The sequence below is a fragment of the Python bivittatus genome, unplaced genomic scaffold (genome assembly GCF_059951505.1).
Source record: "Python bivittatus isolate LINGU-HERP-01145 unplaced genomic scaffold, Pbiv_v1 ctg000570_np1212, whole genome shotgun sequence".
Lineage (NCBI taxonomy): Eukaryota > Metazoa > Chordata > Lepidosauria > Squamata > Pythonidae > Python > Python bivittatus.
The window spans coordinates 7,160,117-7,263,754 of NW_028277097.1; the positions used below are offsets into that span (position 1 = coordinate 7,160,117).

Genomic DNA, 103,638 nt, shown 5'->3' on the forward strand with positions numbered 1-103,638 from the left:
AAAAGCAAATAGTTAACAAGTGACTTGAAATCCCTAGAACTGCTGACATTCGATAGTTCCTATAATGTGATTTCAGGCCATTGAGTAATAAATAGATAGAGGTAATATTTGCAGACTTGTCTGGAATACCGTAAGTTATTTGTGCCCTTACAGAAAGTTATTGGTGATCCCGTATGGAGGCAGATGATAGCATATCTGTCCTAGCATTCCTGCTTTGCTTTGAGATGCATTTCTTCTGTCTCGTTCTTCCAAAGGATGTGATTCAGATAAGTTCAACAACATCTGTTTGAAAAATCTTCATTTAACAACTGGATACTGTTCCAAGAAGTGGAAAAGGGTGTAGAAATAGCCTCTTACTCACACCACTGGGGTTGAAAAGGAACAAATTCTTCAACTGAATGGATTTTTTTCCCCTTGTTCAAAGTACAAACTGAACTGTTTCACTGTTCTGGCAGGCAGATCCCACGACTTTGAAATATGAAGTTATTTTAAAAGGTGAAACGTCGGAAGCTTGTTTTATGGAGAAGCCAAAATATACGTTCTTCTAAGCTGAAAGTCAAAATACCTGACTGAAACGTTGATTCTGTGATCGGAAATCTTAGTTCTTGGCCTCCAGTGAATTGAGTTACTGGGCTTTGCAGAGGATATAGGATTTGCTTAGTTAAGAAAAGATGAGATACTGTTTCACCTTTCAGAAAAATAGCATTATTTCAAATCAAATTCATAATGCATCTTTATATGGTTGGTAACTATTTGCAGCTGACTTGAGACTATTTTTTAAAATTCCATCCTAACATGAATAAAAGAGGCTAACTGCCAGTTTTCACTGATCCTGTGGTGTTGAAGATATTCTGAATATTACTACCTTGTTTTTGCCTTTAGGCCAGCCACAGAAGAACGCATAGATCTGTTTCCTATCTAGAACAGGAAAACAATAATCAAACAATCCCATCAGATTATTATATAATATCTAGCTAAAAATTACGTAAAAGACACCAATTATCTTCAAATGGACCAGCAAGGTTTTTTTTTTTTTTTCATTTTCAAGAAACAACAGGGAGGGGAAAAAAACAATCACGGGGAGGAAGGAAAAGTTTGAACAGTTGATAACAAGAACTACCCAGGCTTCAGTGAAATATCTTTAATCCTAGTCTGGGGATAAATATAGAACCTAGAAAATTGCAAGAGGAATTTCCTGCCCTCATTTATAATGAATTTATGAAGGTGGAGTCTCTTTAAATGATTTGAAATGCTTTTTCGCAGGTTTTTCGCCACTTGGGCTGTGTTGTCCTTTATGAGAGAAGTTGCTAATAGACTTGCTTTTTATTTCTTGATTGCTTATGATTACTTTAGTGTGAGAGAATTCTCTGGAAGACATTATTGCATAAAGATCAACTAATGACCTTATCGTTATCTAGGATTAAAAATTCACCTGAAAGTCAATCTAAATCCCATTATTGGGAGGGGAAATGGCTGATTCTGGAGTTACTGGGAGCACCTTTGATATGAAGCATCTGCATGGTTTAGATGGGTAATTATGCCTTCTAAATAGTGATTGCAAGCAAAAAGCATGGTATGGGGTCATGTACATTTAATACGATCAGCCTATGAAATTCTGCTTCAATGTGTGAGGCATGAGACTCATCCAAGTGGAGCAGCTTCCATCACAAGGTATCAGGTCCTCCTTTGCACATTAATAGGTAAGATATCAATAAAAGCTATTTCTTTGCTTTTCATTTAAATATGACTGGAACCTTAGAGTCACTCAGATGGGGTGCAACCCTAACCCTAAATCTAACCCTAACCCAGCATGCTGGCTAGAGAATTCTGGGAGTAAAAGTCCACATATCTTAAAGCCCTAAAGAGCATTCCCAAGAGTTCCTTCAAAAGTACAAGGAAGAAATCTAAGATCCAAGTCTCACCATGTGTGGGTCGTAGTCCCGCCTACTCTGCATCTTTGGCCCTTTGTGGTCCCTAACCACCAAGAGGTTGCCCGCTAATCATAAACCAACCTAATGTCACTTTTTGACTCCATCATACTCAAGGAATGGGTTTTGAAAGTAATACTTGGATTAAGTAGCTTTTTTTTTCATTTAATATAAAACTTTTAGAAGTGATGTGACCTCATTCTTCCAAATGAATATTCTTAGTTTGTCCAGTATGCATTTTTATCACTGTTACCCCCACAACAGAAAAATAGTAATTACTGCTGAAATAATAGCCTTAGGCTACGAAAGCAAAAGAAAGAATTTAATCCAAAACAAACAATATGCTTGTTTGCTGCTTAAAATAGTGGAATGATGATCAACTGGATGTTTCTCTTTTCTATTTTGCCTGGAAATGATTGGTTTTTGGAAGAGAGAAAGGGATAACTTTCTTTGAAAAAGAAGAAAACAAGAAATGTGAGGAAACTAATCTATCATATATTGAAATGGCCATACTTAAACCATGTGGTCATCTAGGGAGATAAAGGCCAAATAGATCTATAATCTACTATACTATAGATACTATAATCCAGTAAAAAGAATATCTGCACAACTCTCGACTAGAACATTTTTAATAGATCAGCCATTTACAGTGGATTCTGGAAAGTGATGTTTCTGAAGAAAAGGAAATTATGTGATAGGTTTTAAGGTCTACTTTCATGTTGCCTGTGGCATTGTCAGCCCTATGAGTTAGACAGATCAGGACACCAACTCCACAGAAAGACTAGAACTATACTTTACCGAGACATAGTAATAGAATCTTGCAAGTCTACCTATGTTTCCCTTCCTTCCCTCTTATATCCCAGGGAGTTGGGAGGAGAAAGTCTGAGTCTCTTTCTAACAGTTTCCTTCCCCTCTGGGCTCAGCCAATGCTTCTGTACCTGTTGCCACCTTAACAGCTTCTGGATGGTTTCTCCAAGGTCATCTCCACAGTTCCCTACTGGCATTGAAAGAGCGCCCCAGAAGAAGGCAATGACAATTCACTTCTGTATTGTTATCAAGAAATAAATATGGACCTATCCTGAGAGTCACCAGGAGTGGAGTTCAAATGAGGGTGGCTGATCTTGAAAAATCTAAGCAGGATAGGAATTTTTAATATTGGATGGGAGATTGCTAGGAAATCCCAGGGCTGGGAAGTGAAAAACATCCCAGGTGAAGGCACTGGCAAAGTATTTTCCTGTTGCTGCTAAGAAAAAATATGGACCTGTCCATGTAGTTGGTAGGAGTCAAGATCAACACTGGGGAGACTATCACCTTTGACCCAAACAGTGGCAGCTGTATCATCAAGAATTGACACACTTGTAACATGCACCATCTTTTGCTATCTAGATCACCTAAAAGATTCAACATAACCAAATACATAACTATGGATCAGGGATTAAAAATAATTATATGTTACCATTCCGGTCCGAAGGAGATGGCACTATATCCACAGTAAGCAATCTAGTTTGCTTCAGACTTAATCCTTTACCATTGGTCCTGCTTCCAGGTTTTCATGGGCAATGTATCCAGAAAGAGATTTATACACACACCTGATTCACACGACACATTAAACCAGAGCTTTAGTTAGTTTATGAGCCCAGCTATTATGGGTTTGTAAACTTTATTTTGTGTCTTGGCGTGTTATACAAACCCAAACTGTAGTTTATTTAACAAACCATACTTAAACATTATGGCTTAGAATGATGTGTGAACCGAGTCACCCACACCCACAAATCCTGATGGTTCCTCTTGCTGCTAGGAGGCACTGCCCAATTGTCAATTGTATGCGTGGCACTCCTGACTAAAAATAGATGGTACAATAAGATAACTTTATCTTAATTGTGACTCTCTTAATATATTGTAAATCCTGATTAAGATGTGTTTCTTAAAGTCAAATTTTTATTGTTGCCTGCAAACACCCCCCTCCCAGAGAATTTCAATTACTTCTTCTTTTGCGCAGCTTACTGAGCTCTGTTTAAACCATCATCAGCATACAAATGAGAAGTTCATGCCAGGAGAACTGCAGGACCTGTCTCAACCATTAGCAGCATTGTCTGAAAAGCCAGATTAAAAACCATAAATACAGCCACTAATACAGTTCAAGGAAAACAGAGTTAGTTCTGACTTGGCTGCATTTCCCAGGGGAATGATTCATGGCTTACACTTCTCTAGACATTTTTTTTCCTTCTTCTTCACGATCTGGCTCCATTTTTGAAGCTGGATTTTGCCAGTAAGTGAGTGGAATGTTCCTATTTTCAGAGTCTTAGTGAACCTTCTGAAAGAATAGGCCTCCAATTCTGCGCCTTCCATTGTTTCTCTTCTCCCCCCCCCCAAATTATTTTATCCCAGTTAGTAGACAGCAACCCCTCACATCATTCTCAGCGGCCTATGTAAACTTCTTTTTGTTTCTCTCTCAAGACCTACAGTATCCTATTTCCAAATGCCAGATACAATGATTCAGCAATGCTAATGGAAATTGGGTTATGATGAAAAGAGACATCCATTTCCCCAGCTTCCAATCAATTTTATCTATGCTTGTCCTTCTGGAAGCAATTCAGAGGCTCAATTCATTCAAGAGAGCCCCTTGGCACAAGTCCCACAATGATCAAGATATGGATGGCAAATCATTAACATACTGTATATCCTTCCTTACTGAACTAAGGCACATCTTTCCTAGGCTTTCAGAGAGTTTTTAAAATCTTCCACTTTATGGAAGACATGGAGGGAAAAGCAAGAAATGCAGCTTTTCTTTATTAAAGAAGTAGTTTCATTAAATAGCTTTTACAAGCTAGATAGGTTCAGTTTTCAATAAGAGCAATTCTCGGTTGCATATTGGTTCATGTGTGAGTGTGTATGAGTGAGTATATTTTGTATGTAAAATCAGTCAAATCAGTCCACTGCAGGATGAAGCCTCTATGCTGAAAGTTATATAATAATAATAATAATAATAATAATAATAATAATAATAATAATAATAATAATAATAATACCACCACCACCACCACCACCACCAGACAGCTGAAGAAGAAAAAAGGGCATTGGAAGAATACCTGAAGGACAATGAAGATGCAGTGAAACTAGTATATCATGAAGGCTTACTGAATACTGAAGAGATCAGATTGGCCTGCAAGAAAGACCAAATGAAGAATAGAAAAGAGACACAGCAAGGCAAAGTATTACATGGCCAGTACACAAAAAACTAGCAGGCAAAGCAGATAGCAACAAGACCTGGCAATGGCTAAGAGCAGGAAAATTGAAGAAAGAGACAGAGGGGCTAATTCTGGCTGCACAAGACCAAGCCTTAAGAACAAATGCATATAAAGCCAGAACTGAGAAGACCGCAATAGACAGCAAATGCCGCCTCTGCAAAGAAACTGAAGAAACAGTGGACCACCTAGTCAGCTGCTGCAAGAAGATCGCGCAGACTGATTACAAACAACGGCATGACAAAGTAGCAACAGTGGTGCATTGGAATATCTGCAAGAAACACCATTTGCCTGCAAGCAAGAACTGGTGGGACCACAAGACAGACAAAGCAATAGAAAATGAAGAAGCTAAAGTGCCCTGGGACTTTAGAATTCAAACAGACAAGCACCTGCCACACAACGCCCCAAACTTAACAATTGTTGATAGGAAAGGCAAAAAAGTCTGGATATTGGAGATTGCAACACCTGGAGATAGCAGAATAGAAGAGAAAGTACTGTAGAAAATCACAAAATATAAAGACCTGTGAATAGGAGTAGAACAACTATGGCAAAAGAAGGCAAAGATACTACCAATAGTAATACGCAGCTTAGGTGCAATCCCAAAACATCTGCAGCATCACTTGAACATCATCGGCATTGACAAAATCACCATCAGTCAATTGCAAAAGGCGGCTTTACTTGGAACACTTTATATCCTGCAATGATACCTTTAACACCGTCAAACAACAACATCTGCCTATCCCAGGTCCTTGGGAAGGACTCAATAGGTGGATAAAAATGCCAAATCCAGTCTAAACATCTGGCTGACTGTGCAACCAACCATAATAATATACTAAATTTATATGCTGCCCAACTCCCAGCAACTCTGGGCAGTTTACAACCGTTAAAGCATTAAGAAACTAAGCACAATACAAAAAATACAAAAACAGCACAAAACAAAAAATAATGGCAAAGAAAACAAACCCAGAAGGGAACAGAAAGGAAGAAAGAGCTGTCCTCTCCAAAGGCCCGGGTGAAGAGCCAGGCCTTTAAGGCCCGTTGAAATATCAGTAGGGTGGGAGCTGTTCAAATTTGGGGGGGAACTTCATTCCAGAGAGCATATGCTGCTACAGCCTCATGCTTAATCAGTGGAACCTGCAGTGTGCCAACCCTGCCAGATCGAACCGGCCAAGCAGATACTATGGGAAACAGGCAGTCCCTCAAGTAACCAGGCCTTATGCCATGTAGGGTTTTATAGGTAACAACCAGCACCCGGAAGCAAACTGGCAATCCGTGCAGCTCAAGAAGCAGAGGTATGAGGTATGCCCATCACTACCCACACTCTGGCATAATTTGGTGGACAGATGTCTTTCCACTTCTGAGTCTGGGGCTGAGAGAGACTGCCTGGCCCAAAGTTCTGTGCCTATGGGAGGACTAGAATCTGAGTATCTTTGTGCCTAGTGCAGCACCTTAAACACTACACCACACTGGCATGTATGTGGATGGATGGATGGATGGATGGATGGATGGATGGATGGATGGATGGATGGATGGATGGATGGAGAGATGTTGTTGTTGTTGTTCAGTCATTAAGTCGTGTCTGACTCTTCGTGACCCCATGAACCATATTGCGCCAGGCCTTCCCGTCCTTCACTGCCTCCCTGAGTTTGCTCAGTTTCATGCTCATTGCTTCAGTGATGCTATCTAACCATCTCATCCTCTGCCGTCCTCTTCTCCTTTTGCCTTCAATCTTTCCCAGCATCAGGGTCTTTTCCAAAGAGTCCTCTCTTCACAATAGGTGACCAAAGTATCTGAGCTTGAGCTTCATTATCAATCCTTCCAATGAGCAATCAGGGTTGATTTCCTTTAAGATTGACTGGTTTGACCTCCTAGCAGTCCAGGGGACTCTTAAGAGTCTTCTCCAGCACCACAGTTCAAAGGCATCAATTCTTCGGCGCTCAGCCTTCTTTATAGTCCAGCTCTCACAGCCATACATTACTACCGGAAAAACCATAGCTTTGACTATGCAGATCTTTGTCGGCAAGGTGACATCTCTGCTTTTCAATATGCTATCTAGGTTTGCCATAGCTTTCCTCCCAAGGAGCAAGCGACTTTTAATTTCATGGCTGCAGTCTCCGTCTGCGGTGATCTTGGAGCCCAAATAAATGAAGTCTGTTACTGCTTCCATTTCTACCCCTTCTATTTGCCAGAAATTGATGGGTCCAGATGCCATGATCTTAGTTTTTTTAATGTTGAGTTTCAAGCCAGCTTTCGCACTCTCCTCTTTCACCCTCATCAAGAGGCTCTTTAGTTCTTCTTCATTTTCTGCCATTAGGGTGGTATCGTCTGCATATCTGAGGTTGTTGATGATTCTCCCTGCAATCTTAATTCCGGCTTGTGATTCTTCCAGCCTGGCATTTCTCATGATGTACTCTGCATATAGGTTAAATAAGCAGGGTGACAGTATACAGCCTTGTCGTACTCCTTTCCCTATTTTGAACCAATCGGTTGTTCCGTGACCGGTTCTAACTGTTGCTTCTTGGCCCGCATACAGATTTCTCAGGAGACAGGTAAGGTGGTCTGGTACCCCCATCTCTTTAAGAATTTGCCACAGTTTGTTGTGATCCACACAATCAAAGGCTTTTGCATAGTCAATGAAGCAGAAGTAGATATTTTTCTGGAACTCTCGTGCTTTCTCCATGATCCAGCGAATGTTGGCGATTTGATCTCTAGTTCCTCTGCCTCTTCGAAACCCAGCTTGTACATCCGGTAGTTCTCGGTTCACGTACTGCTGAAGCCTAGCTTGTAGGATTTTGAGCATAACCTTGCTAGCATGTGAAATGAGTGCAATTGTGCGATAGTTTGAGCATTCTTTGGCATTGCCCTTCTTTGGAATTGGAACGTAAACTGACCTTTTCCAATCCCGTGGCCACTGTTGCATTTTCCAAACTTGCTGGCATATTGAGTGCAGCACTTTAACAGCATCATCTTTCAGTATTTTAAATAACTCAGCTGGAATACTGTCATCTCCACTAGCTTTGTTGTTAGCAATGCTTCCTAAGGCCCACTTGACTTCACTCTCTAGGATGTCTGGCTCAAGGTCAGTGACCACACCAGCATGGACATCAGGGACATTAAGATCTTTCTTGTATAGTTCTTCTGTGTATTCTTGCCACCTCTTCTTAATCTCTTCTGCTTCTGTTAGGTCCCTGCCTTTTTTGTCCTTTATCATGCCCATCTTTGCACTAAACGTTCCTTTCATATCTCCAATTTTCTTGAAGAGATCTCTAGTCTTCCCCCCTCTATTGTTTTCCTCAATTTCTTTGCATTGTTCATTTAAGAAGGCCTTCTTATCTCTCCTTGCTATTCTCTGGAAATCTGCATTCAGTTGCTTATATCTTTCCCTTTCACCCTTGCTTTTCGCATTCCTTCTTTCCACAGCTATTTGTAAAGCCTCATCAGACAGCCATTTTGCTTTCTTGCATTTCTTTTTCCTTGGGATGGTTTTAGTTGCTGCCTCCTGTACAGTGTTACAGACCTCCGTCCATAGTTCTTCAGGCACTCTGTCTACCAAATCTAATCCTCTAAATCTATTCATCACCTTCACTGTGTACTCACAAGGAATATGATCTAAGTCATACCTGAGTGGTCTAGTGGTTTTCCCTACATTCTTCAATTTAAGCCTAAATTTTGCAGTAAGAAGCTCATGATCTGAGCCACAGTCAGCTCCTGGTCTTGTTTTTGCTGTCTGTATAGAGCTTCTCCATCTTTGGCTGCAAAGTATGTAATCAATCTGGTTTTGGTATTGACCATCTGGTGATGTCCATGTGTAGAGTCTCTTGTGTTGTTGGAAAAGAGTGTTTGCTATGACTAGCTTGTTCTCTTGACAGAACTCTATTAGCCTTTGCCCTGCTTCATTTTGTACTCCAAGGCCAAACCTGCCTGTTATTCCAATTACTCCTTGACTTCCTACTTTAGCATTCCAATCCCCTATGATGAAAAGGACATCTTTTTTTGGTGCTAGTTCTAGAAGGTGTTGTAGGTCTTCAAGAACCGGTCAACTTCAGCTTGTTCGGCATCAGTGGTTGGGGCATAGACTTGGATGACTGTGATATTGAATGGTTTGCCTTGGATACGCACTGAGATCATTCTGTCATTTTTGAGGTTGTACCCCATTACTGCCTTTCCCACTCTCTTATTGACTATGAGTGCAACTCCATTTCTTCTAAGGGTTTCTTGGCCACAGTAGTAGATATAATGGTCACCTGAATTAAATTCACCCATTCCTGTCCATTTCAGTTCGCTGATTCCCAAGATGTCGATGTTCAGTCTTGTCATCTCATGTTTGACCATATCCAGCTTGCCTTGGTTCATAGATCTTACATTCCAGGTACCTATACAATATTGTTCTTTACAGCATCGGACCTTCTTTTCGCTTCCAGATACATCCACAGCTGAACGTCCTTTCGGCTTTGGCCCAGCCGCTTCACTCTTTCTGGAGCTACTTGGAATTGGCCTCCCCTCTTCCCCAGTAGCATATTGGACACCTTCCGACCTGAGGGGCTCATCTTCCGGCGTCATATCTTTTAGCCTTTTAACATTGTCCATGGGGTTTTCTTGGCAAGGATACTGGAGTGGGTTGCCATTTCCTTCTCCAGTGGACCACATTTTGTCAGAACTCTCTGTCATGACCTGTCCGTCTTGGGTGGCCCTGCACGGTATAGCTCATGGCTTCACTGAGTTACGCAAGCCCCTTTGCCACGACAAGGCAGTGATCCATGAAGGGGGGATGGAGAGATAGACACACACATATCCCTAGTATGATGTCAGCCCCACTAGGTAGACCAGACCAAGATCTTTCTGCTTGTTCTGGACTGAGCATATGTTTTTCCCCTCATTGTTTGGTAATGGATCTCACCTATCTCCATCAAGGTCATCTTCCTTACTCTCTACATATGACATCCTTGTAGTGCTACTTGACCAGAAATGAATTGGTCTTACCTATATTGGCTGTTTTAATTCTTCTAACCATCTTTGGAACAAACTCATCCCAAACTCCTTGCTTTGAAGAGCTTTGAAACGGCACTTCCTAAAGACTCCATTCAGACCACCGCATAACACATAATGCTAAGCCATGAGTTACTGATAAGCTATAAATGGTTGGTTTCCCTTAATATGCCATAAAACTGATCTGTTGGCATGAGGAAAAAGCTGCATATGAATTCCCATTGCCATTATAAGCTCTGATGATGGCACGACACCATAATTTTCAAGCCAGATGCTTTTCCCAGCAGCTGCACCCATGACTGCAAGTTGCCATGTAGAGTCTCTGTGGGTGTGGTGCTGGGGAGAAAGTAAGCCTGGAGGTTGGGAAGTGGACTGAAGTAGGTGTCCTCTCCTGATGTAAACAAGGGAATCAAGCCAGGCAATTTTAATAGGGATTATGAAACTAACCAGGAGGTTAAGAGTAGGGACCCTGACAAACAAACAAAAAAAATGTTTTTTAGTGCCTTTGAGTCAGTCTTGACTCTTGGTCATGCCTGGACTAGTCCCTACAGTTTTCTTGGCAAGGTTTTTCAGAAGTGGTTTGCCATTGCCTCCTTCCTAGGGCTGAGAGAAAGTGACTGGCCCAAGGTCACCCAGCTGGCTTTGTTCCTAAGGCAGGACCTGAAATGAGCTCCAAGATCAGGCAGCAAAAGATGGGATGTACCAAAAAATAGCCCATCCGGAAATGGAGCTTCAGAATTGCAAATTTGCAAAACAAACGTTTTGTGCTGGGACCTGCCACAAACAATCCCAAAGAATATCTCTTCGGCTACCAAGAGAGGCTAAAGTATATCAGTGGAGGCAGATATGTCCTGACAGCAGTTTGTCCAGGCCTTGTCCTTTAGCTCCAATTGGTGTTATCCAATTGACTTGGCATAGTTCATGCAAACCTACCAATAAATTCTTCCTCTTTGTGGAAGAGTGTCCACAGAGGCCCAGGAGTAGCACCGGGCTGCTCAACCCCACATTCACACTGCCTGGATCCCCACTAGCTGCCTTTTCTACAGCCAGAGCCCCCGCTAGCATGCAGGCTGCTGTAACTCAGAAATAAAGTTCGTCTGGGTTCCCCACTAGGCAAGATCCAGTATGCCATCCCAAAACAGGCTGGGTAAACTGGAGGAGATGAGGCAAGCTGCGGCTGCCTGGAGCTGAAGCAGGAGGTGCAGAGATTGGATGGGGCAGGTTGCAGGAGAAGCAGGGAGGCACAAAAAAGAACCCCTTTTAAGATGTTGAGGCTTACTCAGAAGGAAGCGGGATTGCAAGTTCACACAGGCAGACCACTGGAAAGATGACCTTGGAGAAACTATGCAATGACAGTAAGAAAAATGTGAACAGGGTAGGAAGAAAACATTAGAAAGAAACTCTGCCTTAACTCTCTTGAGCATAAGAGGGAGGGTGGGAAGTATTCAGTCAGGCTTTCAAGATTGAGTTACTGCAGCCTGTATCCATAGAGCTCCAATCCTTCTGACCTGGTCTATCTCAAAATGTTGACAACAGCATTGTGTGTTCAAAAAGCCATGATTATTCAGTAAGCCATGGTTAAGCAAGTCAGTATGTCCAGCTTACTAATTACTTTGAGATTTTTTATTTTGAAGGGCTAAAATGCTGATTCATCAACAGAACCTGTTGTTGTCTAATTTAGATAGCACCTTTACTGCAGTTAGAAACTTGTAGCAGTATTTCTTCAGAATTATCAATGATGAGCTGTTTCTCTATCATTCTGTCTCCCACCCCCATGCTCTCCTTTTCTCATACACATCTGCTGTCTCCTCAGAAAGAAGGGACATCATTTGTTTCAAAGCCTACTGGGAATCTCATTCAGAAACACATAGAGCATCCATTCATCAATGGACCATTTCCTGAACTTTTATCTTCTACCGATGGACATCAGACATCCTGGGGTGATGGTAAGGAACCTGTGTAACAGCATGGCAAATGAGCAGCTAGAACAATATCTAAGTTAGCCTTCCTCCTTCTGATGCTCTCCAGATGTTTTAGGATCCAGAATTCTCTAGCCAGCATGACCAGAAAAAGTAGAAAAGCGGGGGATGAGGGCCAGGATCTGGACTTCTCCAGCACATATTTCTTTAAATGTAGCCTTGCAGATTCCTAAAATACATGTTGAATGCTCAGAATATGCTGAAACAGGAACTTTGGTTTCCTATAAATTTAGAATATATTATTTTCTCTTGCAGGGATGAAGCACTCTATCTCAGGCGTTAAGGATTTCTTTTTGTTTTAGAAAACCTTCCAACCCTGGTGTTTTGGGTGGGGGGTGGGGTGGCACAGTTGTTGCGAGGCTAGCTCCAGAAAAGAGAAATTATTTGAAAGGGTCAGCTTCCAGTCATTATTAATGTTTACTGTTTCAATAGCAGTTTCCTTTGTTATAGTAACTCTTAAAGGCATATTTCTCCAAAGTCCTGGTGGGAAAGGAAATTGATCTCTGTTATTTGCCCTTCCCTCTCTGTCCCCAAATTCCCAGTGATAATGGTCAGAGGTTGTGGGTTAGAAGAAGCCCACCCTACAAATCTGTTTTGGGCTTTGGTGATTGTTGTTATTATTTTGTTCCATCTAAAACTTGAGTTGTCTTCAGAAGGCCAAGTAAACTTTCCCTTCCTGTTGAGAATGGCCAACTCCTCCCAAAGATTTTTGGTTGGCGATGTGCCTGCAAGAAATTGGGCTGCTTCTTGGAGAAGAAGGACATTAGTTTTCTGTATTGTAAGGCAATGGAAATCAACCCAATGTAGACAAAAGTCTCTTTTTAAAAAGAAAAAGGGGAAGGAAGCCTACTTTCTACGTGGAGTGCAACTATTTCTCCTCTTCTTCCTAGTCAGGTTTTCCAAAGTAAGAAAAGGAGAGAAGATGCAGTGAGACAATGCCATCTAGTATGTCCTTCCCGCCCCCCCATAAAATCCTTTTGGACATTTTACGTCAGTAGGAAAGGTCAGTAGGAAAAGTTAGAAATGGGTTTAACCTAGAGAACCTACTCTTAGTTTGAGTGAGGAAAATTAAAAGCATTAGTACAGTAATTACTAAGTACTCATTGGCTGGCACTGGATAAACACACTTGGCTAGGTTAAAATGAGGTTGTTGTGTTCAGTGTATTGTGGAAACCCAGTAATTGCTTTGCCATATTGTGTGTACCAGGCTTTTGTGTTAACCCATAATTCCTTCCTTCCTTCCTTGGACATAGTCTGTTGTATGAATACAGTAATGATGCCTTGTTAACCTTGGTTTGGGGTTTCACACTTTGTGTGAACCTAGCCTCTATGTCTGGGCAGAAAGAGGAGTCCCTTACTTTAAATCAGCTGTTTTGGAGTATTTATACTGCTGGACTTGATAATTTCAGGAATATCCTTACTTTTTTAATTTTTTAATTTTATTTTATTAAACTTCAAAAAATTGCAATTAACATTTTCTTTTTTTAAAACAACCCTTACTAGTTTGTGGTATTATATTTCAAGGAAAAGTTAGATCAAAAAGAGATGGGAGACATCATTACTTCCCATATGAGCAGCAGCCCATTCATATTTTCCACCTATAGAAACCTATCTTAATATAAGCCTGCACTGTATTTGTAAATCTTTGCTAAGGTTTTAGAGAATTTACATCCCCCAAAATTGGCACAGCTTCCCCCAAACAGCAACCCATGGAAATTGAGGACTACAGCTCCATCATTTCCAGCCAGCGATTCTGGAAGGCCTCAGGCTGGGAAAGGTTAGTCTAATCTTGTGTTTCTCAACCTTGGCACCTTGAAGATGTGTGGACTTCAACTCCCAGAATTCCCGAGGCAACCATGCTGGCTGGAGAATCCTGGGAGTTAAGTCTACACATCTTCAAGTTGCCAAGGTTGAGAAACACTGGTCTAATCTCTAGAGATTTTGGAAGAACATTCCTTGCATTGTGTTTTAAAAGTATCTTCTAGGATCCTTGCTATTATTCTGTGGTATCCTCATTATAAAAGAGCTTCAAGCTGGCTTTGAGGGAATGGGTATATTTGGGGGTGAGGTGTCATGGTTGGAGAACAGCAAAGAGTTCTTGTTGATTATTAGAGTCACCTGTTGGGGGGAGATGGGCGGCATACAAATTTAATCATTCATTCATTCATTCATTCATTCATTCATTCATGAATGAATGAATGAATGAATGAATGAAATGGCTTTCCTTACTTTAGGTCCTGGAACTCCAACATGGCTCCTGTAACTGCCAGTGTGCCATACAAGGATCACATGTTCCACCAGTCTTCATACTTCTTTCACTGTTTTAGATTCTTTTAGTTTAAGGATATTACATGGGAGCCTAGTATGTTACAAAGAAAGAGCTGGCCCCAAGCATAACTTTTATTTGCCAGAATTCTTGATATCCCAAGACAGGTTCTTAGAAAATAACACTGGCAGGTGATTGTATACTTTGTTGGAAGTGTGTCTTTCTGCCAGAGAAGAAGTCAAGAAACATCATGGTAGAGTGAGAGGAGATGTTGGAGAATAATCACACCAGTTGTCTTTTGGTCCATGGATGTTTTAAGTCTCTGGCTATCATGGCAGCCCTTTCATGAGAATTACATATTTTCAATATTCCAAAGGTTAAGGGCTCCTGTTCCAAACCCTCCCTGAGATCTATCTTATTTTTTTCTTTAATTTCAGTTATTATGTTATCTTCCAGCAATGTTCTGTGTCTTTGTTTTTTAAAAAAGGGACATTTAGAGACAATGATGGGGAAAGCACAGGGATCTGGATCAGATGATTATGATGATGGTGATGATGATGATACACAAAGATCAAGATAACTTCTCCAACTTGATACCCTTCAGCTGTTTGGGGACTACATTCCAGCAGTTATAGCTCACGGCCATGTTGGCAGGGAATATTCATTGACTCTGGAGAACAGAGACTGACAATGCACGCAGGGAATGCTGAACCAAATGCCTAAGCAGATTTTGCAATCAGATTTTAAGACTGAGAATGCAACTTCAACAAGGAGGTTTGGAGGCATTTAGCCAAAGCAGACTAAACAGCTGTTTTCAAGAAAGGTAACCTGAATAACTTGATGATCAGGATAGTGTTCACTGGATTGGATGTATGACCTTAAACATATATTCTCAAACTCTGCTCCAGGGCACCATGTCAGCTGTACATTGAATCAGTGAGGAAACTTTGAACTGCTTAAAACAATTGGCTTATGGAGCACCTTGATTTGGCAGCCATGTAAGTGTTTATCAGATTATTCACACGACCCAGATCTAGACATATAGCACAAGAAAGTAATGTGCTGTAGAGGCTGGAGGTGGGGCAAGCAGCCTGGGGCTTTCCTGATGTTTTGGATTCTCATCCCTAACCTCTGTGGCCACCAAAAAAAAAAAAAAAAAAGTGGTAGGATATAAAAGAGAATCTTAAAATGCTGAGAGTTGCTCTCTGCCCCCTCTTACACCAAAGAGAATCAAGGTGGCATAATCTTAAGCTTCTTTTTCATCCTCTTTATGTTTCCCAGGGCTAAGCTGATGTTTACTTAACCATTCTTACCTTCCATCCTCAAGTTTACTGCTGATGAAGGTTAAACCTCCAGTCATGCAAAAGGGTCAGTATGACTATCCTTGGACTGCGTGGAACCTCTGGAGCAGTTTAAGGTCACTTCCAGGCCTGTCACTGTGTCCACCAGCAGAGTCAATCTCTTGCTGGCTTCCCCGTGAGCCACTTGAAATCATAGCAAAGCTCATCTTTTTTCTTGAAGTGCTGCAGCTGGGCAGAACTTCCTGACCATCATTGGTGGGAAACTCTTGCTTCCCGCTGTTTTCTAGCTTTTTTTCTCTTGACATTAGCCTTGTTCTTTTCAAAATAGAATGAAGACCATCACAGGCTGGCTTCTGAAGTTTTGAAGAGTGGATACAGTGGTAGAAAACTTTGGTGTGGAAGTGCCCTTGGAATGAAGGCTAGGATTGTGAAAACCCAAATTGATTGATTGATTGATTGATTGATTGATTGATATTTCAAATTTAGATACCGTCCATCTCACGAAAAAGTGTCTCTCCATGAAACCTTGAGTTATAATTACTGTTTATCAACTTATTTTGCTAGGTTTCTATGAGTTCCCTGTGGGAATACTTGAGCTTTGTGGGGAATAAGTGTCATGAACAAACACGGGGGGATTTTATAGCAGAAATCTCATCCTACGAGCAATCTTCCGAAGCAAATGGAAGTATGTGCGGTCAAACAGTTCAATTTTGATGTGGCTTTTTATCAGCCTGCATTGTTATCCAGCTCTCAGATTAGCATAGAAATGTTTATAGTCAGCAAATGCATAGATATATGTGACTGTAGTTTGGACCCTGACCTCCATACAGTCAGCTGGAGAGGAACACAGAGGCTTATGCAAGAAGACGTAAACTCTATAATCATGGGACCTGCCCCATTTGTATATACAGAAGCCTCTGTGCTAGACTGAACAAAGACCATGGATAGCAATTGCCATCAGTCTCCACACTGCAGAGTGTTCAAAGATCTTTACTGGCAGGACAAAAGATTGTATTTCACTGTATTGTTGATAAAAAAACCCAGAAATGAACGAAATAGGAAATTAATTAGAAGAAATGTGCACTGTGTGGAAAAGGATATACACTGAGTTCCATATTTATAAAATATACATATTCCAACATATGCATGTGTTAAAGCTAGAAATATTGCTACACAAAGGACTCTTGTTGCCCACCAGTGCTGAAATGTAAATTTGTATTTAAAACTGTGTACATTAGATGCATGCAGAAGTTCTGTATTCTAGGGAAAAGGTAGGGTAAAGATCTCCTTGGGTCAAACTCTAATCCTGGTGATTCCGTGGGCATAGAGATTTTCGACAGCAGTACAGAAGTATTTGGCCATTGCCTTCTTTTGGCATATATTTTGGACTTCCTGGCTGGCATTTCCTAGTGGTCTCCCATCCAGAAAGTAGTGCAAAAACAAATGGCACACATGTGCATGCGTCTGTATTATGCACATTGGATCTTAAATCAGTTAAGAAAAGAAAGGGACGGGGATCATGGCCGATGAATGCAGACATTGCAGGAGTTAGTTATTTTTCAGCACATCAGTCTTGCAGCTGACAAGTGACACCACCGGCAAATTCCAAGGCTGACTTCTGAATGAATGTTTAAGAACTCTAAAGCCAGTGATTATTCTACTCATTTTGTTTTTAATGAAGATTAAATAAACATGGGTGGGCAGGGCAGGAAAGGATTACATTTAAGCACTTGCTGGCAACAAGAGTCCTTTGTGTAGCAATATGTCTAGCTTTAAAGCATGCATATGTTGGAATTGCTGCTGAGCTAGTTGCAAAGCTACTTGAAGCAAAAAAGTACTATCCTAGTAAAATTGTTGGGGGGGGGGGGTCCCTTTTCCAACCCGGAGTTGCAGCCTACTATTAAAGCAGCATTTTGTGATCATCAGGAACATATGCATTTACAGCCACACTGCTGCAGCCTTTGCGGGATCTGTTAGAGCGTGCAGGGATTCTTCCATCAGGATCCATTGCAAAGGCTGATGATAATCACGGTGCTATGAGTAATTTCTAAGTTGATGTCTAGCAGACATTCACATCCTGGATTACAGCATCTGCCTGTTTTTTGGATTTCCTTGCATCACTTCCCTTTTTTTTTTTTTCCTGCTTGCTTTTTATAGTCTGTTCCTTGCTGCTGTTCGGTAGAGTTCCTTTTGAGATATGGAAACTCTTTTACAGGCTGCAGCTCAGTCCTTAGCGAGAGACAGCCAGAGGTTCTCCTTGCAGCCACTCCAAACTGAAGCATGCTGGAGGCAGTGGTATTCTGGGGGTGGCAGCCTATTCTTATGATGTCTACATTTTAGCACCATAAAACAGGTGGTGAGTTATGGAACACAGAGATTTAAACATGGCCTAGAATAGGCATGGAGAACATTTGGTCCTGCAGGACTTACTGAATTACAACTCCCATCATCCTTCATCTATGATCATGGTTGTTGGCGCTGCTGGGAACTCTCATTTGGAAATCTCACAGGCTCCTTATCCCTGAGCTAGAGAACCATCCATGTATAGGTCAGGGGCAGTCCTAATATTAGGCACAAAGAAAGAACCAAGTTGGGTGGCAAATTGGGAAAACTCATAGAAGAGTCTACCCAGTCTCCTGCCTGGAGTGATTGCTTCATTGCACTGAGCATGTAGGGCTCTCTGCAGCAGCCAATTGCTCTATAAGCATCATGGCAATGACTGCTTCTGAAATGGCTGTGATTCCTGCCTGCAAACGCAATTGCCATGGCTAACTCACAATGTGTTGCTTTCAAAATTCCATCAAAGCAACATGGATAGGGCAGTTGGTTGGCTACTCAGGGAGTAAGCTGCATTCTTTCTACTGTTTTGGAGAGGGGATACCCATAAGGGAAAATGAAGAATCTCAGATGGCAATTCCTGCAGTCCAGGGACAACCTGGTGGCCTCCAAAATCCATTCTAACTGGCCCTTCTAAGGGCCTTATGGAAGTTGCCATTCCAAGCACACGAGGGCAGCAAGATGGTAGCCCCTATTACAATGAACTTGCATAGTTTGGAGGGAAGCTATCCAACTCATCTGAATATACAAAACCACCATGAGGGCCTGTAAGCAAGTGCAGAGTGCCTTTCTCTCACCACTGATTAATAGCTACTGTCCCATCTATCTTGATGTTTGATCAGCCAAGTCTTACTTTTTAATCAGAATTACAGAGATGTTTCCACTTGTTCTGCTGTACCATGGATATAAATATCATGGTTGCGGTATGAACCATCTTGTGCACCAGACTGGTCAAATGAAAACAGACTTCTGTTCTAAATATAGAAAAAAAGGATGGAAGGTTAGATATCTTCAAATTGCAAGTAACCAGGACAGAAGTTCATGTGAGCTTTCTGCCACCTGCTCTGGAGATCATGGGCTGCAAACTTGAGATCTTTGCTCCTTCTAGGATAGCAATGGGATAGTTATGTCTAACGCAGCTGGCTTTGAAGATTTTGAGCAGGGGGTTATATTGCTGAGCATCGTGGGTTTAATCCTCAAGGTAACCATATCCCTTGTAGCTCTCATTGATATAATAATACGTTGCCAACACTTTGATGCTCCAAGGATACTCCTGATAGAAAAGATGATTCATCAAGGGCAAGAGAAAGTAGAGCAATTATTTGGCTCAGAGCACAGGCCTGCAGGGAATCTGTCTCCTCTCCCTCCTCCCCTAATGAATAACATCTCAACTGGATCTTGTTTTCATTCATGAAGCATTCCTTCTTCTTAAAAAACCCTATTCACTAATTGTCTTTAATTATCTTACCATATATTTTAAATGCCTTTTAATTGTTTGAAACAGTGTATCTTTAGAAATCTGTTAGTGGTGCCTGAACACATATAAAGCCAAAGAAAGTGATCCCAGTATCAGAATCTCCAGCTTATTTCTGGGTACTATACTGCACAGGGAATGTGTCATTCTAAATCTGAAAACCTAAAACCAGTGGATGAAAAGGATTGGATTTAGTGAAATTTGATTTAAGGATTTTTTTCTCACAGGTCAGAGAAAACTTTTGCCTGATTCTGTGATAAAAACAAGAAAAAATCCCCTCTCACCCCTATGGGTGGTATGTGTCTTCCTCAATCTCGGGTCCTCTACCAGAGGCCTGGGAGTTTGAGGGTTCTGTGCAGTATCTTAGCTGTTCCTAGCACTGGACTCTTCTGGACAGAGAGCTCTGATGTTGTTCCTGGGATCTGTTGGAGCCACTCTCCCAGCTTAGGAGACACAGCCCCAAGTGCTCCTACCATCACTGGGACCACTTTGGCCTTTACTTTCCACATCTTCTCTAGTTCTCCTTCAGGCTCTGATACTTCTCCAGCTTCTCACACTCCTTCTTCCTGATGTTGATGTCACTTGGCACCACTATATCTATCACCACCACTGTCTTCTGGTCCTTGTCTACTATCACAATGTCTGGTTGATTGGCCAGTACCTGCCTGTCCATCTGGATCTGGAAGTCTCACAGGATCTTAGCCCTGTTATTCTCCACAACTTTCTGTGGAATCTCCCATCTGGACTTGGGAGGGTCTAGCCCATATGCTATTCAGATGTTCCTGTACACAATGCCAGCTACTTGGTTCTGCCACTCAGTATATGCTGTTCCTGCCTGTATCTTACACCCTGCCGCTATGTGTTGGACTATCTCTGAGGCCTCTCTGTACCTGTCTAGTGTGGTAGACCCCTGCTTCTATGGATCTGGTGCTTAGCACCTGTATTTGTGCTGCTATGATCAGTGCCTCAGTGCTCTTTGAATCTAGCCCTTTCCAGCCACTGGTAGGATGCCCAATGTCAGCCACCTCAGCTCCGTCAATGGTACATCCCATGCAGGGTCTTGTCTTGTCATGGCACTTCCTCTGCTTGAACTTCCTCCCGTGTCTGCTGCTGCTGCCTCAGGCATTCTCTCAGCAGCTCATCTTTGGGTGCCATCTTACAGATGTACTCCTGGATGCTCTGGGTTTCATCCAGGACAGTGGCTTGGACACTCATCAGACCCCATCCACCCTCTTTCCGGCTGGTGTACAGTCTCTGGGTGTTGAACTTGGGGTGGAAACCTCCATGCATTGTAAGGAGCTTCTGGGTTTTCACATTGGCAGCCTCCATGTCCTCCTCTGGCCAGCTCACTATACCGGCATGGTATCTGATGACTGGCAGGGCATATGTGTTGATGGCATGGATCTTGTTCTTCCCATTGAGCTGGCTCTTCAGGACCTGCTTTATCCTTTGATAGTATTTGGATGTTGCTGTCTTCCTTGCCTCCTCATCATGGTTCCCATGTGACTGTGGGATACCAAGGTACTTGTAGCTGGTCTGTATGTCTGCTATGTGGCCCACTGGCAGTTCCACCCCATCAGTCTTAACTACCTTCCCTCTCTTTACTACCATCCAGCCACACTTCTCCAGTTCGAATGACATCCCAATGTCCTCGCTGTAGATCTGTGTAAGGTGGATCAGCGAGTCCCTAGGGAGCCATACCGATTGTCCACAGTGGACAAAAGATACGAGTTCATGATTGCAAAATATTTTATAGATGGCAAAATAAACTTGTTTGCTTAGAGAAATATCAATTACTACATTTATTAGTCATTGGAAACCCCTTATGGAAAAAAGAAAAAGGATGAAATGATGATTTATGGATTTGATTATTAGAAAAGGTAGATTATGGAAAGAAGGAAACTTTGATGTAACCTTAGAAGAGAGGGTAAAACATAAATGTACTTTTAACTGCTGTTCAGAAGATTGGAAGCCACTTCTTTATTATTTTTTCTTTTTCCTTCTTTTCTACCTCTTTTTCTTTATTTCTTTTTCACTTTTCTATTACTTTTCTCTATATCTCTTATCTTTAATTTCAAATTTGTATTGTTTTTACTCTGTGGAAAAACTTCTTTAATAAAAATTATATATATAAAAAATGATTACAAAATGTTTTAATGGGTGAAAATATTACACCAATTAATGTTAATACAGAAATTTATAGTTTATTTTATCTGGCATAACATTATTGCTGTTTTTCTTCTCCCAATATTAGTTTATTTTAATTATAATTGCATTTTACGTATAGATATTTTTACCTGTTGTGAACTATCTCAAGTTTCTGACTCCTTTATGCATTTTACCTTCCCAGCTGAATTATAACATTGTGGCTGGGAGGACTATATTTGAAGCAAAGTGGAGCAGAAATGGCCATTATGATGTTCTCCACCAAATTTGGGCAGAGAAACTGGGTGGATGGTTTCTTGAGGTGAAGGAGAAAGTCTTCAACAATTTCTCCCATCCCCTTAACACTGACAGTAGCATGGCCATTGAAAAGGCCCCATGAGGTCTTTCTCTGGGAATTAAGGAAAATGTAGGAAGCCCAGAAGGTGACAGGCTACTGGAGAGAGGTCTGGACAATGAAAGGCAAGACAGTTAAACATACCACTTTGCCTCCTTGTACGTGAATAAAGGTAACTACTGTATATCACAAAACCATGGTCTAAAATATGATTGGTATGTGAAATGGAGTTATGTACAGAAAATCAATGTATAATTTAATGCTTACATGAAGGACAAGATGACGATATATACAGATTATTTATATTAAGACCAAAAAAGCTGGACAGAATTGGAGAATGTCCCATTTAATCAAACATTTTGCTCCCCACAATGGCTAATCAAGAAGATTTCAGAATTCCACCAGCAGAACCTGAAAGTGAAAAGTTGTGTTAAATGTTGTATCCCAGCAATGTTATACACTGAGCATAGCATACTCAGTGGTAATATGGGAGAAGCATTTAGTCATTGAGAATAATAGCCACATCCTCCATGAATTTGTCTATTCCACTTCTAAAGAAAGAAGTGAATTTAGATAATGTCTTCCACTTACAATTGACTCATGTTACATTATGCAGTTCCCAAATAAATGCACAATGTCTTCTGATTGTGCAGTCAGTCTGGAAATACCCTCAACTCATGGACATGATCATAACTGATCTTGGGAATCCTAAATTATACTTTGTGTAAAGAAGGGGGGAGGTGTGACTTTGGTCAATTTCTGCCACTTGAGCAATGAGAGATGCTCAAAAGTGCTTCTGTAACCTAGCCCTATCTATGTTTACTCCAGAATACAATAATCATATTTTGTTCAGTGATTTAGTCACGATGACTACATATTGCTTCTCCATATAATTTTGTACAAAGTGTGATTCAGGGGATCAGGTGCCTTGTTTATTGGCATCAGTAGATACATTGTTTAATAGTTCAGAGACAATTTCTTAATAAAGAAACATAAAGGACTTGCATAATGTAATGCATCAATCAATAAAGAGTGCCATTATTCCTCCACTGTCTATATCAGTGTTTCTCAACCTCAGCAGCTTTAAGATATATGGACTTCAACTCCCAGAATTCCCCAGCTAGCATGCTGGCTGGGGAATTCTGGGAGTTGAAGTCCACTCATCTTAAAGTTGCTGAGGTTGAGAAACTCTGATCTCTCTGTTTGTTCATAGCACATTTCCTCATCCCAAGAAAATTAAGCCTTGTCATCCTGCCCTTGAAACTGTTCACTGCTCAGGAACGTGAGGAGGATGTAACACTCTTAATTGTAATAATTAATACTTGTGTAGTGTTCTTGTTTCATGTGTGTTCCTTACTATAATCATGATAATAACCCTGTAAGTCAGCCTTTTCCAACATGGAATCCCCAGATGTGTTCCCAGACTGTAATTCCCAGAATTCCCAGCTCTGTAAACAGGGTAGTCAAGCAATTAGCAGCCTTATAGGTATAGAGCTAAAGCTGTTGTCATTTCTTATGATTGTCTGTGCTGTCCTTGACCCATGAGATTTTTATGTGGTATGATAACACGAGCTGCGAAAAATAAAAATGTAAAGAGGTGGAATCTCATGGGATTATCTTTTTTTCTTTTTCTTTTAGATTTCAACTCTCAAGATATCACGAAATGTTGATGTTCTTATCTCAGCCTCAGGAGATTTCAAGCGAGAACTCTGAATTTTCATAAGATTTGGTGATTTCAACAGATTTCAGCCATATATGTGGGTTCTGCAGACCAGCTGCTAGAAATGAAAAAGGTTGTCTGGCTTCTGGGTACAATTCAAAGTGCAGATTATCACCTATAAAGCTCTCCATGGCATAGGGCCTGGTTGTTTGAGGGACCACCTATGTACAATTGTGTTTTCCCATATGGTACAATCAGGCAGAGCGTACTGTAGTTGTCTTGTGGGACCAAAGTGTGCCTTCCCCATCACAGCCCCTGCCCTCTGGAACAGCATTCCCCCATCCGGCTCCCACTCTAATAATGTTCAGAAAGTCACTAAAAACCTGGCTATTCTTCCAGGTCTTACAGTAGGATGATTGTTGAGTCCCTGTAGGATGTCTTCTTTGTTATGTATGGTTTGTTTTGTAGATGCATATAATCTGTATCTTTACTTTTAGTCTTTCTTGCTTTTTAAATGTAAGATGACTGGAATTATTGAGAATTGGTGGCCTCTAAATCATATAAACAAATATCTGTGGGCACCATATTATTGATTGATGCATTACATTATGCAAGTCCTTTATGTTTCTTTATTAAGAAATTGTCTCTGAACTATTGAACAATATATCTACTGATGGCAATAAACAAGGCACCTGATCCTCTGAATCACACTTTGTACAAAATTATATGGAGAAGCAATATGTAGTAATCATGACTAAATCATTGAACAAAATACAGTATGACTATTGTATTCTGGAGTAAAAATAGATAGGGCTAGGTTACAGAAGCACTTTTGAGCATCTCTCATTGCTCAAGTGGCAGAAATTGAATGGAGCCACTATTAAATATCAATTTTATTCATAATCAAAGATCAACCTTAAAAATAAAAACACATTCACACATTAAAAATGTAATTAAAAGATAAAGAACAGGTAGAAATAACAAATTGTGCAAAATTGGGTTTTTCAGATTTTTTTCAACAAATACTCTCATATGTAGATCATAGTTGAGCAAAATTATCCAGCTCCCTTTAATTCATATGGAAACTGATCATCCAGAAATAAATAAATAAATAAATAAATAAATAAATAAATATTCTGTCTCTGTATCCTGGGTATATGACAATAAATGGTTTTATTGAATAAATCGTTTTATTGAATCATTTTGAAGAATTGTATAGAATAACAAAGCAATACATGGTTTACTGTTTATATTGTCTTTAATCTACCTAGACTCATTTACTCTGCTCTTAGCAAAAAAGAGGAGGTCCTCTCATTTCTTGCAACGAACCTGACCAGATTAGAAACTTAGTCTTGCCCAGTGCTAGCAACCAGACATTTTCCACCATACCTGTTGACTTGCTTAGCAGCCCAAAATTAGAACCCGTATCTGCTCTCTAACATAGGGCTATTGTTCCAGTAGCCTGAATCAGACACCCCACCCAGCCTAATAATAGAACTGGCCCTGGATAAACATCATTTAGGTATTTGAAAAGAAGGAGGAAGAGGAAGAGAAGACTCAAGAAGAGGGCAGTGCTGATGGGGCCAGACGCATTACCTTTGGCGGCCACCATGCAGGGACTTTCTCAGCTTACTTACTTGACCACAGAGGCGTCCACAGGGGAGGAGTTCAGAAAAGTCAAAATGGTAACCACAACTACACAGCTGAAGTCCCACTCCTTTTTACATTCTTTGATGTATGTAAAAAAGGACAGGATTGTGCAGCTGCCATCTTGACTTTTTTTACTTCCCCTGTGGATGGTCCTGCTTGACAATATTCCTGTTACGTTCCACTGGATCTTAACAGAAAGCCATTGTGGTGTAGTGGCAAAGGTGCTGGCCTAGAAACCAGGAGACTCTGAGTTCTAGGCCTCCCTTACGCATGAAGCCAGATGAGTAACTTTGAGCCCGTCACTCTCTCTCAGCCCAACCCACCTCACAGGGTTGTTGTTGTGGGGAAAATAGGAGGCCAGAGTATTAGTATGTTCGCCATTTTGAGTTACCTATATATATATGGAATACAATAAAATAGAATAGAATAAAAATCTATTATTAATAATAATAATGGGCATGCTGAGATATCAAAAATTGCAATGATGGCAATCATGAGGAGGAGGAGGAGGAGGAGGAGGAGAATGGAAGTCCCAGTCTAGAATGCATGGCCTAAATTGCACAAAAGTCCACTCTACTTTTCTTCATTGTATCTATAGAATTTTTTAAATGAGGCCAAATCTGTTCCATTCATTGCTTTCAGATATAAAAATAAAGCATTCCCCTACCTTCCTGCACTACTCTAACCCACAATTTACTTACTCAGAATTTACTCAATTGGCTGGATTCACATTACCCATTGAAGCATAAAACAGTTAGACTGGTTGGTTGCACGGTATGCCCTGCCACAAATTCCCCAACTACCTTTGAGCCTCTGTGAATCCTGTCACTCGCTTGTCTTCTTCAGTCTCTGGCTGGGCTCTCCAGCTTTGGAGGGTGAAACATGGTTGGCTAGTATGTGGCTAACCTCAGCCAACACACCATTGTCGACTCAAATCAATTGCCTCAGTTCCCAAATACAGTTAGTCCCCCTGTTAAGAACGCCTGAGTTACAGACAACCCATAGTTAAGAACCCTATTGTAGTTATTCAAGTTAAATCCACAATAGAAATTCGAGTTAAATACACAATGGTTCAGGTTCATTACACAATACTTATACAGTGAGATGGGCGGCATGTATAAATTTGAAAAATAAATAAATTACTACTTATATAGTATTATACAATAATACTGTTCTGGCTTACATACAAATTCGACTTAAGGACAGAGCTTGGGAATGGAACTTGTTCTTAAACTGGGGAATACCTGCACAAGTAATTAGAACAAGCAATTAACTCAGAACATGCTTGGCTGGAATGTGGTTGGTTCATTTATTTGCTGGCACACCAAATCAGTTAAAGAGCAAGAGTTGCATTCACACAACATCGTAAACTTGGTTAGCATTAACCTTGTGTTAACCTTCCATTTGCTTTTGAATGTGAAGAGGGCAACCTAGCCCACTGTGCAAACCCAGCCTAGGGGGCTTATGGCTAGTTTATGGGTCAAGGTATTATGCAAAGCTAGTAAGGAGAGGAAATCAATCACGGGACTATTTTAGTTAGTTAGCGAAGGTCTACCAGCCGCGATCGAGCGTGTTGTCTGAACGCAGGCTGCGTGCCTGGCGAACCCTGCCAGCGTGGATGTTCAAGGGGTGCGCCGACTCGAATGATTGCCTCAGGAGGGCTTCGCGCGTCGTGCGAACCCAGCTCCTGAGCGTAAGGGAAGCTACGACGGCCTGCTGCCGCCGCTATTCCTCCCTCCTTCTCGGCGCGGAAGGAGTTAAGATTGGCAGCGCAAGACACGGTAAGGGGGAGTCGCCCGAAGCCGAGGCAGGCAGCGCAAACATCGCAGCGCATTCCTGGGTAGCCCTCAGCTGCCAGCATCTGATTAAAACCATCTCTCTCGCTGTGAGTGGCTAACTAAACAGAAGGCTGGAGTGCGGCTGCGTCTATTTAAGCGGAGTCGCCGGGGCTGCGCCTTCGCCGGCTCCAGTGGAAGCCTCATGCGCCCAGCGGGTCGGGAATAAGCCGGGTAAGTTGGCAAGTAAGTACGGCGCGTCTTTGGGAGCCTCGAGGGCGAAGCTGCAAGGGGGCCGCGGTGCTGGGTTGCGGGCTTGGAAGCGCCAAGCTGGGTTGGGAAGGAAGGAGACGGACAGAGAGACAGAGACCGCTCAAGATATGAAGCAGACCCGGTCGCGGCGTCTTCCGTGGCGCTCGCTGGGGTGGAGGCGGCTCTCTTTCCTCCCCCGGACCCAAAGGGAATCTCGCCGGATCTATTCCGCCCGGCCGGTCGCCTTGCTGAAAGCGGCTGCTTTGCTCGAGTGGCTTGCGAAATCAGAAGGGAATCTCTTCTGCTCTCCATCCGAGCTGGCTTGCGGAGGGCCGAGCGGTCGCGCGTGGATTAGGCGGGCTATAAAACCTCTGTGGAGACAGATTTCTTTTCCCTTTATTATTTTTTTGTAAACGCTTTTAGAAGAATTATCCGTTACCAAAAAATAAAAAAATGGGGTGGGAGAGTGCTTGAAGAGTTGTTCGAGGAATCCAGAAATGTTGCCAACCTTGGAAGGCGACGGTAGGAAAAAGGGAAGTAACAGAATGAATGGAAGCGCAGAGAGACAGAGCGAGCTGTAAATATGGTGTTTTGTATAGGAAACTTGGCTTGGAGATAACCCCTTTTAGCGAAGGCTGGATGGAAAATACCACCCTAAGAGGCCAGGATTTCCAAGGGGGGTTGACTTCAGAAAATAAGTATTGGCACAACCTAAAAACCAGGCACATGCTTGCAGTTGCTGAAAAGGGAAAGGAAACTTGGAAGAGCCATTAAATAAAGATTGCAATAAAATCTCAGAAGGTGCCACTGCAAATTCCTCGAAACTGGAGAGGGAAAAATGGACGATGCTTCCTCTGGTTGGCCCTAGTTGTAGCTGTTATCGGCTGAGGTAAACTCACTCTAAAAATGTTAAATTAAGCCCTGGTACTTTCAGAGCCTCTGGACAATGTTCTAAACATAATGGCTTTGCCTGGAGCAGAACTTCCTCCCAGGTGTAACATTATTCCTGCAGCCCCTTCCTTGCCCAAGTGAAAACAAATAGGAACTTCCCCAAGCAGCCCAAGGTGCAATAATATGGCTCTTCCCACAGCAGTGGCTGAACAGAGCTTTAGGGCATGAGTGAACCAGTTACGTGGGGATGATCTTAGGAGTGTCTGGCTCGGCTTTTGGAGATACGGTGCTGTTAATGTGAGGAGCCCCTGAAGGGCTTGTAGGATCCTGTTCCTTTCAAACCTGCATACCCCCAGTCCCCTCTATGCTACATGAGGAAGGACAAATGTTTCTTATGGGATAAAATGCAGATTTAGTGTCTGTATCTGGAAACAACTGTCTTTGGTGTTTAAAAAACAACTCTCTGACAAAGCTATGTGAAATAATACATAGTCTATGCAGTGTTTCTCAACCTTGGCAGCTTGAAGATGTGTGAACTTCAATTCCCAGAATTCCCCTGCTGGCTAGGGAATTCTGGGAGTTGAAGTCCACACATCTTCAAGCTGCCAAGATTGAGAAACACTGGTGTATGGTTTCAGGAAGATGTCTTGTTCCCCAGTGAAGGTGGAAACAAGGATTATTTATCTGGGGATTACAGGATTAATTGTGAACAGCAGACCCATTCTTGCTCACAGAGAAAGGGGGTTTGCCTTCCAGAGCTGGGTTCACACCAAGTTACCTTCATACCAGGAAAAAAAAACATATCCTTGCTGGCTTTGATAGATTTATGAAGCCTCTAACATGGCAACTGTAGCGTATACCCTAATGTGTGTTGATGCTGGCTGCAGGGAAAGCTGCTGTTGTCTTGAGAGGAAAATTGTCTCCAGCTGTATGTAGACATCCTGCAAAAGCTTAGTTGAAGCTAGAAAAGGGAGCTAAATAATTGCCCAGTCAAATAATGGGTTTTTGGCTGTATTGAAGCAAAAATGAGGGACAGCTGACTCTTTCCTTACAGGTGTAGTAAAGAGTGAAGGATGTAGGAGTCAAGCTGAGTTGTGGCTTCTGTTGATGAAATAAAATCTAAAGTAGATGGCCACATGGTAGGTGTCCTGCTGTTCTGTGTAACCTTGATTAGCTAAAATGCTTGCTGTTCACTCAGCCTGTTTGATGTGTAGAGTCGGCTGCTACGTGTCAAGGAAAATAATTATCAACAATGCTTTGGTGACCTCTGATACAAGAGATGGAATTTTCTCTTGGGCTACATGTCCAGAAAGATCTAGAAACTGCTTTGTAAGCAGAAGAATAGCTGTATGTGTGCAGATGTAATGTTTAACTCTGGTTAAAAAGGTCTTAATCAGACTACTGAATTTGGGAGTAATGTAGGATCAAGGAATACGATGCAGATGTGAAATGTGGTGGTACAGTTTTATTAGTTATTTTTGAGGAAACTTGAAGACAGTGGTATAGTAGTCTCTTTAATCAACTAGCCCCTCGTGATGGCTGTGCAAGATCTTAAGGACTTGCTGCATTCTTTCAGTCATGTAAATGTTGAGTCATCTTTTTGGTTCCAGCAAGGGGCTGTAGCAGCAAACAGATCGATAGAGGATAACCAGCTTAGCCTGCTTTGTACAGCTGAGATACAGCCAGCAGAAGGGATTATCAGAAAGCTGGTTTCAGCAAGGTTTCTCATAATATAGTCTTCCCCAACATGATACCCTCCAGATATGAGACCACAGCTTCTTGAGGGTGCCAGGTTTGGGGAAGGTTGATTATCGATAACTTGAAAGTCTGTATGCATGTAAATCCATGGGAATTTCTTGAAGCGATGGGATGCATGGCTAGTGCCAATCTCAAATTATACCAGCCATTTGGTGTGTAGAACTAATTTCCTGGTGAAAGTGACTAAGTAGGGCAATTGGCATCAAACTGGGATCATGCAGGAATGTTGCTTGAATGTCTTCACCCTTGTTCTAACATGACATGCTAAGGGTGACTTCCTCAACCCCTTGGGTTTCTTTGGATGAAAATTCTTGTAATAAATTCTGAGGAACCTCTGAATTGTAGTACATTGGACATATTTTTTCTGAAGAGTTGCTTCTCCTGGAAATTGGATGGCAGTTGCGATGAGGATATGACTAATTTCCAGCCTAATACAGTTTTTCACTAATGTTGACAAGACATGAGGGCTTTGCTGGGAGGATAGTGAAGAAGGCAGATTGAGTTACCTATCCCTCAAGTGCCTTCTAGTCAAACTGTTTGGCTATAATTTCTACAATCCTATGTCTTGGTTGTACTGCCTAGAGCTTATGGGGACTAAATTCTCTAATTTAGAATCCCCTAAATAATTTGGAAGTACAGATTGTTTACTCTTGAGTTTGCCTTATACATTGTGTTAACCACACAAGTCAATGACTTTAATGTATCTGTCCTGGAGTTCAATGTTCTTCAATACCTTTAACCATAATATCCTTTTGGATCAGCTCAGGGAGTTGGAAGGCCCCGTGTTGTGATGGTTTTCCTCCAGGGCCAGTTCTGGTTGGTGTTGGGGGAGGGAGTGGTCCAGCCCTAGACCTCTCCTTTGCAGGGTGCATCAGGATGGTACCCTCTCCCCACTTTTAAACATGTACATGAAACTGCTGGGGAAGGTCATTCATCAACATGATGCACAGTATTATCAGTACACTGATAATGTTTAGTTGTATATCTCTGCCCCAGCCGAACAGGTGAGACTGTCAAAGTTCTGGCCTAGTGTCTGGAGATTATAGGGGTTTGGTTGGGGAAGAAGAAGTTTTGAGTCAACCTTACCAAGGCTGAGTTGTCCATTCTTGGTTCTGCTCAGGGTAGTATTCCCCTGCTCAGAAATAATGTACAGTTTGGTCATCCTCCTAGACTCACAGTTCCTGCTCAAAGAGCAGGTGACAGCTGTGACCAGGAGTGTCATTGTACAACTTTGTGCATCAGTTGCTTCCATTCCTGGATTGGGAGGCCCTGCTCCTGACTGGACTACTGCAATGGGGTCTATGTGGGGCTGCCCTTTAAGGGTGCCCCAAAACTCCAACAGTCCAGAATGGAGTGGTGGGGGTAGTAATGGATGCACCTCATACACCCATGTAACATCACTACTTTGCAAGGTGCATCAGCTCCCTACAGTTCAGTCGTCTGGGTGCAATTCAAGGGGCTGGTTATTACCTATGAAGCCCTACATGGCACAGTGCCAGGTTGTTTATGGGACTGCCTCTCTGCACTATATCTTTCCATCCTACACACACTAATACAGTTGGCATGCTTTGGGTCCCTTCTTTGAAACAATGCCATCTGATGGGATTGCTGTCTGGAATGATCCCACCCCTGGCATACAGTTGACCCTATTGGCTTTCAGAAAGACATTTAAAAACTTGGCTTTTTCCTCTGGATTTTAACTGGGATTAGTTTGTTTTCTCTTTTTTGTTTTATTGTGCACCAACCGGAGTCACAGCATTTGAGTCTGGAGGCTGTATAAATTCTTTAAATAACTTAAATAAATGAAAACCATATTAGGGCTCAAAGGTGTATGAATCAAAGCATTTTGGCTTAAAATCATGATTTTTAGAAAGTCATTGGATTGCCTAGATAGGTGAACATAATTTCTCTTGTGTCTAAGTATTAATAGAACCTGAAATTCAGAGGAAATTATTAAATTTATTATGGCTGTCCAATCCAAAAGACTCTGTGCAGCGTGCAACATATCAAAATATACAATTAAAACAGTTAAAAGCATAGAAGCAAAATATGACAGCCTGGACAAAAAACAGCCATAATAATCAGGCACCCTAGCCCCAGGCCTGGGCATACAGCCAGATCTTAAGGGAATTCTGGAACCTCAGGAGAGTGGGTGCTCTGGGGAGGATGCTGTTCTAGAGGACAGGAGCACTTTCTCAGTTCCACAAGATGGTAGCATTTAATTGAGGGGACCTGCAGTGCCTCTGCCTGAATGTACTAGGTGGGCAGAAATGATTGGAGACAGAAATCCTGCAGATAACAAGGCCCTATGCCACAAAGGGCTTTATAGGTGATGACCAGCACCTTGAATTTGCACCCAGAAGCCGATTGGCAGCCAATGCAGCTTGCATAGCAGCAATGATACACAGGCATAATGAGATGGGCCCATTACTGTTTCCATCACTGAATTTTGGAACAGCTGTAGCTTCTGGATGGTCTTCAAGTGCAGCTCTATGTAGAGTGCATTGCAGTAGTCCAGTTCTGAAGTGACCAGCATGTGAGTGAGTTTCTGGTTGAGGAAAGAGTGAAACTGGCACACAGTTGATGAACCTGTGCAAAGGCCTTCCTGGCCACAGTTGCTACCTACTCATCCAGCAGTGGCTACAAGTCCAAGAGGACCACCCAAGTTGTGCACTAGTCTTGAATGGGGAAGTGCAACCCCCTTCAAGACCAATGATGAAAATGTCCCTAACCCAGGGGGCCCAAACAGCCACAGCTGCTCTCTTTTGTCAGGATTGAGCTGAAATCAGCTCCTTCCTATCCAGACTACATCCGGAGTCTGTTCAGGTTACTACATGGTCTGCTTCACCTGTGCAGCTCTGGGTTGAGATGTACAGTTGGGTGTCATCCACACACTGATGATACTTGACTTCTAAATTCAATTCCTAGTAAAATCATCTAAGGACATTGTATTGCCACTAAATTTTCACTTATACTCTGAACTTCCAACCCAGCAGAAATTGATCAGTAAGGTAGAGATTACAATATAGGTTACTGTCTTAAGGCAATAGCAAGCACCCTATCCTTTGGAGATGTAATATACCATGATTTATCAGTTTATATATCTCAGATGTTCTGCATCTATAGTGGAGGATACAGGTTGTGTGGCAATCTAGTGCATATCCTGCTTTTCCTCCAGCAGCTTGGGGGAGTGTACCTAGCACTTCATCCTCCCCACAACAACTCTGTGTGGTAGGTTGGGCTGGGAGCTGGTCCAGAGTCACCAAGTGAGCATCCGTGGCCAAGGAGGAACTTGAATTTGGGATCTTGCCCAACATTTTGGCCTTGTGGTTGTTAATTGCATACCTATGAGAAAAAAGCAAATTGAATATAGTTTCACTCCCTTGCTTGGTTCCAGTAACATAAAACAAAGAAGAGGAGATAAAAATCAACCTTAACACAACAGAGTGTATAATTAACTTTCACCTGTGACTGCTGGAACCATCAACAGAGGATTGTAAATTAGTGATAAAGAACATCATCCATCAATTGCTGTATACTTGACAGAGCAAGTTGCCTTAATTCTGAGATCCATGTACTGGCCAAGAGAAACCTTGCATCATTAGACTGATTCACAGGTGGAACCAATAATTTTTTGGCATCATTGCAATCAGCCTAGTTAGAAATGCATAGCCATGCTTGCCGTGTAGACTAACAAAGATCATGCTTGCTGCTAAACTTCATGTTGTTTCCCAGCCTGGAAACCACCAGTGCATATTATTCTTAAGGCCTTACTGCATGTTCCTTATGCTGCTTTCCTCCACTAGTTGGCATAACAGAGTCTATAGAAGTGGGGGTCCTTGCTTGGTGCTGGCATCTCTAAAGGGAAGGGATCCCAAATTATGTGTCAGGATGCCATGGACTAGCTTTTCCAGGTGTCCTCCAGATATAGTGGGACAGCCAGCATTATGTGTCATGATGACAAATACCATATAATTTGAGGGTGTGTTAGGTCTTTGTCTCTGTCAGAAACTGCTGGGAAGATTTGTCCAAAGTTTGACAAAACTTGACAAAAGTTTGAATATGTTAACATTTCAGGAACCTGTAGCAGTGGATTATTCTTGTAATCATTCAAGAATACTTAGGATCAGAAAAATTGTATTGATCTGTCTTGGATGTTATAAAAAAGCAAAGAAGAAACGTCACCTTTTCAGGATGAAGAAAGGAGGCCCCAGTTGTACAATCTTGAGAAGTAAGCTGTAAATATTTTCTGTTACACTGGGGCAAAAAAGTATTTAGTCAGCCACCAATTGTGCAAGTTCTCCCACTTAAAAAGATGAGAGAGGCCTGTAATTTCCATCATAGGTATACCTCAACTATGAGAGACAAAATTAGAAAAAAAATCCAGAAAATCATATTGTCTGATTTTTAAAGAATTTATTTGCAAATCATGGTGGAAAATAAGTATTTGGTCACCTACAAACAAGCAAGATGTCTGGCTCTCACAGACCTGTAACGACTTCTTTAAGAGGCTCCTCTGTCCTCCACTTGTTACCTGAAGTAATGGCACCTGTTTGACCTTGTTATCAGTATAAAAGACACCTGTCCACAACCTCAAACAGTCACACTCCAAACTCCACTAAGGCCAAGACCAAAGAGCTGTTGAAGGACCCCAGAAACAAAATTGTAGACCTGCACCAGGCTGGGTAGACTGAATCTGCAATAGGCAAGCAGCTTGGTGTGAAGAAATCAACTGTGGGAGCAAGAATTAGAAAATGGAAGATATACAAGACCACTGATAATCTCCCTTGATCTGGGGCTCCATGCAAGATCTCACCCTGTGGGGTCAAAATGATCACAAGTACGGTGAGCAAAAATCCCAGAACCACACGGGGGGACCTAGTGAATGACCTGCAGAGAGCTGGGACCAAAGTAACAAAGGCTACCATCAGTAACACACTACGCCGCCAGGGACTCAAATCCTGCAGTGCCAGACGTGTCCCCCTGCTTAAGCCAGTACATGTCCGGGCCTGTCTGAAGTTTGCTAGAGAGCATTTGGATGATCCAGAAGGGGATTGGGAGAATGTCATATGGTCAGATGAAACCAAAGTAGAACATTTTGGTCTAAACTCAACTCGTTGTGTTTGGAGGAGAGAGAATGCTGAGTTGCATCCAAAGAACACCATACCTACTGTGAAGCATGGGGGTGGAAACATCATGCTTTGGGGCTGTTTTTCTGCAAAGGGACCAGGACGACTGATCCATGTAAAGGAAAGAACGAATGGGGCCATGTATCGTGAGATTTTGAGTGAACACCTCCTTCCATCAGCAAGGGCATTGAAGATGAAACGTGGCTGGGTCTTTCAGCATGACAATGATCCCAAACACACCGCCTGGGCAACGAAGGAGTGGCTTCGTAAGAAGCATTTCAAGGTCCTGGAGTGGCCTAGCCAGGCTCCAGATCTCAACCCCATGGAAAACCTTTGGAGGGAGTTGAAAGTCCGTGTTGCCCAGCGACAGCCCCAAAACATCACTGCTCTAGAGGAGATCTGCATGGAGGAATGGGCCAAAATACCAGCAACAGTGTGTGAAAACCTTGTGAAGACTTACAGAAAACGTTTGACCTCTGTCATTGCCAACAAAGGATATATAACAAAGTATTGAGATGGACTTTTGATATTGACCAAATACTTATTTTCCACCATGATTTGCAAATAAATTCTTTAAAAATCAGACAATGTGATTTTCTGGATTTTTCCCCCCATTTTGTGTCTCATAGTTGAGGTATACCTATGATGAAAATTACAGGTCTCTCTCATCTTTTTAAGTGGGAGAACTTGCACAATTGGTGGCTGACTAAATACTTTTTTGCCCCACTGTAGGAATGCAATGTCATAACAGAGATTTTTCCTGAAGCAAAAGGATTTGTGCTTTGATGCATACTTACCTATACAGACTCTTATAATTAAGCCTTTTGGTAGCTAGAATTAGTGAACTGGCAAATATGTAGTTGCAGTGGAAGAATAATGCCTATGCCCTAAACGGGTGGGGTGGGGTACAGGAGAGTCTACCACCCTGATCTTGCCAAATATGAACTGTCAGCTGCCAGTGACATCCAAGCTTATTAGAGACTATTTCCATGGACAGCTGTTTAAATTATAAAGTTGTATCTGGACTGTTTCTTTGCAGACTTGTTAATTATCTATACAGTAGAAGATTCCTTTACAATTCCTCCATCTAGTATGAAGTAGTAAAGCCCGGGTACAAGATTATTTATTTATTTAAAAGACGTATACGGCCGCCTATCTTGTAGAATATAACTCCAGCCAGCTCACAACAATAATAAAACTAGAAAACCAGGCAACTGACCTATAATCACCAATCCATCAGATCGTACAATCCTCAGGTTCCAACCTCACTCTATCCCGGCACCTGGGGAAAAGCCAACCCTTTACAGCTTCCTGGAAGTCTAAAGGGGTGGGGGCCTGCCAGATCCTGAGAGAAGGGTTTTCCACAGGGCAGAGACTGGTAGGTCCCACTGGATGGCAGCATTTAAGGGAAGGGACCTAGAGCAGGCCCAATCTGGTTGGGCCAGCAGATATCCTCAAGAAGAGGCAGTCCTGAAAATAACCTGGCTGCATGTGATGTAGGGCTTTAAAGGTAATAATAAGCACCTTGAATTGCACCCAGAAAGAAACTGGGAGCCTGTGCAGCTCGTGCAGCAGCAGTGTAACATGGGCAAACCAAGGAGCATTCAGCACTGCACAAGATACTGCATTCTAGACCAGCTGTAACTTCTGGCTGTTGTTTGAAGGCAGCCCCATGTAGAGCGCATTGTAATAGTCCAGCCAGGACATGACCAAGACATGAGTGACTGAGCAAGCCCCCCCCCCCAGTCTAGTAATGGGTGCAGTTGGCACACAAGATGTATCTGTGCAAAGGCCCCCTTAGCCATGGCTGCCATCTTCTCCTTGAGCAAGATCTGCCAGTCCAGGAGGATCTCCAGATTGCACACCAACTCTATCTGGGGAAGCACTACGCTACTGAGAATCAAAGATAACACATCACTAGACCTAGGGGAGCCAAAAACCCAGAGCCATTCTGTATTGCTGAGATTGAGTGGGAGCTGGTTCCTCCCCATTCATACCCTCACAGCCTCCAGTCACTGGGTCAGCAGCAACATGGCATCACCTGCCCAGCCATGGGTAAAGATATATGCCGGATATCACCAGCATACTGATGATACCACACCCCTCTTCATGTAGATGTTAAAAAGGAGCGATGAGAGACCCAAGCCCTGAGAGACCTAGGCTCCCACCTACCAACACCCACTGGAACCAGCTTTGGAGAAAGGGGGAACCACTGCAAAGCAGGATACCATAGTCAATGGACTCAAAAACTGCTGAGAAATCCAGGAGGGCCAGGATGGTCACACCACCTCTGTCCCAAGCCTTCCAGAGGACATCCACAAGCATGACCGATGCTGTCTCCATACTTTAACGCACTCTGAACCCAGACTGAAAATTATTGTATGATTTGATATATCTTATTTTTACATGCTATGTCTTAGAAATGAATCTCTTCCAAAGGAATTTTCCAAAATTTAATAAAGAACAATTAAAAACAGCATACAATATCAACCAAGAGTGAAGTTAGGAGTTCAAGAGAGTTTGGTTTGAATCCTGGTTCTGCTTGTTAAACTTTTAAATAGACAAATCTTTTCAACCTCATTTTCCCTGTGTCTCTGAAATATGTGGAGAATAGTGATTTAAAGTATTGATGTCATGGCAATGATCATAATTAGTGAATGTGCTGTTTTGAACACTAGAAATATTGGAATGTAAAATTAATATTGGACTTGATGTTCGAGAAACTGGTGGGCTTTAATGAAAACATCATCCCCCAAGAGCATGCTTAATGCTCATACACTCAGATTTGTTTATGATCCATTGATAGGAAAGAAATATAATTCCATTCTTCAAAGGAAATACTTTTGCTGATGACTGAAGAGCTGTGTACTAAAATGTGCTGTATAAGCAAATGTGCCTTAGCTTTTGTGATGGGGTGCTGTAGTTCATTAATTTCACAACTTCCCCTTCCCCTTTGAAGTATGTAACAATTCATGAATTATCCTCTTCTTGACTTACCCTTGACTCAAGGATATCACCATACTTGTGGTATGAATACAATAGATATACTGGTCTAGCAAATTCTTGGCATAAATTCCCAGTACTCTATTACTAATTCTATTCCAGTGGAATGCACTCAGTTATAAGACTCATTTATGTGCATGGCTGAGCAAAGGAGGAAAAACTGTTTCTTCCTAAGCAAATGTATTTCTTCCTGGCTATTTCTAGGTAATAAAAGGCCAAGTAAAGGAGTTGTCTTTTCTCCGGGGAAGAAGATGCATATTAATATAAAAGACAAGTTTACTCTAATTGCAACTCATGAACTGAAACCCTTGAATAGCAAAATGTAAGGGCTGAAACTTATAGGTGGGAACCAGCAGTTCTCCACTTTGATAGAGCCATTATGTAAAGGTTGAGGGCCATCTGCTTGATCTTGAGTATGGGAAACAATGGCCAAATTTCCATTGATTTAAAAAGCCTAGGATTTAAACTCTGGAGTAAACATGTGCATAGGGCTTGCATTCTGTGTTCTTCAGGAGACAGGTCTTTTTCATATATATGATTTCTATCTTGTTTTTAATCAGCATCTAACCTAAGCATGTTATTACTCTGAGCTTCTGCTCTAAGCAAGGCTCTGAATATGGAGTTTGTGTCTGGAAAATTTGGATTTATTGTTGAGCCTGGCATAAAGGCTGACACAAAGAGAAACTTCCAAAATTATACCTCCTTTAAAGTTGTAGCATGTGCAAGATAGCCATGTGTCCTACACTGAAGAGAACAAGTGTCTCGTTGGCTGAATTTGTTAAACAGGGCTTACCTTGGTTACTGAATTAATTCTGCCTGGGTTCTCATGATGTGTTGAATAGTACAATCATCAGATTATAAAATAGACAACCAGATTTTAACAGTGTGTTGGGTATACCTTTGAACTGTTTGGTTTCAAGTGATTTAAAGATAAGGAACTATTGGAAGGAGTCAAAATCTTGAGGTGGCACATCTGTGGTTAGCTGCAATAGATAGAGTAGGCATGGTTTTCCTAATTATGGTGAGATTTTTCTTTTACACCAACTTCTAAATTTGCCTGTATCTGTATCTATGAGTAGAAGTTAGCATGTGCAGATCTGTATCTGCTTTAATAAAGCATTCCTTTTCTGTGCTTTGGTAATGCATGAATTAGCTTATACTAACTGATTGCCCTAAGAGATGGGGATTAGATGTATGAACCATAGATAGCTTTTGAGTGGCCATAATTTTCTTAGATTGTATTTGGAGCTCTTGACACAGCTGCATGCCAATAGCAGGGTTAAAATATTGGTTTTTTCCAATTCTTGCTTTTAAATGTTAGTCTTTATTAAGATCTGTCTATCTGTCTGTCGTCCTTTTCAAGGTGACATATATAGTACTCCCTCCTCCAGATTTTCCCCATAACCGCAGCTCTGTAGGCTGGGCTAAAATAAAAGTATGGCCAAAAGTCTTCCATGTCTCAGAGCAGACTAGAATCTGGATCTCCCCAGTTCAGCAACTTAACGGTAGCTCTCTGACTTCAGAAGAGCATTTTAATACCTGAATCTTACATTAAGGCTTAAAAGATTAAAATAACTGCCATTTCTTTACAGTCTGCCATTGCATTGCTCTGGGTGCCTAAAACAAGGGGTTCTAGGCCAAAGATCTCCTACTTCAATCCAGGAAGAAATCCCCTTCCAGCACATAGGGAGAAAATGGGAAATGACCATGTTCGAAACAATCTCTTCCCCCACAAATGCTATATTCATTATATGTTTAAACATCATGTAAAACACAAAAGGCTGTATACGTTCTTAAATTCCAAAAAAGCAAAGCCTATCTTCTACGATCTAAAGTGCTTTGTAAATTCTTAGCAAGAGACAGGAAGAGTATAAGTATTCTGAGACTTCCCACATATGTGCATGTGAAAAATAAATGTTGGGTACCTGCTAGACCAGTGTTTCTCAACCTCAGCAACTTTCAGATGTGTGGACTTCAACTCCCAGAATGCTGGCTGGGGGATTCTGGGGGTTGAAATATACACATCTTAAAGTTGCTGAGTTGAGAAACACTGTGCTAGACTATGGATAGATCAAAATAAGGCATTTACTGTTAGCTGCCTGGCTACATTTTAATAGACCTCATGGTAGTAAATACGCAGAGCCAAGATGAAAATAAACAGCAGACTTGCATAAGGAAGTTCTGAGCTAATTAAAGAAATGGTTATTGGCTGGTGTATTGCAGACTAATAGCACAGTGTTCTTTTAAGATGTTGCATGTGTTGTAGCCTGGGGTTAATGCCTAGCTCTGGTATTCTTGGGCATTGACACAATTAGCATGGTTAGCAATGCTTCTCATGATACCCTGATCTTATTACAGCAGTTACTTTCTGTAGCTGCCTGTCAACTCTCATCAGCTCTCCCTAACTTGTGAAGATGAAATGAGAGTGAGAAGATAGGGCAAATTCCTGCACTTCCTGTGATCAGTAGGGCAGTTCAGGTCCAGAGAGAAAAATTAAACAAAAAGGCCTTGATGGTGAGATAGTTGCCCTTCTGGCAGGACTCTACACCCCAAATCAGTTATGATTTCAGCACAGGCCAGCTTAAAAGACACCACTTTCTTCTTGACTGAAAGGTGAATACAGATAGTCCTCACTTAGCAACTGCCTCATTTAGTGACTGTTTGAAGTTACGATGGTGCTAAAAAAACAACTTAGTGACCAGTCCTCACATTTACGACCTTTGCAGCATCTCTCTGGTCTTATATTCATTTGCTTATTTATCCCATACAAAGATGTCCTGAAAGAGAAAGAACCAAGTTCAGTTGAAGGAAGTAGCAAGAAGCAAAGGAAAACTGAAGTAAAATCGTAAGCACAATCATGGTCATGGGATTTTCACTTAGCAACCACTTTACTTAATGACCAAATTGCTGGTCTCAATTGTGGTTGCTAAATGAGGACTACCTATAATGCTTCCGAGATGGTCACTGGTAGCCGTGAAGGATTTCTTTCAAATAGTAATCCCATCTTTCAATTTGAATTGAGGTACCAAGATTTTAAAAATGTAACCACTTGAGACTAAGTTCGTACATTAGGGTAAGTCTCAGCTTGTTTATCTATGGTTTATTGAATGAGTCCTATACCAAGACATAAATTGTGGTTTACAGAAAACCACAATGACTGGGGTCATGCAGCATAGTAAGCCACAGCCAAATTACATTATGGCTTAGCTGAACAGTATCTGAGCCATAGACTTGCAATGTGATTCAGGTCTTACTCGTGATCAGCCGTGGGAAGACTTCAGCAAGCAGTCCTGTATTTGCACCTACAAGGGTCAAAAAAGACTTTGAAAATACAAGCTGTATTTCTGTACCTGGTCCTATTGGGGTAGCATGCACGTAACTCTGAAAACAGAACTTGACTTGCCAGTCACACAGTGGCCCAGCTATTCAGTCACATCCAACTTGCACCCTCCTTCTCTTACGCTTTCTTGGGGTTCTGTCAAGCAGTGAAAGGCAGGGCCAACGCAAGGCAAAAGCTGAACAGGGCTTGGGTGGAGATTTATGTGATCCGCGTCATAGTAGGTCAAGGCTGGCAGGCATAAATGATTGTACCATTGTACAGTGTATAACTGGTGAGCAGTTTTTGACTATTTCTTGCAATTTATAAATGTCATGGCACTTTGGCTTTACACAAGCTTTGTAATGTGCAGTGAAGAGTTTTGTAATTTTCTGTTTTGTCAGACATTCCCACATATCACGTGGGCCACAGAGTCTCTAAGTGCAAAAACAACACATTTGACCATGACAAGTTCTCTTTTTCCTTGAAAGCATTGCTTCTTCACATTGGATGAAAAGGGAGGGGGGGGGAACAGGGTAATTTAAATAGGAAGTACGGTACTCTATTTTGAGGACAGGAGGCATTGAAGTAAATTTCTCTAGCAAAACCCAACATCAAGCTTGGAAAATTTCAAAATTTGACAGGTGATAGGAATACATAGGGAATAGATGGGGTGTTGATAGCAGAGTTATTTTTCAATACTTTGATCCAAAGCTGGTTTTTAGATATCATCAGCACATCTTTAAAAGCCCGTGCAGTTCCTATGTCTTCCGGAAGGGGGCCTCCAAGATTGATTGATGAATCACATGTCTACCCTGTCATAATCAAACAGCTCTTGGCCGTTTACAGTACATACAAATTAAATTAAATTAAAACATCCAGTGTGAGATTAAAACTAATCTAAATCATAACAACAATAACTACATCAGAACCGCATTAAAAATGCCAAAACACAAAAAACAAGAAGAAAATAAGATAGAATCAGGAAACTTTAGAAAAGTCTCCCTAAAACAATTCAGTTTTTAACATTTTCTGAATTTGTTATGGAGGAAAGTGGGAGAAGAAAAAGAACATAGCTCTTTTTGACATGATAAGCCAGATATATCCCAGCAGCCAGTGGGTCTCCAGAATTGGTAAGGTAGGGTCTCCTAATAGTTAAAAACAACAGGATCAAAATCAATGAGTCGAAGCTTTTCCAGAAGACCTGCTCTAGCAACCTGGTGTGTTGAAATGTTTGGCTCTTCTTCCTTCTCCCAGAGGGTGAAAAGTTCTTTTCCATTGCTGTTTTTTCTGTCAGAGTTCCCAGGAAGCAAGAGTTCACATAATAGCATTTGGGTAGAGCAATATAAGCTTTCTTCAAGGGACAATTATGGTTGGGTTGTTGTTCATTTTTTTTATTTTTTATTTTTGTTTTTTGTTTTTAGTATGGTAGATGATGCAAAAGAAAACTAAATTGGACAAAATTCCTTTGTCCTCTGGTAATGCCCATAGATTTGTAGTAGCATATGCTAATCATGAAAAAGGTCCCAGTTCTAGTCCCTCACTTCTGTAGGATTGGGAAAGATCTGGAGAGCTCTGTAAGTCATCCTATAGTAACTTTTCCAAGCTGGTGCTCATGCTAGCTAGGAGTTCTGGAAACTAATCCAATACATCTGAAGGACGTAAGTTGAGGTATGCAAAATGTTTTGAGATTGAAACATTCTGACCTGAAACAGAAGTTGAAGTACTTCTAAGGCAGTGGTCAAGCAAGGTCAACAGTGTGTGTTGACCTTGAAAAGTCATGTACACCTCTCGGCATTAGATTAGTTGGTATTCAGTAACTTCTATGTTTTTATTCTTTAAAGTTGTCCTTATGTGCTTGAAAGGTTGAACATAATGTCCCAGGACTATTGCATTATGGACCCGGAATTTCTTAGGTATCTGTAATAAGAAGCTTCAAGAGTGATCTCTTTCCAGAACAACCACTTCTTCATAGAGAATAGCTTGCTTGCAAAGCTGTGTCCCCCCAAGAACAGACATCGTCCTCAGATCCAATTGTGCTGGAGCAATCTGTTGTTCTTTATGTTTGTTCAGCTGCAACTTGCATTATCCCTAGCTACTTACCTGCCATGATGGGGAGTTGTAATCCAACTCATTTGGAGGGTACTAAGTTTAAGAAGGTTGCTCTAATGAATAGTTTTGAAGGAAGAAAGAGTGATGTTTCCTTGGTGAATATGCTATGTTAGCTGGCTATACAGTGATGGCCAAGTCGAGCACCCACATTAAAAGAACATTTTAGTTTAGGCATTCAGGTCATATTGACAAGATTCCCAAAGGCATCTGAAAGAGGCAAATGGAATGCTAGATTTGATGGACCTTGACCTGATCCACCACTGGTCTTGTGTTCTAATAGGATAGTGCCACACATACCACTGGTCCATGTAGGTCAAAAGCATCCACCCCAGAGTAAATGATATGGTGCTTTCCAAATGTTACAAACTACAGCTCTGGTGAACCCACCAAATACAACAAGTGGTTGAGGTTATGGAAATGTTTATCCAAAATCTTTGGTAGACACCAGCTGGGCTGCTCTTCAGCTTTGTGTACTGGCTGAAAGTTTTCCAGTGTTCCAACAGGAATCTTTTTCAGCTCTACTTGGAGATACCAGAATTCAACCTGAGACCTGCTTCAGGCAAAGCACACACTGTGGCCCTTCTCCTAAAATATTGGGAGCTTCCTAGAGCTGGCTGTTCTCTAAATGAACTGACACCCAGATCTCATTAGCATAACATGCCCATTATTGCATTAGGTGTTTTTGTGAATTATTCCCATGGCTCCTCTTTTTTAAAAACAACAAAAATCCCATCAACATTGTTCAATTAGCCATTAGGCTTCTCTGCTTTTTTTGGTTCATCTACATGGGACCATTTTTGGCTCCTTTGTAACCACAACAGGATTTTGTTCTTCTGTTCTTCTGGTGTACTTTGTTAGTGGCTTCCACAGTCTCATACAAAATGCATGGTTTCTGAGCCCAGGAATTACTACTGAAAACACAAGTGTTACTAATATTTGCACTGTCTTCACACATTTATCATAGGGTAATTACTGTTTTATGTATGTCCATTGCCTATTTCCATCAGTGCTGGTAATTGTATCTACCACAATGTTTCTGTTGAGAGTAAGGAAGATGACCTTGACAGAGATATGCAGGAACCATTACTGAGGCAAAAGGGGCTGAAACATTTTTTAAGTCCAGAACAAGAAGATAACATTCAGAAGTGGCTCAGGTGGACACCTCCCTAATTCACCGAAGTATAAGAAGGAAGCAGAGGTTCAGCACAGACTTGCAAGATTCTGTTATTATAGCCCATCTCAATAAAATTAGTTTTAGCCTTCCTGTGGAGTTGATTTCCTGGGCTGGTCTAGCTAGTGGGGCTGACAGTTTCAGCAGTTTACAATCTGTAAGCCAGTGATGTTTATCTCTGATTTAGGGCATATAGGTTCTTAGCTCTTTTTTCCCCCCCTCTAACCTAGGGCAAGAGACACAGAAGGATGATCATAAACCTAAGGTGACCCAAGAAGCAGCTGGAAGGGATATAAAGATGTAGAACAGCATTATATCTTTAAGCAATTCAGATCCAACCAGGGACAAATAATGTGATGATAGAGGAAACGTATGGGTGGAGGATATACTATTTAAAATCATTTTAAGGGTCTTGGCAAAATTGGTTTCAAAACCTGCATCTGAACATCCATAATTATCCAGGTAGGACATGGAACCAGCAATCAATACTGTTTTCTTTTTCCCCCCATCAAAGAGGTCCCATCAAGTTGGGGCCAACTCCTAGTGGACGCCTGTGTGCCACCTTAGCCTATCACTTATGATAACCTATAACATTTTTTCCAGAAAGCATTAGGAAATAAAACATTTGCTTGAAAAAATATGGAGTGGTTATAACAGTATGCAAATCCATCTAAATGTTGGGATCCTGTTGATCGCTTTTATTGTATATTGAAAGAGTCCTTTGGCACAGAACATAAGAACAGCTCTGCTATATTAGGCCAAGACCCATCTTAATGCAGCTTCTTCACAGTGGCAAATCAGATGTCTCTGGAGGTAGCAAGCAGGAGATGGAGAACATTCTCCTGGTACTTGGAAGGATGCTCTCCCAGCATTAATACTGAGACTTCAAGACAAATTGCCTTTGATAGACTTGTCTTCTATGAATTATCCAATTCTCCAGTTAGTAGTCATCACATTTGCAGTCATGAATCCCACCACATCTTTATTTTATTTATTCATTTTTATCCCACCACAATCCATAAAGACTCTTGGTGGTTCACAAGATAATTATGTGTTGTATGAGGAATTAGTTGAGCTGTAATGTTATCACTTTTGGCTTCTAGAAAAAGTCATAAACTGCTGAGAACCATCTCAACTGACCTGCTAAGATAGGGCCAAAATGGTGTTTTGAGGCACTCAATCCAGATCACACTGCTGTACTTTTATGAATCTGCTTACAGAATGAAGTGTCAAGCAAAAGTTGGTTGGCTTCATTACCAGCTCTGATGCGACTAACAACATTCCCTTTAAAGTTGTTTCATCTTTCACCATGCCTGGAGAGTAAAGTGCATACAGGATATAATCACATGCAGGATTTCAGATGTTTCCCCCCCCCAAAAGAGAAACATTGTACAGCCCTAGGCAATGATGGCTATAAGAAGCATAATGTGGTTTTTTCCTGCTGTTTTTTCTGTTGTGGCTGCTGTTGATCCAAAATATGTTATTAGGTTAAAAACACCTAAATACGAAACAACCTTCCAAAACTCGGGCTGTTGATATTGATGTACTAGTATAGGGATGAGCGCAGTGATGACATGGAAGGGTTGAGGTCGTGTTTTAATGAGAATAAGAGGTTGAGAGTTTGCCCAAAGCAACTGCAGGCATTGAGGGAACAGATGGCCCATCCTGAAGGCCCATGTTTATCTGGAAGGCTTAAAGTGGAATGATAACTCTGTTTCATAACTTAAAGCTGTAATAGAGTTCTGTGTAAGCAGGAAACTTGGTAAGGCAAAGGTTCACCACGCTCTCTGATTATTTTCAGCAAAGCGTAGATTTCCATTTTAAGGCTTCCTATTTGAAAAGGCATAGTTAATAACATCCTCTTGTCCTCTGTGCTTACAAATCTTACATTCCTGAAGAATATGGGTATGCAAAATGAACAGTGTTTGAAATGGTTGTTCTGAATATTCTGAATTTGAAACAAAACACATGAGGGTTTTTTTGGGCGGGGGGCTTGTCTGAAGTTCAGGACAAAACATATTTTGTTTCAAGCGTTCTGCCAGAGAACAATGGGAACTTGAAACTAGTTTTTGCTCACTTGTTTTTTTCATCTTAGGGTTACCAAAACAAAAAACAAAAAAACTGATGGGTTGGTTGTCCATGCTAAGAGAACCAGATTGGTGTAGTGGTTACGGCATCAGACTGGAAACTGAGAGACCATGAACTCTAGTCTAGTCTTAGGCATGAAGCCAGCTGGGTGATCCTGGGCCAGTCATTTCTCTTTCAGTCCTAGGAAGAAGTCAGTGGCAAACCACATCAGAAGATCTTGCCAAAAAAACTGCAGGGACTAGTCCAGGCAGTTGCCAGAAGTCAACATTGAATCAAAAGAGACCACCCCCCAAAAAGTCAGTTTTAAGATTTACCTAATACCTAGCCTACAGATAGATTTATTAATAGGATTATTTTTGAAATGCCCATGCATAGCAAATCATAAAAATACTTAGGCAACAAAAAAAAAAAAAAAAATTTATTTCTGCTTATCTTTAAAGAGTTTAAGCGTAAATGAAAATAATCCCTTTGGCTGACTTTTCCATAAATTGGGTGGCTTACAGCACAGACTATAGTGATAAAAAGGTGGGCAAGGGGCAAAGTCTTTGTTCTGTTCTGTTGGACTATGGATTGCTTCAAATAGGGCTGTATTGATCTACTTTCAGTAGGAAACATGTCTTTGTTTTGGGAATATCCTTTCTGAAAACATTTTAGTTACAATGTAACACAAGCTTTCCCATTCTTCTGACACTACTCTAGGGTACAAGGTTGAGGAAGGTTCTTCTAGGAATTGTTATTATCCCAAAGCACTTTTCTAAAGCGTACTTGTATTATATATTATCATGGGACAAAGCAGAAAAGAAATAGTGCAACTTTTAATGGGTGTCTATCTCAGAAACAAGTTTAAATACTATTTGTGAACTCTCATCCACAACCGGAAAGCCACGTACTTACATTTTAGGAACAGTAGTTCTTACTAAAGTGATTTGAGATTGAATGTGATTAGTTTGCAAAGAGAAAGGTTGGTAATGGAAGCTAAGGCCAACTGTGCCTAAGGATAGAAGGTTTCAATGTCATTTGAGTCCCCAATAAGGATTTTTAAATCAGCTGGGCATGGAAAGTTTTCTCTTTTGCTGATGCTGCTTGATATAGTAAAGGAAGCAAAGCTTCAGACTGAGCTGGAATTCAGGAGCAAAAGTCTTCCTTAGCTGAACAGCATGGAAGGATCAAAGGAATCACAGGGGCTAAAATATTAACTTGTTAAGGCTGCAACCTTTGTACTCCAAAAACCCGGGTCAGCATTCCAGGAGTTTCAGCTGAGAGATAAATTACAAGCAGGGAAGAAAACATGGTTCAGTCTTGGGTTGAGTGGGGGTTCTCTTGCAAATACATTTCTGTTTCTTACTAAAGCACGATGGGGGACACACAGATAAGCCAGGAGGACAAATACTTGTATATCTCTAAACAAGAGGACACAAATCTGCAAACAACACAAATTTTGCGGTAACTAAATAAAATATGATTTAATGGGAAGACTGTGACTGGTGCTCATTCCTCTGCAGGATGCTGACCAGATACTAATTGATCATAAACATTTGCAAAGCCTGTATTCTCCTTCTCTTTATCTTTACATTAGTTATCAGTGGCCTTTTAAACCAAAGACTGTTTTCTGGAAAATAGATGCATGAACTCCCTCTAATACATGCTTTAATTTACTAGGGCTTAATGCTGCCTTATTCAGTAGAAATAATGAAATGAATCTTTCTCATGAGAAGGACTGGAATATGGAAGGTAACAGCATATAGCTGACCTTGGGCAAAACTGAAAAAGCTAAGCATGGGCTCAGCCTTATGAGGTAGACCAGATCAGGAAACTACCTCCACAGGAAGACTAGGACTAGACTTTATTGAGATAGGGTATAGCGGTGTTTCTTAACCTTGGCTGCTTTAAACTGTGTGGACCTCAACTCCCAGAATTCCCCAGCCAGCATAAGACAGCCAGGATTGAGGAACACTGGACTATAATAACAGAATCTTGCAAGTCTGCCTGTGTTTTCCCTTACCTCCCTCTTATGTCCCAGGAAATTGGGGAAGGCAGTCTGAGTCTTTCTAATACTTTCCTGTCCCCCTGTGCCTGTTGTTCTCCAAATGGCTTCTGGTTGCCTTCTCCAAGGTAATCTCCCCAGCTCCCTATACAGAGTCAATAAGGAAACAGGAAATCACAAGGAAATCTCAGAGCTGTACACTAGACTGAGATTGTGGAGTCCTTGGGGTTCTCTGAGGTTGGTTGTTTTCTTGCAGATGTTTCATTACCCAGCTAGGTAGCACTGAAGATGTTACCTAGCCAGGTAATGAAACGTCTGCAAGAAAACAACCAACCTCAGAGAACCCCAAGGACTCCACCATTCAATCCTGAGCTACATATATTTTCTTCTATTGGTACTAGACTGAGAAGATGAACAAACATGCTGGAAGAAGGTAATGATGTTTCCATATTGCTGCCAAGAAAATTACATGGACATGCCCTTGTAGTCACCAGGAATTCAGCTTGAACCTCTGAATATTTTATTTCCAGCATTCAGCAAAATACTGCATAACAAAACTTTGAGGGAGATAGGAAACTCTCAGATTCTTAAGATGCAGGACTTGATGTTTTTTCATAATTTTCTTGGTTGTCATTCAGGTCAGTGTTCCAAGAGAAATGAAGAAATGGAAATGAGTTACTTAAAATATAACGGCATCTATCACAACTTCATAGTTGTGACCGATGGGAAACTTCCCTGAATGAGGCAGGATACAGTACCATAGCTTTCAGAGACTATTATATAAGATGTTCAAAAACTCCAGAGGCTATGACAATTGTACCCCCATCCTAAATTCTTTGAAATCCAACTTTATCTCGAGTAGACTTTCCAAATTTGACTGAGGAAAAGCAGCTCCAGTAAGAATATTTGGCACTTCTAAGACTTTAACAAATACTTTCAACAGGCTGGGTTGAGGGCGTCATAATATCGCATAGCTTGTTGCAGTAACCTTCCAGGTTCTGAGGCTATACAATTCCTGAGATTGTAATCCATTCAACATATTCAACAGGCCTTATATTATATTATTTCAAGATGTTTGTCAAGGGAAAGACTTTTGGTCCAGCAACTGCTGTGGCACAATCAGTGTACAGATGACCATTTTAGTTTGGAAATGATGTAGATTTCCTTGGACTATACAATATGATCTACTTCTCTATTTGGGTGAAGTGCCTTGAGTTGAAAGCATCACTTAACCTAACAAAGTTCATGTTCTGGAGAGCCAGGTTTAACCTATATGACTCACGCTTTTTGGCAATAATGTGGGTTATCATCTTGAAAGCAGCAGGTTGTAGAAGACTGGTTTGGTAGGAATAAATAGATTATTCTGCAACTGACTATTTTAATCTCCTTATAAAAGTAGAAAAATTAGTGGAATCCCAAAGGTGGTAGGCATGGGCAGGCTGATGCCCCCCATGGTTTTGGATTCAGTGGTTCAGCTGTGGCTACTTCTTAGGGCAAAAGTTCTGGATCCCATATGACTATATAGAGAATGATAAGGATCAGGCAGCAATCACCTAATCTGGCATTGAAAATCAACACCTGAGCCAGCATTTCTCAACCTTGGCAACTTCAAAATGTGTGGACTTCAATTCCCAGAATTCCTCAGCCAGCATGCTAGCTGGGGAATTCTGGGAGTTGAAGTCCATATATCTTAAAGTTGCCGAGATTGAGAAACACTGACCTAAGCTGATAAGGGCGTGGCAGGAGCCACTGAGTTGATACTGCTTGCTACAGCTACTTTCACAGACACAGAAAATATTAGTCCGCCCAGATGATTAAAAAATTTTTTAATGTACAACTATATTTTTTCTAAAACAACATAGTGTATGCTCTGCGAAGGAGATTTCTGTGAGATCATTCAGTCTAGGTCTAAAATTACCTTGGTCCTCTGCAGTTTGGTCTACAGCTCCCACAATCTTTTGTCCATTGCCACATTGATGGGGGTGATGAGAGTTGAAATTCACAATGTCTAGCAGGCTGCAGCCAAAACGTTAATACCATGTAATGTTTTGATTTGATTGATGAGTTGCTATGGAGGCCCTAAAATAAACTGAATGGTGGACCCTTGGCTCCATCTATAGCCCATTTCTCCTTTCTACGCAAGCCAACTCCATTCAGAGCCACGTGGAATATGGGACTATGTCAACGGCTCTAGAAGTTCTGATTCAGTTTGCTTAGTGCCATGCCAAAAAGGCTTTATTTATTTTTATTATTCCTCTTCAGATTGATGGAAAAGCAATTAAAATATTTCAACAAATTTTTACCAGATGAGGTAGGACTCTGGCACTTTTCTTAGTCATGATGGGTGTATGTATGTATAAGACTGTCTAGTCATTATCTCAGCAGCTGTTTGCAACTTACGCTTCAGTTTATCCCAAAGGAAGGTATCGTAATGAAACACTTTCTCTGAAAGAGATTTTTCAGATCAAGAAGCAAGGGGAACCACAGAGGCTGAAGAATGATGGGAGATTTATTATTATTGTTATTATTTTTAAACTACTATATGCTGCCTTTCTAAACAAAGCTATCCCAGGGTAATTTGCAGCATCGTAATGTTACAATTCAAATATGAAGTTTATAAATTAAAACCAGCAACTGGAATATACATGCGCAGCCAAATGAAGTTAATTAAAATCTTCAGCAGAAAGGTTTAAAGTGTGTGTATCTATATAGATACACACACACACACACACAAGCATAAAATAGTGCCATTGGCCTCTTTGCAACATCGGAGTAAACTCATAATACTGAAAGTATCTAAGAATGAGGAAGAGAGACAGGCAACTTTTTTCCAAGGGAAGACAGTATTCAAGAGATTAGACAAGATAATTATTCATTTTAGCTGCTCACGATAAAGCAGGGACAGATGGAATAAACAGGAGCAGGACGTATCTCTAAATGTGTATTTCAGCCAGGAAAAAGGAGTGTTCAGAAATCTTTTGATTGAATCTTAAAATGATGAATTTAGAGAGTAGGGCAACCCTTTGGAGACAGGAAACTAAGTTGTATGTTTATTTCCAGTACTATCAGGACCTGCTTAAATCCAAATTGGATTAAGTCCATTAAACTTTAATTTTATCAATGTAAGAACCATTCTAACATCCAGGAGTTATCTCTACATAGTTTATCAAGAAATTTGTAACTGAGCTACATCAAGATCCTTTTGGTTTTTGATTGTCACTGTCAGGGAATTACAAGATAGAAAGCCTTTCAACACTATTGTAATTATTATGGAGATATCTGACCTTGTCTGGGATTGGAAGCTAAGCAGGGTTGTTCCTTATCTGTACTTGAATGGAAGGCTATCAGAATACTGAGGCTGTAGGCAATATTGGAACCAGAAAAAAAAAATACAATGGCAATCCCTCCCCCATAAAAATACAATGGCAACCCCCCCAAAAAACAGAAAAAACATACAATGAAAAAAAGGCAGTGGCAAATCAATTATATCCTGTTGTGAAGACAACTGCTTTGATGTTCCATGAAGTCACCATCAAGCTCAACTCAAAAGACAAATTACCTTTACTATAGTACAGTTGTAAAGCACATGCTTTCCATGCAAAAAATCTAGAATTCAATGTCTTATTTAATAAGACCTAGAATTTGAAGGATCGGTGTCAGACTGAGGCAGAATGGACAAATATTCTATTCTAATATAAAGGTTCATATTTATACATTATAAGTTTCCATTTCTTGAGCTCCATGTTCAACTTTGAACAGGGATCAAAAAACTCTGCCACAGAGCTTGTGGAGAGTGAATGTGGATTTTAACCGCTGGTGGATCCATGGCATGATTGATGCTGGTTGGAAAGAAGTCCAGTTAACTTTTGTCCTTTTTTTCAGAAGGAACTAATTGTAGGGGACAGATGAGCTGTACTTTTTGGAACAGACAAGGTTTCTAAGATAGTCTGCTCAAAATCCTGCCATACTTAAAACAGGACTGAGTTTTTGCAGGTTGGAGGCCTCTTCCCTGGTGCTTCCTAGAATGCCTGTATGACTAGGATGTGCTGAAAGGAGGCCTCTGGGGTTGAAAGAGTTCAGTACTATTGTAAATGTGTTGGGCTTTAAAAAAATTGAAGGACAATGGAAGAGACCTAAGTCATCTCATACATTATAGTATATGGCCCCATCTACCTTTGGACCAAACCTGGTTAATTTTTCTGTTGACTTTTAATGAGAGAGAGAGAGAGAGAGAGAGAGAGAGAATGGAGGTTTACCAGATCAAACGTTTGCTCCCAAATGGAGATCATTAAAAAGCACACATCTACTTTGAGTTTCTCCTCCCTGCTTGAATGGAACACACACTGAGATAAATCGGTATATCCATTTTCTCTTCTGAAGGTCAAAGTGGTATGCTTGTCCTCTGACGATCAGGAACTGGATACCAGTTTTATTATTAAGCACAGTCTTTGTCTTTGGAGTTGAAGCTGGCCTCTCACCATGTCAAGTGAAGCAGAAACAGCCAGTGTCAACAATCAGCAGCAAACTGTCCAGCAGCAAACGCCACTCAAACCACAGCCTTCCAAAAAAGAGAAAAAGAAAGGTAAGGTATAACAGTGAATCAGAAGGCAGATCATTTCTGAAACAGTCTGGAAAAGACTTGTGGAAACTTGTGGAAGCCTGGTGCAGATCAAAATAGGAAAGAGGACCTTTTAAACCGTGTTTCGGTACAGTTTAAATCAGATTGTACTCATCATTTGGGCTTGGAATTGTCCAGTTTGGATGTACTTCTCTAATGAATAAAATGGACGAATCTATCTAGGGGTAAATAGCAACTGGGAAGGCAGATAGTAGGAGGAATTGTTTGCAGGAGATGCTTATAGTTGGGGAACGTGTGAAAATTACAACAAAGTTCATGCCAAATATATTTTAAGCCTTTGCAAACTGATGCAAGAAACAGGGGAAAATGTGCTTTGGAAAATACAATAGTAAAATGAACAGATTTGGTGGGGTCAGTGGTCCAGTAGCAGCAAATCTTGACCCTGAAGCTTGTGAATCTTTAATATATTTTATAGGGTCCAAAAACATACATAAGGTTTAATATTACAGTTTCTTGAGTATCCCTCTGTCCTTTTTATTTTAAATTATTCTGAATCAGAAGCAAACTAATTGGAATCTTGCATTAGACTGCCATCTTATGGTCTTGCCATACATAGCAGAATTGTTTGAGTTTGTAAAGTGGGCAGCCAATCTTGGCTTTTTCAACTTTTATGTATGTGTAACTGTCTGTTCAGAGAATTGACCCTTCATGCTCCTCTATACACAGTTATAGCTCAAGTATATTTATGGCTAGTGCAAGACGAAAGAATTGCTATATGCTGAATATATGCTCATTGCATCCAGTAGAAGACTGGGTGTATTTATTAAATACATTAATTACATTACATTAATACTAAAGTATTTATTAAATACATAGATGTGGGGCACTGGCTGTTATAAAATGCATACTGTACTCTGTTATCTGTAGCCACAGCAAGAGTGCAGATGGACTTACATGAGTTAAACTGGCTTTTCAGGACTGGAAAAGACAGAGGAATTCCTTTTGGCCAGATTTCAAGGTGATGGGGTAAAGTACAAGGCCAAACTGATCGGTATTGATGATGTTCCAGAAGCAAGGGGAGACAAAATGAGCCAGGATTCAATGATGAAATTAAAGGTAGGTTTGAGTCATCTCCTGCAAGTTTAAGGCATATCAGATGTATAGATATGGCTTTCTATCCAAGAAGAACATCTTGGGCATTGAGGGTGATAAGATTGCTAATACTGGACAGGATGTGCTTGCAAATCTGGATTTACCAGAGTTTTTGGAGTAATTCATTATTGCATGCTGACACAGACTTAGTTTGGAGATGGGCCAAACGTCATGTTTGTGAGGTTTTATAAAACAAGAGTTGGAAGAAGAGAAAAGTATCTAGAATTTGCACCAGAGGAAAAAAGTAAGATCGAAGCATTGCTAGAACAATGAGTATCCTGAGGTTCATATAAATTGTATTTAGCTTCCTTATTGGAGAGTCACTCTTCTTCATAATTTCCATCAGAAAGCTTTACTAACTGGGGCAGGGGAAGTAAGGTTCAGGACTTGTGTATTTGCTAATATAATACAAACAGTGTTGATAGATATCCATATGTTGAGAAGGGACAGTTCATTATACTGCATCCTGATTCGGTAGGACTGCAAAAATCAAGGGATGCATTAGATCCATTCACAACTGAGGCAAGCAGCTTGTAACCCTGTGGCTGTATTTTTCTTTGGATGGAAGCACAAAAAAGGCTCTAAAATAGATTTTACATGGTCTTTTAAGAAAAGAACACAAAGTGAAGTTGCCTGATTTGAATAATGAAACATTTATTTTTTATTATCTATTTAATCGATTCATATAGTATTCATGCTGGCTTTCAATTAATAGGGAATGGCAGTTGCAGCCCGCTCCCAAGGACAGCACAAGCAGAAAATATGGGTGAACATCTCTCTTGCTGGAATCAAAATCATAGATGAAAAGACTGGGGTGAGTTCTGGAGTCAATCTGTCTACAACAGGGGAGTCTGATTCTATTTAGAGATCCACCTGCTACTGAAACAAGGAAATGCTAGTTTCACCCTAAATCTATAATACTCCCAAATATTGTGCCTAAACAATAAAATGAAGCAGCCATGTTAGACTAGAGAAGTTGATTATGTACCTGGGTTAAATATATCCTATGCTTAACTAAAAAATTACTTGCCTGCTAACTCTTGCTACAGTTTATGAATCACTATGTAAAGCTGGGTTAGCTATGATTTGTAAACAGCAAATGAGAAATTAATGTTGAGGGTCTACTCTTGTTAGGTCAAAAAATAAGCAACTGACATGACATCTTCGATCAATATCTGACTTCTTGTCTATATTCCTTGTTCTAAACTGGAATGTAACACTTCTCTTGTAATATAAATAACTATATCTAGGGTTTCTGTTTCTATGATTAATGTATGCATATATGACTTATTCAGGAGAATTTAGTTTTCTAGTTCTTTGTACTGGTAGATTCAAACTATATGTTAAACTATAATGCAGTTGGTTTGATTTTTTGCTTAGTGTAATGTATAAACCCAACCAGGTATGGTTTAGTCCAGTGATTCTCAACCTTAGCAACTTTAAGATGCATAGACTTCAACTCCCAGAAATCTGGGAGTCGAAGTCCACGCATCTTAAAGTTGGCAAGGTTCAGAAACACTGGTTTAGTCAATCAACCAAGATTAAACAGTGATATGTGAATCTACTTATAGTGTTTTATCTACCGGAGTAAAAATTGTTTTAAAGCCATTGGAGATGAACAAGAGTGGCAGCATTCCTGATTAGAAACCTCCTTGAAACAATTAAGAGTGATGTGCAAACTTGTCAAATTGCTGGTCTTGAGTTTGGATTACTTTGTCAAAGGATTTTGCTATTCAAGGTTATTTCTGTGTTACATGATCTGATTCCAGGTTATTGAACATGAGCATCCAGTCAACAAAATCTCCTTTATTGCTCGAGATGTGACGGACAACCGGGCCTTTGGCTATGTGTGTGGGGGAGAAGGGCAGCACCAGTTCTTTGCCATAAAAACTGCACAACAGGTAATAGGATAATAGTGCAACAGTAATGGGAAACAGCACAAAAATAATACAGGTTATCTTAGGATGCTGAGATTGTGTAGTTCAGAAAGGGAGTTAGATAAAGTTAGAAGCTATTGTCCCTTGCTGCCACCAGCCCAGACAACGAAGGGAAACGTGACACCTCCTCCAGCCAAAACAGATTGTTCATCTCTGGTTTAAAGTAACTTCCCTGACTCAGTTCAGCTGCAGATTCTCCCTGAATGTGCTGTATCCATAAACATACTGTTTGGACAATCATTGCTAAGAAGATTCCTACTGGATTGCTCTATTAATAGTAGTCTGTAATCCTGTCTATTACATTCAGAGTGTATATGAGCTGCATAATGGAGCAACACTTGAAAACGAGCTATGCTTCATTCTGGCTCAGAATTATGCTCGGCCTCCTATTCCTTAGACCAGTGTTTCTCAACCTTGACAACTTTTAAGATGTGTGCCTTGCTGGGGCATTCTGGGAGTTGAAATCCACACATCTTAAAGTTGCCAAGATTGAGAAACACTGCCTTAGACCTTCCAGAAAGATGTTCTTAGAGAACTGCAGAGTTGATCAGTAACTGGGATACTTCACAATTCCTCTTAGTTCTGCAGGCCTGGAGTAATCATTTCTCCTCGAATGGTGCTTAGCACGATTGTTTACATTTCTTGAAACTGTTTAATTGCCCTGTAAAGTACTTGTAATTCAAGCACTTGAATTATCTGCTTTTTTAAAAAAATGCTTCCCACTTGACTGTTTCTTAGGCTGAACCTCTAGTTGTAGATCTGAAGGATCTCTTCCAAGTAATCTATAATATAAAGAAAAAAGAAGAGGACGATAAGAAGAAGGTAATGCTGCTTCATGGTAGATTCAACAGATTTCAGGCTACACTGTCCTTGGATATAAAGCAAGAAAAGGCAGTTGATTCCTAGCTGTTTGCTACATCTTGAACTTCTAACTAAATTATAGGGCTCTGTAGAATCTTCAAAGGGGCCCTTTGCTTTGATAAAAGTCTGAGCGCACTGCCTGTGCAAACATACTGTGGGGCTTTGCTCTTAATTGGTGGCGTGGACATGGTGCTTCACTTGACAACAGTGGCTTTGGTGCACATGTAATCAACACAGTAGTGGCAAGGGAGGGAAGAAGCTATAACTCTTCCAACACTCTCATTGGCTGCACAGCCACAAAGCAGCATCTGATTGATTCAGAAGTCTGCCATTTACACTTCAGAAAATGCTTTCCTTTTTTAAAGAATGCAGAACTATTGCACTCTGGACTGGTAGGCCAATATTGCTGCTAGTTTGGGGGGAAGGGGGTAATTTGTGAGGCTGATTGGAAAGCCCCAGACTGCCTCTTTCTCCATCCCTAGATCTATAGCTTGTTAGAAAGCACACAAGATGCTCAGAGTTAACCTTTAATTTTAAAAACAGAGTTGAAGATAAGAGTGCTAGTATTATATTGGATATGCACTTATACCTAAGCATTGTTTAAGCAAACGATAAAAATCATCAGCTAATATAAAACCAATGCCAGCATTATAATACTGAACTTAAAACACCACTGAAGATCTGCTCTTCGCAGAAAATGTTGGAGAGCTGCTGTCAGTCAGACAGGACAGTAACAGCTGGATTGACTTAAGTCTGATATGGTCTAAAGCAGTGTTTCTCAAACTTGGCAACTTTAAGACGTGTGGACTTCAACTCCCAGGATTCCCCAGCCAGCATGGCTGGCTGGGGGATTCTGGGAATTGAACTCTGCACGTCTTAAAGTTGCCAAGTTTGAGAAACACTGGTCTAAAGCAACTTTTCATGAATATTCTTGATGCAAGTTTTTTCTTCTATTTCAGAATGAAGAGGCCAGTAAAACTGAGGTAAGAAAGAAGTGTCTTAATGGGCTAGTTATGTACCAGAGAGCATAGCAATGGATTTCTTAAACCTGACTTAATTTTGCTTTCTTCCAGAATGGTAATGATGAAGCAACTGCTGATCAAGTTGGCAAAATAAAGCTGGTATGTAGAAGTTTCTAACCTGAAGAGCAGGTTAATAAGCTCGTGAGTGGTGGTTAAACCAGAATGGGTTGCATTATTGCTGCAAACTTTGGCTGAAATAATATAGCTAGTTTGTCTCATATAGCTCAATGCAACAACAGCTTGTTTTTTTCCAGCATTCCTGTGCCTACTTTGTTTGGACTTGAGTGACTTATAGATTGAAGTATGGAATCCTAACTCTTGCAAACTTTGCATTTAAAGGGTGTTGACCAGATGGATCTATTTGGAGACATGTCTACTCCTCCTGACCTCAACAGTCCCACAGTGAGTAGTAAATAATTCCTGCTTTCAAAATCAGTAGAATTTTGAAAGAAGTTTGGCTGCAGAATTTTTGACAAATCCTCTTGAAGGTTCCTCCCATCATTCCTGGATGATCAAGTCATCCTATATAGTCAGTCCTTCCTTCAAAGGATCTTGATGGAGGCACCTTGAACAAACTGCAGATTGTACTATTGATAAATGCCAGAATGATGATTATAGCTTAGAAGAAGGACTGATCTGAATATCTAACAAAAATACCTAGCATAAATGGGCCAAACTGAGTTTCCGTAAAGTATCTTTTCATAGCTTTGGCTGGCTTGATGAACAACAGTAACTTTAGTGATATGTGCAGAAGCACATTGTACTCCAGAAGAATATAATAAATGAGCATAAAGAAGGAACCTTGGAGGAAGAAGTATGGAAAGCTTTAGCAAAGTTTACTTGAATAAATTGCCTTAAGGCACTTGGTTTGCTAATTAGATAGGTTTGGAAAGCACTTGATCAAACATTGGTATGAGCAAGTCATTGTAATACTGGCAACAATGCATATTCAGAGCTGTTTCAGTAAACGCCTGTATAGCCTCCTCCTTCTACCACTGTTTCATAATCAGGTATGGATGATCCTGGTCGTCAATAGGCATGTTTGCACAACACACTAAGCCAATCCAGTTGGTTAATGTGAAAATGCACTCAGCTATCTAAACTCATGTCTCCTTGTTGTAAACTGTGGCTTTTTTTGTGTGGCTTTGTGCAGTGTCTGAATTTGGAGGAGTCATCATTTCTTGTTAGAATGAATGAGAATTTAAAATTCAGCTAATGGTTGTTTAGATTCTGGTTCATGCTAACTATAAATGATACCTACTCTGATGTTCAAACAACATGCGTAAGCCATAGAAAAACCAGAAACCATGGTTAAAGAATTATCAGAATTGTTGATATCGTGACTGTTTTTATATATTTATTATTTTAATTGCTGTACGCTGCCCAGAGTCACTTTTTGTGAGATGGGTGGCTATATAAATTTGATAAAGAAAGGAATAAATAAAACAAGAGGCAAGGTACCAGTGCATGCATGTTCCCAGCCTGATTAGTTTGATATATTGTCCAGGCTGTTATAAATCCCAACCAAGAGTGAACAGCTGGTTCAATAATTTCACAGTAGGGTGACAGTTTAAAAAAAACAACAGCAAAATGCATCTCTGTCATAGACCCGCAATTTCTAAAAAAAATTCATTTCAAATCTGCTTGCTTATCATTTTTTTAATCAATAGCTCATGAGACTACTTGCACGTGCTAATCTGTCTTCTTTCCCAAACCTAATAGGAGGAGGATAAAGAGATCCTGTTAGTGGATTTAAACTCTGAAATTGAGGCCCCTCCAACTTCTCTCAAAGGGGAGGACCTTTTCTTGAACGACATCTCGCCTTCCCTGCCATTGCCAAAGCGACAGCCGCCTTTCTTGCCTGAAAACGCTTTTTCTGCACACCTGAGCTTCTTTCCCATCCCCAGTCCTGACCCTTTCAGTGATGACCCTTTCACGCAACCTGACCAATTGGCACCCCCCTCCCTTGATTCTTCTTTAAAACCTTCCAGTCAGAAGATGGAGAACAGTGGTGTGAATGGGGACGTAGACTACTTTGGGAAAGAGTTTGATCAGATTTCCAACCGGACTAGCAAGCAGGAAATGCTGGCCAGCCAATGGCTGCTCGAAAGTAAATCAGCACATTTAGTGGTGAAGACATCCGACGGGGTCCCGGAGAGAGAACAGAATGGTTTCGTGGCCAAATCCCCCTTGAGTGTCTTTACAGAAAGCTCCACCAAAGGAACGCCTGTGCAAAATGGGCTGCGGCTAGACTCTGATAGCAACCTTCAGTCAATGCCACAAGATTCCATCACAATTAGTCCACCTCCACAAAGTACAAAGCCAGGAAGAGGAAGGAGGACTGTTCAGGTGAACGTTGGGGCATGTGCAAAGTGGTAACATGCATGTTTTCTATTTGGAGTAGGTGAAAGAAATTCTTTTCCTCTCCTCATGAAAGCTCTGCTAGCAAGAGAGGCATTTGCCTTCACTCTAGAAACGCCGCAGCCACTGTGAACTTAATTTTCTCTGTAGTCATTCTTTCTTAATCTCGCTTTCTTTCTCCTAATGCTGCCATATATTTGTATCTTGGGTAAGTAAGACGCTTAAACTAGTAATGCATGCATTGAGCATATTGGTTTGGAAAAAGCAAAATGTTTTCTTTGTGTAGTTCACGTACCCGTATCTGGAATTGGAGGATCAGCCAAGCATAGTAGACCTCAGAAGTTTGGAAGTGAGATCAAGAAATAAACAATCCTTGGTTTTCCCATATAAACTGAAATTAGCCCAGTGTAACCCTTCTGAAAGCAACACCTTGTCTTAATTAGTGCTGTAAGAAGAGACGCCAGCAGTTCAGTGCTAATGAGAACCAACTCAACTATATGCTTGAACTGAAAGAGTTTTTTCAGGAGTGTAGCATTAAAAAGCACGTATCTGCAGGGCAGGTAATTAAAACTAAGCGTGTGCATTAGATTTGGCTGAATACCATCAATTCAGGCTGCTTTAGACTGATTTTGCAGCTCTGTGAGGCACACACACACACACACGCGCGCGGATTGGATGGGATTAAGATGATCAGAGTACAGTTGAGGCTGCAGAAATTTGCATTCTGCAAAAAAAATGCTGATGAACCTCATTGTACCAGCAACTGCCAGATAAAAGCAGTGATAAGAGACAATAACATCAAGATTAAACTAAATGAAAACCTGTTTACAAGAGAGTGATTTTAAACATTGTTAGCTCATGTGAATCTGCAATATGCTGGACTGGGAAAGAGGAGATGCAGAGTGGAGTCAAGGAGATGCAGAACGACCTTCCGCGAATCTGGATATTTGCTTAAACCCTATATAATTTCAGATGTACCTGCCTGGAATTAAGTATAATTGATCTTTGTAGAAGGGACAGCTATGTCTGCAAACTTATCCCATACTTTATTTATTTATTTAGAAAGATTGATGGATGGACTGAAGTTAGCTGTTTTCCCATTCTAATGAATGGGACGCACAGATTATGCTTTAGACTTTGGACCTAGAGCCAGATCAGTCAGCCAAACTAAATACAGTGTTCAGGGCATATCCCCAATTAAAAGCCTACCTTAAACATGTAGGTTCCAGCATTAACTACTGCATGATGAAAAGGCTTATCCATTGTACTGGGCTATCAGTCCAATAAAGCAAAATCTTGCTGGAGCAAAAAAAATTTTGCCCTATAACAAAATGTTGTAACATACAGCCTACTGAAGTTCTGAGATACAGAGTTTCACAGTTTGTCTCCCAGAAAAAAGTCATATTGGCCAAGTCTCTCACCATTAGGCTTCTAATGGGCAGACTAAACATGCCTTGCTATGCAACTGATAAGCCAACTTAAGTTGGCCAAAGGTGCTGCTGAGTTTATTTCCAACAGAAGAGAATGTATGAATATGTAACTTGAGGTTGAACTGTGGAGCTCTTGGTGCTGTCTGAGCTTGGTTGTTTGCTTGTAGACGTTTCATTACCAACTAGGTAACATCAGTGTGTGAGTGTGAGGCTTGCTGTTTATATATGGTAGCTTGCCCTGCCAGTTTTGGTGGACCTGTAGTTTCCTCCTTGGTGGTTCCTTGATTTGAGTATTGTTTTCTGCCTGATTATATGTCTGGTCTTGATCCCTGCTTATCTGAGGGTTCGCTGCTGGAGGAGACATGTTCTAGTCTTTTCGTTTCCTTCTTAGGTTTTTTATTCTCTGTTTTGAATTGTATGTAAATGTGGTTTATCTCTGTGTCTAGTGATGATTGATGTGCCTGAATGCCAAGCTTCCAGGAATTCCCTAGCATTTTTGGATATGGCTTGATCTAAAGTACTAACAGTTTCCCAGTTAAAACTCTGGTTGAGTCTGTCAGTGTGTTGTGAAATTAAGGAGTTTTCCTCATTAAGAGGTTTATTTCTTTATTAAATGTGGATACCATCTTTCCTATAAATGCTGAAGGCAGTAGACCACCAATTTTTCCCTGCAACAACTACCTGAGAGATAGGTTGGGCTTAGAGAGACCGACTTGCCCAGTGAGTTTCTATGGTTGAGAGCGGACCAGAGTTTCCCCAATCCTAGTCCCAATGCTCTGATTACTACCTCACACTGTTTAATGCTCATTTTATTGGAAACTGGTTTGACCGTTCTGGTATCAGGCATGCAATGGCATGAATGCTAGTGTTGAACTAATTCTAATAGTGTTCACTTCTTAAGAATATATAAAAAATATGCTTTTGAGGTTGTATACAAATTTCAGGAATTAAATTTCCCAGATGTCACCTTTTGAGGCTGCTTATTAAATTTGTGAGCTGTCCAATTCTTCTGCATTAGAGAGAGCGCATGTCAAAACAATGCAAGATTGTATTTTGCAATAAAATGTTCTTGGCAGTTGATGTTCTATCATCATTTACAGGAAGTTGCACACACAGGCTCTGCAGGCCACGAAATGCTACAACTGTAAACATTGCAAAGTCTTTTTTTTTTCTCCTGATGTTTAGAAAAGACTTTACGCTATTAAAGGGGAGCAGGCTTGTATTAATTTCTACATCTCTAACCTGATGCTTCAGAAGCATGCCGCCCTGTTTAATATGAACTGAAGTCATCTGTCTGGGAGTTGGTCACTCACATCTTAAATTTCTAGCTTGGTTTTGCTGCTGGGATGTCACAATATTGCTGAGCAAATTGGGGCTGGCGGTGGCATAAAACAGGATTGAAGTCACTTAACCCCAAATAAAACAAGACTTTCTATGCAAAAAACCAGTCTTTCTAACGAAGGCACCTTCTGGTTTCTTTCTAGAACACAGCCAACGACTTGTTTGGTCCTGATATCTTTGCTGCTGGATATTCTGCAACAGGTATTCTGACAGGGCAGCCTTCTGGTGTACAAACCAGTCCACTAGACCTCTTCAAAACCAACCCTTCTGCAGCAGCTCCCATATCTGGACTAGGTTGGTAAAGACTGAGAAATGAATCTAGCTACATGTCAGCCTAGTATGTTGTATGAATTGAACTCATAACCTTGCCTGTGATCTTTAAAAAATGAAAATAAGGGACTGGTTAGTTCAGTGATCATCTTGAGGTGGGAACAGGTTAACGAATACTGTTAGTGAGAAGGCTGATCTGAAGCAGGATCTCGGGGACAGATTTTAAGCAACTCAGGCTCCTTGGGAAGAACACTGATTGGAGAGAAGGAAGAAATATAGCACTGAGGGATTTTCTCCCAAGAATTACATTTCTAAAGTAGATCGATCTTTGTGTATGTTAATGATACAGTATAGGAAACTCTGATCTATGGGAGTGGCAAAATGGTAATCATGAGTGCCACAAATACCACTAGATGATATCTACTGACCTTCAAAATTAACCACTGTTATTATTTTTTAATCTTATGTGACATAAGATCTCATGAGATTTTGTATCTCTTTCATTTTTAGTTTGGTAAACATTTTGACACATGGAAAATCATGTGATGGTGCCCGTTGCCTGAGATGGTTATTGACTCTTATTACAACATTGGCAAGAGAAAATTACTTTGGCCCAACTTAATCTTTTTTTCCCAAAGAATTAAAGTAAAATATTTGTATCTCTTATGTACAATAATACCGGAGCTGCTCTGAGCTTATTTAACCTCGTTTAGGATAGAAGTGGGTGCTATGCATTATCAGGATCTGCAGGACATCGGATCTTGTCTTTGTACTCATTATTCTTTGCCATTCAAAACGTGACTATTAAAATGATACCGCATATTCTGTACTTGGATTTTCAGAATGTTAAGACCACACAACAAAGCTACCCTTTACTCAAGAGTCACCAGACTTTTAGAAAACAGGTTAATACAGGTTAATACATTCCAACAAAATCTGTCAACAAAGCCTTCTTGCAGATAGAGGAGGTACAGGCTAAAGGAAAACTAACATGGATCTAAAGGGAAGAATATGGTCAACTTTTATGAAATCATATTGATAATGTGTTTAGAATTGCCCAATCATGAGTCATTTCATTCTTCCCCAGGTGGCCTGCCTACATCAGCATCCCCAACACCAGCATGGGGTCCCCAGTCTGCAGTCTTCAGTCAGCCACCCCCAGTCTTTCCTGGAACTGCTCTGAGTGCTCAGCCAGTGAGCTTTTCACCACCTCTTGGTTTTGGTGCTCCTCAACAAGCACCTAATTGGAGCCAGCCAGCATCATTGGCAGCTCCAGGCCAGGCTCCAGCTCCTGATCTCTGGAGTCAGTCTGTGTGTGTTTCTCCATCCAATGCCTGGGCACAGCCTCCTACCAGTGGGAACCCTTTCCATGTCAACATGTTTCCACCTCCTCTAGCATCTCACCCTCCATCTATGTTGTCCTCCATGTCATCTACTAGCTCTCCTCCTCAGTTGCCTCCTAGAACTGCACCACAAAAGGAGTGTGGTGTAAAAAAAGAAAGTGATGCCTTTACTGCTTTGGATCCTCTGGGTGACAAAGAGATAAAAGATGTAAAAGAGATGTTCAAAGATTTCCAACTGACGAAACCACCTGCTGTGCCTGCGAGGAGAGCAGAGCAGCAACAACCAGGTAACAAAATAGAGGTTCCTCAAGATGTGACTGACTGTGATAACTTGGAAGCTAGCTGATTTATTGAGTGGCCTTGGATAAGCTTTTTCTCTTATATCATAGCTAAGTGGCTGATACAAAAAGTGCGGTATGTGGTATGTAATGCAGCTGACTTTATTTTTGAAAACAGGTCTGGGGGTCGTCAGTGCCTCAGTGGAGAGCACTAGAACTCTGTATACCAGTATTCTCCAACTAGACAGTGCCAGATATGCGGAGTTCATATACACACACACACACACACACACACACATACATACATACATATATATACATACATACACACACACACACACACACATACACACACACTCATAATTCCCCAGCCGCTGCTGAGAATTGTGGGAGTTGATGGCTGCAAATGTGGATGGTCCCAGGCTGAGGAAGGGTGCAGTATATGCTGTCTTGGGTTGACGACAAATGAGATATAACAATAATAATAAAAGCTTTGAATTGACACCAAGAGACCTGTTAAACTAAGAAGCTGGCATTGTTGCTTTCCTGAGGCAAGTCTCTCTTCTGTATCCACAAAAGCACCTTCTTTTCTTCAGGGTGCTTCTAGAGTTCCTGGTTTGCTAAAGAAAGCTGCCCTTGGGATCGAGTTCTGAATCTGCCTGGGACTTTTCCCCTTGACTTTTAGGAAGTTGGGTGTAGAGCTACAAAAGGTGTGCCATCTAGATGCAACAGTGGCTGTTAAAGTGCTTTTGTCTGGAAAAAAAAGCTGAAGGTTTTCCACAAGTAAAAGTGGAAGCATCCTGGTATGTAGAGAAGAGGGGGGTGGAGAAAGTCAGAAATGTTCTCAAAAGCTTATGCTAATAAGCCAGTGTAGGGAAGTCAAAATGAAAGCTGTAGACTCATTGTAATGGGCTGTGAGAATAACCTTGGGAGACAGGAGGAAGAGCTGCAGCTAGGGCAATGGTCAGACAAGAAATATCTCAGCCCATAGAAGGAATGGGGGTGGAGAAAGCGTCTCAGAAGGGACTCTCCCTAGTTCTCTGGAAAGTAGAGCCGGGGAGTAGGGAGGGGCTTTCAGACTTGCAAGATTCTGTTACTGTAACCTTACAATAAAGTAGTGTTAGTACTCATGGTTTTGGTTTCCTGTCTGGACTACCTTGAAATTAAAAAAAGAAAGAAAACACCTGGGTCCCTGATACTGACTTGTGTTGGTTGCATGAAATCTGGGGAACATGGGTGTACAGTGTGTTGTGTAGGTTGCTTAGTTAGTCTTGACGTGGAGTATGCACAAACACATACATTATGCAAGGTCCTTGTGGAGGTATCCTCATTGGACAATCAGGTTTGGGTGCTGTTTCCTGTAGAGTGGATGTTTGATGCCAAACATGTATTTCTTTGCTATGTAATGACCTTCTTGGTGAACCTCTTAAAATGCAATTTGATATTTTTTTAAAGTGTGCCTTTGTTCAACATAGGGCCTCCAAAGCCTGTTCTGAGGCAAAATGTTGGGTCCGTTATTTCCAAGCCTGCTGAAGACCGCTTTGAAAATCCTTTCAAGATGGATCCTTTTGCTGCTCCCTCACAAGGTTTAGTAAGTATCTGGACTCCACTTCACACGCAGTGACTGACACCATGGCTTAACTGTGGGCTACGAAAAAAGCATGTTATGTGAACATAGAAACTTTGTGCTCAAATAAACAGACTGTTAAATAGGCTTAACTCAATGGTTCAGCTCACACAAAATATTAAGACAATGGCTGGATTGCCATAAAATGTTAAACCACAAAATCCACTTTGGCCTAGCTTAGAGTGTTGTTTGAAAACCCAACAAATTTATGTTACGGTTAGCTATGATCCAGTGCTTTCTCTCAAGTTGAAAGAACGTGAGCTCCTATAAGCAGTTAAACTGAATGGCAAAGCTGTTGATTCATCTAGCAATGTGTGGCCTCTAGGTGTGAGGAGCAGGAACAGTGATGAGCGTGTGAGCTCCTCCCCATTAGTTGTCCTATTGTCCTCTATGCATGGGGATTCCCTGTGAAGTGGAAAGAATTTTATCTGTGGATATTCTTCTTAGTTTCAGAAAAGGTTCTAATTCACAAGGGAGACCCTCTATAGAGAGAGGAGGTTCCTTTCATTGCCTAAGAGACTCTAAGAGTTACCCAGATGTTGGCCCACCACATTGTTCAAGTCAAATTTAGTTACATAATCAAATGTAATATTTCTCTGTGTAGCTAGTCTTGTAGGACAAACTCTGTAGCTAACTCACACCTTTGGTTAACATCTGACAGGCTGATAGTGCTGGAAAAAGCTACAGATAGTTTTAATGAAACATTTAAATACTTATGGTTCAGGAAAGGCTTCTTGGTTCTTTTTTCCTAAAACGATAGTTTTAGATATATGAATAATTCTCAAGCTACCTTTGATTTACAGCTAATAAGTATGTATTCAAGTGGGCTAGATGTGGGCAGATTGCACTGACACTCAACCAAATGACCCAGTAGGCTGGACAAATTCTGGTCTGAGCAGCATTCATTGGCAGGACTAAGCTGCTGTGGCAGATATTCTGAAGTCCTCCATGTCCTGCAGTTTTTCAAGGTGTAGAAATGGCTAAGCTGGACTGTGTTGCTTGTATTCCATCTCTGTAAAGAATCCGCACTCTAGATTTCATAAAATGTGATTAGAACTGATATCCCCGTGCTCAGCTTTCCCTTGAGAAGTATATGGTTATAACATTAGCTCCTACAAAATTACAGCTTTTAGTTTTGCCTTTGTATGCCAAATAAGTTCTAGAAGATACGGTAGTGCTCACGTACCTTTGACTTGGGAAAAAGTTGGAAATATCTTCAAATCATGGTGGAAGTTTTCTTTTTCTCTTCCCTTTTTTCCAGATCACAGCTCAACAACAGCAGTTGTCTTCCACTCCTTGTAATGATCCTTTTGGAAATCCATTTGCATAAATTAGGTTGGTGAGTGATGCTTAATGTAGAGGTAATCCTACTTAAGCTAGCTTCTGAAAAACCCATCAGAATTCAACTGAACAGTCAGCAACCTTTTCAGGCCCCATATACCAACACGGGCTTTTGACTGGCAGCAGTGGCATCCTCCTTAAATTGAAACAATTAAAAATAGCTAAAATCTTGTGTGGTTTTGTGAGAATATAGTTCTGTTATGTAAGATTTCTAAATTTCAGTGTTCTCATTTGAAAAATTATGAGATTTTGTTTATTCTTATGAGATTTGTCAACTTCACAAGACTTCTAGGTCTTATTTAATTACGGAGCGCTGCAAGTGTCATTTTGGGATGCAAAATTGGGATGCAGTGGCTTACCCAGGCATTCACGGGTATTATATGGTCAACACCAACCTAAAGTACTTCACAGTTTTTTTTTAAAGAAATACTTGTATATACATCCAAGTAATCACCTGACTTTTTAAAAAAATTGTTTCCCACAGCCCACCAATGCAAATAGAGGACAAGTGTTGTGGAAGGCAGCTCTGAGATGCTCCCAGGCACTCTCGTTTCTCTTAACCAGAAGTGGGTGCTATTGGCAAAACTATAACTGGATTGTTGTGTCAAAAGGATATAAGGAACAACTGGACACTGATCTTACTGTCTTCAGTCTGCATTATCTGCCTCATTCTTCAACCTTTGGATAGCTTACTTTGGATTCCAAGTAAGACCTTGGAACTTCTTAAGCCAAGGAAGCAATTTGCTTGAGACCTAACTGGAACTGGTGGTAATTTTCTGCCCATGTGGATTGAAGAAAACAAGCACTCTATGGTGTCTCCTAGTCCCTCACTTTCACTTTTCATAAATGCTTAAAAGCACTAAAAGTGAAAAATGAAAGAGAAATTAATGGTTCTTTATGGACAAAGCTACACAAATTTGTACTCACTTCTGCACAAGGGAAGATCATGATGTCAGCAGCACTGAGTTGCCAAGAACATAAAATAGTCAAGTGCTATTGTAGACTTTTCCTAACAATATTATTGCCATTAAAAAAAAAACAACTTTCTAGCACTCTATTTACTGCCCACCCAAATGTCAAGGTGAAAGAATATTTGAATTATAAAATGGGCGAATATTATGTGACTCCTAACTGGTGAGTTCTAAAAATGCAGTTGCTAGCTCTAAATTATGCCAGCTGAAACACCCTTGATGGTATCTTGTCCAAGATATCAAAGTACTGTTTCCTAGAACATGTTTTGTTACGGATTGGCCTCCGGCAAGTTTCTGTGCTATGGAATCAGTGCTGAGAAAAGGATAGATACAAAAGTGGATAAGTGGGTTTTAAGATCAGTTTTAAACTGGAAAGCAATTGTACTTTGAACAACTAGTCTGAAAAAAATGGCATTCTTGCCCAGTAAGTTACGATATGGCTAGAATTACTGGCAGGCTGATAATTCACCATTTAAACAAGTGTATTAATAAGTTGGGCAAAGCTATTGTAAGAACCAGGTGTCTCTCCAGTACAGCATTTACCAATATAAACTTGAAATAGTATCCATGTTTAAATGTTTAGGTGAATGCAACATGGTGATCTGCTTACTAGAAAATACCAAGTCTATAGTGATCCATTCAGCTCTGTATAATACTCTGTTGCACATTCCTGTAATGCAAAGCTATCCATGTATGTGTTTGTCTCAGACTGAAAATACAGAAACTTATGGACTGTGTTACACTGTAAAAAGTATTCCTCAGATGTTCTGGCAATTAAATGTAACTTCATTTCAAATTGGCACTTGTCTTTAGAGGAAATGCTTGATTAAATGTTTTCTTCACCTGCATATGGAAGAACGCCTCACGGACTGAGTTCAGTTTACTGATCAGATGAACTCATATAAATAGAACCATTTAATGAAATTGGGGCTTTTGACTCCTTTAGAATGTAAGCAACATTGGTATTCCAATGGATGGTGCTATTTCTCCAGTGAGTTGGTATATAACTTGACATTTTGTATGGTTTATGGATTAACAATTCAAAATAACCAAACAGAGGAAAATGGGGGTACCCCTGTTGAGTGCTTCGTTGTTGATTCTGTTCTTTTCCCCATTAAGTATCTAAGTAGTGTCTAGGTAGTAATATGGCTCTTTAATAGAAAAGTTTCTTCACCTTCTATGCTGGCATCAGCGTGGAAGCCCATGGAGCCATCAATCCCCATTGGACATTATAATGGGTAGGCAAACTTGATTGGCCATGAACAGTATTCCACCCTCCTTTGATAGCCCATAGTAGTGCATTGGTAGTGGGCAAGGTTGTTTAGAAAAGTCTGAACTGCTGCTACAGTAGATGTCTGCACTGGCTATCCATAGCTAACATTATGGTTATACCTACAGCATATCCTGAACCAGAAACTTGTTTTTTTTTTTAAAAAAAGGAGGCAGGAATATTGTCTGTTTCCAGATATGTATGGAGTAAGGATGATAAGGCTTTTGCAATGGCTGTTGGTGGCTTATATTCAACTGGGCAACCATGGAATAAAAATAAGAAAGAGTTCAATAATGGCAGGAGATGGGGCAGCAGAGACCAACTGGAAATTTATACAGAGAAAAAATCAGTGGGATTATTTTTCCTAATGGTTCAATTGATCCAGAAGTTTCAGTGGGGAGAAAACACACTGGCAAGGCCTACACATATTGTAGTTGACAAGGAAAGATGGGAACAAAATGCTTTGTACCTGAAACACAATTGGTAGACCATCTTCCTATTAAGACAAAGGCTGTGATAAGAAATTAAAGGGGGTAATATCTTCTAAGGTTCCTCTGAGATCTAAATAATGCAGCAGCGACAACAAGAATCTGGACTCTATTTGAATCCTCTTAAGTGAATTAAAAACAAAAGTGATGGCTACTTGGTTGTAGAACTGAGAGATCAGGTGAGCTAGCTCTTTAACTGATACACTGAAAGGTTAACAATGTCATATTTTGGCTAGTTTGGTCTAGTGGTTAAGGCACCAGGCTAGAAACCAGGAGACTGAGTTCTAGTCCTTAGGCACAAAGCCAGCTGGGTGACCTTGGGCCAGTCCCTTCCCCTCAACCCTAGGAAGGAGGCAATGGCAAACCACTTCCGAAAAACCATGCCAAGAAAACTGCAGGTATTAGTCCAGGGACTACCTGGAGTCAAAAACCTGATTTAGGATCGTAGAATCATAGGGTTGGAAGGGACCTTGGAGGTCTTCTAGTCCAACCAGGAGTCCTCATATCATTTCAGACAAATGATTGTCCAGTCTTGACTTGAAAACCTCCAGCAATGGAGCACCCACAACTCCAGGAGCCAAACAGTTTCATTGTTTAATAGTTCTCATTGTCAGGACTTGACGCACATGCACACTTATACATTTTGGCCATGTCCCTCTCCTTAACAGCCATAAAGATACTCTGCTTCACGAATGAGTCACTTTTTCAGCCAGGATTGCATCTTGAATTATGTCACAATTCTGCAAAGAAGCACATGAGGATTTAGTGTGTGCAAGCTTTCAATGTTAGTGGGCTGCTTACTGTGTGTTCATTAGATGAGAGGGCAGCAAATGTAAATGAAAGTAAGGCCGCCTTGACTTGTTTTCTAAAACAAAACCAGAAGCACCAAAGAATGTAGCTAGCCTTACTACTAACAGTGAAATGTCTTTTTAGCTCCCTACCATCATGATCCCAAGAGTGTCTGTACGTTAGAAGTATGTCAAAATTTCCTATAAAGTTTGCAGAAAGTTCTGAGTTGAAGGAACAAATTGTCCATAGCTGTAACCAATTACTCTCAATAAGACTCTGAGCTGTACTAAAACTGATATTTAACTCTCCGGCCACCAGTGTTTAATCAGAGGATAATAGAGGTGGATGGGCCATTTAGCACCCCTCGTTTATGTGACAGAATTGAAACTGAAATATTTCTCACAGATGGCTGTACTTGAAAACATAACAAAGGGAGTCTGCTACCTCCCTTAGTAGTCAAACTGTTCTTACTATTGGATATTTTTTCAAAACTGAAATCTGCAAACTGGAATCCATTATTTGTCATCCTGCTCTGTGGAATGATACAGAAGAGGCTTGGCCTTCTTTTGTGTGATGACTTCCCAGGTATTTGAAATGCACCATCCTACCTGGGATCTTCAGCTGTGCTTTGTAGGATTTAATCATTAGTCCCTGATGATTCATGTTGGTGGTCTTTAACTTATTCTAGTCTGTCAGAATCTATCTTGAAGTGTGGTGCCCAGTATTGAATTTAACTTTGCTCTTTCTTTTTCTGAACACTACCAAGAAACACGTAACGTTAGTTATGTTGAAGAGCTAATAATTAAAACCATACTGGGGATGCCCCAAATTCAGTGCAGGATAAACGTTTTTGTGGAGGGGAGGGGAGAAGAGGCCCTATTATGCTGTCATCCTCGTCTTGAAAATCCTTTTGCGAATTTTATCAGGCATTATTGTAGCTTTGCATTGCAAGCTTCTATATTCTCATAACAGAGAGAAAAGATGCCAAGTGCTGTTGCCCAGCAAAATGTGAAGAAGACATGGGATGGAGAAATGAGAGAACACCAGCAGTTGGTGGAGAGATGGGTTGCTGATAAGGCAGAGCTTGCCCAGGTCCCTCTTCATTCTTGTTATACCAGTGAATTGGGACTATTTCATAAGGATGATCATGTTGCCATAGTTAATTTACTGATAAAGTAGTCTGAAAGGGAGGCAAACAACACACTTATGCATGAATTGGCCAACCATATTTTAGTGAAGTGTGTTGTGCAAATCTGTTTGTTCATGGTTCTGGGTAGTGTGGAGCCCAAAAATTATGTTATTGAAATAAACTGTGGATCAGTTAATCATGGGTAAGAAGAAAGTTGGGTGTGTGCAAAATGCAGCCTACTTCAGAGGATAGCCCTTTATTGGAACAGCTTTCTGATCCAAGTGCACTTCCAAGATTCAAAGCTCGGGAAACTTAAAAGATCCAAGGTAACATCTACAACATTTAGCCCATCAACAGTGAAATAGCTACATGTGTCACCTGCACATAATCTTTCTTTATATGGTCATTTATATTTATATTTCTGCCTACATTTTAATCTCTTTTTTTCTAAATGTTAACCCATATGCATGTTAGCATATGCAAACATTATGCAAATCTAGTCATGTAAACTGCACATTTCCTCTTTCGCAACAATGCCTATTAATGCTGAAGAGTAATACTGTTCCATCTGGCACCATGCCTGAGTGCCTAGGGCAAAGCAGCTCAAAGTTGCATGCGGCCACTCCTTGTGTATGCAACTTTGTGTGAACAGCCTTGTGTTTGAAAACTGCCCCAAGAGTGTCTCTTCTTGTTCTGAGGGATACTTTGCACATAGATGTCATGTATAACTGGTGGACTTACTTTGGGCAGACCTAGCTTGAAATCCTACTCAAGAGGCAGGCCTGCAAGCGTAAAGAGAGTAGACCATCTTTGTCAATTTGGGCTTCTTGAGGAAAATCTAGATACAAATATTGAATAATGGAGCCTCTGTAAATGGAAAATAGCCCTTCTCTTGGTCACTTAATTACTTGAAGGACTTTGTTAGTAGCCTTCTTCAACCAGATGCCCTCCAACTATGACAAATCCTGGGAGTTCCAACACACATAAAAGACATGAGAAAGGGTGGATCTCTTTGATCTACCTCACTGAAAGACTATATGATTGTTAAATATAATTTCAAATCAACCTGTCTGAAGCTGTCATGTACAGAGATCAACCCAGAGTTCTCACTCAAGGCACAAATGACCAGGCTCAAATTATCCTACTTCAGGCACATGATGTGAGGACCTGGCTCTCTGGAGAAGGCTTTAATGCTGGGAAAGGTAGAAGGAAAGAGAAGAGGATGCCCAGCAGCAAGGTGGATGGACTTGGTTACAGTGGCAATGAGTGCACTGTTGGGAGACTTGAAAAAACAGGTTAAGGATAAATCATCTTGGAGAAAATATATGTGGTTGCTAGGAGTCAAAAATAATGTCACAATCATATACAGAGAAGTGACCACCTGATCCTTTTATGTCAACCTTCCCAAAGCTGGATACCCTTTAGATCAGTGTTTCTCAAACTTGACAACTTTAAGATGTGTAGACTTCAGCTCCCAGAATTCTAGGAGCTGAAGTCCACACATCTTAAAGTTGCCAAGTTTAGAAACACTGCTTTAGATCTTTGTACAATAACTCCCAGCCAGCAAAGCTATCACTGAGAATTCTGGGAGTTAAAGTTTTTTATTTTATTTTTATTTTTATTTGGAAGATACCCAAGTTGCGGGAAGGAAAACTGCTGTAATGGTATGTGGGAATGACCTTGGGAGACAGGGCAACGAGATGCAACCAAGGGAACAGTCAGATAAAAGACAGCTTAGCCCACAGCAGGAATGTGGGCAGGGCAAGAGGCTCAGAAGAGACCTTCCATAATTTTGGAGCTGTAAAGGGAATATGGGGAGAGAAGAGCTTTCAGACTTGCAAGATTCTGTTAATGTAACCTTACAATAAAGTAGAACTAGCTCATCTGATCATGTTTCCTGTCTGGTCTACTTGATAAGGCTGACATCAATCTTTGCAAGTCTGAAAGTACTTTTCTCCCCTGTCCCCTTTATGGCCCAAAAACTAGGGAGGGTCTCTTCTGAGCCTTTTGCCCTGCCCACATTCCTGCTGCAGGCTAAACTGCCTTTTATCTGACTCTTCCCTTGGTTGCATCTCATTGCCCTGTTTCTCAAGGTCATTCCTACATACCATTAATATTTGCTTTAACTGAAAGTGCCCCAAACTGCTGGTTGGATCTTCTGCATTCAGAGCATGTTCTCAGTGCTCACTCATATTACTCCAAATGTTACTACACGTCCCAGCATACTTGAGCATTAGCCATGTTGTCTGGAGCTGCTGGGAATTACTGTTCATCAACATCTGGAGATTCTACATCCTACCTGCTCTGTTAATGCTGTCACCTTTTTCTTAAATATGGTTCTTAAAACAATCTGCAAGGCTGTAGTGAGGGGACCTTCTTTTTCTCAACATGATAGAAAATCAGTTTAAGGTTGATTCATCCTGAACTTGGCAGCTGAAGATGCAAGTGTAAATATAAAAAGAAACTACTAGCAAATGTTTAATTTCTTTTATCAGACATAGGTTGCTAAAGAATGAAAAAATCCCTCTTCATAGGATAAACTCTTAAATATATGTCTTAAAATAGCATGACTTAATTCCAAATAGCTTTCAGGGTTAGCTTTCAGTATTTTCATCAAACTTCGCATGAGACCAAAATTTCAGCTCTATCACAAAATACTACAGCTGCTCATTTTATGGAAAAAAAAATCTGTTCTTACTAAGTCTTGAACTGTGCAAAAGCTTCTACTAATCACTATTGTATCCCATTGTTTCACTGAAATATTGAAATACTGCATTAGTTAATGGAATGGACTACACCAGTTTGGAGTCTGGGATAGGACAATGAGAAATGACATTTGCAAATGTTGTCCTGAGTTTTTTAAAAAAAGTCCCTGGAAATAGCCAAGTTTCCTTGCTTAAAACATCCCCCCTCCCACCAACTTTTTCTTTTGCCAAGGGTTTCTTAAAAATGTGGAAAATATTTTGGGGGAAAAAAAAATTCTACTTAGGATCTGAAAGGGAAAACCCATTCTATCATCTCAGTCTGTTACCTATGCAATAACTTAGATCACAGTTCCTGCCTACCACAAGTTCTTTTTGCCCATAGGAACTCAGAATGTCCTTTACCTCCCATGCGGCTGAAGGTTACAAAAGAAACAATGATAAATGAACAATAGTCCTAATGGTAGGACCAGTCCTACTAGTAGACAGAACAGAATCCCTTGAACATTATAACAGACTTTGAATGCCAGTGGAGAGCTGAGATTGAGTGGAGTCCGAGCCCATTTTGAGAGGAGGGTTTACAAGTTCTGTGGCATTGCCTTCCAAGCAACTTACCTGTGTATTATGGTGGTCTCAGTAGTGACCTGCAGTTTCCTGGTTTGATGCAATTTGAAGACCTCATTCCAGCTACACCCTTTCCTATGAATTGGTAGTACTAAATATGATCCAGCTTGCTCTTCCAGTTTTTATCTAATAGGATCATTCCTATTATTGGGCAGAGAGAGACTGTCCACTCAGGTGGCAGACAAGAAGCAGTGATATGCTGAAGAGTAGAATTGAATGTGCCATAAGCTCTACCCACCACCATCTAGGACAGGATTACTGTCCTTAACTGTATGTCTTATTTCAATCAGTTCCTGTATATTGAACAATACTGTCTCTGGCAGTAAAATGTCGTTCACCAACCCCATTGATGCCATACTTTACTCTGCAGTGGAAATAATGAGCCATCACTGCTTATGGCTTGCTGAATTCAGGTTCAAAAGCTTGGGCTTTCCATCTGCCCTTCTCCTCTATTTGTACAAATGGACTTGCCAAATTTAGTATAATCGATGAACTCCAGGGCACTTCTCGGAAGTCAGCACTAGATTTGACCTTCATCTGGCATCACGTTCTGTTTATTGTCCTGCTAATATGTAACACAAATGAAGAGAATAAAAGAGTTGAATCTGGGTCTTATTTTTTTAGTAGTCCTACCACCATGTCTACTTCTTTGCTTCTTATAGGAGCTCTCTGCATTTTAGGAGCAAATAGTTTTGTCTCAGCAGGGAAAGCAAGGTAAGTTCATTTTATAGGATAGAGATAACATTGGGTAGCCTTTGTGGGCAAACTTCTCCAAATTTCCTGGTATTCTCTTTTTAATTTCTGGAAAATAGAAGGTAAGAGATCTATCTGCTTCTTGCTATTTTCCAGATGCTATTATTGGAGTTAAGTAATATTAGCAATCCAGATGCTTTCATTAATTCTGAACAATATGAACAATATGTCATCCCTACTGAATATAATAGAAATTATTTCCATGCATAAATATAAAGTGTATAAAATCAAGCTGTCAAATGTCTATTATTTCATTAGTACCAGACTGTTAAAATTTTTGTATCTCTGGACCATCTTTTGAATACTTGAATTTCAGACCAAAAATCAAATATTTTCACATTATAAGTATTCATGAAACAAAATTCGGTCAGACTCTGACACTCTTTAGAAAGAATGAACTGACTTTATATAATCTGCTTGTTCTTTCCCAACTTCCCCAAAATTGTCTCTGACAGTCCTGACAAGTGTAATTTGTATTTGTCTACAAACTTTGTTGTTAAAAAAAAATCTGAATTGTGAAAAAGCAAAACCCTAGCACTTTCAAGTTCCATCTCTCTAACTTTCATGAAAGTTTATGGTCCAGCTCTCACAGCCATACATTACTACTGGAAAAACCATAGCTTTGACTATGCAGATCTTTGTCGGCAAGGTGATGTCTCTGCTTTTTAATATGCTATCTAGGCTTGCCATAGCTTTCCTCCCAAGGAGCAAGCGTCTTTTAATTTCATGGCTGCAGTCTCCGTCTGCGGTGATCTTGGAGCCCAAATAAATGAAGTCTGTTACTGCTTCCATTTTTACCCCTTCTATTTGCCAGGAATTGATGGGTCCAGATGCCATGATCTTAGTTTTTTTAATGTTGAGTTTCAAGCCAGCTTTTGCACTCTCCTCTTTCACCCTCATCAAGAGACTCTTTAGTTCTTCTTCACTTTCTCCCATTAGGGTGGTATCGTCCGCATATCTGAGGTTGTTGATGATTCTCCCTGCAATCTTAATTCCGGCTTGTGATTCTTCCAGCCTGGCATTTCTCATGATGTACTCTGCATATAGGTTAAATAAGCAGGGTGACAGTAGGCAGCCTTGTCGTACACCTTTCCCTATTTTGAACCAATCGGTTGTTCCATGACCGGTTCTAACTGTTGCTTCTTGGCCCGCATACAGATTTCTCAGGAGACAGGTAAGGTGGTCTTGTACCCTCATCTCTTTAAGAATTTGCCACAGTTTGTTGTGATCCACACAATCAAAGGCTTTTGCAGAAGTAGATATTTTTCTGGAACTACCGTGCTTTCTCCATGATCCAGCAAATGTTGGCGATTTGATCTCTAGTTCCTCTGCCTCTTCGAAACCCAGCTTGTACATCTGGTAGTTCTCGGTTCATGTATTGCTGAAGCCTAGCTTGTAGGATTTTGAGCATAACCTTGCTAGCATGTGAAATGAGTGCAATTGTGCGATAGTTTGAGCATTCTTTGGCGTTGCCTTTCTTTGGAATTGGAACATAAACTGACCTTTTCCAATCCCGTGGCCACTGTTGCGTTTTCCAAACTTGCTGGCATATTGAGTGCAGCACTTTAACACCATCATCTTTTAGTATTTTAAATAACTCAGCTGGAATACTGTCATCTCCACTAGCTTTGTTGTTAGCAATGCTTCCTAAGGCCCACTTGACTTCACTCTCTAGGATGTCTGGCTCAAGGTCAGTGATCACACCAGCATGGACATCAGGGACATTAAGATCTTTCTTGTATAGTTCTTCTGTGCATTCTTGCCACCTCTTCTTAATCTCTCCTGCTTCTGTTAGGTCCCTGCCTTTTTTGTCCTTTATCATGCCCATCTTTGCACTAAACGTTCCTTTCATATCTCCAATTTTCTTGAAGAGATCTCTAGTCTTCCCCATTCTATTGTTTTCCTCAATTTCTTTGCATTATTCATTTAAGAAGGCCTTCTTATCTCTCCTTGCTATTCTCTGGAAATCTGCATTCAGTTGCTTATATCTTTCCCTTTCACCCTTGCTTTTCGCATTCCTTCTTTCCACAGCTATTTGTAAAGCCTCATCAGACAGCCATTTTGCTTTCTTGCATTTCTTTTTCTTTGGGATGGTTTTAGTTGCTGCCTCCTGTACAATGTTATGGACCTCCGTCCATAGTTCTTCAGGCACTCTGTCTACCAAATCTAATCCCCTAAATCTATTCATCACCTTCACTGTGTACTCACAAGGAATATGATCTAAGTCATACCTGAGTGGTCTAGTGGTTTTCCCTACATTCTTCAATTTAAGCCTAAATTTTGCAGTAAGAAGCTCATGATCTGAGCCACAGTCAGCTCCTGGTCTTGTTTTTGCTGTCTGTATAGAGCTTCTCCATCTTTGGCTGCAAAGTATATAATCAATCTGGTTTCGGTATTGACCATCTGGTGATGTCCATGTGTAGAGTCGTCTCTCGTGTTGTTGGAAAAGAGTGTTTGCTATGACTAGCTTGTTCTCTTGACAGAACTCTATTAGCCTTTGCCCTGCTTAATTTTGTACTCCAAGGCCAAACTTGCCTGTTATTCCGATTACTCCTTGACTTCCTACTTTAGCATTCCAATCCCCTATGATGAAAAGGACATCTTTTTGGTGCTAGTTCTAGAAGGTGTTGTAGGTCTTCATAGAAGCAGTCAACTTCAGCTTCTTCAGCATCAGTGGTTGGGGCATAGACTTGGATGACTGTGATATTGAATGGTTTGCCTTGGATACGCACTGAGATCATTCTGTCATTTTTGAGGTTGTACCCCATTACTGCCTTTCCCACTCTCTTATTGACTATGAGTGCAACTCCATTTCTTCTAAGGGTTTCTTGCCCACAGTAGTAGATATAATGGACACCCGAATTAAATTCACCCATTCCCGTCCATTTCAGTTCGTTGATTCCCAAGATGTCGATGTTCAATCTTGTCATCTCATGTTTGACCACATCCAGCTTGCCTTGGTTCATAGATCTTACATTCCAGGTACCTATACAATATTGTTCTTTACAGCATCGGACCTTCTTTTCGCTTCCAGATACATCCACAGCTGAACATCCTTTCGGCTTTGGCCCAGCCGCTTCACTCTTTCTGGAGCTACTTGGAATTGCCCTCTGCTCTTCCCCAGTAGCATATTGGACACCTTCCGACCTGAGGGGCTCATCTTCCGGCGTCATATCTTTTAGCCTTTTAACATTGTCCATGGGGTTTTCTTGGCAAGGATACTGGAGTGGGTTGCCATTGCCTTCTCCAGTGGACCACATTTTGTCAGAAGTCTCTGTCATGACCTGTCCGTCTTGGGTGGCCCTGCACGGTATAGCTCATGGCTTCACTGAGTTATGCAAGCCCCTTTGCCACGACAAGGCAGTGATCCATGAAGGGGTTTCAAAGGATAGCTAGCCAATATAGGAACAGCATGGAGGAAGAGTGAGCCAAACATTGCCTCCTTCCATAGTCTGCAGATAGGAAATAAAAGACAAAGACAACTATTTATCAACTACACACAAACACATATATGTACACCTCTGATCTAGGGTCATTACTGATTTTTCTTACTCAGTAGTACAGAGAAAGTTCCTGAGAATTCTGTTAAAAATGTGAATGTACAAACCCATCAAATCATGTAATAAAGCTGCTTTGTACTATATAATATCAGGTAGCATCTTGCTTGAATTCTGTTTTTAAAACAAGCAAAGAAGCTTGCATGTAGAAACTGCAAATCACTTGCAGGATTCACCCCCTTTTTCTGATGGTCATGGAATTTTCAGGCACATGTTCCAACATGCAGCTTCCACGTGCATCTTGAAATGCTAAAGTCCAGTCCAAGTATTGTCCTGCAAGGTTACGTTTTGAGGGACTACAATAAGATGGCGTGCATCACTACTAAATGGCCAGGCAAACAAGGTCATATTGTTCATATATTGCTCCCTTGCAATATGTACATACAAACATTGTTCATACAAACAGGAACTTACAAAGTGTTAAACCAGAAACATTTCAATTTACTTTAAGACTATTTCATTCTAAGGGTGACACGAGAATCTAATGCCCCAGAGCCCATTGACTGTTTGCTGACTACCTGGAGTGATTGGGGACCATGTAGTCCATGCTCAAATGAAAGAGTAAGTAGTGTGTCCGTAATTTATCTTTCATTTGCCTTAAGGGGCTTCCTGAAGATTTGATATATTTGTGAAGTATAGGCTCATTGGTGGGCATTAGCTTCAAGTAGTAAAAGAAAAGAAAAAAGGTTTCTTGTTTGGAATCACTGGTTGTCCACTAATTATAGAATGTTAAATTTGAATGGATTGTAAGAAGTCGCACATTTCAGTCCTTTGCACAATGCAAGTGTCCCCAGCTACAACAGCCTCAGTAGCTGTAGGTCAGTGTTTCTCAACCTCAGTGTCAAGCCAAGTCCAAGAAACAACATTGGAACAGTCCAGTTGAGTCAAGTTCCCTTATTTGCTTATACCACATAGACAGAATCTTGCCAGACTAAATCTGTACTACTGCAACTAGTGGATATACCCTGGGAGATTCGAGGGAGTGGCCTTCCTGAACCGTTTTTGCTTCCCATGCTCCCCCTGTGGAATGGATTGTCTTCTGTCTCCTTTCCCTTCCTGCTCTCTGTTGCTATCCCCCACATCACCCTCCTCTTTTTAGATACATTTCATGACGTCTAGCAACTTTAAGATGTGTGAACTTCGACTCCCAGAATTCCCCAGTCTGTTCATCTGAAAGTTGCTGAGGTTGAGAAACACTGTTGCAGATGATCATCCAGTGGTAGAGAGATCGTCTGCCCTCCTGAATAGCTGAGAACCATGAATTCCCCATCCTTTCCATTTTGGAGCAATGCAACAACTTTTCATTTCTTTCACCTTGCATATCATTTCCCCCCGCTGTTCTTCCCCTCTACAGCAGACTGATTTTGAGCTTGTTTTAATTTTGTTTTTAATGCCTCCCACAAAGTACCGCTCAAGAGATGTCCTGAAGTTTGGACAGTTCGGGGGGAAACCATGCACTGCAGCTCTGAGTGATAGAGAGCACTGTGAACCAGAAAGTGATTGTCCTGAAGAGGGAAATCAATGTGCGCAGAGAGAGTTTGAATGTGCAAATGGTAGGTACTGAGATTTTTACATGGTTTCTCTGTCTGCTGTCACTATCAGGCAAAAGTGGTACGTGCAGTGGACTGATGACGAGATGATGATTCAGAGGCTCCAGCCACGTGCCTATGATTTAAAACAAGTGGGCTTCTATTGCAAGGAGTGCCTCCGGGATCACCCTCCAGATGGAGAAAATGGCACACGGGCTGATGTGCTCTTGTTTGCTTTTTAAGCTACAAGAAAAGCAGCTTTCTCCCATCGCGTATCTTTTTCTCAGCAAACTTCTATAGTACAGTGTGATATTGAACATTCTCTTTGCTAATATTGTTTTTGCAAGAATGTTTTCTTTATACGTGCATTTTTGTAAGCCATATTTTGATGGGAGAACCACACTGCAGTATTCAGAGAAATGTTAAATATCAAAGTATGATGATGTTTCCCACCAAAACAAAAACAAAAATGGAAGGTCTTGTTCAGTTTTAGTATATTTAATCACCATCATGTATTTTTTTCACTGTACTACTATATGATCATGACTGTTGTATTTCACCAAATGAAAACTTTTTTTTTTTAATATTTCATATTACATATAGGTTCAGGAAGAAAAGGTTAAGTTAAATTTGCACTGAAATGCAAACCAAAAAAACTCAGTATTTTTTTTAACAGGGTGGTGATATACAAAAGGATATTATATCATTCAAATTTTCCCCATGGGAAATTAACACTGTAAATCAATTAGTCATTCTGATATAAATGTCAGTTTGTTTTATTTAGGCTGGGAATTTGGGGAGTTGAAGTCCAAAACATCCAAAGGGCATCAAATCAGGGAAGGCAGCCTTGATTTAAAAAAGGTATTCTACATATCCAATTACTTGCAATTATAAATGTTTCATTCTTTGTTCTACTCTAAGGATATTGTCTAAAGGATAGGTTGGTGTGTAACACAGAAAATGACTGTGGTGACTTCTCTGATGAAGATGGTTGTGAGGAGACCAAACGCCCACCCTGTGGGGACCGTGACATTGAGGTATCAGAACTTGGAAGAACAGCTGGCCAAGGGTGAGTTCTAGAAAACTTTCATGAAAAGAATACAAATTGCATGTTGGGCTACCTGATAAGGCTGGAGTCCTCAAAATGGCTTCTAAGAATGTGAAGGTTCTCCAGACCTTGCTTGATTCCACCATGCTCCCAGTCCTATCTGATTTTTATTAAAATACAGACACACACACCCCTTAAAACATATTTGATTTTTTTTTTTTAAATGCCACCTGAACTTTTCCAGAGTGGCTTACAATACCACTAATGTTAAAATATTGTGTGACAGTAGATGCTCCATCTACTGCTATGTTTTTTACTGTTTTCTATACAAATTTTGTATTTTTATCTGTTTTTATGCTGTGAGTTTCCCAGAGTCAATTTGGAATCAGGTGGTGCATAATACAAATAAATAAATATTCTCAAAATTCCAAACATGACCACCAGTCCAAAAAGTTTTAATAAGGTTTAAGTCTCTGATGTGTGGGCCTTGTCTAACAATATTTTATCCACATTTTAAAATGTGTTATATTGAACTGACAAGCCCTCCCCACTTTCCCCCCTCTTTGGACATTCCTAAAAGAACAAATATAGCATTTATATTATGGGAAGTACTGGGTCACACTGACAACCTTTGCATCCTGCATGTTCCTTGATTTTGCTCTGGACTGTCATGTATCTCCTGCAGAGCAGAAACGCTTCCATGGTAGAAAGGAGCTAAGATCAGCATCACTAATTTTTCACGTCATGAATAACACATTTCCATGATGTGAACAATTTTTTTAAAAAATTGAACATATAATAAAGATCAGCTGGTGTGTAGTGCCACAGGCCTTTTATTGATCCCTTGTTGCTAAGGAATTACCATTCTGCTTTCTGATCCCATGTCTGGACATCACAAAGATGTGAGTTCTTCATTATTTTTACCTGCTTCTACAATGGGAGGAACAGACCTGCCAATCACTGAATAAAATTGTCTATCTCCTAACCTTGGCATTTTATGGATATTAGCAAAGCTAGGTTTTTTCCCTTCTGTTTTGTATTGCTGCCATGGCAGCAGCATGCCAGCTCAGAACAAATAAATCAAGCCTGGTTCTTCGCAGATGTCTAAATACAAAGTGGACCAGATTCACCCATTTCTAGCTAAATGAAAACCTGTTCCAAATTAGCGTGCTCTGCTTTAGAAAGGGGCTTCAGATGAATCCAGTGTACCCTGTTAATGGATGTATATGGGTATAAGCACGTAAATCCACGTGTATCTGATAATGTAGATTGTGTTCCTTGAAACAGTGTGATCTTATGGGTTCCAGGAAGCATACCTTCCCTGTTGTGGCACCTGCCCTCTGGAATGACATCCCCCCCAGACATTTATACAGCTCCCACTGTAATGATACTCAGAAAATTATTAAAAACTTGGTTGTTCTCCCAGGCCATGGGAAAGGGTGACTGTGGAGTCCTCGTAATTTTGGCTTTTTGCTGGTCTTTACTGGCCAACTATGATTCTTTTATGTTTTCTTTGTTATTTTTTTTAAGCCACCCAGAGTCATTAAGGAGACAGGCAGCCTCAAAATTCAATTAAATGATTGCTAAATAAAGACTACCAGACAATAAATATGTTAATATTTAAGGTGTCATAATACTTTTTGTTATTTTTATGTATATTACTGATTTGTCTTTGGTGTTCCTGCTTGTTATTTCTGATAACATATGACATTTAAAAGTACAATGAGATGGTTATTTATTAATAATCTTCCTTCCTTCCTTCCTTCCTTCCTTCCTTCCTTCCTTCCTTCCTTCCTTCCTTCCTTCAGTCTGAACGTGCTGGGAATGAAACCGGCTCAAACTGCATTTTACAACGAGTACTTCAATGGCATCTGTGATAGGGTCCGCGATGGGAACACAGCCACTTATTATCGCAAGCCATGGAATGTTGCTTTCCTCAGTTATGACGTAAGCTTCTTTGTGTAAAGCAGAGCTTTGTTTTATAACAAAAGGTAAAGTCCGCTTTGAATCATCCTCAACGCCTAAAATTTCATGGGTATGTCCGTGTAATTTTCTTGGCAACAATACTTAAATGTTTTGCCATTGCCTTCTTTCAGGATTTTTTATTTTTTTTTACTACTTTGTCTAGTCTACATCCCTGGAATTGTTGGTCTCCCATCCAGATAGTACTCAGTTCTGACCCTGCTTAGCTTTTGAGATTAGATCAATCAGGTGCCTTTGTTGCAGCAAAACAGACAGACAAAAACAAAACACAGGGCTGTCTAGTTTCGGGGGGGGGAGTCAAATCAATAGCAAGGTCTCCCTATCCATTTTGGCTAATTCAGTGTTTCCATCATAGTGTCTGCCATATGCATTGGGACTGCAACACTCAGAGTTTCCCACCAGCTGTAACCCCCATATGGCTGAAGGGCATGAGCTATAAATATTTTAAGTGCTATTAACATGATATAGATTAAAAAACACCTTCTATGATGGAAGGATACATTTGGCATTCTGTGTATATGTGTTTTAATTTATATATAATAATATAAGTAAGCGGTTTAGTTCTTTAACAAAAAATGTGTTCTTTTATCCCTCTTCAAACATTCACCTGCATACATGAGGGACAACCATTCCTTTCCCATCTTTTATTTCTTACTGTTCAGTCAGACGTCTGAAGGAAAAGTATCCTCACATTGGCCTGAACATCTCTTCGTGAGACTGTGTGGATAGCCCAGTTCACCACACACTTTTCAACCCTCACAAGTTCAGATGATTTTGAAATTCACAGCCATACAGTTCAAGCTACACAGGGCAATCTGAAGCTCCCCTCACTTGGGAATTGGGATGGCAGCGTAGGATGATCTGAAAGTGCTCATCAAAAAGGAATGGAGAAGGAGGTATATCCGTCCCAACAGCTCCTGGTATCTCTGCTAAAAGTTCACTGGCTATAGATCCACCACTGGACATAACCTCCCCCCCCCCCCCCCATGGTCTGTGTCAGAGGAATCCTTAATTTCCCCAGAAGATACAGGATTAGTTGATCACTTACACTAAGAAGGAGTGGTTTAAAAACTTACACTAACAGAAGTGGTTTAAAAAGAGAGAATCATCCCCCACCCTGGATGGGATTTGCCAGTGGTGAGAAATCAAAATCTGGTTTATGATTTATGGCTTAGTGTCTTATCTGAACTAAGCACACACCATGTGTTACCACAGTATGTCATCACAGCCTATGTTGTCTATCATTACCTATCTGTTAGCCATTTAACTGTATATTTTCTGCCTTTCAAGACAAGAGGAGACAAACGCTTTACAAGTGAATTCTACAGTGACCAAGTATCAACAATGAGAGAAATGTTCAGTGGAAAAACAGAGTCTTTTGATATGAGCTTTTCTGTTAAACTGAAACCTACTGAGTCTAAAGAAACAGTTGATATTGAGGGAGGCTTTAATACTGCCACAACCTCCAAAGTGAGTGCCTTCTTGAAGAAAGCCAAAGGAATGGTAAGCTGTTAAAAAAAAAAAATCAGAGGTAAATATACATTACTCCAGAGGAACCAATATTCACATGCCATAAGGAACACTGAGCCATTGGCTGCATCCATGCTGAATTGGGTTATTGAAATACCATTGGCTGGATTTGTACTAGCTAAGCTTACTACTATTAACCTTGATTAGGTTTTCTATGCACAATGTGAGAATCCAACCTGTTTGGTTAGTTTATGGTTCAATGTACCGTGCAAACCCCCACAATGGATTATTTCAATAACCAAATTAAATATGCTGTGTGAATAGAGAGACATGAAGACTACAGTAATCTGCATATTTTCCTGTGTGTAAGGTGCACAACATGATGCCAATGAACTAGATTGCTTCACCAATACTATCCAACCAACACACTAATATCACTTTGGGAGCCCTGTTCATAGTCCCACCTATGGGACCAACTATGTAGTGATCGGTAGTTGGGTCTTCTCAGTGTCACAGCATGATCAGGTTCTTTTAGAACAGGAGGTTTATTTAGGTTTACAAGGATGGCAATTGGCACAGAGAAACCAAGAAATTTACAATAGGTATTTACAAGATCCCAGCTTCTATTCAGCATCAGGTTTCTTCTCAAGACTTTCTCCCAGAGACTACTCCCCTCTAACTCTCCTCCTATATGCTTAACTTCCTCTCCCTTCATTCTGTCTCCCTCCCCCATTTCTAGGATTATCAAGAAAGAGTAAAAGAAAGGAATGTGCTGGGTTTATGAATGAGCATGCTCAGTGCCACACATCCCCTTTCCACGGATCTGCTCAGCCAATCCTTGCCTGCATCTCCTCCACTGGGTGAAGAGCTCTCTTGGGAGTCTTCTGCCCAGTTCTTCCCCAGAGACTAGGGCTTTGCCAAAGACTGACCCTCTGTCCATAGCCAGCTGTCTCCCTCCTTCCTGTCTTGGGTGAAGATACCATCTCTCTGGGACTTTGCTTCTCTTCCTCCAAGAAAACCACTTGTTGACTTTTCTTCTCTCTCTCTGTCCAGGAACTGACAATTGCTCCACACACTCACATCAACTTTACTCTCCAACTTTTCTCTCCAACCACTCCCTTCTACAACAGTCTTGGTTGTGTGAATTTTCTCTCGTCATTTCTCCCCTCAATTTCTCTCCTTTCCTTCTCTCGTTCTTCAATTTTAGGTTAGACCAGCAGCATGTCCCCCAGCAACTGAGGAGGTTGATGTCCTCCCCAGAGCTCTAGTCCCCAACTCCTAAATACAAGGCTGGACCAAGGAGAATACTGTCTACTTCTGCTCCAAACAGAACTGCTTAGCAGCCAGTTCAGCTCATCAGCCCCAAGACAGTACACCTGTACTTCAAGGCTAGAACTGAACTGCTGCTTCTTCCCTTTTTCTCTTTCCATTTGCTGACTCACACCAGCACAGCAGCAGCCATACTGGGCTACTAAAAACCATATGCCACACTCAGTGGTGGTTTTCTTTCCTGGGGGAAGTAATCATGATTTCCAAATGCTTGTTCACCTAGGCTTTTTCAGAATGACAGCTGTCTCTAGGGACCAAACTACCTGAAAATTAATTCTAGTTCATTGCAAGTTTTATCTTATGAACTAGTATAGGCTTCTTTAGGGGGAACAACAGTACACTAGCAATACAATTAAGAATAGCAATACATAATTCTGCAAACTTTCCTAGACCACTCAGTGGTAAAACTGTGTTTTTGTCTGGGGGGGGGGGGAAACCTCCTCTGCTCAAGGCCCAGCATCTCCAATAAAAATGGTCATAGACATCAGAATTGGACTGTCTTGGGTGGAGGAGAACCATTAGAATGGCCACCTGAAATGACTAAAAGTTAGGAAATGCATCGGCAAATCAGGATTGTGATTTCTATAAAATTTCCATATCGTAATGTGCACATACCTATAATAACTCATAATTTCTTTGTGATTCGGGTGTAAAATAGGTGCCTTAAATACCAGCTACAGTGTTATAGAAAAGAGTTTAACAGTCTGTGTTTTCAGCAAAGGATTCTGAAAGACTATTAAACTAAATTAAATTTGAAAAACAGGAAGTCCCTGATGTATTGAAATCTGACTTTACTGAAAGGGACGCAAGAATGCCAGCTCATGTTTGCACATGAACGCCATATGCTGTCTGATATGGGCAAGAATTGTCTAGAGATTCCTTGCATAACCTGAGAACTGCCCATATAAGCAAACTTCCAGTAATCAATGTGAAAGAATACCATGATCTCTCTCTCTCTACCTGAGGGTAGAATAACTCACGTTACTGTTTTCTGCTTACAGGATCCCATCTATTTACATGTAAAATCTAATATACAACTGGGAATTTTCCAAATGCGAAAGCGCGATTTGCGCTTGTCTGAGACATTCCTGGGAGATATAAAGATCTTGCCCAATACCTATGAGAAGGGAGAATATTTTAAATTTGTGGAAACATATGGAACTCATTATTCACAGGGGGGAACCATTGGAGGAAAATATGAACTAATATACGTGTTGGATAACCAAACTCTGTCAGCACATGGTAAGGACCAAATGAAAGTCTTCTCTCATACACAAGGGTAAACTCTGGAATAATGGATTAGCTGGCAGTCAGGACAACTGGTTTCTGACTATAAGCCTGCTTTCTTTAAACCTAGGTTCTTAAAAAATCGTATCTTGGATTGGTTCAGGATACCAATTGTATCTCTTATGATGTTTATATTGAGCCACTGTTAATTTTGTTGTTGATTTCTTGACTTCAGAGGCAAGCAGTGGATTCCCCCATGTGCTTACAACCCTTGCTGCTTGCTTCACATCATTCTAATTTTTAGATTCTTTCAGTTACATGTATTGGAAGTAGACCTGCTGAAGAGACCTCCACCATTATTGTGATTCCCCCCAATTCCTCTCAGTTTCACTTATCTTCTTAGAAAATAATCCACTGAGTAGATGCAGACCAGTGCTTTGGTTAGAAGCCCCCCCCCCCATCTACCCTGAGGAAATAAATAATGCCAAAGGCGATTTGTCATGGTGCAGCATGTTTGGAAAGCTAAAAAAGGTGGCAGGGAGCAATGTAGTAAGTTTCTTTTCTATAAATAGATGTCGTATGACTGTCCCTACAGCCTTTTTGTGGCTTGGCAAATTCCTCATGACAACCATTTTGTGAGAGCACCCATGAGCAGGCTGAGAAGTGGTGATTGGCCTAGCAGTAGCCAATGAATTTTACACCTCACTGGGGATTTGAACCAGGTCTAAGCACTGCACCACATGGATCACCTTTTGTTAACCCTGTGGTGTATGTTTGTTTGCTGTTATTTATTTATTTCTCACATTTATATAGCCACCCATCTCACAATAAAGTGACTCTAGGCAGCTTACAATAAAAACAATCATAAAATCCAAATGTTAAAAACTACCGTTAAAAAATATCAGCAATATTATTATTAACAAGATAGTGGACAGAATTCATGTTAAAAACAATGCAGCCATCTCATCAGCTCACCATTGCCTTGAGATCCCCAGGCCTGCTGACACAGTCATGTTTTAAGGGACCTCCAGAAGGATGTCAAGAATGGGGCCAATCTCACCTCAGGGGGGGGCCGGGGATGATGTTCCACAGGGCAGGTACCACGGCAGAAAAGATCCACCTCCTGAGTCCTGCCAGATGAAACTCTTTCGCAGTGGGACCCATAGCACGCCTCTTCTGCTGGACCTGAGGGGATGTAATCAGGTGAAGGGGTCCCTCAGATAACCCAGTCCCAAGCCATAAAGGGCTTTAAAGGTCCAAACCAGCACTTTGAATTAGACCCAGAAGCAAACTGGCAACCAATGCAGCTCATGGAGCAGAAGTGTAATGTGGGCCATTCTAGGGGCACACATAGCTGCCTGAGCTACATTTTGCACCAGCTCAAGCTTCTGGATAGTCTTCAAGGGCAGCCCCGTGTAGAGTGCGTGACAGTAGTCTATTCGGGAGGTAACCAGGGCATGAGCGAATGTGAGCAGAACCTCCCAGTCCAGGAACAGACACGACTGGCACATAACACTAAACTGAGGTGCTGTCTGCCCCTACTCTCATGGCCTTCCAGAAGACTGTGAAATCTTGGCTATGCCAGATGGCCTGGGGGCCTGATGGGGACTCACATTGTTGGAATTGGCTGGTGGGGTAATTGATTCTGCCCCCCCCCCGGTCATCTTGAATTGTAGTCTTTCTATATAGTATTATTTTTTAAGCTAATTTAATATGTATATTTATATCTTTACTGTTTTTAACGTTTGGATTTTAATTGTTAGCCTTCAGAGTCACCCTCTGGGGGAGATGGGCGACTTATAAATTTAATAAATAAAATAAATAACACTAAGCTGTGCAAAAGCTCTCCTAGTCACGACTGCCCCCTGCCCTTCAAGCAGGAATCACAAGTCTAGGAAGACCCCCTATAGAGATGCATCTGTTAGATTTATATTAATCTAACAGATGCATCTCTGTTAGATTAATAGAAAGGCCTCTCCTATAAAATTGTCAATGGCCTACTATCTCTTGACCCTGTCAGTCACTCACCCAGTCAAATCTACTTATCTAGAAGTTCTGCTTGCGCACAATCACACTGACCTGGCCAAAAATCACCATTTGGGAAATAAAGTTTCCTCAGCTACTTCCAGGAAGTGCCCAGACCCCTCTAGTGAGAAAGTACAGGCAAGACATCTTGCATCACTGGCAAACTCTTCTCCATAGGCCAGGCAGACAGCAATAGCTGTGGCTAGTTCACAGCAGCTAACTGGTGTTTGGGAGATGTGTCAGGTCTTGGTAGCTCTTCCTTTTGGATGAGTACAGAGGCAATATGGGTTAATTGATTGGGCAGAAGTGTTGCATGAAATGGGTAGATTTAAAGCTAATTTATGAATTAGTTGACTTGTTCAATTTACTCTGTTGATGTTCCTACACCACCTTAACCTTCTCATTGCCCTTGTTTAGCGTGCTGTGGGAACAGGTCCATATGTAAGAATAATACAGTGATACCAAATCAGCTTTTGCTCTGGGATAGTTTCTGGAGCAAAAACCATTTTCACATTAACTCATATTAGTGAGTTTTGTTTAGAGCAATGTTTCTCAACCTTGGCAGCTTTAAGATGGGTGGACTTCAACTCCCAGAATTCCCCAGCCAGCCATGCTGGCTAGGGAATTCTGGGAGTTGAAGTCCGCCCATCTTAAAGCTGCCAAGGTTGAGACATACTGACTTAGAGGGACCACAATAATTCAAAACAGCCATCCTCCATTGAAATAGCTTCCACAGTCCAAGTATGTTATTCTAGCTATTTCACCACATGCCATTCTATATGTGGCTAACATTAGCTGGATCATGTCTAGTATCTACGCAAGAAGGGAAAAAGTGAACATTGGGTGTAGGGGGAAAAAAAACTAATTGTAACGTATATCGTTTTTCTTCAGCAGTACGGTAGCCAAATTATTTACCAAGTTGATCATCAATACTGATTGCTAGAAAATAAATTATGAAAAAAGTCAGCCATTTGGAGTGATGTTTCATAATCAGCCAAACAACAACCTTTGTCCTTTGCTTAAAATATATACCCACTTATTCATCATCTACCTTTGCTTTTTGTCTTTGACTCAGAGTGCTTATTAATTTGTTATGATAGTAGGCTGGAAAGGAATTTTATTTGCATTCAAGAAGTTCTTGACATTTTCTGAGCTAAGGATTCATCAGCCTTTAAATAGCATGTTAGGAACTATACAAGATAAGGAGGAATGGTTAGGGGAACTTCCTTAACAGGTGAATTCAAATCTGTCCAGTTCCAGGGATAAGCCAGACTGATGCTAGTCCATGATATCTTAAGCCATCTTTCCCTACATGCGGTATTTCTTTCTTTCTTTTTTTTAACTTGGGTGCGCTGATGTCTCAGTCCTTGATCTGTGCCACGCCAAGTTACATACATACACCAGCCTTTCCCCAAATTGGTGCCTTCCAAATGTGATGGCTACAGTTCTCAGACTTTTCATCTAAGTATGGAAATTGTATTCTAATATATCTGGAGAGCATCAGATGGGAAAAAAAGATGGGGCGAGTTACACACTAGAGACAGTCAATCTGCACTTCTGATTTGAGAACCCTTCTGCAAGAGGTTGGTTCAGATCTCTAGTAAGAGCTGCTTGTCTACCTGTCCTCTCCCTGAAAGCAGTTGAGAAAGAAATGGCATCTGAAAGGCAAGTAGAAGTTGAGGGGGGCGGGGAGAGAGAGGTGTCAGAAAAAATAAAAAGAAAGGGCCACAGAGTAAAAGCATTTCCACCTAGTATTGGCTATGGCTCCACCCTTTGCTTGCTTCATCACTTCCCTCCTTGGGAAGGAGTTTGGTAGCCTATTTTCTAACAACTTTTTTGTTATTAAAAGATATAAAAAATATTTAAAACATTGGAAATATGCTATTTACTTTCCCACCTCTAATTGTTTTTTATTGGCTCTATTTTCAGGGCTCACTGCACGAGATGTAAATGAATGCCTAGGTTTTAATTTAGGTGTTACTTCCACCATAGATAAGGCAGACACCAAGGCAGAGATTAAAGCTAAGCAATGTAAAAACAATAAGTTTAAAGATGGTAAGTACATCAGCTCCTACCTTCGTCTGACATTTTGATGCCCAAGTTTGCATTTAAATTGACGCATATGTCCCTGATACAAGAACTAAGATGTGTTGTTAGGACATGTCAACCAAGCACTGTATAACCACATTAAATAATGAACAATATACTGTACGTAGTACATCAATATATTAATGCCAGTATATTTCACTAGCATGCCAATCATTATATAATGCTATGATATAGTGATAATTTGTAGCTTTATGTCATATATTTGTGTGAATGAACTTTCATAAAAATTAGACTCACACAAAGCAAGCAAAGAAGGCAGAATTTTTTGCTCAGGAAGATTTCAGCTGATGCAGCATATGGAAGAGTGCCAGCATGAAGAATCTGACAAAGACACAATAAATTCTATTTCCCAAGACAACGGATGGCTCCCTCTTGAAGTGATGAGGCAATAGCACTCTGGTGAAAGAGCTCCCAGACATGTGAGAAAAGTGCCAAGGTGGGACTGGCCAACTCTCAGCACAATGGTCAAGACTTGTGGGAAGGTCACACAGATGAGTCCTGCAGTCTGTGGGAACCCTCACATAGAACAACGTTCTATATGGATGTCCTACCTTGAGATTTATGGAATTCAAAGCTAGCCTGCCAATCTGGATTTTGAACTGGGTAATTCAACTGGGCAAATATAGTTGGCAGAAACTCCCAGGTGGTCCATTCCTAACCATATTCAGCAGCATCATTTTCCTTTCTTCCAAGTGAAAGTGAAAAAAGAAAATCAAATGAATGTTCACTTGGTCCTATTATCATCATCATAATCATCACACAAGAAAATTGTTCTGATAGGGCCACTCTTCCTGTTTTTTCACCTCCTATTTTTTTTTCTCTTCCAGTTGATGAAGTGAGAAGGAGTGGGGTTATCCAAGATGTGGTCTCTCTAGTTCAAGGTGGGACAACCGCTACTTTAACAAAGTTGAATGAAGCACTTTCATCAAATGTCAGGGTAGTTGATATAGAACAATATGTTGAATGGGCTGCTACACTACCTCAAGCTCCTACAGTGATCAGTCATCGGGTAAGAGGGTTTTCTTCTATCAATAAGTTGGAGACGTTTTCAATAAACGTGAACCTAAAAATGAAACAGTTTTCCTCTCTCTTGAGGAAAAAATTTAACAGTTGCAAACATTTCAGAGTCAAAGATTCTGGTCAAGTAACACTACAATCTCCCTCAAATGAAGTTTGACTTCTGGAGATGAAATGAACATTTCCATGAGATTTTCTGGAAATGGTTTGCCATAGCCTTCTTCAAAGATGTTTTTTTGACTTTGCATTCTAAAGTCCTGGGATTTCCTGGTCAACCAACCAACCAACCAACCAACCAACCAACCAACCAATCAACCAACCTCCCTCCCTCCCTCCCTCCCTCCTTTCTTTCTCTTTCTTTCTTTCTTTCTTTCTTTCTTTCTTTCTTTCTTTCTTTCTTTCTTTCTTTCTTTCTTTCTTTCTTTCTTTCTGCCTTTGCCTGAATAACAAGGCAGTTCTTTCAATTTGAGACCTTCTAGTTCACAAGCATGCAACTTTTTAGGGCTATGGGCCATGTTCAGCCTTCCACTGGGGTGCATTGCAAAACATTAGGCAGGGCCTGGAGTTAACATGTGGAGTTAAGGTAAAATTTATAGTAAAATTAATCAAATACAGTTTAACATGATTGTTTCCCATATATGTAATAATTATTCTATTCTAAATTTAAAATTACAATTTTGTGGCAATCTTTCATTGGGGGCCTTATGCAAGATTTTTTAAACCTCTGGACCCCTACTTTAGTTTTTCCAGCAACCTCTACTTTTACAGGTAGCAGCAGATCTTCATAGATATCATTTGCATTAGAACCTGGTTGGATAGTCCCAGCTCATCCTGTTCTCATGATCCATCCATCTGCATCCTATAGACAAAACTTCACCCTAACAAGTTATGTTTTAAAGTACAATGTTTCTAGACAAAGGTTCTCTGATTTGAGATGGTAATGTATAATAAAATAAAATTGTGCTAAATGGATATGCTAGATCTCTTGCCCTATCCTGATGACACCACTTTCTGAAGGCCCACTTCTAACACCCCCTCATGGAAACCTTAATACCATGAAAGAATTACTAGGAGCTTGATATAAAGGTTGTCCCTTTACAACAACTTCCATTAATGATGGAGCTGTAGTAAACTAATAGTAAAGTCTGCATTTTAAAGAATCAGAGTATTTACTTAGGAGAGGTGAGTATATCTGTAGCAGAGCATGGATGTTCTCATGTTTAAGTGCTGTATTCTGTGTTTTCTTCATGCACAGATAATAATGGTAAGCAATTATTTAAACTGAAAAAATGCACACATAGATGTGGTTAAATATTTCTGCAGGTACTCCCAATTTCTGAACTTATACCACTGAAAATCCAAGACTCCCGAATAAAGAAAGAAAATCTGGACAGAGCTATAGAAGATTATGTGGCTGAATACAGTGCATGCAAATGCCAGCCTTGTCTAAATGGCGGGACAGCAATGCTGCTGGATGGAAAGTGTGAATGTGTATGCACCCCATATTACAAGGGAGAAGCCTGTGAAATACCCAAGTCAGTTTTCATAGCAGGTGAGAAGTCATTCAATGACTTAGCATATATTTAGATGACTCTCTTGGCTCTACTGTTATTAAAAAATATACACAACTTCCTTATGTTGAGTCAACCCGTCCTGTATTTTGAAACAAAAAGTCTACATATGCACTTAACCAATATGTAAGAATTGGTAATCTAAGGCCTAGAGTAAGATTTGTCACAAAAACCGGGACTTACGGTTTTGGCTATTAATGTGTGCTTTAGAGACCTTTAATATAGAACGAAAACTTGGTTATTTGAACACAAGGAAGTTGGATTAGAAGGCAGAGGCTGAAAATTAATAAATAAAATAAGGTGATAGGGAGCAATAGCAACTTATTAGCATACTGGAGCCTCAGACACAAGGAAGGACTCAAATAGGTGCTTCACACATTGCACTGAGCCATAATATGATGTACTTTTTGTGGTTTGCTTATGGCTTCTTGAAGAGGGGGTATACCACTACCTCCTCCAAGTCTGATGAAACCACCCTGTCCATCAAGGATGAATTCATCGCCACTTGGATCCAACCACACGTGACCTCTTGGGAGGCCTTAACTAACCCAGAGGGACATGGATCTAATATACAGTCCCGAGAACCCTGTCCACTTTCTCAAGAATTACAGGATCAGATTCTTCCCAGATAACAGGGCAAGACCAATTGACCAAGTCTCAGTCAATTCAACTGCAACATTTCAAGTCCAACTTGGAGCGAATCTGACTGACTAGAGCTGACAGGTGCCTAGAATGTTCCTCACAGCAGCCCTGCAGATGTTCTTGTGACTCTTTCTTACCCAGCATGGGGCAGGTCATTTTGAAAAGGGCTACTGATTGACTATCTATGGACACAATAAGAGCAGAAAAATAATTGTATTTTGCCACTAAAAGTAATGGGCCCTAGAAATTTACATTATAAGCAAATAAAAGTATAACAGGCTATTACACTAAAAAAAATCCATAACCCAATAAGTTATGGATCAAAACCATCCATTCCCAATCAGAAAATATTCCAATTATTCTTAACTGAGCAGGAATTGCAGCTGTGAGTACATGGCTATAGAAGAGTTCAGATGTAATTAGAACAAAGCTAGTGTCTAATTATAATTTTTATATAGATAGAATGAATGAGAATGATTTTGTCCCATAGATTTAGAAAGTCCTCTTATTGTTTTTGACCTGGTCCACACACTCTACTAAAGTATGCATTGTTTAACCATTGTTTCTTGGAAAAAACACTGTTGGTGGATGTATGCAATATAGATAGCCCAAATAGCAAGTCAATTTACAATTAAGATCTACTGTAGTGATTGTGAGATTCTGAAGGTAGATGGAGTTAGTTCAATGGTCTGAAGTTAGACAAATAAATTCCTTCTGATCCTGATCCTGATGCAGCTCAAGCCATTCATGGGAGCTGGAGCTGCTGGTCCAGCTGGTCCACGTGTGAGCAAGGAAAACGCCATCGAACAAGACAGTGTAATAATCCTGAACCTGGATTCGGGGGCAAGTCATGTCCTGGAGCAAACTCAGAACCAGGCTATTGTTAATTGTAGAAGACCACTAACAGGTTTGTAGCTTCTGGATATGTATAATGAATATGGTGCCATTGTAACTTAAGACTTTGGGACACTTTGGATTAAACACTGAAGTGGAAGCAGCTTATCCACTTCATTTGGAGAGATAAGGCAGAGAAGGCAGGAAGGCAGGAAGGCAGGAAGGCAGGCAGGCAGGCAGGCAGGCAGGCAGGCAGGCAGGCAGGCAGGCAGGCAGGCAGGCTTCCCTACATACTTCTTCCTTTACATCCCCTAAACAAAGTCTTTTTTTTTTTAATCCACACTCAATCATGACCGATTCTGCAGCGACTGCCTAGACGAGTCCCTGCAGTTTTCATGGCAAGGTGTTTTGGAAGTGGTTTGCCATTGCCTCCTTCCTAGAGCAGAGCCCAGCTGGTGAGTGCAGGAAGGCGGGGTTTCTGTTGCTTCACGTCTTTTTCGGATGTATGCGACTTCCGTGTTACTGTCAACTGGTCCCATCTCCCGTGCAAGGCGCCACCAGCATTTTTCCTCCCACCAGGATGAGAGTACCCATTTATCTACTCACAGAAGCTTTCAAGCTGCTGGGTTGGCAGAAGCTGGGGATGAGACAGGAGCTCACTCTGCTGCATGGAGCTGGGCTCAAACCGCTGAAGTGTCAGCAACTTCCAGTGTCATTAAGCCGCTGCACCACTGCGTCCCTAATAAACAAAGTCTATACTTACATGCAGTGTCTTCAGCCTGACCAAAAAATCCCCCTCATAGTTATATTGAATCCTACCAAATTATATTGTTCTACCTCTACTGCTGTACCTGCCCCCACCAATGGCACAGTGTTGACAGGAAACCAGAGATAACATTCTGCAATGTCCTCAAAGTGATGCATCCTCTCTAGTCTCTCACCACTTAGAAAACCAGTTATTGTTGTTTTCATCTCCTTTCAGTTAATGGTGAAGCAGACATTCCAGCAAGGTCATCTGTTTTCAGGGAAGTTTACTCAGATAGACTGCCTGCTATGTGTCCTTTTCTGTTCATTGAACAGAAGGCTTTTTTGCTCCCCCTTTGTGAAGAAAGAAAGAGGAGCCAGAACTCAGCTACTAGTTGAGTGGAACTTGCTTGCCCTGAGCTATTATGCCGATATTAGTTGTGGTTGGGATCTGGGGCTGGTGAGATTGAAGTGGGGAATCATAGTTGGAATTTAAATGATTTGCAAATGGGGCAGATGATGGTTTGATCTGAGAGGTTTTTAGGCAGATCCAACTATTCTTACCATTACAAGTAACTATATATTATTTATTTGTTAGATTTGTGTCCAGTCTTTACTTCAGAAGTTCAAGACAACAACCATAATGCCCCCTTCTCCATTTTTTCCCCCAAGAGCAACTCTGTGAGGGAGGGTAAGCTGAGAGAGAATGACTGGCTCAAGGTCACCCAGGGAACCTCTGTAGTCAAGGGTCAACCTCAACCTGCTCTCCTCAGTCCTCGTCTGAACCACTAGACCATGCTGGCTGTCCCATAACAGGACCTGGCACAAAATGCTACAGGATATTCTCCCACCTAAAAAAGGACTTCTGCGTGGGATTCTACCCAGCCATTCTCTTTGAATTAAGCCACCCCTTGCATTCATTTTTTCCAACACACCTTTTGTCTTTTCCAAAGTGACACTCAGTGTTTCATAGTGAGTATAGTCAGGATTCACTGTGCTTCTACATTTTTTTTATTTTTCAGGAGCCTCCATTTTGGTTATGTTTCTGTCAACATTCACTCATTGCATCCATTGTTAGGAGGAAGTGTTTTTACTGACATTTGTTATGGATATGGAAGTGGCCATTTATATCCCAGGTTTCTTTCTTTTTGTAGTTTCAGTAATTATTTAGCAATTTCATAGCTATATAGCTATTGTTGTTAGGGAAATTTATTTCCTAGGATTATTATTAGTTGTATAGTAAGAAGAGCAGCAGCAGCAGTTCTTCAACATAACTAGTTATATATCAGGTCAAACCACAATTAATTAAGAGATCCAAACTGGAAAGGCCTGACTAAAGAGGAAACTCATGGCTTCTTTCCTGAAAGCAGAAAAAATGGGAGGGGGCAAGTGTGACCCCCCCAAGAAAGCACATTCTTTTGTTTGGAACAATATAGCTGAAAGTTGACTCTTATAAGTGTGTGCTTGACAAATCAACCTCAGAATGCAAGGGCAGCTTTAAGAAGACTCTCCTGCTGTTATTAATATCTGCATGGGTTGTTGAGATCTGGATCTGGATATGATAAGTCTGTGGAGTTCTTGGTGCTCTCTAAGCTTGGTTGTTTGCTTACAGATGTTTCATTATCCAACTAGGTAAGATCATGTTACCTAGCAAGCAAACAACCAAGCTCTGGAAACACCAAGGATTCCACAGTTCAACCCTGAGCTACAGATATTCTCTTCTATGCGAAGTCTCTATATGATAAGAAATCTATCACAGGTCCCAAGCTCTTCAGTCTTTAAAAGTTAGAACTTCTATCCAAGCTTTGATCAGTATACAATCATTACTAACTAATCTTATAATAATTTTTTAAACCTAAAAATTCAGTTAGATAATACTAAGATATTTATTGATTCATGCAAAGTACTGATAATTATGCAGTGTCTGCATAACTGCAGTGTCAATGCATCTGATGGGGGAAGGCCATATTATACTTGCTTAAGACCTGTTTTGGTCACCACGTAAGGTTGTTTGAAATATTGGTGATTAACAGTGATATGCATTAGACCGCACTAAATTTCCTCCAGTAAGTTCCCTTTGTCCATAAACAGGAGAAAAAAAATCCTGCTTTTGGATGACAGTTTGGGATTTATGCTGACTGTGATGAGGTCAGCATCTTGATGATCAGAAATGGCACGTTTTCTAGTCCCACTCTGTGACACACTTTGCTTGCAATATAGTATTCTCCAGCAGCAGGGCTCCACATCCTTGTTTGGAATGAGAGTCACAACTGATCTTTTAGCTGCCTATTATGGGGTGGAAAGTAAATGGGATCAAGACAAAGTAGGACACAAAAGGTAATGTTCAATTTAGTTTAAATTTAATTCCAGTTGAAATATATTCTGTATATTTAACACATTTGCTCCCTTCTGTTACATAACATTGATAGTTCAGAAGCAACTTTTGGAGGGGGTCTACAAGACACACCCAAAGTTTTAGTTTTACAGACCTATCCAACCCCATTAGGTATTCTGGGCACAATCCAGCAAACATATGGGCAAAGAGAGCCAATCTTCATGTTACATGCAGACCTATGAATTAAATAATGAGTACAGTTTCTGTGGAAAATAACTTCAAAAGGTGGCATTTTTCAGGGAAAATTAGATAGGTGTTGTGCTTAATTTTTTGAAGCTGCAGCTGCCCTTTCAAGCTGCCTTTTATTTTGCAAGATTCTAGACTTGGGTTTGTGTAGGGAATTAAATATGTTTTTAGGATCCCACAAAGATGAAACAACCTTGAGGAAGGAGAAATATAGTATAAGGAGGAAAGATTGTGAATTTGAACATAGACTCATGACTCTGAGTTGAAAGATTCAGTCACAATTTCCCTGGCAGGAAGGAACCATATGCAATTCATATTTGCGCACATTTGCACATTAGATCCCTAAACCTACCAGAATGTAGAAGAAAAATGTTGAGGAAATCCTGGTTGGAACCCTCCAGTTCATTCACTAGTAAGCATACTAGTGTGAATAGAATAAGTCCATTGGATGTATCTAGAGAAAGATGCTTAAGGTCCAAAAGGACAAAGGGAAGTTGATGAGGAAATACTTACTATGATAGAAAGGCTGCATTTCTGAGCTCCCTGTCTTCATGTTAGATGGAAGGAGAAGAAGCTACTTCTTTTGTACATAACGGGTTGTAGGGGAGTGTCAGTCCTTCAAGGAACCAGACAGGAAACCAAAACCATGAGTACTAACACTGCCTTTATTATAAGGTTACAGTAACAGAATCGTGCAAGTCTGAAAGCCCTTCCCTACTCCCCAGCTTTACTTTCCAGAGAACTAGGGAGGGTTCCTTCTGAGACAATTTCTCCAACCCAATTTCCTCCTTTGGACTCAGATGTCTCTTATCAGACCATTGTCTAGGTTGCGACTCTTCCTCCTGTCTCCCAAGGTTATTCTCACAGCCCATTGCAGGAGAGCCTGGTCTTCCAGTCAAAGGAAAGGAGGGGCAGAGAAAAAGAAAGGAACACAGAGGGAGTCCCTTGCTTGCTGCCTCTATTACTAATGACCTTAATGATCAGTAGGAAAGCAGGTGCAAGGAGAACATCAAATCCCATAGAGTTACACCACCTAATGCCTTTATCAGGTTTTTCTTCACATATTCATAGAAGGCATGGATGGTGCAAACTGTTCCCTAGCTGTCCATGGACTGACAGGAACTTGCAACTAATGTCCATGTGTACAAGACACTTTGCGATTAGAAACCCTGAAAATAAGATTCAGCACCCTGTCACAACCTATACTGAGATTCTCTGTATGCCATTCATTGCACAGATGTGTTGAAAGCCTGCCCTACTAGTCATTGAAAGGATAAGTGAAACTCCATTGATTGTAATGGGACTTAGCTGCAATCATTTCTGCAGATTTTGGGTTAAGGGGGAAGTCTAGACCAAGGAATGTTTACCTTAGTTTTATTTTTTTTAAGTACAGAAAACATCTGTACTTATTAGACAACCCTGTGACCCATTGGGTCATCCTCTGAGAGAAAGGTAGTGCAGTCTGATGTGACCAGAATGAAAATTAAATTTTAGGCTGACCATATTTTTTTTATCCCCATGCTGGATGGTTCCATGATGATCTAAGAAGAGTATATATCATAAATAGAAAAATAATTGTAGTGGCAAATGAACTTCAATAATAAGTCAATATTTACTTACCTAAACAGATAAACAGAATGACCATGGGCAGGCAAAAAACCAATGGGAACGGGAGCGACTTCTGACTTCTGCCAGCTTCCGCATTGACTTTGCTTGTGGGAAGCCGGCAGAGAACGACAGAAGTCATGATCACGTGACCTCAGGGGTGCTGCAATGACCACAACGTTGTGAATAAAAGTGGTCTGAATGTCAAGGAAATTTCAATTCCACAGGAGTAAGGGGCCCCGGATTTTTTACGCATTCTTTAAGTTAGCGGGTTTTAGGTACCTTGATTCAAAAATTGTTGCAGTATAATGTACCATTTGGGCTAACTCAAGGGTACAAACAGACAAATAGATAAACATAATGAGAGTTTTAGTAGTATATAGATACAGTAATGCTATTTAATGTACATTTATTGTATGTGTGCACTAACATTTATATGTAACTGCACACAGGTAAATCACAATGGCAGTAAAATAATCAAGACACTTTCTAATACAGTTCCACCATGATATAAATCTATACTGAATAATGATAAAGACATTTCTTCCAGCTTTCCCCCAAAAAAGGGCCTGAAAGTCCTGTTCAAAGGGAATTTTTAAATATCAAGAGATCAAATTCCAGACATAATCCAAGGGGGAACCAGTTCCAAACAGTAGGAACCAGATGGGAAAAAGTTGTAATCCAAGTCAGAAGACACCGATTTTGCACCAGACCTTCTTCTATTGTGCCTTTTCATATAGATGAACTTTCTCTGTGTCTTTCAGCAGATATCTGATGGGAAAGTAATAGAACCTGAATGTCCCTGTCAGATCTACGCAAGCTTCCTGTGAGCAGATTGAATTAAAAGCTATTGACCCATTGATCTCTGGATTTCAGAGCTCCACTTTGTACTAAACAATAAACTTGATGACTTGCAGAATACACATCTGTGCTACTTGTTCTATCAACCTCATGTTTAATCCTTTAAACCTGGTGTCATACTGGGGTAATCCTTCAGCATACTGGTGCCCACAGTCCTGATATTCCACAACAACTGTGGCTCTGAATTGATACCTCTCTTATTCTACCAGTTCACCTCCACCATCTCCTCTTTTACCCACATGAAGACAGCAGTGGCAGGAAAACTATGGCATTCTTGCAATTACCAGCAACTGCTTCTTCCTCCTCCCCAAAATGCAAAAGGGTTGGCAGCTACACTTTCTCCAAGCAGCAAATGCAACTACAAGGACCGCACTATCAAGACTGGGCAATGGCCACTGTTCATATTGATCAGTAACTTGATCACATACTTTAC

At 40.7% G+C, this 103,638-nt stretch overlaps 2 protein-coding genes and 1 long non-coding RNA gene across 10 annotated transcripts; all 3 read left to right on the plus strand.

Annotated features, from left to right (window-relative positions):
- Positions 1-1,530: 1,530 nt before the first annotated feature.
- On the plus strand, positions 1,531-24,819 carry LOC148214323 (uncharacterized). 2 transcript variants are annotated; one of them, XR_015798246.1, is made up of 5 exons: positions 1,531-1,700; positions 11,973-12,105; positions 14,892-15,227; positions 15,313-15,402; positions 23,655-24,819. It is a non-coding gene; the product is annotated as an uncharacterized LOC148214323 (long non-coding RNA). The 2 variants fall into 2 exon arrangements; XR_015798245.1 differs by lacking the exon at positions 1,531-1,700 and having other exon boundaries at positions 9,475-12,105.
- Positions 24,820-27,130: 2,311 nt separating this feature from the next.
- DAB2 (DAB adaptor protein 2) lies at positions 27,131-70,225 on the plus strand. Of its 5 annotated transcripts, none has more exons than XM_015890461.3 (15): positions 27,131-27,335; positions 53,186-53,387; positions 54,361-54,500; positions 55,252-55,350; positions 56,306-56,437; positions 57,212-57,295; positions 58,294-58,317; positions 58,408-58,455; positions 58,696-58,758; positions 60,079-60,705; positions 63,632-63,782; positions 64,846-65,388; positions 66,855-66,970; positions 68,268-68,345; positions 68,832-70,225. In XM_015890461.3, the coding sequence occupies exons 2-14, from the start codon at positions 53,285-53,287 to the stop codon at positions 68,334-68,336; spliced, it is 2,199 nt and encodes a 732-aa protein (XP_015745947.1). In that variant the 5' UTR covers positions 27,131-27,335; positions 53,186-53,284; the 3' UTR covers positions 68,337-68,345; positions 68,832-70,225. The 5 variants fall into 5 exon arrangements, with proteins under 5 accessions (XP_015745947.1, XP_007441390.1, XP_007441389.1 ...); XM_007441328.3 differs by having other exon boundaries at positions 27,131-27,347; positions 68,268-68,341; positions 68,832-70,223; XM_007441327.3 differs by having other exon boundaries at positions 68,268-68,341; positions 68,832-70,223.
- Positions 70,226-76,926: 6,701 nt separating this feature from the next.
- Positions 76,927-103,265, plus strand: C9 (complement C9). 3 transcript variants are annotated; one of them, XM_088152765.1, is made up of 12 exons: positions 76,927-77,034; positions 81,098-81,191; positions 82,036-82,183; positions 83,081-83,228; positions 85,016-85,154; positions 86,481-86,693; positions 88,991-89,231; positions 93,171-93,296; positions 94,178-94,359; positions 95,691-95,919; positions 97,316-97,487; positions 103,112-103,265. In XM_088152765.1, exons 1-11 carry the CDS (start codon positions 76,958-76,960, stop codon positions 97,465-97,467), a joined length of 1,749 nt encoding a protein of 582 aa, XP_088008891.1. In that variant the 5' UTR covers positions 76,927-76,957; the 3' UTR covers positions 97,468-97,487; positions 103,112-103,265. The 3 variants fall into 3 exon arrangements, with proteins under 3 accessions (XP_088008891.1, XP_088008890.1, XP_088008889.1); XM_088152764.1 differs by lacking the exon at positions 103,112-103,265 and adding an exon at positions 102,895-103,081; XM_088152763.1 differs by having other exon boundaries at positions 76,928-77,034; positions 103,109-103,265.
- Positions 103,266-103,638: the final 373 nt, after the last annotated feature.

What these genes read in the sequence shown, in the direction of transcription:
- C9 (XM_088152765.1), top strand. Translation starts at nt 76,958, where the DNA reads ATGTCTACTTCTTTGCTTCTTATAGGAGCTCTCTGCATTTTAGGAGCA. An exon ending in GTCCATGCTCAAATGAAAGA is followed by an intron (nt 81,192 to 82,035) that starts GTAAGTAGTGTG and finishes CCTCCCACAAAG; the next exon opens with TACCGCTCAAGAGATGTCCT. An exon ending in AGAGTTTGAATGTGCAAATG is followed by an intron (nt 82,184 to 83,080) that starts GTAGGTACTGAG and finishes TTCTACTCTAAG; the next exon opens with GATATTGTCTAAAGGATAGG.
- DAB2 (XM_015890461.3), top strand. Translation starts at nt 53,285, where the DNA reads ATGTCAAGTGAAGCAGAAACAGCCAGTGTCAACAATCAGCAGCAAACT. An exon ending in TCATAGATGAAAAGACTGGG is followed by an intron (nt 55,351 to 56,305) that starts GTGAGTTCTGGA and finishes ATCTGATTCCAG; the next exon opens with GTTATTGAACATGAGCATCC. An exon ending in CTGACCTCAACAGTCCCACA is followed by an intron (nt 58,759 to 60,078) that starts GTGAGTAGTAAA and finishes CAAACCTAATAG; the next exon opens with GAGGAGGATAAAGAGATCCT.